This window comes from Cajanus cajan, chromosome 3 (assembly GCF_000230855.2).
Source record: "Cajanus cajan strain Asha chromosome 3, NIPB_CcT2T_4, whole genome shotgun sequence".
Lineage (NCBI taxonomy): Eukaryota > Viridiplantae > Streptophyta > Magnoliopsida > Fabales > Fabaceae > Cajanus > Cajanus cajan.
This window is the reverse complement of record NC_138519.1, coordinates 27,389,967-27,534,145: the sequence shown is the minus strand read 5'-3', so window position 1 is coordinate 27,534,145 and position 144,179 is coordinate 27,389,967. Positions and strand designations below refer to the sequence as shown.

The following is a 144,179-nucleotide window of genomic DNA, read 5'->3' as shown; positions in this document are numbered from 1 at the left end:
ATTTGAAAGAATAATAAAACTAAAGTATAAAAGGATTAGTAAAAATTCAGATGAATTGGTTAAAAATTGGTGAAAACTGATTTAGAATATCGGATTGAAGTGATCCTTTTCATTATTTTTTTATTTTCTATAATTATTTAAAATAAATTTTATGATAAATAAATATATTTATTAAAAATTATAAATTAGAATAAATTATTATGTTAATTTTTTAGTCATTTATATTAATTTATATTTTTATAGCATGATTTCTTATATTTTATATTTTAAAATTTATGTTATATTAATTTGAGATTTTTCTACTCTAGATGTAAAATTATTAATATATATTGTTATATTTTTTTAAAATTTAAATATAAATATTATATTTAGATTTTTAGATGCACTTTAAAAAATAAAAATGATATTTTATTTTAATCTTTGTATTATAAATTTATGATATTATATTTATGTAATATTATTTAAATATTATTATTACTTTATTAATACCAGTTTGAGCACAATTAAATCGTTGAACCTTGAATCAGTATCTTAACTGGTTCGATGATCAGTCTGATTTTAAAAATATCACTTGTTACTAAATTTGTTTTTTACTTATACTATACATATAATATATGTTAGTATATTGTTAAAAAATATAAGTATAAGATGATGACATATAATATATGCTATTAGATCTTATTGAAAAATTAACTTTAAAATTATGTGTATATGTTAAATACATTTATACTTACATATATTATATTTATAATAACACTTTTTTGTGTGTCACTATATAATTAATATATATATATATATATATATATATATATATATATATATTTTGTAATAAACATAGTTTATATTCTTTATCCAGATTTAGTTTTGGATTAGTCCAAGGGTGTAACTAGGTCTATGGTTAAAAAGAACTTATAAATTTTTATGATATATTTTTTATATTATTTTTAAGAATAAATTAAAATCATTATCTCTTATATATATATATATATATATATATATATATATATATTTGATATAATTATAAATGTATGTTATTTTCAATTTTTAGTTACTTTTTATGTACCACATTAGAAAAAAAAAAGGTTAATATGTTTTTGGGTTGTCTAAAATTTTTAAATTTTAGTTGTTCCAAAAAAAAAATTTTGACCATATTTTAAGTCTTCTAATTTAAAAATGTACCATTTTTAATTTCAAAATTGTTTAGAAAGATATAGTGTTTTATAATAAACGATATATATATATAAGTAAATTAAATAAAAAAATATAATAAAACACGTTATTTTTAAATGAATCGCATATTTATTTTTATGATATATATAAATTTTACATTTTAAAACGTTATATAAAAGACTCTTATTTATCATTTTATGACCCACAGAATATTAGAAACAAAGTTGTCCATATTCAAGGAGAAGATTTGAACCTTGAAAATTTGGAAAGAATTTTTATTTTATTTTTGTACATTAATATATCACTATAAATCAAATGTTAGGATAATTAATTAATATGCCCACCAAATTGATGATGTGTGTCACATACGTATAGGTGTTGGAGCTGCTTGGAACACCGCTAATGTGCATTCTGGTTCAACTGTAGCTGTCTTTGGTTTAGGTGCTGTGGGTCTTGCAGTAAGTCAAAATTTCATTATTGCCAATTAATTTACTGCAATTAAAATAATATAATGTATGATTTCTTTTTCAGCAAATAACTTTTTAAAGTCTTTTTAGGAAGATGTAAAACAATAATTTTTTCTTTTGCAAAACTAATCCAGATAAATGTTAAATTTTTTGTACTATATCATTTAGGAATTTCTTCACACTTCATTAAAATAGTTGAATTTAGTAACTACTGTTGTCAAATTTTTAATATAATAAAAGTATATAATTTTGAGTAATGTTAAATTAAAATTATTTAGTGCCTGAAAAAACTGTATGTGTGTGTGAGAGATTGCTTCAATACTTTCTGGCAAGGAAAAATAATTAATTAATCTATGTTTTTATACTTTGATTTTTATGTTCATTTTAAAGTTTTTTATTTTTATTTTTAAGATGAATTTTTCTTTTAGCTACCGTAAATACGATTATCTATTTACCAAAAAACAAAAACGATTATCTTAATTTTTGTTTCTTATAAATTTTGTTTAAAAAATTATTATTACTTACAAATAACATGAATACATGATGTACATAAGTTTATTACACATCACATATTACTTAGCAATATTTACTAACGTTATACGACTAAATACATGATATAAACTAAAAATAACACTTTTTTAAAATATTAAAATTAAATTTAATGATATTTATAAAAAATAAAAATGTAGTCAAACGTTTTTATATTTTTTGCATTGTATCTCTCTTCATATATATCACTATCTTTTTTCGTTTTTCTATTATGAAAATAACCTTTACGTGAAAAAAAATGCTGTAAAAACCTTGCATCTTAAATTGATACAGGTAGCAGAAGGGGCACGAGCTAGAGGTGCATCAAAAATAATAGGCGTGGACATCAATTCTGACAAATTCATCAGAGGTACTTTTCTGTCTTATATATGTATCTTTGCTTCTGCTCTATTTTATTCTTCTTTAAACAAGTTTCGAACTCACAAAGTAAAACCTGTAAAACTTTACATGAACTTCGTCTTCTTAATATAACTATATATATAATATAAAATGCTGATCTGATATATGATACACTTTATATGTACACTCAAAGCTCGAGCAATGGGCATCACCGACTTCATAAATCCAAGGGATGATGAGAGGCCAGTATATGAGGTTGGAACATTCCCTATCTATTCATCTCATCTTATAAAAAGAAAATATCAACATTATTATATGCATTTTTACTAGCAAAGGGTAATTTCTTTTTCTTTTGCAGAGGATCACTGAAATGACTGGTGGGGGCGTGCACTATAGTTTTGAATGTGTTGGAAATTTGAACGTTCTAAGGGATGCCTTCTTGTCAGCTCATGAGGTATATAAATAGATAACTAAAATCAAGTTAAAGTGTATATATATAAGTATAAAAAATTAAGTCTAATTGGTTCGAATATTTTGGATGATGACATATTTTTTATACTTGTGTTTATGTATTGAAACTTTAGTACTCTCCAATCCAATAATATATTTATGTAGCTTCTTTTTTGAGTTCAATGTTATAATATTTTGCTAAGATTATAAATATATTATAGTCACCGTCACATTGCAATTTCACCATACTTCTAACTCTAAGTAATGATGGGTAATTTTGATAATGCCACACTTCTTTAAATTTGATAGATTCTATGATAATGATGCAGGGTTGGGGATTGACAGTGATATTAGGGATTCATCCATCACCAAAAATGCTTCCCATCCACCCAATGGAGCTGTTCCAAGGTCGCAGAATAGTAGGATCAGTTTTTGGAGACTTCAAAGGGAAGACTCAGTTGCCACATTTTGCCAAAATGTGCATTGATGGAGTAATCACTACCACTCTCTTAATTTACATGTGTATCACCTTTTTAAAATTGATTAAAATTTAGAAACATAAAATTGAAGCCAATGAATAGTCTAATTAATTAATGCTCTTGGACTTAGGTGGTGAAGTTAGATGATTTTATCACTCACGAGCTTCCTTTTGAGGAGATAAGCAAGGCCTTTGATCTTTTGACCGCTGGAAAGTCACTGAGATGTCTTCTACACTTCAATGAGATTGTGCCCTTTTGAAGATGTGTGGCTCATGAAGATGGTCATTGACATTGTCATTGGTGCTGTGTTCCCATATTTTCTGATATACTTTCTGAGTTCTTCAATACGAGTCTATCCAAAATGGCAGTGTTTAATTATTTTAAATTAAATTATACTTTTCATCTTTTATAATATCTAATTAGTAATTTTAGTTTTTTCAATATTTAATTTTGTAATTTAGTTTTACAACTTTATAAAATTCGTAATTTTAGTTTCATTACTAAATATTCATTCACCGACCATTAAATTTTGTATCATTGATCATGAGTTGTCATTAAGTAAATTTTATGATAATTAATATTTAGATTATTTTTTATTTTTTATTTTTTTCTTATAAAAATGGTTTAAAAAATGAAAATAAGATTAGAAATGAAAAATAAAAGTACAATTTAGTCTAACTATTAATAAATATTAATTATCATAATATTTATTTAATGTTTAGTTATGATCAACATTGCAATTTTAATCGTTAATGAATAAATATTTAATGGTAAGATCAAAATTATAGATTTTGAAAATTGAAATTGTGTAAAAAAAAATTGGAGAATCAAAATTGTAGATTGCGTAAACAAAACTCCTCTTACACATGTATGTCAAAATACGAGAGAAGTAGAATTGATAAATAATCTAAGAATAATTATATGATCACGATTAACTCCTATTATGTTTTTATTTTAAGATAATATTACTCATACATCATTTGTTTGTATAAAGAATTTGACGTAAAGAAGGGGACTTCATTCTTGCTTAGCATTAAACTTGTTATAGTTCCATGAGACTCTTGCACTTAACGTTGGCTCTTGCGCTTAACGCTAAAGTGATAGAGAATAATTGTTCTTCATTGGATCTCTCACACTTGGTTTGAAAACTTCATATTTAGTGCAGATACGCAAATTAGCCAATTACATTTTCACAATTTCCATTTAATTGGGGTCTTTCAAACCTCTAACTCGTCCAAACATATACGGATAAACCTTCAAGAACAATAAAAGTGTAAATCAAGTGTAAATCATATACCACAACATAATTCCACAAACAAAATTGTTGAGCATCGATAATGGACATTCAAGTGTAAATCTAAAATGTCATTGATTCATAGAGTTAGATGAAGATAATTATATTCGTATGAGGAATAATCATATAGAATAAAGAGGTTTTACAATTCATTTTCCTCTTACTCTGAATCACATCACTCATCTGATTCGCATCACTCTCTTACATTCTGAGAGCAACTACAACTCAATTGCTTATGGAGTTGCTTAACTCTAAGCACATGTTGCTTGACACTTTTTTGTCATTGGAGCAAATGATGCAACATTTCTTATAAGTTCCAGTTGCTTATATAAACAACACTCGAGTTGGTTGCTTAATCATTTTTTAATAATAACATTAATAAAAGTAGGTTGAGAAAGAGTATATTTGTATATGGTAGAAAAATGTACCAAGTTATTTAGTGAGACTAGTATAAGACTCGCAGTGTGTTGCAAGGAGTGTGTCGAAAAGTATTTTCCTTGATATTTGTCGTTTGATATTACCGATCAATTTGGCAAAATCCCACCTGTACCTGTATAAGGATACACCAAATAGTCTTCCTGTATTCTGAAGGCCGAACGAACGCTCCAATCCAATATGAGTGAAAGGGTTTGTACCTGCAAAAGGCACTCCAACGCTCAAGTCAGCACGGGCACAGAAATCTAGGGTAATTAATGAACAGTGACGTTACCTTTTGACCTGAGCTATTTATACTGACATTCGTGGGCCCTGGACCTTATGGGCCCTGTAAAAACTTACCGTACTAGGTAATACTTTCTTAATCAGCTCATTAACCTTTAATGGTTTATTAACGATAACTAATAGAGATGAGCCGAACCAGGTAACCGATTGGCAATCGGCCACCTGATTCGGCCTTTCGGCGACCGATAAGAAGGTGGCTAAACACCCCTACCTGTACACTGCCCCCCAGCCTTGAAGGAAAACGGATTTTTCTTTAAGGGTAAAATGGAGATGGCGGTTAGAGTAAGATGAAGAGGCGCGCGTTTATAATCGTTGGATCTCGGAAATCAAACGGTTACAAGTTTTCAACACTTTTAAAATTTCCCGCTTTCCTTCAAATCTATAAATAGGTTAAACTGTAGGGCCATTCGCACATATTATTCTAATCCGAGTTGTGCTAATCCGAGCGCTTAGGAGCCGATCCGATTGTCCCTCGTGCTTTTGTGAAGAGATTGGTAAGTTTTTATTACCATGGTTGATACTTCAAGTTCTTCGGCTGACAGCTCTCGGTCATCGTCCTCCGAGGGGTCCTCGTCCAGTAGATCAAGCCACTCCAGATTGACTCAGTCCCCTGTTGATGCCGAAATACTAGATGAAGGCAACGATTCTTCAGAAGGAACTTCTACTAGTAGAGGTGAATAAGTCGAAGAAAAAACAACTCGGATAGCAACCCGTCAACGATACGGCCCCTCCGATGTGCCTGGGTACGAATGGGTGAACGGGGAAGTCACTTCTTATTATTCTCGATATCAAGATACGCAGATGATTACTAATCTTCTAGATTACACAAACTGTCTGAATTTTGATACCAACGAAAATCCCTACCCGATTGGGATTCGGTCATGCCGAAATAATGCCTTTCCAAACCCTGACATGGTCTGCCTTGATCAAAGTGGTGGAAAGATGGAATCATTCTACATATATGACTGTCTTCTTCGGGATCTCAAAGTCAAATTGCCATTTGACGAGTTTACTATAGGAGTGCTGAGAGTGTTGAACGTGGCCCCTACTCAATTGCATCCCAACAGCTGGGCGCAACTACAGGGCTTCAAACACCTATGCAAATGTCTCCATATTAAACCTTCTCCACTTCTTTTTCTATACTTCTATTCGTCCCGACCGACTATTTTGGCGAAATGGCACTCCCTAAGCCGAGTAAGCGATCGGCTTTTGTTGGATAGTTTTACTTCATCGTATAAGAATTTCAAGGCCAGATTTTTCCGAGTGACCATACGGCCGAACGGGCGACGCTTCTTTTTTGATGATGATGGGAAGAGCCTATTCCCTTTATACTGGACCTGTACCCCTCGGCCATACGATGTAGTGCCGAAAAAGATGCTGACAGCCGAAGAACGAATAGACTTAAAATTATTAATGCGCCTTCCTCGGCGTTTGCCAACTAGGTCTCTTATCAACTTGATAGTGTCTCCTCGTTGGTGGGCCGACCTAATTGGTATGCTGTCTGTCCTCTCACCTTTATCATCTTAATTCCTATTGATGTTTACTTAAGTTTTCTTGCAGGAATCATGGTTAAAAGTGGTGCTGATGACCTGAATATTCGACATCTTCTTGCTGCAAGAGTGAAGGAGGCTCGGCAATCGGGGGAAATCGGCACTTCAGCTGTTGCATCTTCCCCCCGTCCCAACACTGATAACCGATTGCCCCCTCCTCCGGAACGCAAAAAGAAGGGCAAAAAAGGGAAGGAAGTCGCCCGAGAACACAAGAAAAGGAAGGGCTCTGACGATCAACTGGAGCAATCAAAGAAATCCAAGTCAGTGCCAGAGTCATCTCCCAATCGTACCATTATTGTGGTGCCTCCTCAACTGATGTCTCGGGCCTTTCTTAGTGAAGATGCTCCAGCAGAGTCAGTGATTCGGCCTGATATTGTTTCTCCATTCGGGCAAGAATTTTTGGCAAGCTTAGACATGAGAGCCAAATGGAGATTATTCTGCGAAGTACAAACTCGCTCACTAGCTTTAGCTCATCACCTTGCCATGGAACCTCTCGGCGAGGTCATGAATTTAAAACAAAGTCTTGAGGAGGCCGAAAAAACTGCAGCCGAAGCAATTTCAGTCAATGAAGAGGTGACTGCCAAGAATAGGGATCTTGCTGCCGAGTTAGATGTTGTTCGGCGTGACAATGATACCCTTCGTCTGGAACTTCAAAAAATAACTAATGAAGGGCATCGCCGACTGGAGGAGGCTGAGGCTGCATATGACACCCTTAAAGAGCAAGCTAAAGAAAAAATCATTGCTCAACATGAGGCTGGATTCAAACAGGCCGTTCGTCAGGCTAAGCATTTCGGTCAATTTGAAGAAGGTTTTGAGTTTGACATGACTCAGGATTTCTATCAAGGGTCCTTGATGTCTTTTGCCGATATGCCTGAAGGAGCCGAACTGGATGATGATAACACTGCCCCCCAAATAGAAGATGGTGTCGAGACCTCCGAGGAAGATACACTGGACGAGGAGAATCCTGTCCCTACTAACGATACCGAGGGAAACCCCGATACCGTTATGGGAGTTGAGTCCACCCGAACGCCGGAGGAGTAATTATTTTTCTTTTGTAATAGAAATGGTTTTTTTTTTTTTTTTTTTTTTTTAATTTGAAGGCCGATAGAGCCTTCTCCTTTTGAATGAAATCGTTTTTCTTAAGCAGTTTGCCTTGAATTATTTTTCGTTAATTATTAACAACTACTAAAAAGATACACTTCTTGAATTCTTACACAAAGCCGAATGGATTAACCACTTGCATTCTTATCTAGAACCGAATGGGTAACCATTTGTATGCGTACATAAAACTGAACGAGTTTGTTTCGAATTTCGCTTTAATAAAATCAAAGAGATATGTTCTTTAAATAAAACCTGAACTGACTTGATTCGGCGTGTGTTTTTGACAAAACTGAATTGATATGTTTCGGTTTGGAACACTTTTTTGGTCAAACCGAACTGATAAGTTTCGGCCAGTAACACTTTTTTGAATAAAACCGAACTGATATTTTTTAGTTTGTAATTCTTTTTTGAATAAAACCGAATTGATAAGCCTCGGTTTGTACATCTTTTTAAATAAAACCTGAACTGACTTGTTTCGGCTTGTTCTTTTGACAAAACCGAACTGATATGCTTCGGCCTATACACCTTTTTTGATAGAACCGAACTGATATGCTTCGGTTTATACACCTTTTTTGATAAAATCGAACTGACTTGTTTCGGCTTGTACTCCTTTTTTGATAAAACCGAACTAACTTGTTTCGGCTTATACGCCTTTTTTGATAAAACCGAACTGACTTGTTTCGGCTTGTACTTGTTCTTTTGATAAAACCGAACTAATATGCTTCGGCCTGTACACCTTTTTTGATAAAACCGAACTGATATGCTTCGGTTTATACACCTTTTTTGATAAAACCGAACTGACTTGTTTCGGCTTGTACTTGTTTTTTGATAAAACCGAACTAACTTGTTTCGGCTTGTACTTGTTTTTTTTGATAAAACCGAACTAACTTGTTTCGGCTTGTACTTGTTCTCTTGATAAAACCGAACTGATATGCTTCGGCCTGTAGACCTTTTTTGATAAAACCGAACTGATAGGCTTCGGTTTATACACCTTTTTTGATAAAACCGAACTGATATGCTTCGGTTTGCACATCCTTGGCCGAGTTGAACAACTCGGGAGGGAAGCCTGTTTTAAGACTTTAAGGCACATCCTTGGCCGAGTTGAACAACTCGGGAGGGAAGCCTGTTTTAAGACTTTTTAAGGCACATCCTTGGCCGAGTTGAACAACTCGGGAGGGAAGCCTGTTTTAAGACTTTTAAAGGCACATCCTTGGCCGAGTTGAACAACTCGGGAGGGAAGCCTGTTTTAAGACTTTTAAAGGCACATCCTTGGCCGAGTTGAACATCTCGGGAGGGAAGCCTGTTACGATAGTTTTTAAGGCACATCCTTGGCCGAGTTGAACAACTCGGGAGGGAAGCCTGTTACAATAGTTTTTGAGGCACATCCTTGGCCGAGTTGAACAACTCGGGAGGGAAGCCTGTTGCGTTGATTGAGTAGCGAAGAATCGTAAATTGAGCCATGAGAATAGAAGAACTGAATAGATTTCATTAACAGGTGCCTCATTAAAAACCTCATCGGCCAAAACCCCTTTTCACTTTTTTATAAGGGGAGAAAAGACCGATCAAGGAAAAGAGTACACCATCTATTTACACAAGATCTTGTTACAACATATACTAGCTATAATATGTCTTCAAATGAGATGCGTTCCAAGTTCTCGGAATGACCTTGCCTGAAAGTTCTTCCAATTTATATGCACCGTTTTCCAAGCTATGCCGGACCCGAAATGGGCCATCCCAATTAGCAGCCAACTTTCCTTCTTTCGGATTACGCCTCGCCGATCCTTGTGCTCTCCATACCAGATCGCCTTCTTTAAAACTTCTTTTGATAAGATTAGAATTAAATCTACGAGCCATCCTCTGTTTGCAAGCTTCAGCTGTGATTTCTACTCTGAGACGAACCTCGTCCACCATATCCACTTCCGCTCGGAGAGACATATCATTGGTATTTTCATCAAAATGTATTCTTCGAAAAGATGGTTCTCCGACCTCCACAGGTATCATGGCGTCGGTGCCGTATGTTAGCCGAAATGGTGTTTCTTTAGTCGTGGACTGAGGCGTGCATCGGTAAGCCCATAGAACCTCCAACAACTCTTCCGCCCAAGCTCCCTTAGCATTCCCCAACCGTTTCTTCAGTTCGCCTAGTATTACTTTGTTTGCTGCTTCGGCCTGCCCATTAGCTTGCGGGTGTTCAACCGAGGTAAACCTGTGCTTGATACCGAGATCCTGAATGAACCGATTAAGTTTCTGATCGGTGAACTATAAACCATTATCAGTAACAAGTGCATATGGGATGCCGAAGCGAGTAATGATGCTTTTCCATAAAATTTTTTGAACATTGGCAGCTGTGATACTGGCAAGTGGTTTGGCCTCGACCCATTTTGTGAAATAATCCACAGCTACCAATAGAAACTTGCACTGTCCTTTGGCGATCGGGAAGGGACCTAGAATGTCCATACCCCACATCGCGAATGGCCACGGTGAGCTTATGCCGTGAAGTTCTTCAGCCGAAGCATGAATGAGGTTTCCATGTTGTTGGCAAGATGTGCAATGTTTGACAAACTTCAAACAATCATCCCGAAGAGTAGGCCAATAGTATCCAGCGCGAAGCACCTTGGCAGCCAAAGTTCTTCCTCCCGAGTGAAAACCGCATATGCCTTCATGGATTTCTCTTAGAATATAATCAGCCTGTTCGGCCTCAACACACTTCAACAATGGGACCGAGAATCCTCTTCTATATAGCTCTCCACCCACCATGGTATACCTAGCAGCCTGAGTCCGGAGCTTTCTAGCAGCCAATGAGTCAATCGGCACTCTTCCATGTTCAAGATAATCTACCATGTCAGTGATCCATGTCCAACTGGACCTCTCGGTTGCCAAACATTCGGTAATGACCATACTTGGAGCTTCAAGGTCTAAGTGTAGCGTGGTTCTCAGCTGGCCGGGTTTTCGAGTGCTACTTGCCAACCGAGCCAACTGATCTGCTCTTCCGTTACACTCTCTGGGCGTGTGCTTTACTTGAACTTCTTCAAATGTGTCACGCATTTTTTGAAACAAGTGATAATATTTCAATAAGTTCGCATCTTTTACTTGAAAATTATTATTCACTTGTTCGGCTACAACTTTTGAATCTGTCCAGCATTCCAACCGGCTAACCCCAATTTCTCGGGCCAACCTTAACCCTGCCAGCAGTGCTTCATATTCAGCTTGGTTATTTGAGGCTTTAAACGCAAATCGTAACGACTGTTCAAGAACTAATCCTGTAGGTCCTTCTAAAATTATACCAGCTCCACTGCCTTGGTTATTAGAAGAACCATCCACATGCATCGTCCATAAATCATTCTCAAAACAGCCCTTTGGCTGTAATTCATTGACAAAATCTGCCAAATATTGAGACTTGATCGGCCCTCGAGGCTCAAATACAATTTCAAACTCCGATAACTCAATCGACCAAGCCATCATTCTTCCTGCCAATTCTGGTTTGCGCAATACCTTAGATATCGGACAATTGGTTCGAACAACAACGTGGTGACTCTGAAAATACTGTCGGAGACGCCGAGCGGTATGGACAAGGCCTAGTGCCACCTTTTCCAAAAGTTGGTACCTCGTTTCAGCTTCTTGTAGCATTCGGCTAACAAAATAAATAGGTTGTTGTCCACCTTTTTCTTGAACTAAAACGGTACTTATCGCATCATTAGAGACACACAAATAGACCACAATCGGTAACTGCAAGTCGGGTTTTGACAGTATAGGCGGCGAACCAAGACGCTCCTTTAAAGTTCGAAAGGCCTCTTCACATTCGTCCGACCATTCAAACTTTTTTGATTTTCTCAGCAATGCCACAATAGGTTTGGTTATTTCGGCCAAACAAGGGAGGAATCGTAACAACGCTGTAAGCTGACCTGTTAACTGCTGAACCTGCTTAAGGCTTTGAGGACTTATGATGTTGATGATTGCCATACACTTGTCGGGATCAGCTTCAATACCCCTTGCCGACAGCATAAAGCCGAGGAACTTTCCCCTAGACACTCCAAACACGCACTTCTCCGGGTTGAGTCTCATATCATACTTGCGCAACTGCTGGAATGCCTCTGATAAGTCTAGCACATGCCGATCGACATTTATGGATTTAACAACCATATCATCTACGTACACCTCCATGTTCCTACCTATCTGGTGCTGAAAAACTTTGTTCATCAATCTCTGATATGTTGCCCCTGCATTTTTCAACCCAAAAGGCATTACTTGATAACAATAATTGGCCGAATCAGTGATGAAAGCTGTTTTTTCTTCATCTCGGGTATGCATGGGGATTTGGTTGTACCCCGAATAAGCATCAAGAAAAGTTAAAATTCCATGACCCGAGGCGCCATCAACTAATCGATCTATGTTTGGGAGCGGATAGGCATCCTTAGGACATGCCTTATTGAGACTTGTGTAATCAGTGCACATTCTCCACTTCCCATTCGACTTTTTTACCATCACCACATTCGCCAACCAAGTAGTGTAATGGACTTCCCGAATAAATCCGGCATCAAGTAACTTAGCAACCTCCATTTCAACTGCAAGCTTTCTTTCTGTCCCCATCTTCCTTTTACGCTGCGCAACTGGTTTAGCCTCGGCACAGATTGATAATTTATGACACATGACCTTGGGATCCACTCCAGGCATGTCGGAAGGCGTCCATGCGAAAAGATCTTTATTTTCCATTATAACCCTACATAGAGCCGAACGGTGTTCCTCATTCATATCGGCACCGATGTACGTAACCTGTTCAGGATATGCACCTATCTGGAAATGTACTTTTGACTCTACTGGCTCCACACGCTCTTCGTTGTTCATTCTCGGATCAAGATCCCACACATGCTGCTCTACTAATGCCGAAACATTCACGTCGTATGTTCTTTTTGATTTCGATTTCCTTTCTTCTATCGGTTCAACACGTAGACTGGCATAATAACTCCCTAGCAGCCTTTTGATCGGCATGAATTGTAATTACATTTCCTTTGTCAGACGGAAACTTCATTGCCAAATGTGGCGTTGAGATAATGGCCCCTAATGCATTTAAAGATGGTCTACCGAGGAGAATATTATACGAAGTGTTAGCATCAACCACAATATACTTCACTTGAACCTCCCTACTTTCCTTTTCATCAAAACAAAATCGTGTGAAAAGTTTTATATATCCCCTGGTACTGACTCTTTCTCCTGCAAAGCCGACCAACGGATCATCATAAGGGAGCAATTCTTTTTCAGAGATACCCAACTGCTTGAATGTGTTCCAATATAATATATCCGCCGAACTGCCCTGGTCGATCAACGTTTTCTTGACGATGCAATTGTGTATTTCTACACTGATAACCATCGGGTCGTCCTACTTTGGATCAATGCCTTTGAAGTCAGCATCGGTGAATGTTATTGTTGGTAACCGCCGAGAAGGCTGTCCATGAATGGAGTTTACCGATCGGATGGCTCGAAGATGCCTCTTCTGAGCCGAAGAAGTTGTGCCTCCACCCGCAAATCCCCCTGTAATAGTATTAATGACTCTCCTATGCGAAGGTATCGAGTCATCTTTTCGTTCGCGCGATCTACTTCTTTCACGCCGAGCTCTATCAGAGGTTTTATCGGAACGGTCTTGCCTATACCGATCTTGATATTTGGGTTGATATCTGCGAGTTTGGGACGAACCTGACCTGTCCACAAAGTTATGCAACTTACCCTGCTTAATCAAATCTTCAATTTTGTCTTTAAGGGCCGCACATTCATCAGTTGAGTGTCCGCGATTACGATGATATCGGCAAGATTTACTAGTATCGGCCCGTGGTGGAGTGGATGCTCTCTTCGGAATTGTTAACACTTCGGAAGCCAAAGCTTGTTCAAGTACTACCGAACGACTAGTGTTGAGTGGAGTGTATTGAGTGTATTTTGGACCTCGACTAGGGCGATCCCGAAGAGATATCTCCTTCCCTCGTCCCCTGTATGGTTGTTTTATCTGCTTGTCTACCTTGCCAGAAGATTCAGCTCGGGCCTGACTACGATATTCTGCCAATTCCTCCATCTGCATGTATTTATCAGCCCTTCTTCTTAAATCATTCATGTCCAAAGGAGGTTTTTTACAGATACTATTAACGAAGGGTCCTGGTTTTAATGCGGTTGTGAGATGATGCAATGCAACAGCAGGATTAAGATCTCGAATCTCCAACGCAGCCTTATTAAACCGATCCATAAATGTCCGAAGAGATTCCTTCTTATCCTGCCTGATACCAACCAGAGACAAAGATGTTAGACTATGAGGGCGACTTGTCGCAAATTGAATAGTAAATTGTGAAGACAATGTGTTGAACGAGTCAATGGAATTGGGTGGGAGACGAGTGAACCAACTGAGAGCTCTGCCCTTAAGAGACGTGGGAAAAATCCTACACAACGCAGCATCATCTGTTGTACTCAAGGTTACCTGTGTCAGAAAAACATCTAAATGCTCATCAGGATCAGTAGTACCATCATATTTGTCAATGGGCAGAGCCTTCCAATTATCCATTAAAGGGAGTTGCATAATGGAAGGGGTAAAAGGATGCCGGTGTGATCCGACAGTGGTCATATTTGCCGGACGACCCACAGTGGGTAAAGCTGAAGGAAACTTCTCAGGGGCTACTGCCGAAGCATGAGGAGCCGACGTATGCACCGCGTGAGACTGGTACGATCCTTGAGTTTGTGTGTTAGTAACATGAGTAGGTTTCCATGTTGTATCCTGACTTTTCAACGCTTCATTCTCAGCCCTCAAGGCCGAAAGCTCTCTTGCATCCTTCTCTCTTTGTTGTTTCATTAGTTCCATTTCTTGTTTCAGCAAACGCACTGTTTCAGAAAGATCAGTTTCATCCACCACTTCCACATGCTCCTCAATGGGACGATCTTGCGTGTTTGTTCTCCTAGTTATCGGCATCGTTCTTCTCAACAGACTTCCAACCAACTTCGTTCGGCCCCACGGTGGGCGCCAAATGTACCTGTATAAGGATACACCAAATAGTCTTCCTGTATTCTGAAGGCTGAACGAACGCTCCAATCTAATATGAGTGAAAGGGTTTGTACCTGCAAAAGGCACTCCAACGCTCAAGTCAGCACGGGCACAGAAATCTAGGGTAATTAATGAACAGTGACGTTACCTTTTGACCTGAGCTATTTATACTGACATTCGTGGGCCCTGGACCTTATGGGCCCTGTAAAAACTTACCATACTAGGTAATACTTTCTTAATCAGCTCATTAACCTTTAATGGTTTATTAACGATAACTAATAGAGATGAGCCGAACCAGGTAATTGATTGGCAATCGGCCACCTGATTCGGCCTTTCGGCGACCGATAAGAAGGTGGCTAAACACCCCTACCTGTACACCACCAAAAAGTACATCTAAAATTCTTTCAAATAAAAAATAAAATATAGCATTACAGTAACTATTGTGTCCTGTGCAAAACTTCCAGCCCTGAAACACAATATTGGCTGCTGGTATAAACTCATAACTGTATACAGTTTGGCTATCCAAAAGGCAATTACCGCAACTACGAGATAGCATTGCCGAAGCATTAGTTCTAACGAATTTCAGCAGGAAAAGAATGGCTGAAGCAATGAGTCCTAAGTTCACTGTCATTGACTATTGAGGTTTCTTTTGTTTGTCGCGGTTTTCCTCGGTAATTGTTTGAAACTCTTTCTCACTAGCTGCAATTAGGCGCTTGACAATGTCATATGTAGTAAGCCTGATGCTGTAGAGATAACCAAGAACTGTATAAGGTAGTGGTCATAATCTACTTCTAATTAAAATACATGATCGTGTTTATCTCTACATATATCATAGTTGTGCATGTTTAATAGCATGGCGGAAGCAGAAATCTCAAATAAATAAACTAATTTTAGATAGAATTTATGTTCCAGCAAACGTACCGTGTGTGACAAGACTGGAGTTAAGAATCAACAATAGTGGAATTTCATAGGCACAGTGCAAAGATTTGAAAACATAACTAGAAATAGAAGACCCAAGTACCTGCTATTTGGTAGGTTTTTCAAAGCATTGGGCACGAATCCGCGATACAAGCCAATAATCCCATCCCTTGCAACAATACCTGCATCAATAAAATAATTAATTTGGCAATGGTACAAAACTACTGAAACATTAAAGCTTAAAAAATACCATCATTTAAATAAATCCCCAAAAATAAAACCACCTTGGGAGTACAAAATTAAAGTTTTCTTTTTTATTTTTCCCATAGCGTTGACCACTTGATTGAAACCACTGTTTGCGTTTATCTGTTAGTAGCCAGTGTACATGCCTTTATTACAACTTACAATCACTTCACTAATCACTAATGAATTCCTTTTCCTTATGTTTGGTAGGATGAATTTGACTTACTAAAGAATAAAGATGGGTTATTACTGATTATTCTGCATGTTAGCTTAAAGGAATATCACAATTCCTGCAGCAATAGTGACAATTATTTTATATATTCGTTTATAATGTCTGCACAAATATATGTTAGTGACCAAAACATGCTGATGCTGAAATCCTAACCTGGAATGGCATCTAATACCGTCTTATAAGGTGTACCCTTCAATTGCATCTGTCTTCGCACTGTGTCCAGAGGATAGCATGTAAGTGTGGCAAGAGATGCTGAAAGCACGGCAGTGAGTAGAGATGTTTCAGTTCTCTTTTGATATTTCTCTGGCAACGACTTCTTTAATCTATTGTCCATGGAAAGTCAGAATATTTCAATTTCAATGTGTACCCAATATGAAATGTTCTTAAAAGATAAAATATTACTAATGAACTCACAAATCAAAAACACAAAAGTTCACTGCAATATATGGAGCTATTCCAATCAGAGAAGGCCCAAGGCCATAGTAAAAAGACGCAAATCCTTCCTCTCTTAGCATGCTCAACGCAACCTAGAAAAAGCCAGAATATGGTTCATTAACAGAGGAAGATCTAGTGAAAATAATTCAGCAGGCTAATTTATATACCTGTGACATTGTTCGGTAACCAGGTTCAACAGCTAATCGTAATCTCAGGACATCTAATGGGTAGGTTATCTACATGAACAAATACAAAGTTAGATACATAGATTGAAATTAGGATATGAGAAATATATAAAAAGATAAATAAGAAATTGCTCATTTGTGTTACTTAAACACAAGGCTTAATCCGTGGCAACCAATAATTAACATCTTGAAAGCAACTTTAAATCATCCAAGGGCATCACAATAATTACTCACAAAAGTTGATGTCATTCCAGCAAAAGCACCTGCTGCAAGTCTTCCCACAACAGAGAGCTCACCATCCTTTCCCTTGAATAGTTTCTATAAAACCAAAAGTAAAACTTAGACATGAACATGCAAATATTGGGGATAATAAATTTGTAAAAGATAATAAACAGCTAACCTTGTAAATTTCATAAGCAAAAAGCTGGACAGCACTATAAGGTATAACCCGAATCACCTGGAACATTAAAAGTAGAAACACTAAAACAAATGAAAAGACTGGTCAACTTATTAAGGAGATAAACATACAGAAATACCAATTACCAATAAATTCGTTCCTAATTATAGAGACCTGGGGGAGGTTGCCCTTCCAATAACCTTTAATGCCTTCTTCCTTCCCAATTACAGTTATGGCCTGTAAATCATGTCAACATAAGTCCCAACACAAATTTCATAGTCAATTTTCTAATCATTCACCAGAGAGCTCAATGATCATCAAAGAAATGGGGGAAACTGCTAAACTATGCATTTAGGACGTGATATATAAATCCTTAATCATAGAAGATAATTAATCATAGACATTTGACAAAGCTATACATTGGCTATCAACTTCCTAACACAACCCCCATCTTATTATTCAGGCTTGGGACCAGCTATGCAAATATTTGCAACAAAGCACAACACAGGAAGATAATTAATTAGTAACATAAGAAAACCTTCTATCATTTACTTGGAAATCTCTCTCACAATTTGACAATTTTCTATCTAATAAATAGCTACAGTTGAAATTACAAGGTTTCAAAGGAAAAGGAGAGAAAAAAAAAACTGATTAATTTTAAATGTCATCATGTCTGATTTGTTACAAATGCTCATATCTAAGCGAGGCCAAGTACTGTTGTCGCATAACTAGTACAAACCTAATCAGTAAGACATAACCCTTTGCAAAACAATAACAATCCTAATTTATTCCACCAGCTACAACTATCATGCTACAATTTTAAGGGAAAACAGCCAAACAATTCCCCAAAGATTATCAATCATTATAAAAAAAAAATTAAACAGAGATTTTATTAAGCATTTAAAAACACTACAATCACAAAACCACACTGTCCCACTTCCAACAGTGAACTTCCACAAATCATTAACACATACAATATTTTATAAACAGTGGTCAAGAATAAGCCAGCTACTCCACACTCTGCTCTCAAAATTTCCTATACAAATCTCAAAAGATAGGCAACAAAATAAACAAGAAGGTGACATTCAGTTATCATTTTCATTTTCATTTCATTTCATGTTTTCTAATTTGCACGAGAACAACATTTCATTGTCGAGTTATTACTTTTTCAGAAAATAATAACTAAATGACCACCAAAATAATCAATACTGTATTTGTTTTTCTTCTAAACGAGACCTGGCCCCATTCTCCATACCAAGAGAAGCACCAATATATAAAATCAAAACACGATACACGATGAACCTAGACGTAATTTTAAATTATATAACAAATACACACGCATTATAGAATTCAACCATAGCGACATAAATTAAACAGAAGCAAACACCGCAAAAGAAGTTGCCATTACTCAATCATACCTCAACGAGACCAATCGCCTTCTTCGCACTTTCTTGCCCAACTCGCACGCCGTGAGTCTGCAAATACGCAATGTCGTTTTCACCGAACTTTAAGTCTTCACAATAGTATTAATAATAACAGCAACAACAACAAACGGCGACACCGAAAACGAAACGAAACGAAACGAGAGCGCACCTGCATGAGGAGCTTGATGCGGTCGAGGGGGGCGGTGACGCTTTTGGCGGCGGCGCCGGCGATGGCGCCGGCGAGGAACAGAGCGGCGTCTTTGGGGATCAATGCGACCACCGCGAGCGGGTGGCGGAGATACTGAGACGGCGTGGGCGCGAATTGTTTGTCGAATTTGGTTTGAGCGACGGAGACGCTGGCGAATTTGCAGCGCGTGAGAGTGGGAGTGCGGGGTGCGAGGGCGAGGACGGCGTCGTTTCGGAGGGTGAGGGGAACGACGTCGTTGAGGGAGGAGTTGGGGATTGGGATGGCGCGCCACGTCAGCGTGGCTCTCTCCTGGGATTGTGTCATGTTGGGAAATTGGAAGTGTCGGAGGATAAGTTGGTTGGTGCAGAGGCCACAGAGAGAGAAAGAAAGAGGTTGGAGCCAATTTATAGTACTACGTAAGTATGAAACTATGAATCAAAGAAGAAAGACAGAAAAAGGATCGTTATTTTTATTTTTATTTTTTTATCCATTTTTTTTTCCTATTAATTTATGTATTTTTTTTTTCCGTTTTATACCTTTTTTTAATGCTCTCTCCGATCCACAGTTGGATCCTCTGCAGCTGTACTGACTCTTCAGTAGTGATCTTGGCCCCTGTAGATTAACAATTAAAGATTTTTTTTTTTATAAGATGTAAATTAAAAGGATTGTTTGGTAAAATGACTCTTGCATTAATTATTTATAAAATACTCTTTACTAAATTCATTTTTTATAATTTAATAATAAGTACTACTTGAAGGAGTAAATTTTGTATTAATATTATAATTAATTTAAAAGTATTTTTTTTAATAAATTTAATCTTATTAATGATACTACTTCTATTCTTATTTTTAAAGTTCACTTAAAATAATCATTTGTTCTTTCATATAAGAAACCATTTATATATAGTATTTAATGTACTAATTATTTTTAGACTATAATTTTAATAATGTATTTGATAAAACTAAAAGACAAAAAAATTGATGGTCCGTGAAAGAAGAAGTCAATTTTTTTTAGTTGTTATATTAGACTGATAATCCACTACGTCATAATATTGATGTAATGCATATAAAAAAAACTATTTTGATAATATTATTGAGATTTTATTAGATATCGCAAGCAAGACAAAGGATATATTAAGGCCCGTTATGATTTGCAAGACATGGGCATTAGAAAGAATCTTCATCCAATTGATATTAGTTGAGGTGATGCAATGTTTGTAAAAGCATGTTTCTCAATGACTTTGGAAGAGAAGTCTACTTTTTATGGTGTTTTGAAGGGTTGTAAGTTACCAAATGGTAGTGCATCAAACATTTCAATATGTGTGCACATTATGAAAAGAAAATATCTAGTTATAATAGTCATGATGCACATTTCATGCTACATTACTTACTACAAGTAGCAATAAGAAGCACAATGCCAAATGTAGTAGCTCATCCTCTAATTCGTCTTGGTTTTTTTTTTTTCCGTCCTTTATGCCAAAAAGTTATCCAAGTCCATGAGCTAGATTACTTACAAGTAAAGATTGTAGAAATACTTTGTCAACTGGAGATGATTTTTCCTCCTAGCTTTTTTGACATAATGGTTCACTTACCTATTCATCTTTCCAATGAGGTTAGATTGGGTGGCTCGATTCAGTTTCGGTGGATGTATCCCATAGAAAGATTTTTATGTAAGCTCAAGAGTTATGTTCGCAATAGAAGTCAGCTAGAAGGTTCTATTGCCAAGGGCTATTTGGCTGAAGAGACATTGACTCTTTGCTCAAGATTTTTACATAAAAATGTGGAGACAAGCTTGAATAGAAAGAATCGAAATTATGACCTCAATGATTCATGTGAAGTAGATGCAGCTGATCATTTCACAAGTATTGGTTATCTTTAAGGGGAGAAGAAAAATGGGGAATCATTTGCTTTGGACTTTCAATCTTTAGCCCAAGCCCATTGATACATCTTATTCAATTGCAAAGAAGTTCAAATCTATATCTGGTGTGAGAAATTCTCACTTTCCATCTATTGATTATCACTAAATTATTTCATTTTATTTTTATACTAACAAATAACATTGTTGTCATTGCAGAGAGTATGATGATAGTATTAATAGTCACACTAAAAAACAGAAGTGGGCTAAGGCAAAAGTGCATAGATAAGATTTTAGTGAATGGTTTAGAAATCGGGCCATGAAAAATGATGTGCCATTTCAGCTTAAAGAATTGTCAAAAGGACCAAATACTATTGCAAATAGGTTTTAAGGCTAACTCATTAACATATATAGATTCCACACTATGAAATGAGATGCAAGATGGAAAACTCAAAATTCTAGTGTGACATTGGTTTCGTTAACTCCTAGTTTTGCAAGCTCTAAGGATGAAAATCCCAAGATAGAGCCTATCTCTTATTATGGATTAATTACTGATATCATTTAGTTAGAATATTATGGCCACTTCAATTTTGTGTTGTTTAGGTGTGATTGATTTGAGGTTGAAGAAGACAAATAAGGACTTATTTGTGTACACTTCAACAAAAGATGTTACCAAGATGATCATTTTGTGCTAGCTTCTCAAGTCCACCAATGTTTTTATGTCAAAAATCCTTTTAATGAAAACATGCATTATGTTATGAAAACAATGCCATAAAATGTATTTAACATGAGTTAACATGAGTGACCAGTTGGAGAATCAATCCAATCCTCAAGTAGTGAATCTGCTGAACAAGCTTTTCAATCAATCTTTGGTAAAGAAAAACCTAGTAGAGTTCGATGTCTAGGAAGAATGATCACACCAAGTATTTTAAATAAAAATGAAGAAATTGTTGCTTTAAAGAAACAACATTTTGTTGAGATAGGTTCAATGGCTAAGATAGTTCAAGGACTACAATGTCTTATAAGATGCTTGCTAAAGGAAATTAATCCAGAATTGGATGACCAAGCTTTGGATAGTATAATGAAGAATGCTATAAGCAATGAAAATAGTGTAGCACCTCCTTCTTCTATCTCAACCCATATTCTTGGTCATGATAAGGTATAATTTATGCCTTTGTCAGGGGTAAATTATATTTTAGTTCATTCCTCTGCATATACCAAACTAGTTATGGAAGTTTTCTTGTGTATAACTAGCTTTAACTTATGTTAATTCACTACTAGAAAAATTAATATTTGTGACGAATTTTGTGACGGAAAAAATAGCATCGCTAATAGTGACGGATTTTGTGAGGGAATTTTAAGTTTTGTGACGGACTAGAATTTATTGACTTTTGTGACGGATTTTGTGACGGAATATATTCCGTCTCTAAAAATCCGTCACAAATTTCGTGAATAAAAAAAAAAAAATTGTGACGGATTTTGTGACGGAAAAATTTTCGTCTCTAAAAATCCGTCACAAATTTCATCGCTAAATAAAAAAAAAAATTTGTGACGGATTTTGTGACGGAATGAACTTCGTCTCTAAAAAATCCGTCACAAATTTCGTCACTAAAATGAAACAATTTAGTGACGGATTTTTCCCTCTCAAAATTCCGTCACAAATAGGTTAAAATATTTTGTGAAAAATTTGTGACAAATTGTTTCCTCTCAAAATATTAAATTTTATTTATGAAACTTTTATATTTAAGAATTATGCATAATTAAAGAAAATATGTTAAATTTTTTTTAAGAAAATAATAAAATTAAAAATATTTTATTTCATTAAAGGACTAAAATAATTATGAAATTCATTTAATTAAATAAAAAATTGTCAATTTTGAACATAAGAAACTAAGACATTCATTAAAAATATTTTAAAAAAAACTTGTGAAATTAAAAAAAAAAAATATTAATTTAATTTTGGCTTAATTACATTTTTGATCCCTCAAGTATTGTAATTGTGTAATTTTGATCCCTAAGATTTTAATTGGATAATTTTAGTCCCTAAAGGATTGTAATTGTGCAATTTTAGTCGTTTAATTTTTAATTGAACAATTATAGTCCCTCAAAAATCATAATTGTGCAATTTGAATCTCTCCCATTAAAAATTTAATAATTTTAAAATTTTAATATATATATATATATAATAATAATAATAATTTAAAATTATACAATTATTTGCTTATTTAAGTTAACATATACTATAATTTTTATTAATGTAACAATTGATATATATTTATTATTACTAAATAAATAAAATTTATATATTATTAATAATTTAATATTGCTAATAAATTAATATCAATAATATTTTTAGTATATTTATAGATAAATTGATAATTTGATAAATATAACTTAGTATATATTAATATACTTTTACAAAAATATAAATATAGTAGATAAGATATGTATATTTATATTTTTGTAAAAGTATATTAATATATAATAAGTTATATTTATCAAATTATTAGTTTATGTAGAAATATACTAATAATATTATTGATATTAATTTATGAATAATATTATAAAAATATAATATATATATATATATATATATTTTTTTTTATGTATTTATTAATAATAAATATATATCATTTGTGTGACACCCTCTACCCCACATACCATAACACAAATAACAAAAATTGAATAACATAATATTTTTCATAATTGAAATACCAAACATGTTTAATTCAAATCAAAACTCATGTATTTGTGGAATTAAATAGATATTCATACATGTCATGCAACAAGGAATACAACAGAACAATCAAAAAGCAAAATATAAACTTGCATAGTTTGTTTGTTTCTCTCAGGGTTCTCTTAAGAACCTACATAATATTCTAATCCATACAATAAACATCTTACTCATATAATTGTCTCTTACAATTGCATTCTCTTATGGTGTGTTTGGATGAAGAATTTTACAAATTCAAGATTGCATTCTCTTATGGTGTGTTTGGATGAAGAATTTTACAAATTCAAGGAATTTTAAATTCTTGGTATTTGAATTACTTTGATTTCAATTTCTATCATTCTTAAAATATTTTGTTTGGATAATTAAGTCAATTCAAATATCTCAAATATTAAATTATTAGGTTAGATATGATAATTTGATTCCATCATGATAAAATTAATTTTAAAAATATATTTATATGTTGAGATTTTTAAAATAAATTTTATAAAAATAAATATTAGCTAATTTTTAAATATTTAATAATTTTAAAAATTAATGTAAGATAATATTTACTAGAAAATCTTGTTTTTAATTTTAATGTGTGCAAAATATTTTCATATGACAAAGAAAAAGTTTCCAAGACAATAAATTTCAAACAAATAGTCAATTTATCTGCTAGAATTGAGGATTTAGACAATTTTATAATTTGCCACACAATCTATTATATTTTTCATTTATTTCATTCATTGTCAATATAAATTTAATTATAACATTATTTCCAATTAAATTATTTTTATTTTCACTATTTTTTTCTTAAATTGTTATATGCATTATAATTTGTCACATACTATATTATATATTTTCATTTATAGTAAAAAATATGAATTTAAATTTTAACAAAAATATTCTTTTTTAGAATTTGTTTGACCTTTCTAGATTTGTTTTGATTTCAATTTCAATGTTTACTTAAATGAGTGATGAGTATCCTCGATTTCCATATTTCTTTTAGAATTAGGCTATAAATATAACAAAAAATTTAGAATTAGATTGATTTTCTGGATTTTATCTTCTGAATTTATTTATCTTGATTTCATTTTCAATTTTTATATAATCGGGTGATAAATATGAATAAAAAATTATATATAGTTAGCTTTAATTTTTCTAAATTTATGTGTTGTTATATATATATATATTAATTTCTTTTTTTTTATATTTTAAATTTCACAATGAAGATAAAAACATATTTAACAATTACTTTGATCTCTTGACTTGATTATGTGAATTTAATTTATTTAATTGAATGATCAATATTAAAATATTTTAAGAACTAACTCTAATCTTTTCAAATCACTCGGTTGTTATTTGAGAATAATAATCAATACTACCAGAGAGTTGTTATATGGTATACTTAAGAGTGACAATGATAATTTACAAGTTTTTAATTATTTTTTTTAACTTTAATTGCTTCTAAATGAAGGAAAAAAAGTAAGAAAACAAGATAACTTGAAACCCTTCATTGAGTCATATCAGAATATTTATTATAATTTTAATTATGATTTTTATAATCTTTTGATTTAATACTGGATTTCTTTTGATTATAATATTTTAATGTATTTTATTTGAAGTATCAGTTAAAATATTTTATTATCTTTTCATTTTAATTTATTGTAAAATAATAAGAATATTTAATTTAGTATCATAAAAAAATAATCATTTTAAGATTTAATTTATTTAATTTCATTATTTATTATAATACTTTTAGTCATTATATTGATAATTTTTTTTAATTAAAATATATTTCAAAATTTTAGTTAATTCATTATCATTCACTTATTTTATTAAAAAGTGATCAAATATAATTTATTTTCAATTAATTTAATAAAATAAAAACTTTAAAATATATATTTAAAATCTGTAACAATTTCTTAAATACTAATATTTAATTAATTTTAATATAGACTAAATTTAATATTAGAAAATTTATTATGATTTTAGTTATAATTTTTATTATGTTTTGATTTAATATTGGATTTATTTTGATTATAAAACATAGTAAATAAAATCTAAAATGTGTATCAATATATTTGATAAAAATATTTAATTAATTTTTAGTTTCCCTCTAAAACCCCAGGTGAAATTGGAGAAGATCAGTAGCGGTGTGCCTGTAGCCCATCCCTGACAGTGGATATTATCCGTAGATAAATTCTGTAGGGAAAACATATTTTTATTATCTTTTCATTTTTATTTATTATAAAATAATTAGAATATTTAATTTAACATCATTAAAAAAATAATCATTATAAAATTTATTTTTTTTAGTTTAATTATTTATTATAATACTTTTTAGTTACCGTATTTATCAAAAAATTATTTTAATTAAATATAGTTTAGAATTTTAATATATAGTAAATTTAATATTAGAAAATTTATAAATATTTTAGTTATAATTTTTATTATCTTTTGATTTAATATTGGATTTCTTTTGATTATGAAAGATAGTAAATAAAACCTAAAATCTGTATGAGTTTATTTGATAAAAAAGTTTAATTAATTTTAATATATAATAAATTTAATATCAAAATATTTACCTGGATTTGAGTTATGATTGTTATAATCATTTGATTTAATATTGGATTTTATTTATTATAAAACATAATAAATAAAATCTAAAATTTGTAGTAATTTCTTTGATACAAATATGTAATTAATTTTAATATATAATAAATTTAATATCATAATATTTATTATAATTTTAGTTATGATTTATATAACTAAAATAGAATAGAATAGTATGTTAATTACTATATGAAGTGATTTCTTGTAGATTTATTTGTCAATTTATAATTATATATTATCTCAATTATCTATGATAATTTGTCAAAATTAAATTAATTGGAAAAGCATTATTAAAATGGTCTTTTGTATTTATTTGGTACTTTCTCTGGACCTTAATTTTTGTGTTTAGACTTTTTCTTTTGTTCCAATTTTTATTTTTATTTTTATGTACATGGCAGAAACCAAAATCTAAAAAATTTCAGCTTACCTCTAAAACAAATCCCAAAATCTGGAATTTCCCTCTAAAACTTTCAGCTTACCTCTCCAAAAAAATAAAAAAAAAATTTGATTTCCCTCCCTAAAAAATCACAAACCCAACAACTGCCTCCCTAAAAAATCAAGAAACCCACGGTTTCTCTTCTCCGAAGAAACCCTTCGAAATCCTTAAGCACCATGAGGAATGAAAGGCTCTAAACATAAAGAAGAAGAGTCATACACCACACTTCCACTTCCACTCTGGCTCTCCCTCTGCCACCACAGGCCATGGCGGCCTCCGCCCCTACAACAGCGCAGCGGCCCAAGCGCAGTGGCCCAAGCGTTCGGTAGCTAGGTGGGGTTCATGTTCATCCCCACCAGCGAGATCGATGTTGGGCGGACGCAGTACATGGCAGCCACCTTCTCCGTGCAGTCGTTCCCCCTCTCGGCATCCCAAAGGCTGAGCCCCATGCTGCCGAACTATGACAGAGTGGGCTTCAACTATGGGCTGAGGGTCCAGCCCACTATGGAGATCGAGTCTAAGTTGGAAATGGCGGGGCGTGTTCGAGTCTTGCACTTTTTCACACATCGCGTTTACGCCAAAGCCGGTTGCAGGTATTCTTAACATTCCCCCTTCCTCCCTCTCTCTAGGGTTTCGCCTCATGTTTTCCCTTTTTCCCTTTCTCAAATTAGGGTTCCAGCGAGCATGGCGGAGGGTCTTGCCAGCCCTGGCTGCGACAGCCACGAGAACGGCAACCACAACCCTCGCTCCAATGTCTGCGAGCAAGACAGGTACCTTCCCATCACCAACATAAGCCGCATCTTGTGGAAGGCTCTACGAGTGATGGGACGACCACGGCCTCGGTTCTTGCACGTGAGATAATTAATCTCGGGCTTCTAAGTGTGACTTTTGGGGCTAACCCTGTCTCTCTCAAGAGAGGGATTGATAAAAGTGTGCAGGGGTTGGTGGAGGAGTTAGAGAAGAAGGCTAGGCTTGTTAAGGGTGGAGATGATATCAAAGGTGTGGATTGTTTCGTGTTTTTTTTTTATATTAATTTTTTATTTTATTTAATTTAATTACTCTGCAAGCAGGGGGTTTTGACATTCGAAGTTGTGCAAATCTTGTTATTAGAGTTTATGAAAATCTTAGAGTTTGTGGAAATCGTAGAGTTTACAAAATTGAGGTCTATGATTTGGTATTTTGGGGTCTCAATGTTATTGAGGGGTTTTTGATCATGGTCGTCGTTTCTTTTTCTATTAATATTTTGTTTGTCTTTTTAATTATCTGATTGCCGATTGTGTTGATTCATATGAATATTTACTGTGTTGATTCGTATGAATATTTGTGATTTGTGCTGTGTGATTGTTGGTTTTGTGAGTTCAGTTTTTGATGCTTGAGTTTATTCATCTGAGACAATCTTCCATAAGACTTTAAATTATTTGGTGTTTTTACTGGAATTTTATTTTGGGTTTGACTTTCTAGAGGGTTCATTTATAGTCATGTTTTTATTATTAGAGCTTCAGGTTTGTGATGTATGTTGTTTAATATGGTCTTGTGGTTTGTTTTGTTCCAGTCAATCATCAAATTAATTGATCAGTTACTTGCTAACCATTCTCTATGATTTTTGAAGTGAGCAATTTGTATAGAAGTTGAAAAGGACTGTATAATTGTTTTTTTTTGCAGGTTTTATGTAATTTGAGTTCGGGTTGTCAAGAAATAATTGATGGATGATGATAGTAGAAATGGATAAGATGTCTGTTCCTTCATCAAGGGAGCGTGCACAACGCCTCTATGAAAAGGTATTTTTTTTCTCTCTTTTTGATCATTATTTGCCTGATCAAATGTTATTGTATAAGATGGGGTGAATTGGAAACTATCTTTTGTTTGTGTTTTATTGTTGAGCATTATTTGTTTTGTCAACATTAAGTTGGAAACTATGGCAAATAGTCAATTATGGCTTTTATCTTTCTCATCTTTTGTCTTAATCTGAATTTGATGCCAAACTGCATTTTGAAATGAGTTATCAATGATGCAGTAGTTTTTTTTTCTTTTATATTATTAACCAATTGTAAATTATTCTGCTTATAATTTTTTTTCTTCTACTTCCTGTCGATGTCTGGTTAATGCTTATTGGTGTTTGAGAATGCTAAATACTTACCCCAACGGCTTCTTCTTCTTGTGGTTTTTGAGTACTTGGATTTGGTATGATTTAGGTACAAAGGGACTTTGAGGAACTCCCTTCCACAGCTTTTCGGCCGTTGCGTGACTCATTGAATGCGAGTGAGGGTCTATGTATTTTTGGTGCTATTCATAGGGTGTTTAAGTTTAGGATGTGTATTTGATTCCCTCTTATTTTTTCTGTTAGGTCTTTAGCTTTTCCATGCAGGGCTTTGGTAAAGAGTGCATGCCACGGGGTCAGTGCACCTTTGGAGCACGTTTGGAAGATGAAGAGATCAAGATATTGGCAGAGTTTGTCAAGTTACAGGCTGATCAAGGGTGGCCAAGTATAGAGACTGAAGAAAAGTGATTTAATACATGATTGGTTCAATTTATTTTAAAAGAATAATTGCTTATTTCTTTCAACTTTTTGAGGGAACCTTTGATAAAAAGTGATTATTTATTTAGAATTAAACTGAACCAAACATGCTATTAACTTTTGTTGCATCTTTTCATGATAAATAGGTACGTAATGATTGGTTTACAGTTAATTTGTATGCAGACATATACTGGCATGGAAATTTTGGAGTTGTTTATAAATTTTTTGATAGATTTTGGATTTGTATTCTTTTGTTAATGTTGTTTGGTGGCTTAACTGACCTTTGCAAATGGGTATGTCTCAGGTGGGAAGGTGGTGTACCAGACCACTAAGAAGAGGGCAAGCGGACCCAAATGCCCTGTCACTTGAAAGAGGATCCAAGGGGTATGTATATTTTTTTTTATTTATTTTGTCTTCTTTTTCATATTGCCTTTGAATACTAAGGATCAGTGATTTGTTGTGAAGAATCTAATTTGTATATATGAAAATTAGTATACTTAGAGATCTGGGTATTTATAAAATTACTGAATGTATCTGATAGGCATGCTTTGTACTCAGGGGAAATTTGTCTATCTTGTGTCTTGTGAAATTGTTGAGATGGAAAATTTCTGGATGATTCTTATTTTTTTCCCTTCAATTTTGGTTCAGTGCCTAATTGATTGTTTTTTGTGACGGGTATGTATCTATTGAGGACAGGTTGTGGGAATGAGATTGAGCTGCTTTTCTTAATGATTTTTCTCAGTTATCTGATTGGAATGGGTGTTGATATGGACATTTTAAGGAGGTGTTTTGGATGCTATAATTTTCAAGTCCTTTGGGTGTTTGTTGGTAGCCTTAATTCTTAGATAACTGAATTCAGATTTTGAATGTTAATGAGTTGTGTGTAATGCGGTGAACATTTTTTTGAAATGATTTTTATCAGTTATCTGATTGGAACGAGTTTTGATTATGGCTTATTGTTGTAAGCTCCTGGCCAAGCTTATGAGTAAGCTTTCACTTAATATGAACATATTGAATAATGATGTTTGGGAGAACTTATTTACATTTTGTTTAGGCTTGGGACAGTTAATAATAATAGCTTATGATGTATAGAAATTTTGTTTCAACTTATTCCAATAGTAATGAGTTATTATATACAGTAGATTAATTGTACAAATTAAATACGCAAGATCTTGAATCAATAATTGTTCCATTAACATACTATAAACGCATTTTTCAATGATTGTTTGCATCTGATAGGATTGTATAGCAGACTTATTTAGTTGTTATTAAATTTCAGAAGACAAATGTTATTGTTTAGTCCAGAGTAATAGGCTCTGGTAATCGATTACAGTACTTGGTAATCGATTACCAGAGAACCTTTTAATAAGTAAATTTCGAACACATGATTTTCATTGTCTAGTAATCGATTACATGTATAGGTAATCAATTACTAGACTCTTAAAAACAATGGTTTTCTCAAATTTAGTCATCAATAGTTAGTGAGGGATTCATCCCAGTTAGTGACGGATAAAATCCGTCGCAAATTGTGACGGAATTCTGGCGTCGCAAATTGTGACGGATTCTACTTAATTAAAGTCATCACAGTTTGTGACGGATTTAATCCCTCACAAATTGCGAGGGATTTAATCCCTCGCAAATTGTGACGGATTCTACTTAATTAAATTCATCACAGTTTGTGACGGATTTAATCCCTCACAAATTGCGAGGGATTAAAATCCCTCGCAAATTGCGACGGATTTTTATTAATTTCTAAACATTTATTATTAGAAATTAGTGACGGAAATTATACCGTTTGTGATGCCTTAATTCCGTCACTAATTGTGACGGAGAAAATAATCCGTCACTAAATATTTTGTGACGCCAAATTTTGTGACGGAATCATTTCTGTCACAAATTCCGTCACTAATTGATTTGTGACGGATTTTATCAAAATTAGTGACGGATTTTTTCCCTCTCTAATTTTAATTTTTCTAGTAGTGATTGTTGGAGATTGATTGGGGATTAATTCTATAAGTTTTCTAAGTGAAAAAATATATTTATGTGTAGGAAAGACTTGATGATAAAGATCAACCTTATGATGATGAAGAGACAAAATAATGTTACTTACATGGATGGATGACTAGCTATGCATAATATTCCTAGATGACACTTTATTTTGAAATTTAGAAATTTTATGTAAGCTTTGACATCTTTGGATGATTTTATTTGGAGTTTTATACTTTTGAATTGTCATATACTTGGAACTAATTAATGCAAGTGAATTTTACATGTGTTTGGATTTCATTTTATAACTTATTTTATTATTTTTTGACGGTAAAATCAATTCTTTATTGATCACATGAGAAACATCCTCTTAAAGAAGAGGATGTACAAGAGGATTATCAATCCAAAATAATGTATAGTACTTCGTATTCATATGAGCTGTTTAATACACTATTTGTATTATAATTATAGGTACATAGCGCGTGCGCACACACACACACACAACCATTTAATATAAAAATAACCGTTGTGCATTTATTTGGACAACATTTACAAAATTGTAGCTTAAATTTAGTTTAAATCATTGCCTATATTATTTCATAGACAACCTTTATAAAATGTTCCCTAATGTTGCTAGTAGCGATCAGAAAAATGTTGCCAATAAAAACTGACTACATTCTAAAATCGTTCTTTAAAAATTTATAGTGTTGCCTTAAATAAAAAAACGTTGTCAATGAAGATCATGAAAACCGTTCATGAAAGTTTTAGGCAACAATTTTTTGACATAATGGAAACAAGCCGAAAAATCATTACATATTGGAATAGGCAACAACCGATAAATCTATGCTTGAGAAATCGTTGCCTAAACTTTCAAGAATGATTTTTTGGCTTTCGACAACAATTTTATATGATTGTTGTAGACAACAAATGTTGTAGAAACTTCTACAAATTAGTTTATGCACAAACTATTTTTAGCTTATGGAGAAATTCATTTAATTTTTACTTCCTATTTTTTATCCTAAAAATGTTTATGAAGAAGTTTATCTAAGGGAAGTGTATTGGATTAGGATTTTAAAGGATTTTTTTAGTTGAAAAAAGTCTTGTGTATTTTAAAAGACTTTATAGGATTTTCATGACTTTTAAGACTTTATAAGATTCTACAAGACTTTAAATTAGGATTTTAATGGATTATGCAAGACTTTTAAGTCAGGATTTTAATAAATTTTGCGGGACTTTGTGAACTTTGTAGAATTTTGTAGATTTTTGACATAGAGTTCAAGATTTTTTTCATACATTCAAATTTAAAAAGAGTCAAAAGAAAAAAATAATAAAGAAAACAACAATGTTTAGATAAATAATAATAATAATTCTCTGTAATATCACGCCCTTCTAAATAGCATTCACCCACATATCCATAGTTATACTAGTCCTCAAAGTATTAACATCTTTTTGCTTTTGCTCCTAGTTTTGAATAATCGGCTTAAAATTATGATTTTCATTAACCGGTAATGTTGAAAATGAAGGTTTGTCCACCATTCCAATATGAAATTCATCAGAATGACATTCTTTATGAAGAAAGTTATGTAGTTCTACACATGTTAAAAATTATTCTAAACAAAATTTCAATTTATTTATAATTTGTGATTTAAAATATTTTATTTATAAATTTATAAGTGATTTAAAAAATAGTAGGACAGCTACCCTATTCTCTTATAACTAAATATGTCCATGCATTTTATATTGGTATTTGAGTGAAATTTTGTCTTTCATATACTTTTATTCATTTAAAATATCTTAGAAATTACAAACATCAACTAGGAGAAAAAAATATATAAAATTTGTTATAGGTACAAAATAATTTTAATTTTTTTTTAATTACTTTCAATTATTCACTTGTGAAGAAATATTTTTAGTATTAAATTTTAAGATACTGCAATGTCTTATGTTAATTTTTTTTAAATATAAAAATAATAATTTCACAATATAAAAATTAAATAAAATAAATTTCATAGTAAAAAAAAGAAATAAAATAATTGTTGAGTCATAGAGGAAGGATAACAGTAACACATTCAAATGAGGGAGAGAGATTGTAGTTTTTGTGCTGAGAGAATTCTTTCCTCAACTAAGATCCATTTTCATCTCATTCTACTCATAGAAACTCTAACTTAAATTCATCTTATATATATATATATATATATATATATATATATATATATATTGTTCTAATAAATCTAAATTGATTATAAGGTCTTGAAGATATACAGTTGATTGTAAAGATCATGATATCAATTTTAGCATTCATTTTTCCCTTTTCTTGACATGTGTTATAAAAAGAATTACTACTTAAAATTTGAAATTTTAAACGTTTTCTGTGTCACATATCTGAGGAAGAAATCCTAAACTCTAAACCCTAAACCTTAAACTTCAAACTCAACTAAATATAACAAAATATAGCAAGTCAATTAATTAAAGAAAACAAAGAGAAAAATAGGGCAAGTTGATGGCACTATCATTTTCGTATTGGAGTATTGAAGTTTCACCAAACAGGGGAATGAAATGGGAACAGTAGTACAATATTATATATGAACAGTAGTGCAGTATTATTAACAGAGAAAAAATAGAGAAGACATGAGCATAAAAAAAAGATGAAAAACTCACTTGAAAATTCTTGAAACACTTGAAAAGTCATTTCAAATAATCTTTCAAAATCTGATAGGTTTGGATGTAGTTGTTTTATGAATTTGGTATTTATAAATACCACTAAAAATCCTTCAAAATTCCTCTAATACAACAATCCTTTAAAATCTTCATATTTTTCAATACCAATAGATTGTTTTTAATTAGTCATAAAAAGTTTCAAATGAATATTAATAGATTTTAATAGACTCTTTAGAAAATCTAGATTGAATACCACTAGATTGTTTTAAGTGACAAAAAATCCCGATTAAATATTAACAAACTTTTTTATTCAAAACATTTTTTTTAAAATTTTATGAAATTCTAAACCAATACACCCTCCTAAATATGCTCTTAGTGTGTTCTGGCACTATTAGATTAAAAAAAACTCAATTTTTGCCAAAATCTTTCACAAAATTTCACATAGAGAAAAAAGCATCTTAATTATTTTTTAATAAAAATTAAATTAAAATTTTCTTTTCATTATCTATTTAGTTATTCATATAGTAACAAAATAATAATAAAAAAGAAGATCTTTCATTAAAAAAAAAAACATGTTTTTCAATCATAATTTTACACAAACATAATCTAAGAAAGTGAATCAAAAGTAGATAACAAACACTTATTAACACTTATTATTGATCATTTGGATTGTTGGAGTTGGAAAGGGGCAATTAATAATGACCAGGCAAGCCTTAGATGTTGATCGTGTGCATTTTTCCTTCACTTTTAATCTGGTTATTGACTACCTCTACGAAACTGGAGATCATTGTCATGGTATTGTTCTGAGGTAGGACGAATTGTAGATTTAATCAAATCATCCACTCCCTCTTCGAAACTAGAGGTGTTGTTGGAGTATTGCTGTGAGGTAGAAGATTTAATCCAATCATCCACTCCCTCTTCAAGACTAGAGAGGTTGTTCAAGTATTGTTGTTGCGAGGTAGAAGTTGAAGATATAATCGCAATATCCACTACACCGTTGAAACTAGAGAGGTTGTTCAAGTATTGTTGTTGTGAGGTAGAAGTTGAAGATATAATCGCAACATCCACTACACCATTGAAACTAGAGAGGTTGTTCAAGTATTGTTGTTGCAAGGTAGAAGTTGAAGATATAATCGCAACATCCACTACACCATTGAAACTAGAGAAGTTATTGGAGTTTTGAGAAGTAGTAGAAGGATTTGATCCAAAGGATTTTCTCCATGACCCAGAAAGATTCACCGATTGTTGATCATTAGAGATGTTGTTGTTGGAGTTTTGCCAAGCAGAAGAATTTGATTTTGATGTAAGAGAGCGTAGCCATGCCCCAGAAAGACTCACTTGGTTTTGATCATTAGAGACGTGGGAGTTTGATGTTGAAAATGTCACGGGTTGTTGGTAAGTAAAATTACTAGGGTTGCTTATTGTCCTTGAGGATTTTCTCCATGACCCAGAAAGATTCACCGATTGTTGATCATTAGAGATGTTGATGTTGGAGTTTTGCCAAGCAGAAGAATTTGATTTTGATGTAAGAGACCGTCGCCATGCCCAAGAATGACTCACTTGGTTTTGATCATTAGAGACATGGGAGTTTGATGTTGAAAATGTCACGGGTTGTTGGTAAGTAAAATTATTAGGGTTGCTTATTGTCCTTGAGGAAGAGGGCATCGTGTTGCCATGTTGGTGGTTTTGAGAAACGACATGGCTTGGCCTTGAAGAAGAGGCCCTCACAGATCTGTCATAGTACCCATGATTTTGAAAGGAAGAAGATATGCTTGATGTGCTTGAAGATTGATGGGATTTTGGGCCTGTCATCTTTCTAGGGTAAGGTTTGGTTAATAATTAAGATATTGGAATTTGCTCATTTTTATAGAGATATTTGAATGAAGGAGCCTTGAACAATTCAAAGTCAGTTGTTTGTGTTTGTGGCTTTGTGATGGAAGTTAGGTTGCCACAAGAAATTTTCAACAAATATATAGTAAAGAATCGCTGTCGAGGCCTCATCATCGATCAAGAAAATCAACGTGATGATGTACTAGGTTGCTTAATGTTTTAGTAAAAAAGGAAGAAACTCCGAAGTTACACTGTTATTAATTCAAAGTAAGTTTTCTTAATAAAAAAACAAATTACAAAGTTCACTTATTTGATTTCTTCTATTTATTTCCTTGATATGCTTACCAGGACGATAACTTCACGAAATGGTGGTTAGTAATATATCAATATATACCTATAATTTTAACGATTAAATTTATATTTAATATAAAATTATTAAAAATTATTGATGGGATTTTGGGCCTGTCAACTTCCTAGGGTAAGTTTTGGTTAATAATTAAGATCTTGGAATTTGCTCATTTTTATAGTGATATTTGAATGAAGGAACCTTGATCAATTCAAAGTCAGTTGTTTGTGTTTGTGGCTTTGTGCTCTTAACTAATTGAAGTTAGGTTGCCACTAGACGATAAATTTTCTCAAATAACAAATGGAACCACTAGTGCTCATGTATATATATTATATATGAAATGCGTTTATATATGAAATGCGTTTAAGTAGTATAAGAAATTTTCAACAAATAGTAAAAAAACGCTGTCAAGGCTTCATCATCGATCAAGAAAATCAACGTGAAGATGTACTAGGCCAATAGTGGGAGATTGCTTAATGTTTTAGTTAAAAAGGAAGAAACTGCGAGGTTACACTGTTATTAATTCAAAGTAAGTTTTCTTTATAAAAAAAATAAATTATAAAGTTCTCTTATTTGATTTCTTCCATTTATTTCCTTGATATGCTTACAAGGACGATAACTTATTCACGAAATGGTGGTGAAATTTTATGACTAAAAGTTTAATATAATAAGGGACAGTTTAATTGATTTCAATAGAACATTTGTATAGTTTTATCTATAACATTATATAAAAAGGATACAAATATTCATAACCACCATTTGGTCTCCACTTTTAGTATGACCTTTTTACCCTTAATAATTACCATCTTAATACAAGTAACTACCATCTCTATATTCTTAAAATCTTTTATTTCTCACCAAATAACATTTTTAAGTAACTACACTCATTATCCTCACTCTCACAATTTCCGTCTTTCTTGCTTCCTCTCTTTTTGTTAAGCCAACTACACATCGGTGTATAATTTATTCTCCATTACGGTATATCCTCTCTCACTCTCTATTAAAGTTTCCATTATATACATCCCCTTCATTCTTGGTTTCATTTCATTTTGTTTTCCTTTCGTTTTGAATAATGTTTCCTCTAAAAACATAAACCGTACATAGTTAATAGTGCGACTTATAATCTATAACATTATATAAAAAGGATACAAATATTCATAACCACCATTTGGTCTGATCCACTTTTAGTATGACCTTTTTACCCTTAATAACTACCATCTTAATACAAGTAACTACCATCTCTATATTCTTAAAATCTTTTATTCCTCACCAAATAACCTTTTTAAGTAACTACACTCATTATCCTCACTCTCACAATTTCGTCTTTCTTGCTTCCTCTTTTTTTGTTAAGCCAACTACACATCGGTGAATAATTTATTCTCCATTACGTATATCCTCTCTCACTCTCTATTAAAGTTTCCATTATATACATCCCCTTCATTCTTGGTTTCATTTCATTTTGTTTTCCTTTCGTTTTGAATGTTTCCTCTAAAAACATAAACCGTACATAGTTAATAGTGCGACTTATAAAGGTTCAGATGCGATTTGAATGAAAAAATGTTTTCTTTTATTTTTGTGCCTTTGCGCTTTTGTATATTAGATTTCTTTGTTTCGTTAACTCTGAAAAATTGCTTCATATTGAGGTTTTGTCATAGTTCAAATTTGTTAGAGGTTTATTGGAGTTTTTGAATGAATATTTGGGTCTGGAATATTCACATCGCATTTTTTCACGCAAATTATTTCATTTCAACCGTCAAATTGACTTCCCTTAATTGGATAAAGTTTAGAATAACTGATAGGTATTTGCCCTTTGACAACTTTATGATATTGCATTGTGAAGAACTAAGGGTGGTTGTACTTTTAGTATAAATGGCATTGCTTTCACTTTGAATAACTTAACCAATGAAATAAGTATCAAATAATGGTCTGAGACAGTTTCCTTAAATGAGGATGTTATTATTTAATAAGAATAAATTAATCTATAAAAATGCCTTCTTTTAATAAATCACAATAATTTAGTTTTGACTTTGGTTTTTAAGTTGTTTTTAATGCTTTGTTTGCATTTGGAATATCAACATTTTGCAATAAAATTAAGATCCAACACTTTGTAGTTCCCTATACTTCTACTAAAGTAATTCTTCCATTTTTTTTCTGCTTTTTATTTCATTGATATTTTCTATTATTTATTTCGCATATAAGAAGGATTTTAAATAAAAGTCACCATTGAAAATATCTTCATGATTTACGATAAAATTCAAAACTTTTCTTTAATTTTATTTAACAACCATAATATGTGTCATTAAATAATAACAATAAAATTTTTATAACTAAATTAATTACATACGTTTACGTAATTAATAAACTCAATGTATTTCTCAAGTTTAGTCTTTTTTTTCAATGATTTTTTTTGGTGTATTACTTTTACAAAGAATTTAATTTTACTCAAGTTATTAAAAATTTAAATTTAAAATATCTCTATTTTCTGAATTCATTTTTTTCCCTTTAAAATTATAAAAAAAACTATATTTAAACTTACTATTTTAACAGATTTAAAAATTTAAATATATAACTATATTTTATTAAAAATTCAAATTTAATATATGCCTAGTTTTATATTTTAAATTTTAAATTTTAAATTTTAAATTTTAAATTTTAAATTTTAAATTTTAAATTTTAAATTTTAAATTTTAAATTTTAAATTTTAAATTTTAAATTTTAAATTTTAAATTTTAAATTTTAAATTTTAAATTTTAAATTCTACATTACAAATTTTAAATTTTAACATTTAAAATTTAAATTTTAAATTTTAGATTTTAGATTTTAGATTTTAGATTTTAAATTTTAAATTTTAAACTTTAAACTTTAAATTTAAAATTGAAAATTTTAAACTTTAGATTTTAAATTTTAAATTTTAAATTTTAATTTTAAATTTTAAATTTTAAATTTTAAATTTTAGATTTTAGATTTTATATTTTAAATTTAAAATTTTAAAATTTAAAATTTAAAATTTAAATTTTAAATTTTGAATTTTGAATTTTGAATTTTGAATTTTGAATTTTAAATTTTAAATTTTAAATTTTAAATTTTAAATTTTAAATTTTAAATTTTAAATTTTAAATTTTAAATTTTAAATTTTAAATTTTAAATTTTAAATTTTAAATTTTAAATTTTAAATTTTAAATTTTAAATTTTAAATTGTAACGACCCGACAGGTCCTACACAACCCATTGAACACCGGAAACACTAGGCAGAAAGAACAGGTATATAAGTATAGGTTCTAGAATATAAATATACACAAGGTCCTTCTCCGTCTCGAGTTAGAGTGACAAAACAACAATTCAAACAATATACATCGCCAAACACTACACCTAGTAGCTACTACAACAAAACAGCAATAAAACATAGCCAGCTCCTCCTGCCAGCTGCCGACTCATCGCGAGCCATATACCTATTTCTGTTCTGCTCCCGTATATAATACGATCATAGCAGTCCAACCACAAGGAAACAGAAAAGGGTAAGTTAGTATAAAAAGAACAACGTATAGCAAACTTTTATGTAATTAGAACAACTTCAACCGTCAACACAACAACATTCTACTTCCATCAATTTATACAACCAACCAGCAATTAGGTATAAATGCGTCGTCACGCATATTAACTCGGAGATCTCCTACAACAACTCAGCCCTTTAGGCCTACAACAACTCAGCTCTTTAGGCCTACAACAACTCAGCCCCTTTAGGCCTACAACAACTCAGCTCTTTAGGCCTACAACAACTCAGCCCTTTAGAGCTACAACAACTTAGCCCTTTAGGCCTACAACAACTCAGCCCTTTAGGCCTACAACAACTCAGCCCTTTAGGCCTACAACAACTCAGCCCTTTAGGCATACAACAACTCAACATTCAACACAACTCAACTTTTTCAACTCAACATATCAACTTACAACACAACACAACTATACAACTCAACATCAGCTTGCAACACAACACGACTATACAACTCAACATCAACTTGCAACACAACACAACTATACAGTTCAACATCAACTTGCAACATCATCTACTAGTCATCACATATTATCAACCACTTCAACTCAACTCAACATAGAACAACATAATACAATACAAGTAATATCTCATCTCCGCGCCCTCGAAGTTGCGCGCAACGCAATACAACCAGAGAGCCCTAGGGGGCCAACGCGCCCAGCGCAAGCATGCTCGTGCTCAGCGGGACTCAGCCAGAGAGCACAAGGCTCTCCCGCGCTTGGCGCAATACCCATTGCGCCCAGCGCAGGCCAGGCAGGGACTCCAGGGAGTCTCCCGCGCCCGGTGTACTTAACCCAGCGCTCAGCGCGGGGTAGGCAGAGACCACCCCTTGGTCTCGCGCCCAACGCAATTGGAATTGTGCCCAGCGCCCACGAGGCAGAGACTCCCAAGGAGTCTCACGCCCAGTGCGACAAGGGTCACGCTCAGCGCAGCCTCTAGAGCCCAACAGCAAGTTACAATGGGTATCGCGCTTAGCGCGGTCCAAGTCGCGCCCAGCGAGGGCCAACCCGAGACCCACATTTTCAAGCGCGCCCAGCGCACTCATCAAGGCGCTCAGCGAGCTTGGCTAAATGAGGTCCCTTGGTGGCCACGCGCTCAGCGCGATGAACAGCGCTCAGCGCAAAGCTCATCTGCAACCTTACCAAGTTCGAAATTTTTCCCAAACACCTGCAAAAGTCACTATCCAGTACATGCAATCCAGCCAAAGTATCACATTTCCATCTAAGAGTTCAAAAACAACATCTTTTTATACATGCATCCACAAAATCATAGGAAACCAAGAATTTCCCAAAAACCCCCAAAGTCGCCCAAAGCTTTAATGCCACACCCAAACAACCAAAGATTCGAAAATCAAAATCAGCTACCTGAGTTCTCAGACTCATTTCAACCAAACCACAACAAGAAAACTAACTTCCCTTACCTCGGGTGAAGATTCCGAGCTCCGGGAAGTGGAAGACGAAGAACGGAGGAGAAGAGGGATTGGAGAAGAATATGAAAGAAGCTCCGCACGGTTTTAATAAAAAATTTTAATCCTTTAATCAGCACCTTTAGCCACCAAAAACCACAAGCTCAATGCGAGAAAGGAGAAGTAAGAGTATGGAATGAGTGAGTAAAGGAGTGATAGGGAAACTGAGTGAGAAGAGAGTGCAGAAGAAGGAAAAGAAAAATAGGGGTCTCACAACCTCCCCAACAACAAGAGTTTTCGTCCCCGAAAACCGACTTACTTGGGAAGAGAAACGGATACTGCTCCCTGCACTGTTGCTCCACCTCCCAAGTAGCCTCACCCGTAGCTGCATCCCACAACACCTTCACCAGAGCAATGGACTTGCCCCTCAACTCCTTCAGCTTATGGTCAATCACAGCTACTGGTAACTTCTCAAAGGTCAGATTCTCCTTCACCGGCACATCATCCAACTCCACTATATGACTCGGGTCATGAACGTACTTCCTCAGCTGGGAAACATGAAACACATCGTGTAGGTTTGAAAAAGATGGTGGAAAAGCCAACCGATAAGCAACCGGACCCACACGCTGTATAATCTGATGGGGACCCACAAACCTCGGTGTCAACTTCTTCGCTTTCAGTGCTCTACCCACACCCGTAGTCGGAGTCACCTTCAGAAACACATGTTCCCCTTCGGCAAACCCCAAAGGCTTCCTCCTCTTGTCAGCATACGACTTCTGCCCACTCTGAGCAATCTTCATCCTCTCCTTAATGATCTTCACCTTCTCAGTAGTTTATAGGATTAACTCCGGTCCCACAACCACTGACTCACCATCTTGATACCAGCACAAAGGAGTCCTACATCTCCTGCCATACAAGGCTTCAAACGGCGCCATCCCAATACTAGCATGAAAGCTATTATTGTACGTAAATTCCACCAACGGTAGGACCTCCTCCTAGCTACCCAAGTGGTCCAACACACAAGCCCTCAACAAATTTTCCAAGGACTGGATTGTCTTCTTTGACTGACCATCCGTCTGAAGATGATAAGCAGAACTCAGCTTCAACCTCGTGTCTAAGGCTTGGTGTAGACTCTGTCAAAATCTGGAAGTGAACCTCGGATCTCTGTCTGAAATAATACTGGAAGGCACCCCGTGCAACCGTACTATTTCCCTCACATATAACTGCGTCAGCTTCTCCAAGGACCACTTGATGTTGACAGGCAAGAAATGTGCACCCTTGGTCAACCGATCAACAATCACCCAGATAGCATCACTATTCCTAGCTGACCTAGGCAACCCCACAATGAAATCCATAGTAATGCTATCCCACTTCCATTCTAGAATCTCCATCTGCTGCATCAACCCACTCGGCTTCTGATGCTCAACCTTTGCCTTCTGACAGGTCAGACAGGCCGCCACATACTCAGTTATCTCCCTCTTCATACCAGACCACCAGAAAGTCCTCTTGAGGTCCTGGTACATCTTAGTCATGCCTGGATGTATGCTAAGTCTACTCTTGTGGCCTTCCTCCAACACAGCTCTCTTCAGCTTAGCATCTTGAGGTAGGCAAATCCTGCCCTTGAACCTCAAGATTCCATCTTCTCCCAACTCAAAGCCAACTGCCTTCTCGGTACCCAGCAAACCCAGAAGTTTCACCAACTCGACATCCTGCAACTGCTTGAGTCCAACCTGCCTCAAGAACTCATTAGTTATGGTAATTGCCCCACAACTAATGTGATCCTGAGCTAACTCCACACAGAGATTTAAATCCCTGAACTTCTCCACCAACTCTAGCTCCTTCACCATCATCCCAAACATGTGAATGGATTTCCTGCTTAGCGCGTCCGCCACAACATTGGCCTTGCCAGGATGATACTTCAACTAGAAATCATAGTCCTTCAGAAACTCCATCCATCGTCTCTGCCTCATGTTCAACTCCTTCTGATCAAACAGGTACTTTAAACTCTTGTGATCATTAAAGACGCTGAACTGAGCACCATACAGATAGTGTCGCCATATCTTCAAGGCAAAAACAACGGCTGCCAACTCCAAATCATGAGTGGGATAATTCCTCTCATGGTTCTTCAGTTGCCTTGAAGCATATGCCACCACTTTCCTGTGTTGCATCAGCACACACCCAAGACCCTGGAGAGAGGCATCACAATACACCTCAAAGGGTTCACCAGAATCCGGCAACACCAACACAGGAGAAGTAGTCAACCTCCTCTTCAACTCCTCAAAACTCCGCTCACAAGCATCGGTCCAAATGAACGGCTGCTCCTTCCTCGTCAACTGGGTTAGAGGCGCTACTATCTTGGAGAATCCTTCTATGAACCACCGATAGTAACTCGCGAGACCCACGAAAATCCGTATATCAGTGACAGTCCTCGGGCGCTCCCATTGCAACACCGACTCCACCTTTGCCGGATCAACAGTAATCCCCTCAGCTGAAATTACGTGGCCCAAGAACTTCAATTCATCCAACCAAAACTCACATTTAGAAAGCTTGGCATACAACTGCTTCGCCTTCAAAATTTCCAGTACCATCCTCAGATGTTCTCCATGCTCTTCTGGGGTCCTTGAATAAATCAAAATATCATCGATGAACACCACAACGAATTTATCCAAGAACGACCGAAAGATCCTGTTCATGTAATCCATGAACACAGCAGGGGCGTTGGTCACACCAAACGGCATCACAACATATTCATAGTGACCATACCTAGTCCTGAAAGCAGTCTTCGGTATGTCACCCTCCTTCACCCTAATCTGGTGATAGCTCGACCTCAAATCAATCTTTGAAAACACCGATGCTCCCCTCAGTTGATCCATCAAGTCATCTATTCGAGGGAGTGGATATTTTTTCTTGATGGTCAACTTGTTCAACTGCCGGTAATCCACACAAAGTCGACTACCTCCATCCTTCTTCTTCACCAACAACATAGGAGCACCCCACGACGAAACGCTCGGCCGCACCAACTGTTTCTCCAATAGGTCTTCCAACTGACCTTTCAACTCAACCAACTCTGCAGGAGCCATCCTATAGGGAGCCACCGACACTGGCCCCGCTCCTGGAACCAAGTCAATGCTAAACTCCATCTCCTATTAGGAGGCAACCCAGGCACTTCATCCGGGAACACCTCAACAAAATCCCGTACTACATCAATCTCTGCAATAACTCTTTCAGTCTCCACACTCATGGCAGCAAGTAGAAGACAACACACTGCTCCATCCCTCATCCATGATTCAGCTTGGCTAGCTGAAATCAACAACTCATCCTCCTCCTGAGGAAAGATCAACCGCTTATTGACACAATCTATAAGGATACGATTGGCAGATAACCAATCCATCCCTAAGATTATGTCAATATCAACTAAAGGCAAACAAATCAAGTTTACCTTATACCTCTTCCCATTCACTTCAATAGAGCAACCAACACACAACTCAGAAGCAACTACTGAAGCAGATGCGGGCGTCGACACTAACAGTCTCAACCCCAGATCACATACAGGGACACCCAACATGGCAACACAAGCATAAGAGATAAAGGAGTGAGAAGTTCCAGAATCAAACAAAAACACCACATCCTTACCAGCATCTCTACCCTTCCCCTTCACAAGGTCAGAAGAAGTTGAAGCCTCAACACCTGTCAAAGCAAAGACCCTACCAGCAGCAGTGGGTCTGTCACCCCTCTGAGCATCTCCTTTCTGAGCATCACTCCTCCGAGTATTCCTCTCCGGTCTATTTCTGGTGGGGCAGTTGAAAGATACATGGCCCATCTGCTGGCACCTGAAACATCGATTCTCTGTGTGGGGACAATCCCTGATCATATGGGACCCACCACACCTGTAACATCTAAGGGCAGCTCCTCCACCCTGTCTTCCACCACCAGCAGCACCAAAAGGTTGCCTGATGACAGGACCCCCTTGATGTGGTTGGGGCCTATCATATGGCTTCCTCTGGCTCCCTCCTTTCTTGGACCTGGATGGCCCCTCAGCAGTCTTCACCCTGCGATTACCACCTTCCAACCGCTCAACCACCTTCGCCTTCTCCACCAAGGCTGGAAATTCGGTGATGGTCATAGGTACCACCACCTTCTTCAGATCATATTTCAATCCCTCAGCAAACTTCTGATACTTCCAAGCCTCGGCGATACCTTGCGAATAAAAACGAGCGAGGTGCTCGAATTTCATCGCATATTCAGGAACGGTCATACCTCCTTGGTGTAAGCGCATGAATTCAGCTTCCTTGGCATGCCTCACACTCTCAGGAAAGTACTTCTCCAAAAACATCCTTCTGAAACACTCCCAGTCCACAACCACCCCCCTGGCAGTCAACATATGATGGGTACCCCTCCACCAATGCTCGACTTCTCCAACAAGCATGTACACCGCATAAGCTAGCCTCCTCTCTTGAGAACATCCCAGTACAGTGAAGATCTTCTCAAGCTCACAAATCCAGTTGCCAGCCACCTCTGGATCTGCCTCTCCCTTGAACTGAGGAGGATGGCACTTCCAGAACTCAGCCAGGTCCCGGCTCTCCTATGACCCAGTGGGCCTTGTTGCACCAGCTGCAGCTCTCTCCGCCTCCATCCTAGCAAAATAGGCATTTTGCTGTTGCATAGCCATGGCCATCATCTCCATGGCCCGGGCTATCTGTTCATTGGCTCTAGACATTGTCTACAAAAGCAACAACACCTTTAGCAACAATATCTAAACCAAACAACAATTCAACAATACAACAAAACATCACAACAATCAACATAGCAAACAACACATCAAGACATCACAACTCAGAGTTCAACACAACAAAAGCCTAAAGGAACCACCCCCAAAGAGTGTCCACTAGACTCGAACTGCTTTGATACCACTAAAGTGAAACGACCCGACAGGTCCTACACAACCCATTGAACACTGGAAACACTAGGCAGACAGAACAGGTATATAAGTATAGGTTCTAGAATATAAATATACACAAGGTCCTTCTCCGTCTCGAGTTAGAGTGTCAAAACAACAATTCAAACAATATACATCGCCAAACGCTACACCTAGTAGCTACTACAACAAAACAGCAATAAAACGTAGCCAGCTCCTCCTGCCAGCTGCCGACTCACCGCGAGCCATATACCTATTCCTGTTCTACTCCCGTATATAATACGATCATAGCAGTTCAACCACAAGGAAACAGAAAAGGGTAAGTTAGTATAAAAAGAACAACATATAGCAAACTTTTAAGTAATTAGAACAACTTCAACCGTCAACACAACAACATTCTACTTCCATCAATTTATACAACCAACCAGCAATTAGGTATAAATGCGTCATCACGCATATCACCTCGGAGATCTCCTACAACAACTCAGCCCTTTAGGCCTACAACAACTCAGCTCTTTAGGCCTACAACAACTCAGTCCCTTTAGGCCTACAACAACTCAGCTCTTTAGGCCTACAACAACTCAGCCCTTTAGGCCTACAACAACTCAGCCCTTCAGGCCTACAACAACTCAGCCCTTTAGGCCTACAACAACTCAACCCTTTAAGCCTACAACAACTCAGCCCTTTAGGCCTACAACAACTGAGCCCTTTAGGCTTACAACAACTCAGCCCTTTAGGCCTACAACAACTCAACATTCAATACAACTCAACTTTTTCAACACAACATATCAACTTACAACACAACACAACTATACAACTCAACATCAGCTTGCAACACAACACGACTATACAACTCAACATCAACTTGCAACACAACACAACTATACAGTTCAACATCAACTTGCAACATCATCTACTAGTCATCACATATTATCAACCACTTCAACTCAACTCAACATAGAACAACATAATACAATACAAGTAATATCTCATCTTCGCGCCCGGTGCCCTCGAAGTTGCGCCCAGCGCAATACAACCAGAGAGCCCTAGGGGGCCAACGCGCCCAGCGCAAGCATGCTCGTGCTCAGCGGGACTCAGCCAGAGAGCACAAGGCTCTCCCGCGCTTGACGCAATACCCATTGTGCCCAGCGCAGGCCAGGCAGGGACTCCAGGGAGTCTCCTGCGCCCGGCGTACCTAACCCAGCGCTCAGCGCGGGGTAGGCAGAGACCACCCCTTGGTCTCGCGCCCAACGCAATTGGAATTGCGTCCAACGCCCACGAGGCAGAGACTCCCAAGGAGTCTCACGCCCAGCGCGACAAGGGTCGCGCTCAGCGCAACCTCTAGAGCCCAACAACAAGTTCCAAGGGGTATCGCGCTTAGCGCGGTCCAAGTCGCGCCCAGCGAGGGCCAACCCGAGACCCACATTTTCAAGCGCGCCCAGCGCACTCATCAAGGCGCTCAACGAGCTTGGCTAAATGAGGTCCCCTGGTGGCCACGCGCTCAGCGCGATGAACAGCCCTCAACGCAAAAATCATCTGCAAGCTTACCAAGTTCGAAAATTTTCCCAAACATCTTCAAAAGTCACTATCCAGTACATGCAATCCAGCCAAAGTATCACATTTCCATCTAAGAGTTCAAAAACAACATCTTTTTATACATGCATCCACAAAATCATAGGAAACCAAGAATTTCCCAAAAACCCCAAAGTCCCCCAAAGCTTTAATGCCACACCTAAACAACCAAAGATTCGAAAATCAAAATCATCTACTTGAGTTCTCAAACTCATTTCAACCAAACCACAACAAGAAAACTAACTTGCCTTACCTCGGGTGAAGATTCCAAGCTCCGGGAAGTGGAAGACGAAGAACGGAGGAGAAGAGGGATTGGAGAAGAAGATGAAAGAAGCTCCGCACGGTTTCGACAAAAAATTTTAATCCTTCAATCAGCGCCTTCAGCCACCAAAAACCACAAGCTCAATGAGAGAAAGGAGAAGTAAGAGTAAGGAATGAGTGAGTAAAGGAGTGATAGGGAAACTGAGTGAGAAGAGAGTGCGGAAGAAGGAAAAGAAAAATAGGGGTCTCACATAAATCAAATTTTAAATTTTAAATTTTAAATTTTAAATTTTATTTTATTATCAATATTTTTAAATTTTAAAAATTCATTTTAAAATTTATAATCAAATAAGTTTAATCAACATTTTGAAACTAAATCAAAGTTATTTTTATTTATAAATTGAAAATTTGATTTGTTTTGAGTTCTTTTCAACAAATTTTCTTTAAAATCTACAATAAATTATTAAATTTAGACATTTTTTAAACTAAGTTATGTAAGTTTAGTCCTTTTTTACAATGATTTTATTTTTTTCATTATTTTTACAATGAATTTAATTTTTCTGAACTTATTAAAAAATAAAATTTAAATTATGCCTAATTTTGAATTTAGTATTTCATTTATTTTTTAATAGTTTTAAAATTACTAAAATTAATTTTAAAACTTATCTATAACATTATATAAAAGGGATACAAATATTCATAACCACCATTTGGTCTCCACTTTTAGTATGACCTTTTTACCCTTAATAACCACCATCTTAATACAAGTCATTATCATCTCTATATTTTTAAAATCTTTTATTCCTCACCAAATAACCTTTTTAAGTAACTGCACTTATTATTCTCACTCTCACAATTTCGTCTTTCTTGCTTCCTCTCTTTTTGTTAAGCCAACTACACATCGGTGCATAATCTATCCTCCATTATGGTATATCCTCTCTTACTTCCTCTATTATACTTTTCATTATATACATCCCCTTCATTCTTGGTTTCATTTCATTTTGTTTTCCTTTCATTTTGAATGTTTCCTCTAAAAACATAAACCGTACATAGTTAATAGTGCGACTTATAAAGGTTCAGATGCGATTTGTAGTAATTTTGTTTTCTTTTATTTTTGTGCATTTGCGCTTATGTATATTAGATTTCGTTGTTTTGTTCACTCTAAAAAATTGCTCCATCTTGAGGTTTTCTCATAGTTCAGATGCAATTTGGAGTAATTTGGAGTTTTTGAATGAATATTTGGGTCTGGAATATTCACATTGCATTTTTTCTCACAAATTGTTTCATTTCAACCGTCAAATTGACTTCCCTTAATTGGATAAAGTTTAGAATAACTTATAGGTATTTGCCCTTTGAAAACTTTATGATATTGCATTGCGAAGAACTAAGGGTGGTTGTACTTTCAGTACAAATGGCATTGCTTTCACTCTGAATAACTTAACCATTGAAATAGGTATCAAATAATGGTCTCAGATAGTTTCCTTAAATGAGGATGCTATTATTTAATAAGAATAAATCAATCTATTAAAATGCCTTTTTTTAATAAATGACAATAATTTAGTTTTGACTTTGGTTTTTAGGTTGTTTTTAATGCTTTGTTTGCATTTGGAGTATCAACATTTTGCAATAAAATTAAGATCCAACACTTTGTCGTTCCCTATACTTCTACTAAAGTAATTCTTCCATTTTTTTTTCTGCTTTTTATTCCATTGATATTTTCTATTATTTATTTCGCATATAAGAAGAATTTTAAATAAAAGTCACCATTGAGAATATCTTCATGATTCACGTTAAATTTAAAAACTTTCCTTTAATTTTATTTAACAATCATAATATGTGCCATTAAATAATAACAATAAAATTTTTATAATTAAATTAATTACATACGTTTACGTAATTAATAAACTCAATGTATTTCTCAAGTTTAGTTTTTTTTTACAATGATTTTTTTGGCGTATTATTTTTACAAAGAATTTAATTTTATTCAAGTTATTAAAAATTTAAATTTAAAATATCTCTATTTTCTGAACTCATTTTTTCCCTTTAAAATTATAAAAAAAAAATCATATTTAAACTTACTATCTTAATAGATTTAAAATTTTAAATATATAACTATATTTTATTAAAAATTCAAATTTAATATATGCCTAATTTTATATTTTAAATTTTAAATTTTAAATTTTAACATTTAAAATTTAAAATTTAAAATTTAAATTTTAGATTTTAGATTTTAGATAAATAACCAATATATATATATATAACACAAAAAATAACCAATATAAAATTTTATAAATAAATTATTTTAAATTCTAAAATAAAATACATATAGAGGCACGAAGTGCCTCGACCCCGCTAGTAATCAAATAAATTTATTCAAAAAATTTTAAAACTATATTACAGTTATTTTTTATTTATTACTTGAAAATTGGATTTCTTTTTAGTTTTTTTACAAAATATATTATTAAAAATTCTACAATAAATTATTAAATTTTGTCATTTTTTTAATCTAAATTATGTTTACTCATTTAAACAAATTAAAATTAAACTTAAAAATAATAAATTAAATATTTTCTCAATTTTAATCATTTTTTACCAGGAAATTATGTTAATAATTTCTATAATAAATAAATAAATCAATATATATACATAACACAAAAAAACAACCAATTTAAAATTTTATAAATAAATTATTTTAAATTCTAGAATAAAATATATATAGAGACACGAAGTGCCTCGACTCCACTAGTAAATATAATTTAAATACCTTGATAAGGTAAAAAGCTGGTTACATTGTCATCAGGGGTGGAACTACATGTAGCTGAGCTGGGGTTGGGGAAGCCTCTCGGCCCCTCTGACTTTTTTTTTCTTCTTCTTTAATTTGTAAATCAGTGACCATGGGTGGGGAGAGGGGGCCCTCTGATTTTTTCTTTAATTTGTAAATCAGTAAATAATTTAAATAAATAAGAAATGGGAAGTAAAATTGTCAAAGCTCATTATTGGAAAATTTTAATATAGTAACAGAGTTTTAATATTTAATTAACTTTACAATTTTTTAAATTAGCGATTATGGGCTTGATTTTCTTCGCCTTTGGATGAGGTTTGGAAAGTGTTAAATATAAAATGTTAATAGTTGTTGCAAAGTGTTAAATGTAAAATGCAAAGAATTTTTGCATGTAATTATCCATTTATAATTGTTGTAAGTATTAAACCTTGAATGTAGTATTTATGTTATTTGTATACATCCTATTAAATAATTTAATAGTTCTAATAACCTGATTAGTTGAATTCGTAGTATTAAAACTTGAATGTAATATTTATATTATTTTGTAATTTTTACTAATTCAATAACTATATATATATATATATATATATATATATATATATATATATATATATATATATATATATATATATATATGAGAGGTTATAATTATACTGGTGTAACTTTTACTAAATATTACACTGTTCAATAACTTTATATTAATTGTGAATTTTGTAAATCCAACTGTTAAATTGAAAGTTCAATCACTTTATACGTGTATATCAAATTTTGTTAAAATTGAACAACAACTTGAAGGTAATCAAAATGTTCATATTTTAGTATATTTTGAAATGAATATATTATGTTAATTTTGTTTTATAAAAATGAAGTATCAAATCATCTTGAATTAATATTGTAACACCCAGTTTTTTTTTTTTTATATTATTGATGGCATTTTCGTAATTATGGATGGCATTTTCATAATTTTAACAAAGTTATAAGGGTATTTCTGGGTGTCGGAACGGACCGTTCCAAATGCGAAACGGGCCGTTCAAAAAGAAAGAATGTGCTGCTTTTCAAAGACCCAGAACGGGCCTGGAACGGGCCATTCTGGTTTGGAGAACGGGCCGTTCTAGAAGCAGAACGGGCCGTTCTGCTGAGATTGAGAACGGGCCGTTCTGGTTTCAGAACGGGCCGTTCTGGTTTCAGAACGAGCCGTTTTGGTTTCAGAACGGGCCGTTCTGGTTTCAGAACGGGCCGTTCTGGTTTCAGAACGGGCCGTTCTGCTTTTTGGGAACGGGCCGTTCCGATTTTGGAATGGGCCGTTCCAGTTGAAAAATTTGCCCACGTTTGAAGGATCTGGAACGGGCCGTTCCGAAACCAGTACAGGCCGTTCTGGTTGCGCCAGGTTGCCTATAAATAGGGGCCAGGGGTGAAAAATTTTATATTCAGTAAGAAGTGAAAATTTTAGAGAGAGAAAGAGAGAGAGAGAGAGAGAGAGAGAGAGAAAGAAAGAAAGAAAGAGAGAAAGAAAGAAAGAGAGGGAAAGAAAAAGGGAATCCAGAAGAGGAGGCTCTGCTCAAGTTTCAACTCCGCTTATCCAGGTAAGGGGGGGGAGTGAGAACCTCGCTCAGGGGTGTGGGGATAATTGTTGGATAGTTGTTTGTCGGATTGGCCCCCAATCCCTTGCCATTGTTCTATTTGATTTTCTATTTACTCTACTTTGTTGAAGGTGCCGTTGTTCTGTTTGATCTACTTTGTTCTTTATTGAAGGTGCCGTTGTTCTGTCTAATTTTCTATTTATTCTACTTTGTTCTTTGTTGAAAGTAATAAATGAATATGACATTAATGTTAATAATAAATGAGTTTTAATATGACCAAGAATGCTCTCTAGATCTCTGTGAATTCCTGTGCGATCCTTATGAAGAGTATTGATGACATGACCTTGTGAAATATGGACAAAAGGACATGAGACCTAAGAATGAACTATTGAGACAAGCTATGACTATGAGAACATGAAAAATGATGACATGAAGTACTAAATGAAATAAGTTAAATGTTGAGTCAATGAAATAATGACTGTATGACATGCATCATATGCATATATTATTCCAGGTGTGCCGCTGAGGCCGCATACCAGCGATATAACTTGCTAACAAGGTGTACCTTAGAGTCACCGACATTTGATGCTAATAAGGTGTACCTTAGAGTCACCGACAATTGATGCTAATAAGGTGTACCTTAGAGTAACCGATAATTGATGCTAATAAGGTGTACCTTAGGGTCACCGACAGTTGATGCTAATAAGGTGTACCTTAGGGTCACCGACAGTTGATGCTAACAAGGTGTACCTTAGGGTCACCAACAGTTGTAACTAGGTGTGCCTTAGGATCACCAGTGATGATATGTGAAACTTCCTTATGGCGCCACATGCATGTATTTATAAGTCAAGTTCATGACATCATTGCTTGATAAATGAATATATATGTGATATTGATGATGTATGTGTATTGTTTATAAGTGACTTATATTTGTTGTGTGTGTGTGTGGGTGCTATCTAGTCTTTATTTCTGCACTTGAAACTGAGTGAGATGTTTCTCACTCCCTTGTTGTTTTTGTATATGTTTAAATTATGTTGCAGGCGATCATCATCACGAGGATGTTGGTGATGAGGCTTAAGGCTTCAGTTGGGCATGCTCTGATAGGATGTGACATCGGGGCTTAGCTAGCTTAAGTTAATCTGTTATTATTTTAAAAGCCTTACTTTTCTCTTCTTTTGTAATTTTGAACGCTCTTGAGAAAAGACCAAAATGTACATCTTTGACATTGTATTTTTATTACATGACTTGAAATGTATAAATTAATTCCTAACTAGAAGGCATTGTCACTTTTGCTGGAATTAATCTATATTTTCTTTGATTTCTTGAATTTTGATACTTACATGATGACTTCCTATGTTTTGATGAGTTATGAATGTGAATCTTCTACCTTTTGAGACAATTGTTTTATCTATGAAAGATTTTATTCACTCAAAAAGAAAAAAAAATTGTTTATAATTACTGTGTATTTATGTTAGGGTAGAGGGTGTCACAAATATAAAATTTTGTATATATAATCTAAGAGATATAAAATTTTAATCTAACGGTTAAATTTACAAAATTCACAATGAAGTTTCTTACTCTGAATTGCATTATCCACTCGTTGTTCATAGCTAACAATGTTGTTCCACGATGGTGGCACATCCCTCTCCGGTTTCATAGTCTGAATTGCATTATCCACTCGTTGTCTGTAGCTAACAATGTTGTCCCAGAATTGTGGCGCATTCCTCGACGGTTTCATAGTCTGAATCAAATGATTCACTTGTTGTTCGTAGTTAATGTTATCCCAGGATTGTGACGCATACCTTTGCGGTTTCATAGTGTGAATCAAATGATTCACTTGCTGTTCGTAGCTAACGATGTTGTCCCAGGATTGTGGCCCATTTCTATGCGGTTTCATAGTCTGAATCAAATGATTCACTTGTCCTTCATAACTAGAGATGTTGGAGTTCTGAAGAGGACTAGGATTCGTGGACCTTTGCCGTGATGGGTAATCGTTATCCTCTGTTTCCAAAAAGTCACAGTGATCGCAAAAATGGGATAACATCGTGTTTTGAGGTGTTTGATTGATGGGAAGTGTGGAAGAATATATGTACAAGATTTTGATGATAGCAAAGCAATTGTAAAAAATAAAAGGTCAAGATTAAGAAGGAGCAAAATTTTAAGTAATATCTAGAAGTTAACGACTAACAGAAAGTTTGGCCTTTCATCTTCCTTCAATTTCACTTACGGATGACTTCACGTTCACGTAAAGAGGCTAAGAACTTGCCCATTTTTATAGAGATAATCCTCTCTTATCTTTTGTCTGATTTGAAAGAAAAAGGAAGGATATATACCAAGAAAAAAAAATGGCACAGGAGTTAGCATAAATTAAAGGTGACGAAGTGGAAGACAGAATATTTAGTAAGAATATAAAAGATATGAATAAAGGAAAGGAATATAAAAGATAACGCAAAGAAATATTTTTTTCCGTAGCAAATATTACAATACGAAAACAATATTCTTTATATATATATATATATATATATATATATATATATATATATAAAGTAGTGTAGGTCGTCAATCTACTTTCTTGCTTAAATTGTCATATTAAAAAACAAAATTACATCTAGACAGATTTTTTAGGAACCAAAAGGTTTAGTAAATATCAGTTTTTGTTAGAAACTATCATGCAGTACGACACTAAATATTAATTTTCCTACAATAATAACTTTGAATGCCTATTCACTCCCTTACCTCAATTACTATATATTCACTATTTGAATGTCTATTATCATATATCCCTCTAATTGATCATATAAAAAAAAATATCATATTCTGACCCAATAATGTTTTATTGTTTTTGGTTAATTTTAATATGTAAGATACAATTGGATACTCTTTTCATATTTTCTATTCCATAAACTTTCATCTCATAACCTCCCACTCTCAATTTTCCTTTGACTCTCATAATTTTTTCTATATTTAATAAAGTTACATCTCATAGCCTCCTACCCATTTCCCATCTCACAATGTTCCATGTTAATATTTTTAATATCATTTGCATATGAAATAATGGTATGGATATGATCACGAAGAAGAACATCAAATGTTAAAAGATGAAGAATCAAACATTCTAATGTGAATATGTTTCATAATATATGTAAGTTTTGTATTGTCTTTCTCCATTTTATATATAATTATTGCGTATTGATATGTTTCATCTTAAATATGACTTATTCTTTTTTTTTTTTTAGAATAAAATTAAGTTGACTCTATTGTCATTCCAAATATTATCACACTTGAAGATCATTTTGAAAATGATTTGAAGGTATTTGTTATTAATTGTGATTAAGTAGTTTGTATCATCATTCATTCTTTATATATAAATTTATCTAAGGAATTAAATTTGTAAAAAGTAATTCGAAAAAGTTTTATAAGAGAAAAATTTAAAAAACTTAATTCATCCCGTCTTAAGTTATACGAGGCTATTTGACTAACAAAATTTAAACTTAAATTTTCATACATCGATTCTATTTTTTTAATCACTATAGTAATTATAATGGTTTAAAGATAAAGAGTGTGTTTAGCAATGTATTTGAGAAGTTATAAACTCTTTTAACTAAATTAAACACTAACTTGATCAAAATAAATTTGTTTATTTTAATAGTTTATGTGACTTTATTTTAATTTAAGAATTTACAAAAAAATTTCATAAGTTAATTGTAGTATGTAACTAATAACTTATAAGACTTAACTTTTTTATTATTATTTTTTATTTTCATTAACTTACTTCAAATTTATTTACCCTTCTTTTATAAAAAAAAAAAAAAAACTATTCTGCGTATCCTTTCATTCTCTCACACTTTCATAATAAAAGTCATTTTACATTTATGAATTAGTTAATCAAATATTTGATTAAATATTTTTAATTCAATTTACTCTTTTATAAGCTTTTAACTTTTAAATTCCTAACTTATAGTTTATAACCCTTAGCCCATGATAACACACCTGATCCAACCCTAAACCATAAAGCAACAAAAAAATACAACTAGTATAGAAATTAGAAGATAGTTTTTACTAGTGTAAGTTTACAGCTAGTTTTATAAAAAGTACTACTAGTATAGAAATTAACCGGGTAAAGGTAAAGAAAAATGTTAGGGTTTATTGCAATAAAATCAAGCCTTTCATTTCTTTCCATTTCTTGTATGTGTGCAGGTGTGGCTGGAGGACAAAAATCACCTATTTCTGAAACTCTACCTCCATTCCTATTCCTCCAATGAGAATAGCTCCCGTCAATTAAAATTATACGTCAATGTTCACAAAATTCAACATTTTTAACGCAACTTCCATCACCGTGAGTGCATGCTCTCTCCAACGCACATTCTTCAACCCTCAATCGCAGCCTCTCTCTGTGAACGAGATTCTCAATCCAGCACTGCAAGAACTAGATCAAGGTTTTCTCCCTCTCTTTCGTTAATTTCTATTTCATTTTCTTTTTCTAGATCTTTGAATTTCTTCTTTTCCTAATTTGGCCACTTCGCAGTTCAGGAGAAGTCGAAGACCTTAAAGACCCAAAAGCGATCCTAAGTGGTGACATATGAGCAATTATGTAATTAAGGATTGGTATCCAAAAATTAGCTTTTGATCTACCAGATGTTAATGGCGTGAAAAAGATCATGCTAGTCTCATAAGGTCAAACTACTTAGACTGTTCATCTTGGTATAAAAGATCTACATGTAAGTGAATGAGTAGTGATACATTAGTTGAGATGTATATATATGATGTGATGTAATTTAATGTTATTCATATGCTCTGGTGTTTACATGGTTGTATGACATGGTGGTGGTGTAAGTTTGATTTGCTTGAGTTATTTGTCTCTAAAACTTCTTGATATGGTGTTGAGTAATGCAAGATGTAAGCCATGAAGTGCATGTTGGATGGTATACATGTTGGTAGTATGTTTGTATTTCATCTATACTTGTTATATATATGTTGATTCCTTTATATATCTAACTTACTCTTTCATGTTTTCCTAGTGAATGAATTGTGATCATGTTTTTCATGAGAGCACGATATAGGGTTAGCTGGAGGTAGGATGTAACGTTGTGAGGTCATGTTGATGGTTGGTTTTGGAGTGGTTTTTGTATGGTTACTCTGATGCAACCATTTATATAAGGGTTACTTGATCGATAACCACTACAAAAAAAAATACTCATTATCGACGAACTTTTTCTCACAAATAAATATCTGTCTGAAAAATGACATTACCGACGGATTTTTTGAATGATATGTGTCTTCTGAAACATAAACGATTCTGATGGATATTGTCCATGAATTTTTTCCATCTGAAATTTCAGATGGATGTTATTCACAAATTTTTTTCATGGGAAAATTATGATATTTCAGACAGATATTTCTCATCACAGATTATCTATCTAAAACGTTGTTCGTAGAAAATGCAAAAAAGTTCGTCGGTAACTTTAAAAAATTTAATGATAAAATATTAACAAATTAAATTCTTAAATACTTAACTAATTTTCTCATACTAATTAATTTACCATACCAACTATTATATATATAAAATTTATAATTAAATGATAGTATAAATTAATAATTTACTATTAATATATTTTAATATTATATAGTTAATTTTATTTAAATTGAGAAATATATAATTAGTGAAATGATAATGATGCATGATGGTCTAAAATTAAAAGATAATTTCTTAACATTTATAATAATTTTACCAATTTTGAACTATATTATTTTTAATAAAACAAGATTGTTATGTAATACAATTTTAAAATGATTTTTTTTAAAAATATTATCAACAATACCCATGGAACTACTAACGTTATTACCAACGGATGTATCAGTGGGTAATTATTTTTTATTAATAATTTGTTTTAAAAGTAATAAAATTAATTCATAAGTAATTATGATAAATAAAAATTAAATTAGATAATTACTCACGGATGTATCCGTGGGTAATTACCGACGAATAAATCCGTGGGTAATTATTTTTTATTAATAATTTATGTTAAAAATAATAAAATTAATTTATAAGTAATTATGATAAATAAAAATTAAATTAGATAATTATTACACACAGATAATATCCGTGGGTAATTACCCATGAATTTATCAGTGGATAATTACCGACGGATAAATCCATGGGTAATTATATTTTATTAATAATTTATGTTAAAATTAATAAAATTAATTTATAAGTAATTATGATAAATAAAAATTAAATTAGATAATTATCCACGGAATTACTGATGGATGTATCCGTGGGTAATTATTATTTATTAATAATTTATGATAAAAATAATAAAATTAATTTATGAGTAATAATGATAAATAAAAACTAAATTAGATAACAAAATTAAAAAATATATAAAATTCTTCTAGTTAAAGAAAAGTCTCTAAAAACTTTGTGGTACAAGAAAGACATTTGTGCTTTTCATATAGAAGTTAATTATTATTTGATTAATTACTAATTTTCATTTAATATATGTTTATACAAATTTTAAATATGATTTATTGATTTAACTATAATATTTATTTTTATATATAATTTATTATAAATTTTAATTATATATAATAAAAATGTAACTTATGAAATGCACAAACTAAAATATTAATAGTTAAATAGATGACTTAAAGGAGTTAATTTGTACTATTTATACCAATTAGATGCATCTACTCTTTGGTAGCTTATTCCTTAAGAACTTCACAGTTAAGCATGCTTGACATGGAGTAATTTAAGGATAGGTGACCTTTTGGGAACTTTTGTAGAAAAATGCGCAAGTGACGACAAGGCACGCTAAAAAGTCTTCTGTTGGTTTGTGGGGTCAATCTTTGATCCTAAAAGCGGACAAATATCTCTAAAAGGGTTACTCATAGAGGGTTCTGATTGGTGAAGAGCTCTAATCAACGAGGAGTTGTGTGAAGGGTTGTGGAGTGGAACTAGTGAAAGGTCAAATATGAGGGATGTTACACTAAAAATATTATCAACAATACCCACAGATAAAATTCATGGGTAAAATCCATGGGTAATTCCGTCAGAAAATTACCCAGGAATTATAATCCGTCGGTAACTGTTTCAGACGAGCAATTTATCGATGGATTATTGTCCGTCTGTAATCCGTCATAAATGAAATGTTACCCACAGATTTTTTGGATTACTCACGAATTTTGGTTGTCTGTAATTTTAAAATTTCTTGTAGAGATCCAACATCATATCCATTCAATTCGCAATTCATAACATACGAAACATAAAGGTCATAGATTCAATTTCATGATTTCACGTATTTTCTACAACCAACCAGTTAATATAATATTCCAATTGGTCAAAACACTTCAAATATTATCCAAAACATGAATTCATCATCAATTTTACATATAATGCCTCAAAATTCATCCAAAGATCATATCCCTAATTTCAATTCATAGGGTTTCTCACAAGAACCCATAAGCACTCTAATTCATATCAAAACTTGTCTATTTTTGAAATAAAATACATATTCACATTCAACAAATATCAAGGAACACAATAGAAAACTCATAAGTCAAAACAGAAAACATTCAAAACTTGTCTATTTCTCATAGGGTTTCCTGTAGGAATCCATAAAGCAATCTAATCCATATAAAACATATCCAAACTCAAAATTAAACATACATTCATTCTCAGTAATCATTAGTGAACACAACAGAAAACTCAAAAGCCAAAATAGAAAATATAAGAAATTTGCTTGTTTCTCATAGGGTTTTCGGTAGGAACTCATAGAGCACTCTATCCATATCAAAACATATCCAAACTTAAAATTAAACATACATTCATGTTCAGTAATAATCAAAGAACACAAAAAAAAACTCAGAAGCTAAAATAGAAAACATTCAAAATTTGTTTGTTTCTCATAGGGTTTCCCGTAGGAATCCATAGAGCTCTCTAATCCATATCAAAAATGATCTATTATTGAAATTGAACACATATTCACACTTAGAATATATTATACAAGGAATGCAACAGAATAGTCAAAATGCAAAATAGAAAACATTGATAAAGTATATTGTTTCCATATGCTTACATCAGGTAAAGGATCGAGGGTCAAGCTGACTACCTAACATATATTCCCACACCTCCAAGTTAGGTCTCTCACTCCCCCTTACCTTGATGAGTAGAAGACAAAGCGCATACGGTTCTCCAGTGACCTCCTCCTCATACTTCTCTTAAGTCTTCAGAGCACACACTTAGAAAAGAAGGAGAAAGTGAAAAGTATGAAAATAACACTTGATAACCTCCTTTCTTAAAAATAATAAAAATAAATAATAATAATAATAATAATATTTAGCAAAAGACCACTACATCCCTCCTTCCCTTCTCATAAAATAATTAAAATAATTAAACATATTTCCTCCTTTTAAAAAATAACATAAATATAATTCTTGATAAAAACATATTTTCATAAAAATAGTCTTATAGAAAATAATTAAAATATTAATTAAAAATCATGTTTTATATTAAAATAAACCTCATATAATTAATTAAATAATATCAAAACTCTAAAATAATTATATTAAATATCAAAATAATTTCAAAAATATTATTTACATAAAGTATGAAAAATTGGGATGTTACAGGTTCATTGATCGAATCAGAAAATTGACCGATTTACTTATGTTTAAAGCGGGTCAAATGCATAACCAATTCAACTCAAGGTTTGGACTGACTGGACCACCGGTTCCCAGTTCAACCGGCCGATCCAATCCGATTTTTAAAACATTACTTTAAAGACCCTGCATCACAATAAGGGTTAACCGAACAAATTATAAGGCACCATCACCCGAAGCACATTAATCATATCAACTTGTCTCTACATCATGTTACCTCTAGGCATCCATTTTTTTTTATTTAATCAAACCAACATAAAAATGACACTAGTGTAAAAATGTGACTTATATACTTTATTTTTTTATACTTTATTTTTGGATTTGCACTCTTGAAATATTTGTTGGGCTTTGCACTCCTTTTTTTATATAGAGAATACGTTCAAATTGTGTAAGTCTATCATGTCTCACTTAACCAAGTAGAGAGGGGTCAAATTGGGGTAGAGAGAGTTACTCAATTTGAGAGAAAACACCAACAAAAAGAAAAGAGAAAAGAGAAAGTTACAGGTTACATATCCACTAAACAACATTTGTTGAATTGCAATTGAAAATTCGTTCACCATTGAATCAGACTAATTTTTGGACAGTGTAGATTCATATGATGTGATGTTTAACATTCAATAGTTGGATCGTCAAAAAGAAGTCTAGAGTGAGAGAAAAATGTTTCGTAGTAACAACTCTTTAAAACTTTTCATCTTCTTATTTCTCAATTATAAGTAACGGGTGCTCAATTTTGCTTTGATTGACTGTAAGCATTGTCTAGTGTGTTCTTTGGGGACTCTATCCTATTTCGAGTATATACCCTTTGTTGATTATAGTGAAGTTTTTATTTAATTTGGACGACTCGTGGTTTTTACCTTTACATTGAGGAATTTTTCACGTTAAAAATATTTGTGTCTCTTGTACATTTGATTATCTATTTTTGTTTTATTTTGTTGATGCTCCTCATAGATTCTTGTAAGTAAGACAATTTAATTTCTGCTACGTTATTGTTCTTTTTAAAGTTATTGTTATTGTGTTGAACTTTCCCCATCAATATTTTCATTTTTGCATTTGCATACACTTCTCTCACTATTGTTGTTATGATTTCAACATTTACAATACTTTACTGCAACTCCCCCTCCTTAGCGAGTCTAATGTTGATAATGTTCTATTGTTGCACAACCTCATCTTGCCATTGTTTTAAGTTTGTAAATCTTCGCGACTTTTCATACAAAACAACTCAATAACTAATTTAAAAGTGACTCCAAAGACTTAGATCCTCTTGAAGTTCCTTCATTTAAGGGTTTTGATTGGAGTAGTGATAGAATGTGATAACAATGTAACAATGGAGGAGGAAGACTTTGAAACCAGTGATGACACATAGAACAAAACAACATTGTAGTTGTTAAGGTTGAGATTATGAAATAACAATGTTTTGCCGAAACGATCAATTGAAATGCTATAAAAAAATGAGCAACTTTTCACATCAATTATAATTGTTGCATGTGAAAATTATTTTCATTTTACATCAATGAGATTAACATCAATCCTAAACTTATATAAAATATCTATTTTAACCAATATTAAATATCTCTCATGCACCAGTACTTGAAACCACTCTAACGTGGTATTCTACAACTAAGATTGATAACACTAGTACAAAATATGGAATTTACGTCACTATATTCTTGTCGGACAAAAAAAAATCCAACGTAAATAAAAGCGGTGGCATTTTTGAAATTATAATCAAGTTTTTTACGTTGGACACCACGAGGTCCGACGTAAAATTTGAAATTTACATTGAATTTTAGCGAGACCTGATGTTGATTTCAAATTTTATGTCGGACCTCGTGGTGTCTGACGTAAAAAACTTATATGTCTAGGTATATGTTATCACTTTGGTGCCTATTTTGACTCCGTCCCCGATTCCCTCATCCAAAAAACCCTAACCTCACTCCCTCTCTCTAGTGCCGATCTCTACCTCAAGCACACCCTCCTCCTCCACGCCTCCCTCCCAGACACCGCCCTCCACATCCTCGAACTCCTCGAGCCCCTCTCCAACGACGCCTCCACCGCTTCCCTCTCCCACGCCTATCGCGTCATCGTCGAGGGCACCGTCAAGTACCTCGTTGTCGTCCTCGACGCCTCCTCTATTGAGTACTATGCCGCCATCGATTGCATCTGGCGCGGCCGCTTGGCGGCATTGGAGGCATGCCGCAACGTGATCACCTCCTCCGGCGAGTTGGCGTGGTGGCGCAACGACGTGGAGGTCACAGTTTGGGACCATAGGGTTCGCAAGAGGCTCGTAGGGCTGAATAGTCAGAAGGAAGCATTTCATGAGGTAGGGGCATATTTGAAGGAAGCATGGGAAGCGTTGGGTCCTTCGTTTCTGGAATCGATGTCGAGTGTCAAGGGTCAAGAAGGGTTGGAGAATTCGGCGAAGGAGAAAGAGCGTTCTAATTATGATGATGATGATGGTGATGCATGCATGGATGATTTGGCAATGTATGATGGAAACCATTTTACGTCGGACATGGTGATGCCCGACGTAAATTTACGTCTCCCACATTAACGTCGAACTTATTTACAACATAAAAATCCCAAAATAACAGACATAAAATACTTATTTTTACACTAGTGTAATCATCACCATTTCATCTAAATCTTTCTTTCAGTCTTACGCGAATACTAAAAAATCATATCATATAGGGCAATGCATTTGCTAAGCGTTTCACTGAGGATTAAAAACAAATATATTTTATTTTCTCTTTACATGCCAAGTCTTTCTTCTTTTTGGGTAGAGAGTTATCCCATTTCGAGTATATTTGTGTTTGCTTTCTTTCAGATTCATCCTTCAGCCTCTCGTCCTTAATTAATTAATCCTTGTTAATAGAGAACGGGCAAAAGATTGATCAAAGCATCTCAAATCATCAAATCCTTGAGCTGTTTTCTCATAGAATAATTGATGGGACCAATGCACAAATGGATTTTTATTAATAAAACCCAAATGGATCTCATTAATCTGAAATTTGGATTTTTATTTTGATTTTTCTACTATTTTTTAATTTTCATTTTTAAAAAGAAAAACAAATATTAGAAAGCCAAAAATAAAATAAAATTAGTGTTCAGATAGAGGAGATAATGATGCAACAAAATTCATATATTAACAAGAATTAATCATTCATATACTGTCAATGTAAAGTCTTTTACACTGGTAACCAATCATATCTTTTAAATTATTTTATGTTATTTTTATTTTATTAAATAAACAACTGATATGATACTATTAAAAAATATGATTGGTTTTTTACACTAACAGTATATAAATAATTAACTCTATTAACAAAGCATGACACAGATTTTAAAGTCATTCACTATAATGGTCCCTGCCTCTAAAATAAAAGATTAATTAGTGTCGTGAATATTAAAATATTTGATCTCCCACCATAAGTTGACTATCACACAATGATTAGATTCTGAATTAAACCATTTAAAGTAGTGAGCATTATTCTATTTTAATATTAATTTCAATCAAAATTATAAATTATTAACAAGAGTAAATTAAGGGGGGTGTATTGGTTTAGGATTTCGTAGGATTTTAAAAGACTTTTTTTGAGTAAAAAAGTCCATTGGTATTCAATTTTTATGTCACTTAAAAACAATCCAGTGGTATTCAATATGGATTTTTATGATTTTTTAAAGAGTCCATTAAAATCCACTGGTATTCATTTGAGATTTTTTACAACTTAAAAACAATCCATTGGTATTCAAAAATTTAAGGATTTTAAAGGATTGTTGTGTGAGACGGATTTTGAAAGACTTTCTAGTGTTATTTATAAATACCAGATTCATAAAACAATCCCATCCAAACCCATCGGATTTTGAAGGATTGTTTGAAATGATTTTTCAAGTGTTTTAAGAATTTTCAAGTGAGTTTTTCATCTTTTTTTTTCTATGCTCCTGTCTTCTCCATTTTTTCTCTACTAATAATACTACACTATTGTTCATTGCTCATATATAATACTATTCTCATACCATTCTCCTATTTTGTGAAACTCTAATATGTAAATGATAGTGTCATTGACTTGTTTTATTTTTCTGTTCGTTCTCTTTAATTGACTTACTTTATTTTATTCTATGTAGTTGAATTTGTTCCTTTATATAACACAAAAAAATATTTGAAATTTTAACTTTTAAGTGGTAATTTTTTTTATGACACACGTTAAGAAAAGAAAAAGGTGAAAGATGAAATTGATATCATAATCTCAACAATATATATATATATATATATATATATATATATATATATATATATAAGATGAATTTGTTAGGGTTTTTGTGAGTAGAATGAGATAAAAATGGATCTTAGTAGGGGGAAGAACCCTCTTAGCATAAAAATTGCGAATTCTCTCTTTCCCTTGAATTTGTTACTCTTATCCCTCCTCCTTTTATGACTCAACAATTATTTTATTTTTTTTACTATGAATTTTTCTTTTTTATTTTTATATTATGAAATTAAGATTTTTTATATTTTAAAAAAAGAAAATTAACATAAGACATTGCAATATCTAATTTTTTAGGGTTTGGGATTTATGCCTTCATTAACTTATTTTTTAAAAAAGAAAATATTGTTAAAATATTTGTTAGAATAATTTATATTTATAAATATCGTTAAAAATTATCATATATATATATATATATATATATATATATATATATATATATATTCTCTATATCTAAATACTTCTGTTTATATAAAAAAAATTATATATCTAAATATTTTTTCAGTATCGAATATACTAATTTTTTTATATAAAAAATTATCTTATGTTTCTATATTTTCGTTTTTACATTTTTTTTATAATAACTGAGGTATTTGATCCATTTGGATAGCAAAAATATATTCGATCTTGTATGATGGTGTGCTTCTAAAAATAATAATATAATTTTATTGATTTTGTCTATTATCCGTAATTATTTATATAACTATTTTTTAACATATATTGTTTTAGTAATTCAAATGGGAGATTCACAAGGAAATATTAAAGAAAAATGAAAAGAGAAAGAAAACTATGAAGCTTGGATTAAGGATGATTCCGATGAATTGTTACAATTGATAGTGGATGCTATAAAAAGAGGATAGAATATTATAGAGAATTATTATTATTATTTATCTAGACATTATTTTTTTTATTTATTATTTTTATCTTTGGCTCTTTTTAAATTTGAATGTATAATTTTTTTTAAATCTTATCAAATATCAAAACTCCACAAAATCCCACAGAATCCATTAAAATCCTAATTTAAAAGTCTTGCAAAATCCATTAAAATCCTGATTTTAAGTCTTGTAGAATCTTGCAAAATCTTAAAAGTCATGAAAATCCTGCAAAGTCTTTTAAAATCCGCAGGATTTTTTTTAACTAAAAAAGTCCTTTAAAATCCTAATCCAATACACCCCCCAAGTTTACCATTCTTACGTACGCCCTTGACATTTAATCAAACTGAATTTTATTCACTATAAGTATATTAAATACATCACAACTCTTCGATCCACACAAATAAACTATCATACGAATGCATTACCAAATAATCCAAACGGACCATGAACAAAAGCAAAAAGTAAATTTTGAAACGAGGCAACATTAAACAACAAAAAAGAACACAAATAAGCAGAAGCATTGCACGAGAATTTAGAACAAACGGAGATTTACGATGATGAATGAAAAAAGTTGGGACACAAGAGTCCACATGCTTCTGAATGCGTCCACAGGATTAATTACCATGTGGCTCTCTTCGCCCAATAACCCAGTGGCCATTCATAACTAGGATCGTGTACATGTGCTTCTTCTTTCACCTTATTAGTAATTGTTATCGTATTGAAGTTACTGTTACTCCAATTATTATCTTGCATCATGCTAGCCCTAGAAGCTTCTTCTCTACTTCTCGGCCTTCTAATATTCCCTCGTCTTAGAGAATTAGAGATGCCGTTGGAATTTGAACTTTTTGATTGTCACCGTATGATCCACTTGGTGTCGGTTAGAGTATGGTGGTGTACCCGCATTTTGACTCCGAATTGCATGACTCACTTGGCGTCCAAAACTAGGTGGTGGTGAAGTGTTGTTGGCGTTTTCAGATTCTATTTCACTCCGAATTGCATCACTCACTTGCCGTCGATAACTAGGTCTTCTGTTGGAGTATTGGGATGCTATTTCACTTCGAATTGCATCACTCACTTGCCCGTAACTATTGTTGGAACAGGTAAAGTTGTTATTAGAGGTGACAAAAAATTAACGTGGTAAAATAAATGTGAAAAGATCCAAGAAAAGTTTAGATGTAAACTTAAAAAGTTCTTCTATTAAAATAAATGTTTTTTATAGAAAAAATTTTCATGCTTCTATATAAACTTGCAAATATAAAATTTGATAATGTGAATTATCAGATAATAATATGACATAATTGATATGTCAAAAGTCGATATTAATAGTTACATTAGTAACCAAACATATTATATGGTTAATGACATCAAAAGTCGATCGATTAAAAAGGATGACTAAATGTGTGAAATGAGGTATTTAATTATCTATTTCAAAGTATTAAAATATATGTTTTCCCTTCTCAATGTGTGAAATCCAAAAACAACAAGACTATATTGTTTTGAAGTAAAACTGAGTCGATTTGAACACAACTTCTACCAAAAACACATTTACAAGTTAAGTGACATAATATATAATTTTGAAAATTTGAAAGTTTGATAATAAAATTTGTAAAATTATTGAAGATGGAAGAGAATTAAGCCTTTTATTTTTAGGGGGTGTGGGACTAGGGGTGGACAAAAAAAACTGAACTGAACTTGACTATAAAAAATTGAACTGTTTGTAAAAAAAATTGAACTGAACTGAACTGTTAGAAAGTTAACTGTACTGAACTATAAAACTGAACTGAATTATAAAAATTGAACTATTTTTATAAAAGGATAAAAATTAAATGTGTCTAACATGTTATGTCTTAATGGATTAACTCGATAGTTTAATAACCAAAACTTTAGAAAAAAAAAGTGATAAAAAAAATTGTATTAATTTTATCGAACCTAACAGAAATTGAGCTATGTTGGACTACTTATTTTTAGGCTTAAAATTCACTGAGTTTGTTTGACTTAATTTTATATTTTTTTCTTTGAAAAATTTAAATAAAATGGAAAATAAAGTAAAGTTGGCAAATGTGTCCTATTTTGATAGATCAATGAGTCAAAATTGTTCAATTCAAAATATCATAACAATTCAGTGCAGTTTAAATTGCAGTATAGTTAAGTTTAGAATGACACAAAAAATAGTTCAATTTAGTTCGTCTGAACTAATATTTAGTTTAGTTCAGTTCATTTTGTCCACCCCTATGTGAGACTATCCCACCATCCCTGTATGACATTACCTAGATCCGTCCTGGTTGGAGGTTGCTTTGGATGCAAAAGGTGAATAGGCTCTTTTACTCTCAAGTGCATGAGAGATGTTGAAGCTTTGGTTGGATGCCATGCTAGACGCTTTTTCACTCTGAATCGCATCATGATGGGAGAAACAGACCAATATGCAATAACAACTATGCAAAGAGTAATAATGCAGCGGAAATACAATCTCCCTTACTAGCGAGAATCTGTGAGGAGCAACAACTACAATAAATGGCAACAGTAACAACAATAATCACAAGCAAACAACACCACAGATTTTAACGTGGAAAAACCCTCTCAATGTGAGAAGTAAAAACCCACGGGCACAAGCCAGTAAACAAGCTCCACTATGATCAAATAAGGATATAAGAGAGTCACAAAATACTACACAAACAAGTGCCTACAGCCAGCAAACACAACAAAGCAACAAGGCTTTTAATTAGAGAACAAGAAGCTGAAAAGAACTTGCAAACACGAGTTACTGTTCTCACACGATTTCTCCACCTACAGATGTCGGATTGAAAAACTGAACGGTGAGAATGACGATCCGTATGTCATAAATGCTACCTCCAAATTTTGTGACGATCCAACGGTCAGATTGACAGCGATCTTGATTTGAAGTTTGCTGATCTGTGTAAGTGCGAACTAGAATTTCACTCTTCTCTCTCCCTTTCTTGGCTGCTGTCTTTCCTCTGTTTCAGACCTCTCTACTTCCTCCAATTGACCCCTACTCCACTTAGGTTTAGTGAGAAAAATGGACTTGTCAAATTTGGGCCTTTGGTCACATAGTTGGGAGCCCAACCCAACATATCTCCCCCCTCACAACTATGTGGAGGTGACCGCCATTCCGGCGATCTCACAACAAACTTCAAACTTTCCTCTTGGCAATGCCTTGGTCATCATATCAGCACCATTATCATCTGTATGAACCTTAGCTAACTCCAACAGCTTAGCATCCAAAACATTACGTATCCAATGATACCTCACATGAATATGTTTGGATTTAGAATGGAAAGTTTGATTCTTACCAAGATGAATAGCACTTTGACTGTCACAATACAATAGGTATTTGTCTTGCACAAAACCAAGCTCTTGCAAGAATTTCTTCACCCATAACAATTCCTTGCACTCTTCAGTAAGTGCAATGAACTCAACTTCAGTAGTGGACAATGCTACACACTTTTGCAATCTTGATTGCCAAGCCACAGCTCCCCCTGCAAACTTAACCAAATAGCCTGAAGTGGACTTTCTAGAATCAATGTCTCCTGCCATATCTGAGTTTGAGTAACCCACCAAAGTAGGTTTATCACCTCCAAAATAAAGCTTCAAACCACTAGTACCACGAAGATACCTCAAAATCCATTTCACAGCATTCCAATGCTCTCTACCTGGATTTGACAGAAATCTACTGACTGTACCAACACATGTGCAATATCAGGTCTTGTACATACCATTGCATACATTAAACTACCCACCATAGATGCATAAGGAACTCTGCTCATATTTATCTTCTCAACTTCATTTGAAAGACATTATTTAACACTCAGTTTAAAATGAGCAGCAAGAGGAGTACTTACAGCTTTAACATTTTCCATATGGAATCTCTGCAACACGTTCTGAATATAGTGCTCCTATGATAACCAAAGCTTCTTATCTTTTCTATCACGAATGATGCTTATACCAAGAATCTTCTTAGCAGCTCCCATGTCTTTCATGGCAAATGACTCGCCCAATTGCTTTTTCAACCTGTCAATTTTGGAAACATCTTTCCCAACAATAAGCATGTCATCAACATACAACAACAGGATAATGAAGTCATCATCAGAAAATTTTCTAACAAAAACACAATGGTCAGAAGTAGTCTTCTTGTAGCCTTGCTCACACATAACAGACTCAAACTTTTTGTACCACTACCTTGGAGCCTGCTTCAAACCATATAGGCTCTTTCGCAACCTACACACATAGTCTTCGTTTCCTTCAATAAGGAAACCATCAGGTTGCTTCATGTAAATCTCTTCCTCCAAATCACCATGAAGGAAAGTTGTCTTCACATCCATCTGTTCAACCTCTAGATCAAGAGTAGCAGCTAAACTTAGCACAGTTCTGATGGACGTCATTCTTACCACAGGTGAGAAAATCTCATTGAAGTCAACACCCTTTCTCTGTCTGAAGCCTTTCACGACTAATCTGGCTTTGTATCTGGGAGATGTAGAATTGCTCTCTTGCTTCACCTTGAAAATCAACCTGTTTTCTAAGGCCCTTTTGCCCTTAGGCAACTTTACCAAGTCATAAGTGTGATTATCATGCAGAGATTTCATCTCATCCTGCATAGCATCCAACCACTTTTGCTTTTCTTCACTCTCAATGGCCTCCTCATAACATTCAGGTTCTCCCTCGTCAGTCAACATCACATACTCATTAGGAGTGTACTTCTTAGAAGGTTGTTTTGGCTTGGTAGATCTCCTGGGTTGAACTTGTGGTGGCTCAGGTGCATCATCATGATCATCATCATGTACCATATCATCTTCATGTTGAGCATCACCAATTGGAACCTCTAATCCATCTCTAACCTGCTGATTATCAATATCACCATGTTTCTCATCATTATGAACATTAGTATCCAATTCATTATCTGATAACCGAATTGGATCAACATCAGCCACATTACCATCTTCCTTAGGTGTAGACTTCTCCATCTTGTTAATGTCTTCAATGGTTTGATCTTCCATGAACTGCACATCACGACTTCTAACAAGCTTTTTCTCAACAGGATCATACAACCTGTAGCCAAGTTCATTCTGACCATAACCAATAAAGATGCATTGCCTGGTTTTCGCATCCAACTTGGATCTTTCATCCTTTGGAACATGAACAAATGCCTTACAACCGAAGACATGCAAATGATCATAGCTAACATTCTTGCCAAACCAAATTTTGTTTGGAACCTCAGAATTCAAAGCAAAAGCAGGACTAAGATTGATAACATGTACCGCCATGTACAGTGCCTCACCCCAGAAATGCTTGGACAACTTAGCTTCAGAGAGCATACACCTCACTCTCTCAATCAATGTCCTGTTGATCCTCTTCGCTAAACCATTCAGCTGAGGAGTTTTATGAGGAGTCTTCTCATGTGCAATACCATGCTATTTACAGTAGACATCAACGGGTCCACAATACTCACCACCGTTGTCAGTACGAATGCATTTCAGCTTCTTGCCTGATTGTCTCTCAACTAAGGCATGAAACTCCTTAAACTTCTCCAGCACTTGGTCTTTTGTCTTCAAAGCATAGACCCATAGTTTCCTAGAACAATCATCAATAAAGGTAACAAAGTAAAGTGCGCCATTAAAAGACTTTACCTTCAACGGACCACAGACATCAGAATGCACCAATTCAAGCAACTCTGACTTCCTGGAGGGAGGATACTTCTTGAAAGATACTCTGGCTTGTTTACCAGCCATGCAATGAGAACACTTCTCCAACTCTACGTTCTTCAATCCTAGAAGCATATCCTTTTTGGCTAAACAGTTCATCCCCTTTTCACTGATGTGACCAAGTCTTCGGTGCCACAAAGATGACTCCATATACATGGCATTCACACTATCTTTAGCAACCAAAGCTTTTGTCCAGTAAAGCTTAGAGTTTTTCTCCCCTTTGGCTACAATCAAGTTACCTTTGGTGAGCTTCCACTTTCCAGAACCAAAGTGGTTATCATATCCACCATCATCAAGTACTTGCACAGAAATCAAATTGAAGCGAACATCTGGAACATGTTTAACTCCTTTAAGCAACAACTGCATTCCCATGTTGGTTTGCAAGCAAACATCACCAACACCAATCACCTTAGACACCCCATCATTACCCATCTTCAATACTCCAAAATCACCTGAAGTATAAGATGTGAAGAACTCCTTCCTGGATGTAACATGCAGTGTAGCACCACTATCAACTATCCACATGCTCTCATCGGATACAAGATTAACAATATCATAATCACGAAGACAAACAAGGTCACCACATGTAGCAGTAGTAACACGATCACCATCATTATGATCTCTTTCTCTATGCTTACCCTTTTTGTCTTTGCTCTCTTTCTTCCACAGAAAACAATTCTTTTGTATATGCCCTATTTTATGACAATAGTGACACTCCACATTCTTGTACCGGGATATGGACTTGCTCCTGCTTTTATCTCTACCACTCTTCTGTTCTTTCTTCTGACTTCTCCCCATGTTCTCTGTAACAAGCACTTCTGAATAAGATGAAGTACCCCGTGTCTTCCTTCTCATCTCCTCATTAAGTGCACCACTTTTTGCCATTTGCAAAGAAATATCACCATTAGGGGTAGCACTGATCATGGAAACTCGAAATGTCTCCCACGAATCCGGTAGAGAATTTAATAGGAATAGCCCCAATAGATCATCATCAAATTTTATACCCACTCCTGCTAGCTGATCATAGCGTCCTTGAAATTCACTCAAGTGATTTGAAATAGGAGTCCCTTCCTTGTACTTCAACTCCACAAAATTTTTCAGCAGGTACAATTTATTAGTCCCCGACTTGGAAGCATACAAGGACTCAAGCTTATCCCATAGGCTTCTTGCATGTGTCTCATTGGAAATAAAATTGTAATCATTATCATCAACAAACTGCCTGATAAATCCACATACCTGTTGATGTTCAAAATCCCATTCTTCATCCGACTTGGATTCCGGTTTACTGGAAGCAAAAACAGGAAGATGAAAATTTTTCACAAATAGAAAATCCTTCATCTTTCCCTTCCATAGGTGATAATTTGCTCCATTCAAAGATATCATTTTTGTATGTGCCTCCATCATTCACGCAAGCCAAACAATCCCTTAACCAGGAGCTCTGATACCACTCTGATGGGAGAAACAAACCAATATGCAATAACAACTCTGCAAAGAGTAATAACGCAGCGGAAATACAATCTCCCTTACTAGCGAGAATCTGTGAGGAGCAACAACTACAACAAATGGCAACAGTAACAACAATAATCACAAGCAAACAACACCACAGATTTTAACGTGGGAAAACCCTCTCAATGTGAGAAGTAAAAACCCACGGGCACAAGCCAGTAAACAAGCTCCACTATGATCAAATAAGGATACAAGAGAATCACAAAATACTACACAAACAAGTGCCTACAGCCAGCAAATACAGCAAAGCAACAAGGCTTTCAATTAGAGAACAAGAAGCTGAAAAGAACTTGCAAACATGAGTTACTGTTCACACACGATTTCTCCACCTACAGATATCGGATTGAAAAACTGAACGGTGAGAATGAAGATGAGTATGTCATAAATGCTACCTCCAAATTTTGTGACGATCCAACGGTCAGATTGACGGCGATCTTGATTTGAAGTTTGCTGATCTGTATAAGTGCAAACCAGAATTTCACTTTTCTCTCTCCCTTTCTTGGCTGCTGTCTTTCCTCTGTTTCAGACCTCTCTACTTCCTCCAATTGACCCCTACTCCACTTAGGTTTAGTGAGAAAAATGGGCTTGCCAAATTTGGGCCTTTGGTCACATAGTTGGGAGCCCAACCCAACACATCATCCACTTGTTCTTTAAATGTAGGGTTAATGGAGATGGACCTTTGCGACAATACGTCATCATCACTTGGTAATGGGGTCTTTGATTGGTTGGATTTCATGCTCTAGGATAACTTGTTGTTTGGCTTGGAGCATAAATACCAAGTCTTGGGGAGCTCATTTTATAGAGATATCATTAAGAGTTTAAATTTAGAGTGAATCACCTATACACTGCCAGTGTAAAGTTTTTTTACACTGGAAACCAATTAGATCTTTTAATTGTGTCATGTCACTGTTAAAAGTAAATGTGTTTATAATGACATGACACAATTAAAAGATCTAATTGGTTGCCAGTGTAAAAAGACTTTAATTATTACAAAATTTACTATTTTATAATATATAATAATAATGATAATATAAATCGTCTATAGGACAACTAAATGTCGCAACCGAAATCGCGAAGGGACGGCGAAAAATAAATTAAAAAAATGGGAGTCGCCACCAATGTTATTTTTTACGGAAAAAACATTGGAAAAACCATAAATTAGAAAATAGTCTACGAAAACCAGATTTTTGAGTTCAGGAGTCGATTACGTGAGAGGAAGGTATTAGCACCTCACAACGTTTGTCCTAAGACGATTACCTTTAATTAATTAAACAAATTATTTATAATTTATAAAATATTTATCTCACAAAAATGATGAAATATATTTTATTTAACTAATTTAACTAATGCATTAAAAAAAGTTAAAATTATTATTATTGTATAAAAAGGAAAATAATATATTTTTTTATTTTTTTGTCTCGACAAAATTTATTGCTTGCTCCTACGTATCTTCATGTGTAATGAAGGATCAGAGTCACGTAGTTCTTTTGTAGAAAATATTTATGTGTTTGATATTTTTTAATTAATTTTATTTTTGTTAAATATAGGATTCTTGAACTGTCTCAGCTCATTCACCCTAAAAATATAAAATTGACTAAAGTGTACACCAAAGTCGCAACTTGTACTTTAAATTCAAAGGCTAAAAGGATGTCACATCTAATTAACCATTCCTCCAATAAAATTTTTGATATAATAACTTCAAATATTGATATTGAATATTATAATACTATATCTTGATATTTAATCATATTTTGAATTAATTGTTTGTTTTTTTAAATATAAAATAATAATAATAATAAGTTGTCACAACTTACATCCTTAAATTCTAGGATTAAAGGAATGTCACATTCAAATAATCTCTTTTTTATAGATATAATTTATACTAATATTAATAAGAGAATATTACCGTAATTTTATTATTATTGTTATAAATACCTAGCACATTTATAAAAAATAACTTAATCAAATAAAATCAATTAGACTAATTTTGTTAAATCAAGAAATAGGTATCATCATCTAAGATTAAGGGGATACCACATAAAAATAATCTCTTTTTTAGAGAAGATTGATATTATTAATTAAAATAATAAACTATTATTATTATTATTATTATTATTATTATTATTATTATTATTATCTAAACGAATGAAAATATATCAGAGAACCTAATGGACATTTATAAATCATTGACTTAATCTACCACAATTAACTATATTACTTTCTATTGTAAAAAGGAAAATTATCATAAAACATTAATATAATGCATACTTAAAAAAAAAAAAGGGACGTAGAAAGGAAAAAAGATGGGCTAAAAAAGAAAAGAGACGTGACGAGCCCACATACGCGGCCTGATGTGACGTGAGTGAAAGAGTGGAAGGAAGAAAAAACAAAAAGGAAAGAGAATGACATTTAGCCATATGACCATCCCGCAACCAAAGCGCAACGAAGAGCAAAGAGGAGCTCCACTAGGGTTCCGCATGCAGCCTCTCTTTGTGGATATCAACGACGCGGTGGCTCACTGCTACAATGTCGTCGTGCTTAGGGCGATCAACCGTGCAAAAGGGAAGGAGAAGGCTGGCAGTTAGTAATGTCAACGTCACCGAAAATTGCTTCCGATAATGGCACACGACAGTGTTCGTGGTGGCACTTCCGTGTAGTGACTCGTCGTAGTGACGTGCGACCTCGATGCGTGGGGGAGAGATTAAAGGAGAGTAGTCGTCGCCCCGGAAATCGTCTCCGGCGGCGGCGCACGGCGACGCTCACGGGAACCACAATCCAATTGCGTTCCCTGGTATATTTCGCTCACTCTTTTTTATTTTGTTTTCATCTTTTTTATTGTGGCTAGATTTTTTCTTGCTGGGTAGAAAACCCTTGACTTAGTGTTTCAGTTGGTTTAAAGGGGGAAGTGATTGATTCACGATAAGGTCAGATACGTATTATTTTCAATAAAAAAAATGACCCTATACAGAACAAGATTAGAGAGAATATTGATACCCAGATTTGATTGCCCGTTGCTTCTTATAACCCCCTTTACAAATTACATATGCTAATCATAACTAATTATTTATGGTTACTAATATTTATATTATTAGTATAATATGTAGAAAAGATGCTTAAACAAATGAAGACATTTATATTAAAAAGAAATTTATTCAATACAAGTTAATAGATATTACAAACCATTTTATAACTACTTAGTAAAATAAAACCCCCCATCCTATGCTCTGGATTTTTGCATCTGACCTTCTAACTGCACACCTAATTTTTTTGCATTATGAGATCTCCAATATCTGGGTTTAAAAATATTTATGGGGTTAGACATTTAATTTCATCCATTTCGCCTCACACAAGCAAATCATACAAGTGCATAACAAGTTCATACAATTATCAATACACACAACAAATTGACAATATTTTTCATTAATAATAACCCAAATAATGCAATATGCTTATGAGAATGAGATGCGGATTTTGACTGAAAATATACTTTTAAAAATCGTTTTGACTCAATACTCCATGGAGATTTTCCCTTTTGAGTGTTTAGTGAAGCTAGAGCTTAACATCACTTTGTCCAGTGATTCGGTAATGCCCCATTAAACGTGAACAAGTAGACAGTAGTCAGAGCGTCAGTGCACCCGGCAGGCTACCACGACACAAAATCAATAAAGACTGGCCATCTATGGGATTGCCCATGCCCAAACACTCCCTAGACCAAAGGTCTATCCCCAGACCAGAGGTCCCGTCTTACCCATTCTACTCAAACCCCGTTTACTATCTCCTGACATTGGTAGCATAAAACAAATACCTCAGTCATACTTTCACAACTATATCAAGCTCTCTCTCACTTTATCCTTTTCTTTATCCATCTCGTACTGCCAACTGTCCTTGACAGTACCCACTATCAGAATCAATCTCTCGCCACCAATGTCTCAAATAATAAACATAAAGAAAAGAATTCACATAAAAAGTATCATTTCAAAATTACAAAACTCGTTCTTTTTCTATCAAATATCCTTGGTACAAAATTCATTTCCCAATTATTTATTTTTTGAAATTCTTTTCTTTTCCCCCCAAGAATCTTTTGACTCAAAAATGACATTATGCAATATGCAATATGAATCACTATTAATCTATCACTTCAAAAATTATTCTCAATCAAACGCTTCAAATTTAATTTAAACAATTTCAATAGAAACATTCAATCATAAACAATCAACCACTTCAACATTCAACCTTAAAACATCAAATTTATCAAAATGTACAATCAAAAACCATATCAACTAACCTAAGGTTCCATGCATCAAAACTTATAAGTAAAGATCAATACTTATTCTAAAACTATATAGGCATGAATAAAATTAAACATCTAACCCATACCTATTTCTCCAAGCTTGCTAGTTTTTTCCTAATTTCCTTGATTTCTTCTTCTCTTACTTTTTTTTCTTCCTCTTGTCTTCTTCCTTTCTTCCCCTTTCCTTGAAATTTTAGTTGTTTACTCCTTGTTTTACTCCTTGGTTGTGGAAAAGATAGAGTATTTTTGGGTGTTTCTTTGGCATTGGTTTATGTCTAGTTGTTAAGGGTTGTTGGTGAGCTTTTTGGTGTGTGGTTTCTCCTATTTATACTAGTCTCCACCTCTATTCTCCAATCTTCTAGATTTGTAGATATTTCTTGATATTTCCTAAGATATTTTAATAACATAGTGATTAGGTGTCCATTTTGTAGATATTTATAGGGCTTTCTAGAATTTCCTTGAATTATTTAAGTATCTTAATGATTAAGTTTCCAATTTATTTAATAATTTGGTGATGAGATGTCCACTTTCTAGAATTTTGTAGAGTTATTTAGTTATCTTAATGATTAAGTTTTCAATTCATTTTAATCATATGGTGATTATGTGTCCCTTTTTTTGTAGAAATTTGTAGAACATCCTAGAATTTTGTAGAATTATTTAAATATCTTAATGGTTAAGCATCTAATCCATTATAGATTTCTATTATGTAGAATTTTATAAAACTTTCTTGAGTTATTTGAATATCTTAATAGTTAAGCTTCCAACCCATTTAATTATTTGGTAATTAGATATCTACTTTGGAGAGTTCTGTAGAACTTTCTAGAACATTGTAGAATTATTAAAATATCTTACAAATTAATTATAATTTTGAGATACTAATATCATCATTAGAATCTTGACCATTAAAAAATACAAACTTTTGTCTCTTGATCATCTCTTAATTATGTTAATTAATATTAATTAAATAAATTAGGATTTGCTTATGTGTCATAATTTAATTGGTTGAGACTTGTATTTTAATTTCACCTAACTATACATTTTTATTAATAATTCTAAGCATACTATATCGATGATAAAATTATTATATCCTTTTGAACATTTTTCCACAATTTTCTAGCTTAAGATTTTAGCAGAATAATTTTTTCTTGTTAAATCCTTAGAGAATTTATATAAATTTTAATTTAGATATTTTCTCTCTTAACTGTATTTATTCTTAATCTGCACTCAATTAATTATTATTTAAGTTACAAATTACTTAAATTTTCTTAAATTGAGTTTCTCATATTTTACAGTGTGCTCTCAACGCTGTCCGAGAAACAATCAAATTAGATAATAAAATACATGTTATTGAATTTAGAAAATTTGGTTAAATAATGCTACATAAATTTCATTCACAGTAACTTACGTAATATTTAATATATATAATAATTTGCAGAAACTTATAGATAAATAGTTACAAAATTTAGGATGTTACACTTCTATTTCCACTTTCTCGTTCTACCTGCTTCCTTCTTGAGCTCACTTTCCTTTGTTCTCCGTCCTTTGTTCTCCATCTTTTGTTCTCTGTCCCCCCGTTCTCTGTCTTTTGTTCTCTCCTTTATAGAAGAACTGCATACAGGCCGAAGCATGCTGCAAAAAAATGCCAGCTTGCCGAGTTTGAAGTTCCGAGAATTGTTTTACGCATGGCACCAAAACCAGACTTTTACACTAACATGGAAACCTTACAGGATAAGGAAAAAAGTTACACTGGCTACAAAACACATTTGTTGATACAGAGGAAGATTTGGCTTCTCTATTTGTCCTTTTCTGATTTCATTGTTTTTATTTATTATTTATGGTTATTGTGTATTTTTGAGTTTAAATCTAGCTTGCAAATTCTTAATTTGAAATTTTTGAGAAATAAATTAATAGAAAAATTAAAATTAGTGGAATAAAATTAGTGTTTACAGTTTCCCCTCTTTACTTAACTTTTACCAAATGATATGAGTAACACGAGTTTTCATATAATAGTAGTAGAAGATAAGTAAAGACTTAAACTCCAATTTTGTCTAAAACAAAAGTTGCATGTATTAGAGAAAAGATAGTCACGAGATTGTAGCACAAACTAGAGAATATAAGATCTAAAAGCAAATAGTAGACTCATGGTTCCAAACTGTTGAGAGTTAAGAGCACGGGGGCTCGAAACATTAAAAGAGTGAGCGCGGGGGCTCGAGACAATAAAAGACATGAGCTCAGGGGCTCGAAACATTAAAAGAGTGAGCGCGAGGGCTCGAAACATAAAAGAGTGAGCACGGGGGCTCGAAACATTAAAAGAGTGAGCGTGGGGGCTCGAAACATAAAAGAGATGAGCTCGGGGGCTCAAAACATAAAAAGAGTGAGCGCGGGGACTCGAAACATTAAAAGAGTGAGCGTAGGAGCTCGAAACATAAAAGAGTGAGCACGGGGGCTCGAAACATTAAAAGAGTGAGCGTGGGGGCTCGAAACATAAAAGAGATGAGCTCGGGGGCTCAAAACATAAAAGAGTGAGCACGGGGACTCGAAGCATTAAAAGAGTGAGCGCAGGAGCTCGAAACATAAAAGAATGAGCGTGGGGGCTCGAAACATAAAAGAGTGAGCGCAGGGGCTCAAAACATAGAAAAGTGAGTACGGGGGCTCGAAAGATTGATAGAGTGAGCATAGAGGCTTGAAACATTAAAAAAGTGAGCACTGGGGCTCAAAAAATTAAAAGAGTGAGCTTCGGGGCTCGAAATATTAACAAAGTGAGCGCGGGGGCTCGAAACATAAAAGAATGAACATGGGGGCTCGAAAGATTGATAGAGTGAGCATAGAGGCTTGAAACATTAAAAGAGTGAGCATGAGGGCTCAAAAGATTGATAGAGTGGGCATAGAGGCTTGAAACATTAAAAGAGTGAGCACGGAGGCTTGAAACATTAAAAAAGTAAGCGCGGGGGGTTGAAACATAAAATAGTGAGCGCGGGGGCTCGAAACATAAAAGAGTGAGCACGGGGCCTCGAAAGATTGATAGAGTGAGCATAGAGGCTTGAAACATTAAAAGAATGAGCGCGGGGACTCGAAACATTAAAAGAGTGAGCGCGGGGGCTGGAAACATAAAAAAGTGAGCGCGGGGGCTCGAAACATTAAAGAGTGAGCGCGGGGGCTTGAAACATAAAGGAGCGAGAAAACAACCAAGTAAGTATGGGAAAATTCAAATTTAGAAGTTGCAATAACACTCAATCGATTCATGATGTATGCATGACATGCAATGTGAAATGGTCTTAGTGGAAAATAATAATAATAAGATGAGTTTTGGCTTTTCATCTTTTTTTTTTACATCATTTTTTTGACCTTTGACCCCTTACGAGCGTGAGTGCTCAAGCCGACCTCTTGTCAAATTATGGCGTCGCTAGATAAGCTATCTCGTTTTATTAGAATAGTGCAATTCAAAACTTTCAACATCTTTAATCTTCTTCAGTAAAGTTACCTAGGGATCTTTCATTTCTTTGTGACTCTTAGAATCAAACATCGTAATTGAAATACTTTATTTTATTTTTGATTTTATTTGTTTGTTTTCTTGCATCGCATGTTGCACTTTTAGCATATAATAATGAAGTAAACACACAAAAAATGACGAATGTGGGGAATATGGGCTTTTATTACTTCAAGGAAGAAAGTACAAGTATATGAGAGTAGAGATAACCAAAACAAGGGAAGAATAACAAATCATATTTTAGGAAGCAACACTAATTCCCCATGTCAACAACTTTTCAGAACCCTATTAATTGGCCTCTAAGGTATCAAATTCTAGCTAAGCATTTTGAGTATTACCTTGATCTTCCAATTTGCCCCAGCTTCGTACTTTGGTTTTAATATCTACTCCCTCCTTTTCCACCTTTCTTCAGAAAAGTTGCTCTAACATTTGCCTAAACTGCCCTTTTCGGTTTTCAGTCCGGTGAGCCTTTCTTTTCTTTTCATTTGTTTTCACTTTCTTTTTAGACCTTAACTTTTGCCTAGGTCACTCTTTTTGAGTTTTCAGCCTACCAGGTCACTCTAAGTTTTGCCTAAGCTGCCTTTTCAGGTTTTCAGCTTACCGAGTTTTTTTTTGTTATTATTTGTCTTCATTTTTCTTTTTAGACCCTAACTTTTGTCTAGGCCGCTCTTTTTGAGTTTTCAGCCTACCAGGTCACTCTAAATTTTGCCTAAGCTGCCTTTTCATGTTTTCAGCCTAGCGATCTTTTTTGTTATTATTTTGCATTCTCCTTTATGCATAGTATTTATTGACTGCATCAGAGTTTATTGGGTTCAATAAATTTCCCCATCCATATTTGTGGGAATCAAAGCTCCTCCTGAAAAAACCTTTTTTACCACATAAGGCCCTGCATAACTCGGGGTCCACTTCCCTCTATGATCTTTTTGAGATGGCAAGATTTTTTTTAATACTAAATCTCCTTCTTGAAAGTCTCGCGGGCGAACCTTTTTATCAAAAGCCCTCTTGATCCTTTTTTGATATAATTGACCATGACATAAGGCATTTAATCTTTTCTCTTCAATGAGGTTCAACTGATCATAGCGAGCCTGAACCCATTCCTCTTCCTCAAGTTTGGTTTTAGCCAATACTCTTAGAGAGGGTATCTCAACCTCAATGGGAAGTACTGCTTCCATACCATAAACTAGAGAATATGGAGTTGCCCTAGTAGAGGTGCGAACAAAAGTGCGATATCCATGTAGGGCAAAAAAAAGCATTTCGTGCCAATCCTTGTAGGTGACCACCATCTTTTGAATAATCTTTTTAATATTCTTGTTTGCTGCTTCTACTGCCCCATTCATCTTAGGGCGTATGGTGAGGAATTGTGATGTTGAATCCTAAAACCTTCACACAACTCTTTCATCATCTTGTTGTTCAGATTGGTCCCATTGTCAGTTATGATACGACTTAGCAACCCATATCTACAAATTAAATCTCTTTTAATGAATTTGACCACCACATTTCTGATCACACTGGCATAAAAAGCTGCTTCAACCTATTTAGTGAAATAGTCGATAGCAACAAGAATGAATCGATGCCCATTGGAAGCTTTTGGTTCTATTAGACCAATGACGTCTATTCCCCACATTGAAAAAGGCCATGGAGTAGCCAATACATTCAAAGATGTTGGAGGAATATAAATATTATCTGCATAAATTTGGCACTTGTGACACTTCCTCACATGACTACAACAACCAGCCTCCATGGTCAACCAATAATAGCCAGATCTTAGGATCTTTCTTGCGATTATATGTCCACTTGCATGCATTCCGAATGAACTTTCATGGATCTCTTCTATGATTTCCATAGCTTCTTTAGCATCAACGCATCTAAGCAATACCATGTCATGATTTCTTTTATAAAGTACTTCTCCATTTAAGAAGAAACTCATTGCCAATCTCCTTAAAGTTTTCTTGTCATTTTCTGAAGCTCTAGGAGGGTGCTCTCTGTCTTTTAGATAGCACTTGATGTCATAGAACCATGGTTTACCGTCTGGTTCTTCCTCTATTGCTTGACAATATGCGGGTTGACCTCGATTCTATATTCTTATCAGTGGAACCTCTTTTCCTTGACTAATCCTGAACATCAAAGATAGTGTAGCCAGGGCATCAACCATTTGATTTTCCTTACGAGGGATGTGATGGAAAGTTATTTCTTCAAACTATTCCATCAAATTTTTTATGTATGAGTGGTATGGAATTAATTTGGAATCCCGAGTTTCCCATTCATCTCTGAGTTGATGAACAACCAATGTTGAGTCTCCATAAACTTCTAACACTTTAGCTTTAAACTCCAAAGCTGCTAGAATCCCCATTGCACATGCTTCATACTCTGCCACATTGTTAGTGCAATTAAAACCCAACCTTGCGGTGAAAGGGATTAATTGGTTCTCGAGAGTAATCAACACTGCCCCAATTCCATGCCCTAGTGCATTAGACGCTCCATCAAATAACAACGTCCACTTCTCTCCATTTATGGACTCTCCATCCTCAAATAAAGCCATGATATCTTCATCTAGAAAATCATATTGCATTGATTGATAATCCTCTATGGGTTGATGAGCCAAATACTCAGCCAATGCACTGCCTTTAACAGCCTTTTGGGTTACATATACAATATCATACTCTGACAACAACATTTGCCAGCGTGCAATTTGACCATTCAAAGCAGGCTTTTCAAATATATACTTGATTGGATCCATCTTGGATACTAACCAAGTAGTATGAATTAACATGTATTGTCTCAAATGCCGAGTAGCCCAAGCCAAAGCACAACAGGTTCGCTCTAGCAAAGAGTACCTTCTTTCACAATCTGTAAACTTTTTGCTCAAGTAATAGATTGCTTGTTCTTTTCTTCTAGATGCATCATGTTGCCCTAGTGCACAACCCATAGATTCATCTAGTACCGAGATATACAGAATGAGAGGTCTCCCTGAAATGAGAGGTACCAAAATTGGAGGGTCTTGTAAATACTGCTTGATCTTCTCAAAGGCTTTATGACAATCTTCATTCCATACCACTGGTTGATTCTTGCACAGTAACTTGAAAATCAGATTGCAGGTGGCAATTAATTGAGATATGAACGTGGCAATGTAGTTCAACCTGCCCAAGAAACCACAAATTTCTTTTTTTGTACTGGGAGCTGGCATTTCTAAAATTGCTCGGACTTTGTCAGGATCCACCTCTATACCCTTTTCATTAACTACAAATCCCAACAACTTGCCTGACTTCACACCAAAAGTACATTTGGCAGGATTAAGTCAGAGCTCATACTTCCTTAGCTGCACAAATAGCTTTTGTAGGTTTGTGATATGCTCTACCTCTGTTCTTGACTTAGCAATCATATCACCGACATAAACTTCAATCTCTTTGTGCATCATATCATGAAACAAAGTCACCATAGCTCGTTGATAGGTTGCTCCAGCATTCTTCAATCCAAAGGGCATCACTTTGTAACAAAAAGTTCCTCATGATGTAATAAATGTAGTTTTTTCCCTATCTTCAGGAGCCATCTTTATTTGATTATATCCTAAAAATTCATCGAAGAACGAAAAGAAAGCATGTCGGGTAGTGTTATCCACTAGAACATCTATATGTGGCAACGGGAAATCATCTTTGGGACTAGCCCTGTTAAGGTCTCTATAGTCAATGCACATTCAAACTTTTCCGTCCTTCTTTGGAATAGGAACTATATTGGGAACCCATTGAGGGTACTTCGCCACAACAAGGAATCCAACATCCAATTGTTTCTTCACCTCTTCTTTTATCTTTAAAGAGACCTTTGGCTTCATGCGCCTCAATTTTTGCTTAACTGGTGTGCATGCGGGGTCCAATGGCAAGTGATGCTCAACTATGCTAGAATCCAACCCAAGCATGTCTTGGTATGACCACGCGAAGACATCAACATAATCAAATAACAACTTAAGCAACTTATTATTTCTTTCTTCTCCTTTTATAGCAACTCCTACTTTTATTTCTTTTTTATAATTTTCATTTCCCAGATTAATCACTTCAAGTTCTTCCTCATGGGGTTGGATTACCCGATCCTCTTGTTCCACCAACCTTTCCACTTCTAGTGGATTGCTTAAGTCATCGTCATCCTCCTCAGCTTCATTAATGGGGTGATCAAAATTTTGACATGGGATATTAGCGTTATTATTTTTGGTATGATTATTATTGGATTTGCAATTTAGGATTGAAAGAAAATGAAGGTTGGAGCAATAAGTGAAAGAAAAGAAAGATTAAAGGATAAAAACGACACATGATAGAATATCGAAATGCATTTCATTCATATGATATACTAAAAGACAACATGCACGCCCGTTAACAAAAAGTCATACTAAAATTGTGACACCCTTACTACCCTAACACATATACAATAACTTTACAAATAAATGTTTAAATTTCGGTAAAAGGGTTCACATGATAAACTTCAAAAATCGTTCTTCAATAACTACAATAATAAAGATTTAGAAACTGAAATACAATAGTTTACAAATTGTTTTCAAAATGATATTTATAATTCGCAATCACAACAATCATCACAAATCTTGCAATCAACCCTATGCCAAGGTCACGCCTATAGCATCTCTTGCCCAAGGTAGTGCCACCCCCGACATAAGAATTAATTACCTCACTCATCTCACACCATGCCAGGGGTATGCTCGTCCTTGTAGCATCACTTACCCAAGGTTCGTATCATCCCTGGTCATTAGTGCGAGGAACCACAATCACATTACAATCCCATCACAATCAATCCATCACAATCTACATAAATCTTACAATTAACACTATGTTAAGACCACGCCACAACTGACACAAGTGATACGGGTTAATTGCCTCACTCATCCCACACCATGCCAGGGGTACGCTCGTCCTTATAGCATCACTTACCCAAGGTTCGTATCATCCCTGGTCATTAGTGCGAGGAACCACAATCACATTACAATGCACACAATCTCTTGCAATTAACCATATGTCAGGGCTGCCATATTTGACATAAGTGATGCGTGTTAATTGTCTCACTCATCTCACATCATGCCAGGGGCACGCTCGTCCCTGGAGCATCACCTCCCAGGATTCGTCTCATCCCTGGTAGTGTGAGGTACCACAGTCATAATCATAATCATATCCACACGGTGCAACGATTCACATACCCATCAAGCAATTCACTATGAATACTCATTATAACAATAATATAACAATAATATAAAACTCAATTAATTTACCAATTTAATACAATATTAAATTAATAGAATTACCAATTTAATATAACATTCATAAATGTAATAATAATCAATGGAATTATCAACATAAACAGTAAAATCCCCAATTATTCCAAAACCTAGCTCTCCAGCACTTTTCTACAATTTCGTTCTCTCTCCCAGATCATCATTCTTACAAATTAGCATATTCATAAACCTCAATATATAATTCTTAATTGAACCAATAATCCTCCAAATAAAAATAATTATAAAATTACTCATAATCCTAAAGAATTCTTCCCCTACCCAATTCCCTCATGTAACTCTACATGTAAATAATCCCTTTTTCCCCCGTACCTGGATAAACAACAGTTGAACTAAAACAGGAATCTCTTGGTCTCCTCCTCTAAGTGCCCCTTGGTCTTCAGAGAGAAGAAGAGAGAAAGAAGAGAGAATAGAAGAGAATAGGAAGAGAGAATGAGAGATGTCAAAAAATGAGAGGTGAGGCCTCCTATTTATAGGAATCTGCCTCACTTAACCCAGAACGGCCCATTCCAAAAGTGGAATGCCCATTCTAGGCCCGAAAAATCTACGCAAGTTTTTGAACTGGAACGGCTCGTTCCAAAACTAGAACGGCCCATTCTGGGACTCATCCAGAACAGCCCGCTCTCCTTCCAGAATAACCTGTTCTCCAACCAGAACGGACCATTTTGGAATTTGGAGCGGCCCGTTCTCACCTACACTTTTTAGGCAATTTCCTTATTTCGGAACGGACCATTTCACTTTTGAAACGACCCGTTCTGGGCAACGAATTGGGATACTCCCCTCCTTTAAGAAATTTCGTCCCCGAAATTTTTGTAATGGTAGACTCCTCGCTTCTTACTTTCTAATTCTTATGCAACCTCACTACCTTATTGATGTACAACTCTATCAATTTCACCAAAGGATATCTAAGGGTAAAACAAGTAAACTTGGCGAGTCTATCCACTAAAACCCAAATAGAATCGATCTCTTAAGCGTCTCAGAAAAACCTACAATTAAGGTCTATCCACTCACCATTTCACTTCCAAAATGGGACGTCTAAGTGCTACAAAATTCCTAAAGACTTCTTGCATATTAAACACGAGCATATAATTTCTCTACTCCTCTCTTCACTTTCGGCCACCATGCTTCCGCTGCACCACTCTGATACATCCTCCTAAGGTCCCGATAGATCTCAGTAGCTCCTAAATGAATGTCCTTCCTCTAAAATCATCTTTCTTAATTGAAGGTTACTAAGCACCCAAATTTGTTCTTGCACCTCAAAACAACATCGATTCTACTCAGAAAATTTATCTATACTCCTACCAATCTTTTCCACTTGGTTCTCTAAGAAAGGCTCTAACTCCTAGACTTCTCTAATCTCATCCATTAATTCACTAGTCACTTTCAACATAATCAATTCAATGCTCCTAAGGATAATCTCACACACAAAGCATAAGTCTCTAAATTCTTTAATCAAATCCAACCCTTAAATCATAAAAAATAATATACCAGAGGTCATCATAATCAAGGCATCTGCCACAATATTGGTTTTACTTCTATGAGCCTTTCCAAAGATCAAAACACAGCCTCTCCAAAGATCAAACACCTAAGCATAAGTTCACTAGGTTCACATACCAGATCTCTAATTTCACCACTCCATGTACACCCAAGTCAAACTCTTATCCATCACCTTATCCTATAGCCTCATATCTTATAACCAAAATGAATCAACTAATTGTGCTTCTCCAATTTCTTTCAACGATCCACTTATTACTTGAGTCATACCTAGTTTCACACTACTAGGAGTAATCTCACAAGTCAAACTTAAATCCCTAATTTGAGTCCAAAGATCTATCTCTCTAATCATAAAGGAAGATAAATATAAAGGTTTCTTACTCAAAACATCGGTTACCACAATGGCTTTGGCCAAATAACAAATAAGATCAAAATCTTATTCCATAAGAAATTCCAACTATCTCTTTTGGTCAAAAGATATTTAAGGCTCTTATGATCACTAAATACCTCAAGCTTAGAATCATATAAGTAGTGTCTCCAAATCTTAGTATAAATATTAAAACCGCTAACTCAAGGTCACGGGTAAGGTAATTCCTCTCATGAATTCTCAATTTCCTAGAAGTATAAGCTACTACTGTTCCTTATTGCATCAACACTCTGTCAAAACCTATCTTAGAAGCATAACTATATACCACAAAAGACTTACTAAAATCTATTAGTATTAACACTAGTCAATCTTTCGTTAAGAATTTGGAAACTACTCTCGTACTTACTATCTCCCACAAGGGCAACACTCTCCTTAGTCAATCTGCTCAAAGGTAATGCTATCTTAGAAATTTACTCAATAAATCTCTAATAACAAGAAAACTCCTAACCTTACTAACTAACTTAGGTATCTCCCACTTAAGCACAAATTCTACCTTAAATAGATCTATATTATACCTCCGCTAGAAATTACAGGGCCTAGAAAACTCACTTCATACAATCAAAAATCATACTTAGATAACAGCTAATTAAAACTATCTTAAATACATCTTTATCCTCATCTCTAATACGATGATATCACACCCTAAGGTCAATATTACAAAACACCTAAACACTCATTAATTGATCCATAAGATCATCTATCCTCATATCAACATACATGCATATCAAATCATATTAGAATACCTACTTTAAGCCTTCATATATACCATCCCTAAGCATGTACGAATCGATCATCATTTACACCATATAACATGTACATGAACCAACCTTACCACATAGCATCATATCATTTTAAACAACCTCTCAATGACAAAACCTCAACACATCATATCCAAATCTATTTTTTTTTATCCTTGCTATACCTAACAACTCAAAAACATCATGATAGCATATACCTACCTTCAACAACTGTCAAAGCAAATGACACACAGAGTTATACTCATCCAAATGATCTCAAACCTATCTCAAAAGAAAGCTAAGAGAATAAGCTACAACTCTTATGAAGACATAAGATTCCAAAAATATCATCTTCTTAGCTAAAAATTCAAAAAAAAAATACAACAGATATATTCCGCGCTTACAGCTAGATCTCTGATCACTAAAGTAATTAAACTAAAGTTCTAGACCTCCGTTCTATCTGATTCCAGTTCCATTGGAAAGATAACATCCAAGGCTTCAACTTTCTTGAAGACTGCAAAATCTAATTCTATCAACATAATATTTGTACTAGCACAATAAAACTGCAGTGCAAACATCCCCTACACCCACAACAATAGTGTATCAACATCTAAGTCCACAAAAATCCTTTCAAACTCATTCCTTTCCACCTCAAACTCATATTCAAGCTTCCCAGTACAATCCTAAACCAAAACAACTCACATATTCCACACAAAAGACTTATATCTGAAATAAAATCTTCATGCAACCTAACCCCTAACTAGGTTAATATGCAAGCATCAAAACTTAAGGAAATCACCAAAACTTTAACCTTTCATCAAGAACGCTCAAAGCTCTAATGCTCAACACATAACCTCTAGGATTCAATCACTACAACTATAGCTTTTGAAAACTCCACCAATCGAAAACTCTTAATACACTCGACAAATGAATGTCTTACCCACATCCAAGGTTCTAACAGTCCTAGTTGGCTAGCACAAGGATTCGCCAACTACTACTGGCACCTATGCTCGCAACACGAACGATACCAATCAACTACTACTTCTTAGGTAAGAAAGAAGTATCAAAACAAATAAGCAATCATGAATAGCATCAACTAAGCTATATCATGTCTTTTAGCCAAGCCGTGAGAAAACAATATAAGTTTAAGCACAACACTAACAACACAAGGGAAACATCATCATCATTATCATTGTCATTATCTTCATCATAAAGCAAAACATTGTTACAGTACACACAATTAAAAAAACAACAAACATAGTCGTTCATCATTAGCACATCAAAAAGTTCCACAATTCATTTCATCATTCATCTACCAAACAAGCATAGTAGACTCATAACTCACGACTGATTGGATCGACCTGCTCTGATACCACTAAATGTGACACCCTTACTACCCCAACACATATACGGTAACTTTACAAATAAATGTTTAAATTTTGGTAAAAGGGTTCACATGAGAAACTTCAAAAATTGTTCTTCAATAACTACAATAATAAAGATTTAGAAACTGAAACACAATAGTTTACAAATTGTTTTCAAAATGATATTTACAATTTTCAATCACAACAATCATCACAAATCTTGCAATCAACCCTATGCCAAGGTCACGCCTATAACATCTCTTGCCAAAGGTCGTGCCACCCTCGACATAAGTATTAATTACCTCACACATCTCACACCATGCTAGGGGTATGCTCGTCCTTGTAGCATCACTTACCCAAGGTTCGTATCATCCCTGATCATTAGTGCGAGGAACCACAATCACATTACAATCCCATCACAATCAATCCATCACAATCAATCCATCACAATCCACATAAATCTTACAATTAACACTATGTCAAGACTACGCCACAACTGACACAAGTGATACGTGATAATTGCCTCACTCATCCCACACCATGCCAGGGGTACGCTCGTCCTTATAGCATCACTTACCCAAGGTTCGTATCATCCCTGGTCATTAGTGCAAGGAACCACAATCACATTACAATCCACACAATCTCTTGCAATTAACCTTATTCCAGGACTGTCATATTTGACATAAGTGATGCGTGTTAATTGTCTCACTCATCTCACACCATGCCAGGGGCACGCTTGTCCCTGGAGCATCACCTCCCAGGGTTCGTCTCATCCCTGGTCATTAGTGTGAGGTACCACAGTCACAATCATAATCATATCCACACGGTGCAACGATTCACATACCCATCAAGAAATTCACCATGAATACTCATTATAACAATAATATAACAATAATATAAAACTCAATTAATTTACCAATTTAATACAGTATTAAATTAATAGAATTACCAATTTAATATAACATTCATAAATGTAATAATAATCAATGAAATTATCAACATAAACAGTAAAACCCTAATTATTCCAAAACCTAGCTCCCCAACACTTTTCTACAATTTCGTTCTCTCTCCCAGATCATCATTCTTACAAATTAGCATATTCATAAACCTCAAGATATAATTCTTAATTGAACCAATAATCCTCCAAATAAAAATAATTATAAAATTACTCATAATCCTAAAGAATTCTTCCTCTACCCAATTCCCTCATGTAACTCTACATGTAAATAATCCCATTTTCCCCCGTACCTGGATAAACAACATTTGAACTAAAAAAGGAATCTCTTGGTCTCCTCCTCTAAGTGCCCCTTGGTCTTCAGAGAGAAGAAGAGAGAAAGAAGAGAGAAAAGAAGAGAATAGGAAGAGAGAATGAGAGATATCAGAAAATGAGAGGTGAGGCCTCCTATTTATAGGAATCTGCCTCACTTAACCCGAAACAGCCCGTTCCAAAAGTGGAATGCCCGTTCTGGGCCCGAAAAATCTACGCAAGTTTTTGAACTGGAACGACCCGTTCCAAAACCTGAACGGCCCGTTCCAGGACTCATCCAGAACGCCCTGTTCTCCTTCCAAAATGGCCCGTTCTCCAACCAGAACGGTTCGTTTTGGAATTTGGAACGGCCCTTCTCACCTACACTTTTTAGGCAATTTCCTTATTCTGGAACGGCCCGTTTCACTTTTGAAACGGCCCATTCCGAGCAACGAATTAGGCCCACGGCCCATTAAAAATTGGGCTGTTACAAAAATCACAGGCATAATCATAGAGTGTGTTACAATTACTACAAAATTGAATTAAGAGTCACAGGAAATTCAACGATCTTTTAGTTGTGGAGCTCTTCACATGGGTCACACGGATACACAAAGTTGGCGTGATTATCATCATCATCCTCCTTAATCATAGCCACTTGATCAGAGTGCACCACCCCTCCACTTTGAAAGCTTTGATAAAGGTGACAAATGGGAATTTTCTGAACTTTAGGCTCTCGATTCTCTAGATGAGCCAACCTCTTCTCTTTATTCTCCTCTGCCATTCTTCTTTTATCAGCTTGGGTAGGTTTGTACCCTAGCCCCCATCGATTCTTATTTTCTGGCAATTCTATCAATTTTGTAACTCCTTCCAAGTATTTTCCCAACCCAAGTCCTGGCTGGTATCCTTCGTTCATCATGACCTTTGCAACCATCATGGATACGTTTGATGGTTGTGGATTTCCCATTAGAGATTCAACATAAGCAATACTAATTATTTCCAATGACTGAAATGAAGTTTCCAGAGCCTCTTCAGCTGCTTCAATATAACGAGTGGGAGTAAGACAACTCACCAACATGTCTTCCTCACCCGAGACAATCACTAACTTGTCGTCCACAATGAATTTCAGCTTTTGATGTAAAGAAGAGGGAACAACCCTAGCTGAATGGATCCATGGCCTTCCTAACAAACAACTGTATGCAGGTTTGATATCCATGACTTGAAAAGTTATGTTGAAGGTGAATAGGCCAATCTGGACAGGGATCTCAATCTCTCCCATAACTTCCCTTCGTGATCCATCAAAGGCCCTCACAATCATGGAACTTGGTTTCATATGTATCCCATCACAAGGCAATCGATCCAGTGTTGACTTGGGCATCACATTCAATGAGGACCCATTATCGATAAGCACTCTAGCCAAAATGTGATTTGCGCATTTCATAGAGATGTGTAAAGCCTTGTTATGTTCCCTTCCTTCAGTTGGGACTTCATCGTCTATGAAAGTGAGGTGGTTATTGGCTGTAATGTTACCAACGATGCCGCCAAATGTGTCTAGTGTGATGTCATTGGACACATGAGCTTCATTCAAGATCTTCATCAATAATTTTCTATGAATTTCAAAATTCATTAGCACTAATAACAAAGATACCCTTGCAGGAGTATGATTTATTTGATCAATGAGCTTGTAATCACTTTGTCAAATAAACTTAAGAAATCCTGAGACTTCTTCGTCCGACACTTCCTTTTTCCTTTCATCCATGACTTTTTTATCATCTCTCCTCTTAACATCTGAAACCCCTTCATTGATGATTATATTTTCCTTTTTCTCATGATTTTTTATCAAGTTTCCTGCTCTCAACTCTTCTGGAGTAGAGACTCTACCACTACAGGTCATTACACCTACCCCCGCGATATTTGTTACGTTGGTTCCTGCAATGTCAATGCCTTCTTTTGGTTGGGCATTCACGTAGTCACTTTCTACCTTCGCATCGTAACGCCATGCTGCCTTAATGTCCTTGTAATGAAAAGGAGCTGGAATTTTCACAACGAGTGGCCTAAGGGTATTAGGTGTTGATGCGAAAGTGTTTTTGGTGAAGGTGATTACTAGTGGTCTTGGAGTAGTCATATTGGACTTCTCGTCTGATTGAATCATCGATACATCCTCCTCTATTCGCATCTGGCTCACCTGGACCAAGTTTGAGTTAATCATGCCTTGCAATATTTTCTTGAACTCGTCACATTTCTCAATAGAATGTGCAGCTGTAGGGTGGAGACCGCACACTCCTGCTTTGCGAGACTCTCCCTTAATCATCCCAAATTTGCACAATTCTAAAAAAATGAACCTCATGGGGGTTTGGATCTTCTCCATTTCTGTCACCCGTGGAGTACATTATTCTTCAATAGCATTAACCGATGAAGTCTTATGACCTGGAACTGGATTACTTCCTATATTTGGCTCGCTTTCCTTAAAGCTTAATAATCTCGTATCTATCAAGTCTTGTACTTTGTATTTCAAACCCCAAAATCTCTTAGTTGAATGGCCTACCGCTCTAGCATGATATTCATATTTGGCATTTGAATCATAACTTCTTGGATATGGAGGTTGGACAGGCTTTATAGGAAAAGGCACAATTAGAGCATTTTGAACCAGATGTGGTAGCAGTTCAGTATAGGTCATAGGGATCAGAGCTAGAGTCCTTTGTTGATTGTTACCCCCTCTTTGAGCATTACTCACCATGGGAGGTGAAATTGCTGATTGATTTGCTTGGGGTACTGAAAATTGTGGTGGTAGTGTAGGTGATCGATAAGGCATTCTGGATGGGTAAGGTTGTGGGTATGGTGGCAAAGAAACTGTTTCTATTTGTGGGTTATACATATATTGGGGTCTATAATTGGGTGTGAAAGAAATAGGATTGTAGTTGGGTCTGAATGATGTTGCCATCACTGCGTTCGTTTAACCTCCCTTCCTCTTATTTGTGGTTTCTAAGGGTTTGTTGATGGTTGTGGATCCTGTTGTCATGTAGGCAATCTTCCCACTCCTAACTCCCATTTCAACCCTGTCTCCAATGATGACCAAATCTAAAAAATTTGATGATACATTTCTAATCATCCTGTCATAAAAGGGTGATTGGAGTGTATCAATGAACATCGTGACCATCTCTTTTCCAATAATGGAGGTTGTACCTGAGCAACTACCTCTATCCATCGTTGGGCATATTCTTTAAAGGTCTCATTCTCTTTCTTCATCATATTTTGTAACTGTGTGCGATCTGGGGCCATGTCCATATTATACTTGTATTGTTTCAAGAAAGCCTCTGCCAAGTCTTTCCATGTGCGCACTCTTCCTCGCTCCAGGTTCATGTACCAACCTAGCGATGCCCCAATAAGGCTTTCTTGGAAAAAATGAATTAACAGTTTGTCATCATGAGTGTAGGAAGCCATCTTTAGACAATACATAGTGAGATGATTCCTTGGGCATGTATCCCCCTTGTATTTATCAAATTCTGGAACTTTAAACTTGGGAGGAATTACAACATCAGGAACCAGACATAGATTCGCAGCATTGAAACCATAATTGTCAAATCCCTCTATGGCCCTTAATCTGTCTTCCAAAAATTGAAGCTTATCATCATGGGGAATATCTTCCGAATGACGATGGTGTACAATAACAGTTGGCGGAGGAACTACCCCTTGGGGATTAGAAGGCCCTTCGCCATTAATTACATTAGGTGGTGCAGACATACGGGTAGATGGTGCAGGAGCAAACAGGTGGGTTGGAATTTGTGGGTCATTGACTTCAAGGGTTAGGTTTTGGGTTTGTGTTTGATTTGGTGGGTTTAAGGTGGAGGTAGATGGATTACCCTCAAGAATATTAGCCACAGGTGGCGTGTATCCTGGAGGTAAGCCATATGGAGGTAATGGGATTTGGCCTTGAAGGTTTGAAGTGGAAACATGATGGTTATTTTCCGAGGTCGTTAACAGGTGGTGTGTACCCTTGAACACTCGGATTGGGTTGCGTGTGTGGAGTAAACCCAGGAGGGTAATCAGGTGACTCATGAGGCTGTTTAGATGACTCTCCATTTTCCCCTTTTTTAGATTCCATTGATTGTAACAAGTCCAAAATCTTTCCCATTTGTTCCTTCAACTGATTTACATCTCCTTTCATCTCCTCATGTTGTTGCTCCAAGTCATCTACCATCCCTTCTATGATTTTGGTCTTTGCTCATGTCCCGTAAAGGTGTTGAAGGGATTCTTTCTTTGCCTCAATAATTATTTTCCTTTTCAATTTTACAACTGTGTAAGAAAATCTGATGAGTATGCGGTGATATGAAAATGTGACTATGCATCATGTACGTGCAAATGTTAAATTGTTGGAGAGCCATAAATCGCATGAATCACGTGGAATCATCTTTCTTTAATTGTCTCTTAGATCGTCACATTCTAGGTACTAGGTCATGGAGTCAGTGGATCTTTGTGATCATTGTCAATTAAACTTTCCCTTTAGAACGTCACGTTCTAAGCACTAAGCGTAATATGAAACGAGTAGTTTTTTACATGAGTGTTCTCTCTTAGCTTTCATTTTTTAGAGCGTAACATTACGAATAAGGAAGAGAAATCAAAGTAGAAACTGGCAAATTTCTTCATTAATAACAATAGTGCAATACATCATGATAATTCAAAGATAAAAAGTACAAATCATTCACCACTAACAACCATCTCTCTCATTTTAGCCATCATATCTCTACAGTGTTCAAGGAAGTCATGAATTTCTTTGGGAGTGGAATGTGGGATTGTCATTCTGATAAATCATGATTTGATATGTATCTTTTCCTTTAATTTAGCTATTTTACATTTCATCCATGGCTAATTATAGGATTTAGATAGATATGTGTGTTGTTGGGCCTAATTGGATAGTTGGGAATTATTATTCTAAATTTTGCTGTTTTTGGGCTGATGAACATGTCTCGGTTTTCAGGCCATAAATTGGGCTGTGGTGATCCAAATGGAGCAAACTTGGTGGCCCTGGAAAGCTGAGACAAAGACCTAAAACTTTGCAGAAGGCGCCGTTGGCAACTTCGATCATCTAGAAGGCCAAATTCGGTGGTCAATAATCGGTGCGGAAAAGAATATGGAATCCAACTCATCCCACCAACAACACCAAATCATCCCACCACCTACACAACTCATCCCATTTCGTTTTGTCTACACTTTTTCCCATTATTTTACATTTTTTATGTGTTGTATGAAGGCTATAAATAGGCCTTCATTTCTCCATTGCAAGATGTCCCAAACACCTTCAAATAAGTTACTCTTGGGTGTTCTTCTACCTCCCTTTCTTCTTCTTCTTCTCAATTTCTTCTTAGTCTTTCTTGTTATTTAATGTTATAATGTCTTTTAATTTTATGGATAGCTAAGTTTCTAATTCAGCTTGTGGTAATAAGTTCTAATGGATTTTGAGGTTTGAAGAAAATTTTGTGTATCCTCAACTCTTAATAATTGAATTTATCTTTATCTTTCTATCTTGTTTATGCTTATATAATTGAATTTGAATTGATCACTTAAATTCATTACATAAGACGTTCTCATTAACTCCTTGAACTAAGACCTATGTGATGCTTACTTACATTGGACTTAAGAAGGAATGCAAGACCAAGAATTATGTGACGCTTGTTTACATTAATTTTGAGAAAGACAAAGGAATATTCATGGACTTAATTGATTGACTCATTAATTGTTTGCCGATTCAAGGACTTAGAGTTTAACTAGGGATTAAATGTGAATGAATAATTCTAACCTTGTTAACTCGAATCATGTTTGCTTAAACATTTGAAGAATCTCCTAAATTAATTGACGCTTGATTGGTTAACTTTGGGACAAGCAAGAATTGATTAATTAAGTTCTCCAATGGATGGCTTGTTGGATTCTTGGACTTAGAGACCAAATAGGGATTAAAATTGGACGCTTGATCCTAACCTAATGGACTCAAATAATGTTCGCTTGAACTTTGGAAAGAATCTATTTAAGTTTTGTTGGTGCTTAACTAATTGAACTTAAATGCAAGAATTTAATTATTATTTGAGATTGAGATTTTGAACCAAGGATAAATCCAAAGAACGAAAATCCACAAGTTGAAGTTTTTATCATCTAAGTTTATTATTCAACTTCTTGTTCTAAAAATTATATCAAACTCCAAACCCCCCCCCCCCCTTTTTTTCCAAAAACTGCTAATATAATAAAAAGAATTTCCTTTGATCCTCGAGAGACGACTTTGGGGCACTACTGTGCTACAAGTTTAAACTCATTTTACATTTGTGTTTGATAGAGGCTTCGACAACCTCTCGTCAAATTGGCGCCGTTGCCGGGGATTAAAGGTGTCATTTTGTTATATTAGATATCTTTCATTTTATTTTATTTTCATTTTCTCTTTGTATTTTTGTATAGTGTATGACAAGATCTTCTACTAGTCCTTTACTTGATTTGGATCCTGAAATTGAAAGAACACTAAGGATAACTAGAAGAAGACTTTTTAGAAATACTTCTAATAATCAAAACAATAACATGGCTGATAATAGGACACTAAAACAATTGGCTGCACCTGATGTTTCAAATCCACCTTTATGCATTCAATTTTCTGCTGATGAGGATGACTGTGAACTAAAATCAAGTTTAGTTCATTTGTTACCCAAATTTCATGGACTTTCAGGTGAAGATCCCCACAAGCACTTGAAAGAGTTTCATGTTGTATGTTCAACCATGAAACCCGCTGGTAGCAATGAAGAAAGCATAAAGTTGAAAGCATTCCAGTTTTCACTAGTTGATGCAGCCAAGGAGTGGTTGTATTATCTCCCTCCTAAAAGAGTCACATGGGATGAAATGAAGAGACTGTTTCTAGAAAAATACTTTCCTGCTTCTAGAACTGCAGCCATAAGAAAGAGCATATGTGGCATCAAGCAAATGAATGATGAAACACTACATGACTATTGGGAGAGATTCAAGAGGCTATGTGCAAGTTGTCCACAACATCAAATCAGTGAGCAACTTCTAATTCAATACTTTTATGAAGGTCTCCTACCAATGGATAAAAGCATGATCGATGCTGCTAGTGGTGGTGCTCTAATGGATAAAACTCCTGCTGCTGCCAAAGACTTGATTGCAAATATGGCAGCCAACACACAACAATTTGGTGCAACAAGAGGAACTAGTTCAAGGTCAGTAAATGAGGTACAATTATCTAGTACTGAACATCAAAGACTAGAGAATAGATTAGATGAATTGACCTCTTTGGTGCGAGGATTGGCCATGATGAAACAAGCGCCTGCTAAACTCTGTGGCATTTGTGCTTGTCCCTCTCATCCAACTGATGCATGCCCTCAGCTACAAGAAGATAATCCTGAAGAAGTAGCTGCTGTAAATAACTTCCCAAATTCCTCACAACCAAGAAATGACCAAGCCAGAAATAACTTCAATCCCAGATACAATGATCATCCTGGTTTCAGATGGAGCAACAACAACACATCACAACAACAACCATTTCCAAATAGGCAACCTTTCCAACAAGCTCCAAGGCAGTCAATGCAACAACCACAACAACAACAAAATAACCCTTCCTTGGAGGACCTTGTAAAACAAATGGCTATGCAAAACTTGCAATTCCAACAAAGAACTGATGCTAGCATTCAAAACTTGGAAAAGCAAGTAGGACAAATGGCATCTTCCATAAGCCAACTTCAAGCACAAGGATCAAGTAAGTTGCCTTCTCAAACTATTCCTAATCCTACAGGAAATGTTAGTGCCATCACACTTAGATCTGGAAAGACTGTGGAAGTTAAAAATGATGTGAAACCTGCCACTGCATCTGAGAAATCTGAAAACAAGGAGAAGCAATCTTTCCAGTCAAAGGATGAAGAGCCAAGCATTCAACTACCCTTTCCACAAAGAGTTTTACAAACTAGGAAAGCTGAAGCTGAAAAAGATAAAGAATTGCTTGAGACTTTCAGAAAGGTAGAAGTAAACATTCCTCTGCTAGATGCAATCAAACAAATCCCTAGATATGCCAAATTCTTGAAGGAAATGTGCACCCATAAAAGAAGGCTGAAAGGGAATGAAAAAATAAGTCTGGGAGAGAATGTTTCTGCTATCATTCAACCAATGCCTCAGAAATGCAAGGATCCAGGTACGTTCACTATCCCTTGTACAATAGGTAATTGCATATTTGAAAATGCCATGTTAGACTTAGGTGCATCTATTAATGTCATGCCTATGTCTATCTTTAAATCTTTGGGGCTTGGTCCTTTAATTCCAACTGGTGTGGTGATTCAACTTGCAAATAGAAGTAGTACTTACCCTTCAGGATTAATTGAAGATGTCTTAGTTAGAGTAGGAGAACTAATTTTTCCTGCTGACTTTTATATCCTAGAGATGGAGGGTGAAACTACAACTAAGGTACCAATCATTTTAGGTAGACCTTTTCTTAAAACTGCAAAAACAAAAATAGATGTGCATGCTGGAACTCTTTCCTTAGAGTTTGGTGATAATATAGTCAAGTTCAACATTCTAGATGCCATGAAACACCCTAGGGAAGAACACTCTGTATTTCACATTGATTTGTTGGATGACTTGGTTGATTGTTATGCACATGACCATTTATGCATTGAATTTCCTGACATACATGATCTTGATGATACCATAAATTGTCATTCATGCATAAACAATAAATCAGAATGTGCTGCTTGTACTGAAATAGAAGAATTTTTAAGCACTAACAATTTTGCTGAGGAATATAAAAAAGAAAAATATGCAGAAATTTTAGCTGCAGAATTGATAACAACAAACAGAATGTTGCCTTCCATTGTGCAACCACCAGCATTAGAGCTAAAACCGCTTCCTGATCATTTGAAGTATGCTTACCTTGAAGAAGGTTGTAAACTTCCGGTCATTGTTGCAAAAGACTTAGATGCTGAACAAGAAAGGATGTTGTTACAAGTTTTGAAGGACAACAAAAAGGCAATAGGGTGGACACTTGCAGATCTCCCTGGAATCAGTCCTTCTACCTGTATGCATCGGATTCTCCTTGAAGAAGATGCTAAACCAGTAAGGCAACCTCAAAGGAGACTTAATCCTCAAATTTTGGAAGTAGTAAAGAAAGAGATATCTAAGTTGCTCCAAGCAGGTATCATATATCCTATCTCTGATAGCAAATGGGTAAGTCCTGTTCAAGTTGTTCCAAAAAAATCTGGAGTGACTGTAGTAGCAAACAAAGACAATGAACTAATTCCAACGAGAGTGCAAAATAGTTGGAGAGTTTGCATTGACTATAGAAAATTGAACCAAGCCACAAGAAAAGATCACTTTCCGTTGCCATTCATTGATCAAATGCTTGAACGATTGGCTGGGAAATCCCATTACTGCTTCTTGGATGGATACTCAGGATACTTCCAAATCCACATAGCACCTGAAGACCAACATAAGACCACATTCACTTGTCCTTTTGGAACTTTTGCATACAGAAGGATGCCATTCGGCCTATGCAATGCTCCTGGTACTTTTCAGAGATGTATGGTAAGTATTTTCTCTGAATTTCTAGAAGATTGTATGGAAGTTTTTATGGATGATTTCACTGTCTATGGGTCTTGTTTTAAAACATGTCTAGATAATTTATCCAAGGTGCTACACAAATGCATTGACTCTAATCTTGTCTTGAATTTTGAAAAATGTCATTTCATGGTAAAACAAGGCATAGTTCTAGGTCATGTCATTTCTGAAAAAGGTATTGAGGTAGATCCTGCTAAAGTAGAAGTTATTTCTAGTTTATCTTACCCCGCATGCGTGCGGGAAGTGCGTTCCTTTCTTGGTCATGCAGGATTTTATAGGCGCTTTATCAAAGACTTCAGCAAGATAGCATTGCCACTGTCTCGCTTGCTACAAAAGGATGTTGAATTCAATTTTGACCAAAAGTGCAAGGAGGCATTCCATACACTGAAGAAAGCTTTGACAAGCACGCCTATAATACAACCACCATACTGGACACTCCCTTTTGAACTGATGTGTGATGCATCCAACTATGCTCTGGGAGCAGTTTTGGCCCAAAGAATGGGCAAGGCACCTCATGTCATATATTATGCTTCTAGAACTTTGGATGCTGCACAAGCCAATTACACTACCACAGAAAAGGAACTTTTGGCTATTGTTTTTGCATTAGACAAATTTCGATCTTATTTGCTAGGTTCCAAGGTGATAGTGTTCTCTGATCATGCTGCTTTGAAGTTCCTACTAAAAAAACCAGATGCAAAACCTAGGTTACTACGGTGGATGCTTTTACTCCAAGAATTTGATTTGGAAATAAGAGATAAAAGTGGAGCTGAAAACTTGGTTGCTGATCACTTGAGCAGAATTGAACAACCACTTGATCCGATACCCATACATGATACTTTTCCTGATGAGCAATTGTTGAAAGTTCAGACAATCATTCCATGGTTCGCCGATTTGGTAAACTTTCTTGTTGCTAATGTTCTGCCTAAAAAAGCATCTAAATCTTACATTGCTAAATTAAAGAGTGATGCAAAATATTTTGTATGGGATGATCCTTATCTTTGGAAATATGGTAGTGACCAAATAATTAGGAGATGCATACCTGATCATGAAATTCACTCTATTCTTAGCTTTTGTCATAATCATGCATGTGGTGGTCATTTTGGTCCCCAACGAACAGCTAGGAAAATTTTGGAATCAGGATTTTATTGGCCTACTATTTTCCATGATGCATATCAATTTTGTAAAACTTGTGAACAATGTCAAAGGACTGGTAATATAACTCGAAGGAATGAGATGCCCCAACAACCTATGTTATTTTGTGAAATTTTTGATGTTTGGGGTATAGACTTCATGGGTCCATTTCCCACATCCTTTGGTTTTGTTTACATTTTACTTGCTGTTGATTATGTATCCAAGTGGGTGGAAGCTAAAGCCGCTCGAACTGATGATTCAAAAGTTGTTGTGGATTTTGTTAGGTTTAACATTTTCTGCAGATTTGGCATTCCAAGAGCCATCATCAGTGATCAAGGGACGCATTTTTGCAACCGCAATTTGGAAAGCCTCTTGAGAAAATATGGTGTTGTACATAAAACTGCTACACCGTATCATCCTCAATCAAATGGACAAGCTGAGGTGTCAAATCGAGAGATAAAACAAATTTTGGAGAAAACAGTCCAACCAAACAGAAAGGATTGGAGCAAGAGACTTGAAGATGCTCTGTGGGCTTATAGAACTGCATACAAAACACCAATTGGGATGTCACCTTTTCGATTGGTCTTTGGTAAAGCATGTCACCTTCCAGTGGAAATTGAGCATAAGTCATATTGGGCAGTAAAACAATGCAACTTAGCTTATGACAAAGCTGGCATGGAAAGAAAGTTGCAATTACAAGAACTTGAAGAGATTCGCTTAGAGGCTTATGAGAACTCAAAATTGTACAAAGAGAAGACCAAAATTATCCATGACAAAATGATATCAAGAAAGGAATTCTCTGTTGGACAAAAAGTTCTTCTTTACAATTCTCGCCTCAAGCTGATGCCCGGAAAGCTTCGTTCCAGATGGATAGGACCTTTTGTAGTTACTGATGTGTTCCCTCATGGAGCAGTAGAGATCAAGAGTGAATTATCACAAAATAAATTTAAGGTCAATGGCCACAGACTAAAAATTTTTCATACAAGTGAAGGATACCAAGAGCAAACTGTTGAGGAACTCAGCTTGCATGATCCATTCCAACCTCCATAAATGAGGGAGTTTCTTTATCCTCTCCTTTTATTTCACTTGTCATAATTTACATTGCATAACATTGAGGACAATGTGAGATTTAAGTGTGGGGGGGATTATTCGTTATATGTTTTTGTTATTTTGGGTTTTATGTTTGGTTGTTATGTAAAGTTTTGCATGTTTCTCTTTGATTTCTGGGTTTTGATAGTTTTTAGGCACTTGTTTCACTCTAAGATATGAGTTACTTGATGTTACATGGATTGAAATCCCTGTCTTTCTATGCTTGTAAAGTTGATTATGAGGTTTGAGAGGTTGAATTGAAGGTGACAGATATACCCTGTGTGAGGAATTAAGCCATTCTCTATTCTTTCTTGTGTGATATGCCTCTTGATTACTTGCACAGTTGCCTTGTCTTGACTCTATTTGATACTTCTTGATTCACATGCATGTATGGATATGATTAAGGCATTTTTGTTCCTATAAGCCTCTAGCCAAATAAGTCTACCTTGAATTAACTCCTTTGATAACCCCTGCTAAGCCTATTTACCCTTCTTTGTTTGAAGCTCATTACAAGCCTTAAGTGAAAAACCAAGATCACCTTAACCTTAGGGAATTTTGGAGCTTTGGAATAGTTTTGGGAATAAATTCTTGAATAAGTAAGGGATGTATCATTGGTTATTAAATTTTGGCTAGTTAATTCTTCCTGTTGTATATGTCTTAGTGTTTCATGATGTGTGAAAAAAAAAACAAAAAAAAAAAAAAACAAAAAAAAAACAAAAAAAAAAAAACAAAAAAAAAAAAAAAATTGTTTGAGGAAAAGGAAAATAATTGGTGTTGGAGGTGTATTAGCAATTTTTGGGTTTGCTCTTATGCTTATTTCATACTTATTCCCCATTGCTCTTATAGTTCCTCTGGTTTATAGCTACTTATCCTAAATTTTATCCCACCTTGTCCTTATTACAACCCTGAAAAGACCTTATGATCCTTTTGTGCATGTTTATTGGGCATTGATTTTAGAGGCTTGCCAAATCTATCTGTTGCTTGTTTTTCATGAGTGCTTTGAGAGTATACAGTTGCCTGGACATTTGAGAGATACAGTAATATAGTGCATCTTGTGAGGTTCTATTGCTTTTGATTCACCTCTTGAGCTGATTAATTATCTTGCCATGCCTTGAAATGCTTGGATAATTTCCATAAGTGTCTAGTTTCTCTGACTCTTTTTGTGTTGGATATTGTCTACTCCTTTTCTTTTCCCAGGATTCATTGAGGATTGCGTAAATCTGTTTGTTTTCTTGTGTGTATTGATGTCTATATTTCTTTCTATCTTTGGAATTGTTCTCTACTTTGCTTTCATGATTTTGCCCAGGAGTGCAAAAAGCTAAGTGTGGGGGTATTTGATAAATCATGATTTGATATGTATCTTTTCCTTTAATTTAGCTATTTTACATTCCATCCATGGCTAATTATAGGATTTAGATAGATATGTGTGTTGTTGGGCCTAATTGGATAGTTGGGAATTATTATTCTAAATTTTGCTGTTTTTGGGCTGATGAACATGTCTCGGTTTTCTGGCCATAAATTGGGCTGTGGTGATCCAAATGGAGCAAACTTGGTGGCCCTGGAAAGCTGAGACAAAGACCTAAAACTTTTCAGAAGGCGCCGTTGGCAACTTCGATCATCTAGAAGGCCAAATTCGGTGGTCAATAATCGGTGCGGAAAAGAATATGGAATCCAACTCATCCCACCAACAACACCAAATCATCCCACCACCTACACAACTCATCCCATTTCGTTTTGTCTACACTTTTTCCCATTATTTTACATTTTTTATGTGTTGTATGAAGGCTATAAATAGGCCTTCATTTCTCCATTGCAAGATGTCCCAAACACCTTCAAATAAGTTACTCTTGGGTGTTCTTCTACCTCCCTTTCTTCTTCTTCTTCTCAATTTCTTCTTAGTCTTTCTTGTTATTTAATGTTATAATGTCTTTTAATTTTATGGATAGCTAAGTTTCTAATTCAGCTTGTGGTAATAAGTTCTAATGGATTTTGAGGTTTGAAGAAAATTTTGTGTATCCTCAACTCTTAATAATTGAATTTATCTTTATCTTTCTATCTTGTTTATGCTTATATAATTGAATTTGAATTGATCACTTAAATTCATTACATAAGACGTTCTCATTAACTCCTTGAACTAAGACCTATGTGATGCTTACTTACATTGGACTTAAGAAGGAATGCAAGACCAAGAATTATGTGACGCTTGTTTACATTAATTTTGAGAAAGACAAAGGAATATTCATGGACTTAATTGATTGACTCATTAATTGTTTGCCGATTCAAGGACTTAGAGTTTAACTAGGGATTAAATGTGAATGAATAATTCTAACCTTGTTAACTCGAATCATGTTTGCTTAAACATTTGAAGAATCTCCTAAATTAATTGACGCTTGATTGGTTAACTTTGGGACAAGCAAGAATTGATTAATTAAGTTCTCCAATGGATGGCTTGTTGGATTCTTGGACTTAGAGACCAAATAGGGATTAAAATTGGACGCTTGATCCTAACCTAATGGACTCAAATAATGTTCGCTTGAACTTTGGAAAGAATCTATTTAAGTTTTGTTGGTGCTTAACTAATTGAACTTAAATGCAAGAATTTAATTATTATTTGAGATTGAGATTTTGAACCAAGGATAAATCCAAAGAACGAAAATCCACAAGTTGAAGTTTTTATCATCTAAGTTTATTATTCAACTTCTTGTTCTAAAAATTATATCAAACTCCAAACCCCCCCCCCCCCTTTTTTCCAAAAACTGCTAATATAATAAAAAGAATTTCCTTTGATCCTCGAGAGACGACTTTGGGGCACTACTGTGCTACAAGTTTAAACTCATTTTACATTTGTGTTTGATAGAGGCTTCGACAACCTCTCGTCACATTCCCTCAGCTCGTTGTAGTAGGTGAGAGGTGTCATGGAGCATGTTTTTAACTTGCTGAACTCGATCCACAAGATTATATGCCCAAATTCTTTGATTTTCTTCATGTATTCCGATGACGTCCCTCAATTGCCTTACTTTTTCCTGTAGGCCCATAACCTGATGATTTTTCTCCCCTAATGTGGCTTGATAGTCCATATTCAAATTGAAATTTAGTCTTTTTTTGCCTTGAACTGATCTACTTTCGTACTCAACCACTACCCTTTTGAGTTGTTGTTTCAAATCCTCAAGTTGTTTTTGTGCCAATCTCTCAGCTTTTTTAGATGTTTCCCACGCCTCTCTCCATCGTTCACCATCAACCCTAACTTGGTCACGTTCACCTCTTCGCATCTTTAACTCTGTGGAAGCGGCCTCTAAACAACTGCGAGTATTCAACTTACCTTCTTCTTCAATTCTTGCTCGCTTATTGTCTAGTTCAACACGTTGTCTTGCTTGGGAAATTTCTCTTTGCGCTGCTTGATACTCTTGGCAAGCCTGTATTAACTCCCTCTTCATATCTTCTTTTTCTTTCTCAGATTTGGCCAACTCTTTTTTAAGTTTTTCGATCTCCTTTTGACTCATAGGCTCTTGAATTGGGGTTTCTTCAATAACTGGAATGGGACCTCAAAATGGCAATTTAACATGTTGGACCCTCTCATTGAGCCACTGTTGATAACTCAACTCCACATTACAATTTCTTTTTCCCAATTCTTTCCCTTTCTTGATCACCTTATCCCAAGATTGTCTAATCTTGTTAAGAAAATCCAACTTCTTAGTCATATCATAAACCATGAAAGGAGTGATTGAATCCTCAACCGGTGGGCTCCTAATCGAATAACTGAGTTGCCTTAACGCAAGAGTGGGATTGTAGTTTACACATCCCTTAGTACCCATGAGTGGTACGTTCGGGAAATCTCCACATTGACAAATCACTTCATCAATGTTTTGCTCTCGCGAGTACCAAGAAATGGTCTTTTCACTAAGATTTGCTATGCTGTAAGCCCATTCGCTCTTATTTTTAATCTCAATCTGACTTCCTCTCTTGAACATGTAGGATGTGAACACAAGTATAGTATTGGTATACAACACAAAATTACCCCACCCCTTCTTTCATGGCGCACGGTAAGGGAATGGTATGTATCCGCAAGAATGGATGGTACAGGACTCATTTTCTCATGTTTAAAGGCCAAGAAGACATCAATTGCAGCAAAGTCAATAAAGTTTTCAACGTTCGGGAATAAGACAATTCCATAAATAATGAGGGCGAGCACATCCATGAAAACACCCCATCTCTCACTTTCTGCTAAGCTTAACGCATATCGCTCAAGGTTAGTTCGCGAGAAACCTTCAATCCCCCCTTTTGTCTCTTTCTTGCTTGCTAATTCTCTGGCATCAATCCCCAAGGAGGTGGCAACTTTGGTTAATGAAGGATAATGTCCCATGTACATATAAGGCTTTTTATTTCCTAAGCCAATACCTAGTATTTGTTCAAATTCCTCAAGCAATGGTGCCAGTTGAAAATCTTGAAAAAGAAAGGACCTCAAAGGAGCATCGTAGAATTGGGCTAAGGCAGTGAGAGCTCCCTCTTGTATGTCTACCTCCAATAGGTTAAGGATTCTGGCATACCGAGCAACAAAAGTTCGCGCTGACCACCTTTTAACATGTTACTGAGAGTCTTCAAACTACTCAAATCCGTTTGTCTGACCTTTAACTTCAAGGTCTTCCTTAAACTTGATTCTATGACTTTATGAAAGATGTTCGTAGCGACTTAAGTTTTTTATGACTCTCTAACAACCTGGAAATGAATGCAACATGCTATTGATGAATTTATTTGTTTCATTTTTATATGATTCTTTTCGAAATGCATGATATGATGTAAAAGTTTATTTTTCAATTTTCATGAAATGAATGCATGATACTCATTACGGAATGGAATAAAATAAATCTTTTTTTTTTGTTTTGTGTCATTCGAATATAGAGGTAGAATATTGCTCTTGTGACACTTAACAAGGGCATTCCTAAGTTGAAAATTCTATAGACCACTAATATGTGTGCCTCTCAAAAAGGTGGGACTATGGTTCTAAAACAGGTTCCTAGAGTCAATAACCCTTCTTAGGATATTAGTCACAATAACAGATAAACTATTAGAGATGATAATACCCTTGAAAGGATCAAACTCTAGGTGAGGCCTTCATAATAACCAAATAAGATGTTCATCAAGAAGGTTACTACTACTCAACCTCTTACTTATCATAAGTTGCACTCAAGTCCGGGAATAAGACCGCACTCATAAATGTGTGTGAAATTGTGTAAGTGAAGTGTGTGAAGGGAGCAACCCTACACTACCCAATCTACAAAACACAACACATATGATATGAAAAATAAAATTCTTCTATCCTAAAGTTCAAATTACACGATATATTTATAGAATTCATGCAAATAAACAAACAACAAACAAGGGACATAAATAATAATAAAAAAAAAAGTAAGAATAAAAAATAAGATAATCATTTTATAAAAAGTAAAATTCTTTTATCTTATAGTTCAAACTACACAACACGTATTTAGAATTCATGCAAATAAGACAAACAACAAATAAGGGAAATAAAAAAATAAAAGTAAAATTAAAAGTGAGATAAAAATTTTATAAAACTTATTATTAATTAGCTTAACTAATTATTATAGGCTTGACTCTCAAAAAAATGTCCCTAGTAGAGTCGCCATCTATCACAACCGAAATCGCAACGGGATAGCGAAAAATAAATTAAAAAAGAAGGAGTCGCCACCAATGTTATTTTTTACGGAAAAACATTGGAAAAATCATAAATTAGAAAATAGTCTACGAAAACCAGATTTTTGAGTTCGGGAGTCGATTACGTGTGAGGAAGGTATTAGCACCTGACAACATTCGTCCTAAGACGATTACCTTTAATTAATTAAACAAATTATTTATAATTTATAAAATATTTATCTCACAAAAATGATGAAATATATTTTATTTAACTAATTTAACTAATGCATTAAAAAAAGTCAAAATTATTATTGTTGTATAAAAAGGAAAATAATATATTTTTTTCTATTTTTTTGGCTCGACAAGATTTATTTCTTGCTCCTACGTATCTTCATGTGTAATGAAAAATCAGAGTTACGTAGTTCTTTTGTAGAAAATATTTATGTGTTAGATATTTTTTAATTAAATTTTATTTTTGTTAAATATAGGATTCTTGAACTGTCTCAGCTCATTCACCCTAAAAATATAAAATTGACTAAAGTGTACCCCAAAGTCAATTCAATAAAATTTTGATTATAATTATTGCTATGGATATTATTATCTTAAAAGATATTTTGGTTGGATATTTTTGTTTTTGGAGAAAAAATTTAAAGATAAGTTGTCGTAACTTGTACTTTAAATTCAAAGGTTAAAAAGATGTCACATCTAATTAACCATTCCTCCAATAAAATTTTTGATATAATAACTGATGGCATCCTCACTTGCATGGACATGAGATGATGGACAAGGAAGATGATGCCTCACTCCAAGGATCAAGTTCTTCAAAGGTGGCACAAGGTTTTAGGGTGGATGATGATGGAATGGATGAAAATGGAGGTTGGGTAGAAGGTGTTTGAGGAAATGCTTGAGAAGGGTACTCTAGGGTTGACTCACTTCATGATGATGAAGGTCACTTCTAGGGTTGTTTCTCTCAAGGTGGAGATGGGAGGGAGTTGGCCGAATTAGCCAAGGGTGACTAAGGAAAGATATAAAGGCACAAAAGGCTCTCTTTATATTCAATATCCAAAATATTTACAAGGTGTGGGGTGTTGAGTATTTATAGGAGGGGAGGCATCTAGGGTTGCATTTGGAGTAGGCAAATGCATTCCAAATGAAATGCAAATGAACCCTAGATGCAACTTGGTGGCCAAGGATGGAATCTTTGGGTTTAGATTGGCTATATCTAGGTGCATGATAAGACCATGCAACCTTTGCCCTCCACTTGGGCCTAAGCCTTTCTAACACCAAAAATAGACCCAATAAGCACCAAAAATGTGTCACCCTCTAATTAACACCCTAACCCAAAATTAAAAACCTTAATCATCTAGAGCACCCCATAATACAAGGGTAAAATGGGAAATACAAGGGAAAATAAATTCTAAGTCCTAAACACCCCAAAATACAAGGGTAAAATTGGAAATACAAGTAAAATAAATTCTATGACTAAAATACCCCAAAGTACAAGGGTAATTTTGGAATCAAAGATAAGGGCAAAATAGGAATAAAATAAATGCTATGCTAATAAGAACTTAGGAGCTAAGGTCCAAAAGTGGCCTTACTCCTCCTATGATTTTTCAACACTAACTCATTCCTTTTACTTCCTTCAATACATCACCTCTTGGACTTCTTGGCCTTAGTGTTATTCCATCAATAACTTCAAATATTGATATTGAATATTATAATACTATATCTTGATATTTAATCATATTTTGAATTAATTGTTTTTTTTAAGTATAAAATAATAATAATAATAATAAGTTGTCACAACTTACATCCTTAAGTTCTAGGATTAAAGGAATGTCACATTCAAATAATCTCTTTTTTATAGATATAATTTATACTAATATTAATAAGGGAATATTACCGTAATTATTATTATTATTGTTATAAATACCTAGAATATTTATAAAAAATAACTTAATCAAATAAAATCAATTAGACTAATTTTGTTAAAACAAGAAATAGATATCATCATCTAAGATTAAGGGGATACCACATAAAAATAATCTCTTTTTTAGAGAAGATAGATATTATTAATTAAAAAAATAAATTATTATTATTATTATTGCCTAAACGAATAAAAAATATCAGAGAACCTAATGGACATTTATAAATCATTGACTTAATCTACCACAATTAACTATATTACTTTCTATTGTAAAAAAGGGCAATTATCATAAAACATTAATATAATGCATACTTTGAAAAAAGAAAAAAAAAAGAAGAGGGGACGTAGAAAGGAAAAAAGATGGGCTAAAAAACAAAAGAGACGTGACGAGCCCACATACGCAGCCTGATGCGACGTGAGTGAGAGAGTGGAAGGAAGAAAAAACAAAAAAGGAAAGAGAATGACATTTAGCCATATGACCAACCCGCAACCAAAGCGCAACAAAGAGGAAAGAGGAGCTCCGCTAGGGTTCCGCATGCAGCCTCTCTTTATGGATATCAATGACGCGGTGGCTCACCGCTACAGTGTCGTCGTGCTTAGGGCGATCAGCCGTGCAAAAGGGAAGGAGAAGGCTGGCAGTTAGTAACGTCAACATCACTGGAAATCGCTTCCGATAACGGCACACGGCGGCATTCGCGGTGGCGCTTTTGTGTAGTGACTCGTCGTAGCGACGTGCGACCTCGATGCGTGGGGGAGAGATTAAAGGAGAGTAGTAGCCGCCCCGAAAATCGTCTCCGACGGCGCACGGCGGCGCTCACGGGAACCACAATCCAGTTGCGTTCCCTGGTATATTTCGCTCGCTCCTTTTATTTTGTTTTCATCTTTTCTATTGTGGTTAGATTTTTGCTTGCTGGGTAGAAAACCCTTGAATGATGGTTTAAGTTGGTTTAAAGGGGGAAGGGATTGATTCACGATAAGGTCAAATATGTATTATTTTCAATATAAAAAAATGACCCTATACAGAACAAGATTAGAGAGAATATTGATACCCAAATTTGATTGCCTGTTGCTTCTATTTCCACTTTCTCGTTCTACCTGCTTCTTTCTTGAGCTCACTTTCCTTCGTTCTCCGTCCTTTGTTTTCCATCTTTTGTTCTCTGTCCCCCCGTTCTCCGTCTTTTGTTCTCTCCTTTATAGAAGAAACACATACAGGCCGAAGCATGCTACCAAAAAATACCAGCTTGCCGAGTTTGAAGTTCCGAGAATTGTTTTAAGCATGGCACCAAAACCAGACTTTTACACTAACATAGAAACCTTACAGGATAAGGAAAAAAGTTACACTGGCTACAAAACACATTTGTTGATACAGAGGAAGATTTGGCTTCTCTATTTGTCCTTTTCTGATTTCATTGTTTTTATTTATTATTTATGGTTATTGTGTATTTTTTAGTTTAAATCTAGCTTGCAAATTATTAATTTAAAATTTTTGAGAAATAAATTAATAGAAAAAATTAGTGGAATAAAATTGGTGTTTACACTAAACTACTTGTTAAGCACAAACATGAAGAGCTGACTTTGAGTTCATGTGTAAGTTAGTTTTAGTTTATGTAAAAATTTATTTTAAGTTTTTATTTTTATTTTTCTCTCCCCAAAATACTTTTGAAAAAACTATTATTTTTCTCACTATGAATCTTTTATTTGGAATTCTCTCTAATTTATTGATAATATATCCTGTATTAGTGGAATGATACTACGCGTTGATTAATGATGCAGTTTCGAAGAAACTTCCTCTATTTTGACTGAATCCCACTATTATATTATTATTACAGTGTTATGTTACACTATATTAGTATTTGGAAGAAAAAAATCGTCTATAGGACAACTAAACTATTTGTTAAGCACAAACATGAAGAGTTGACTTTGAATTCATCAACGCGTAGTACCATTCCACTAATACAGGATATATTATCAATAAATTAGAGAGAATTCCAAATAAAAGATTCATAGTGTGAAAAATAATAGTTTTTTCAAAAGTATTTTGGGGAGAGAAAAATAAAAATAAAAACTTAAAATGAACTTTTACATAAACTAAAACTAACTTACACATGAATTAAAAAAAATTAGATAAGTTAATTATAAAAAGTTTCTATAAAATAGCTTATATGTATAAGTCAAGTTTAGTACATGAAAAAAATTATTTCATTTTTTCTTCTTATTTTACTCTTCTAAAATACTTTTAGAGAAGTTTATCCAAATAAGTTCTTTAAAAATATATTAATAGATAGATGTATAGCGAAAAAAATCAAGCTATTACTTTTGAAAGCAATTTTTTAAATCATATTATGAATACTGACTTTATTGATAATTAATCTTTATTAGAAAATTTTATTGATCATCTTTAGTGAGATTTTTTTTCTAATCACATTTTTATACATAAAATTTGAGCTCAAAATCTCTCTTCAATAAATTAAGTCTAATTCAATTTTTTTTATCAATCGAGACTAGTTTTATTTAAAGCAACAACTTGTTAATTACTTTCAAAGTAATTTTTTGATAAAAATTATTTCATTTAATTACTTTTTTACATGTTGATTTCTCAATAATCCAATATTATATGTGTTAATACTTTTCAATGATCATGTATATAAAAATTATTTTTCTGAAGCATGTGCAATGTACAACGTAAAATTTTATTTCATATAACTATATTTTATTATAAATAAATATTTTGAAAACATAGTAATTAAATTTTTAATAAATAAATATTTGCAATCAATTATATTTTAGATTTATAATAAATAATTTATAGACTAATATGAACTATTTTAATTATTGATAAATTTTTAAAATTTGAAACTTATTTTAAAAATAAATATATTAGAGTAAAAGACAATAAAAGCCTTTTGTGATATGATCCAGATCCACAATATTTGCGTTGGTTTATCAACGGTGAATATATATATATATATATATATATATATATATATATATATATATATATATATATATATATATATATATATATATATATATATATATTGAAGCGGCTGAGTCTAAAATGTCAAAAAAAATCACTAAAAGCCTCTATGATGCATTTGTTTCCTGTAATTTTCTTTCGTTCCTAGGAATATGATGGGGCATTTTATTATATATAATAATAAATTAAAATTTAAAATATATTAATGAGTTAGATCGTATTTTTATATTGGATTCCAACAGAAGTGTTTGAGTTGAGTTATTTTATTTATTTTATTTTATTTGCATTAAGGATATTTATCGCTCAACCGATGGTTGTAGATTAATTTGTTTTAGACATAGGAAGACCACTAAATTAAATTTTATTTCTCTCAACAAAGTTTTTAATATGCACATGACCAAAAATATAATATTATTTCTTAAAACAAATGTCCCTAACAAAACAAATAAATCATAAAATGTCCGTAACATGATTTAAAAAAAAAAAAAAAAAAAAAAAAAAAACAGATGTTGACAAAAATTTAAATGAGCATAAGCAAGCTAGTACGGTTAAACATGCTTGTTCTTTAAGATCACTTCTCTGGTTCTAAAAGCAAGAATCGAGTTAGTATCCGGATAAAAGTTGAATTCAACTCAACTCACTTTTACTTCACAATAATAATCATATTATTTTTGAATTTCATGCATTGGAAAATGAAAATACACATTTTTCATATTTTGAAGTGGATATCCAAACACACCCTTAATGATGGAGAAAGCAACACGGATTTGGATGATACAGAGACACACACAAACACGGGATGTGACAAAATAAAAAAATATAAAATATATAGACACGACGTATATATAATATATAATATAAATAATAAGACAAAAATATTATATATTTATATATATTAACATAACAATAACCTACTAAGTCTAAAAAAATTTATTAAGAGACATCACATTAATAATTTTCTTTTTAAATCTTGAATCCTTTCTTTATTATTTTTATTTTTATTAGAAAAATTTATTTTCTTATGTGAAAGTTAAGTAAGGAGAGATAAAATAATTCTCTTCATTATTTCTATTTTTATCATTTTTTAATTTTTTTTAAAAAATCTCAAATACCTTCTTTATTTCTATTTTCATTGAGATTTTTTTTCTTTCTTTTATAAAAAAAAAAAGCCAAATTCTGCCTCTTTTATTTATGCTTTTATTGAGATTTATTATTCTTCTTTTTCTAAAAAAATCTCAAATCATCCCTTTTTTGTTTTTATTTTTTTATTGAGATTTATTCTTTTTTAAAAAAAGATCCCAAATCCACATATCGAATAGTACATCAAAATGGAAACGTGTTCATTTGCAGGTGTCTACAACAGAGACACGTGAATTTTGTAGGTATCTGCGATGGAGACACATTAATTTTGTAGGTGCCCATGATGGAGACGTATCTAATTTGTGTGAACATGCTCTGTCGAAGTGTTCGAAGTGTGTCTATGGTGTGTCCGTTCTTAAAGAGTGTCAGACTCGCAGATACGACAGTCCCATACCGTGTTCGCGCAATATAGCTTGTAAGGTATTATGTAGATTAGTTAGGCTTAGGTATGTTTGGCTTCAAAAAATAATTTTTATTTTTGAAAAGTAGTTTTAATTTTTAAATTTAGAAATTTAGAAAACATGTTTGATTTAACTACTTTTAATAAAATTTTATAAAATGTTTTCTGTGTAAAATTTATAATCAAAGTTTGAATGATAAATTTATAATTTATATATTCAATAGTATTAAAATTATTATATTTTCTTTATCTATAAAAAATAAATATAAATCTAACTAAATAGATATAAATATAACTATCATTACATCTAAAATCTCACAGTTAAAAAAATATAAATATCATAAATATTATTTATCTTACAAGATATCGATCAATGTTTAATGTGACACCCTCTACCCCAACATATATATAATAATAAAAAGAAATATCTTACTGGATAAAAAAAATATTTAAAATTAAAACGACAAACAAGCCTAAGCTCCATCATCCACATCCTCAACCTCATGTTGTTGATGGTCTCCTGTATATCAAACAAGGGAAACAACACAAAAGAAGGGAGTGAGAAACATCTCACTCTGGCTCACGGTGTAAGAACGCACACCGGATAGCCAAACACAAACAATACAGTTTCCTCATAGATCAATCAACAACAATAGTTTAACCAATCATCCAAGTCATACAAATAGTAATTTATCATCATTTAATAATAAGAATGCACATGCATGGACACGAACTTCATTTTATCATGCATGTGGCGCCAGTAAAACATCACATGGCATATTGCCGCTAGCAATACACGAAGAGTAGTCTAGGAGTACATGCTGGGTCACACCTTCTGCGCACTCTCACTAGAAGGATATACTACCAGAGTCTTGTCGGGATAGCTAAGTCGCGCAAGATACATCCCATGCACACAATGGGCGAGACTGGGACTTCCAAACCGAGCTATCCCCAAGGACTAATCCCCAAAGCTTTTACACTAGGGGGCCTTCTCTGGCGGTGTATTCCATATCGTACCCCTTAAAACATTTATACAAATGATGCATGTCAATCAAGACTCTATGCATTCTCATATCACATTATCATGTCTCATGGTCATATCGCATCATCACATTTCATCATCACATATCATTATCACATTTCATTCACAATCTTCACAGAGCACTTTATTTCGTATTAAAACTCATCTATTTGCATAATTAAATACACATTTATACATCTTATACAGTAAGGAGTACAACAGAATAATCAGAAGGTAAAACAGAAATTATTGAAAATATGTCTATTTCTCATAGGGTTCTCTCAAGAACCTACAGAGCACTCTAATTCATATCAAAACTTGATTATTTTCAAAATTAAACACATATTTTTACATCTCATCAAACAAGGAATATAAAAGAACAATCAGAAATCAAAACAGAAAATATTCATATTTTGCCTATTTCTCATAGGATTTCCCATAGGAACCCATAGAGATCTCAAATCATACAATTAATTGCATATAAGAAAAATAATAAGCAAAACAGATACAATTGGGAGAAACCCCTCATACATGAGCGTACAAAAAATACAACAAACACAGGATTGGGGGCCAATCCCACTACCTAGCATACAATCCCACACCCAGAGCGAGGTTTCTCACTCCCCCCTTACCTCGATAAACAGGGGTTGAAACTGAAGTAGGATCTCCTCCTCCGGGATCCCCTTGGTCTCCATAAAGTGTAGAAGAAAAAGGTTAAAAGTGAAAAAATGCATTTTTCTGGAGTCCCGGAACGCATTTATAGGCATCAGGATTTGGCCAGAACGGCCCGTTCCGAATTTGGAACGGCCTATTCTGGGCACATAGAACATGTACAAAAGCCTCTTCCAGAACGGCTCGTTCCAAAACCAGAACGGGCCGTTCTGGGGTCAATACTTGTTCTTTAAAAATTCATCCGGAACGGCCCGTTCCCAAACTGGAACGGCCCGTTCCGGGACTATGAAAATTCATAATTACTAATTAATTAATAAATAAATAACATATATATATATATATATATATATATATATATCAAATTAAAATAAAATATCAATACAATTTAAAACTCGATTTTCTTCAAATAATAATTATAACAAAATATCATAATTAATAATATTGTAAAAAATAATTTTCATAAATGATTATTATTAAAAACCTTTAAAAATTCAATCAAACCCATTTAATTAATCAAAATAATTATAAGGAAATAATCTTCATAAATACAAAATAAATAATATTTTACTCGTAGTATTAGTAGAAAAATTCGGGGTGTTACATTTAATCCAAATAAATATTAAGCATTTTTTTATAAACATAATTTATGTAGTATCTTTAAGCTTACAACTAAGGATTAATATGCGTTTACAAGATGTGACTTCTACCAACTAAACATTATTTTAACATAAACGAAAATTAAAAATTAACTAATATGTAATTAAAATAATTAACACTACAAAAAATATGCAATTTAGCGACCACCAAAATCGGTCGCTAAATTGCTAAAATCGGTCGCTATTTACCTTAGCGACCGAATTTAATCGGTCGTTATTTACCTTAGCGACCGAATTTAATCGGTCGCTAAAACCCTGGTTGTTAAGCTATTTAGCGACGAAAAAATTTTTGGTCGCTAATTCGGTCACAAAATGGTTGCAATGATTTTGGTTGCTGAAGTGTATGAGACCAAATTAGTGACCGAATAAATCGGTCGCTAAATATTTATTTATTATTTTATTAAATTTTATAGACGTCGCAAATTTGATCGCTACGAACCACTCATATTTGGTCTCTTAAGGATTTTATTTCACAATACTTAACTTTTTAGCATGTTTTGTCCTTAATTACACAATTTTTGGAAACTTCCCAGAAGGTCACCCATCCCTATATTACTCCAAGTCAAGCACGCTTAACTGTGAAGTTCTTATGAGATAAGCTACCGAAAAGCAAATGCATGTTGTTAGTATAAGTAGTACAAATTAATTCATTTAAGTCATCCTCAACTATCTAACCTCATACTTATATTATCTTTGGATCCTTATTATTTTGGTGTATCCGGACCGTTATAAAAATATAATAATTATATTACTAATAATAATTATTATATTATATTTAATTAATCTTTATTTATATATATACTTACTTTTATAATTAACAATCTACTTATTTCTATTTAAAATTAATTTTATGATACAATTTAAATTATTTATTATAAATTTAAAAGTTTAAGTAATAATTTATATATTTTAAAATGAAAAGGGTTATAATAACACTGGTATAACTTTCACTAAGTGTTACACCGCTCAATAACTTTATATTAAATGTGAATTTTTTAAATCCAACCGTTAGATTGAAAGTTCATATCACTTTATATGTTTATATCAATTTTTGTTAAAATTGAACAATAACTTAAAAGTAATCAAAGTGCTCATATTTTATTTGAAATGTATATATTACGTCAATTTTATTTACAAGAATGAAGTATCAAATCATCTTGAATTCATATAAGATTTTGTATATATGATCTAAGAGTAAAAAACTTTCAATCTAACGGTTAAATTTATAAAATTTACATTTAATATAAAGTTGTTGAGCGATATAATACTTAGTAAAAGTTACACCGATGTTATTATAACCCTTCTCTTTTAAAATATTTTTATAAATTAAATTTTAACATTTTAAATAAATTATTAATTAACTTAATATATTTATTCATCTTAAATCTAAGATATAAAATTCAAAAAATGTATTTATACTTGTTTTATTTTCTAATTATCAACCATTAATAAAATACTAATTTAAAATCTTATATAATTATATCATAATATTTTCATATCAAGTTTAAAATAAAATATTAGTTATACAAAAATATTAAAATCATTATGTAAATTATTAATAAGATTCTAGTTAAATAATTTAAAATAATCAATTTTATCACACAACAATAAAAAAATACTAATAGTTAAGAAAATACATTTGTACTCTTCCTATTAGAAAAAGAGAAGATGTTATAATTCTTTTTTCCCTTAAGATATCACATCTCTTCTATCAATAAAATTTAAATATAAAAATTTATTTAAAAATAAAGTTATCATAAGTTAGAAATATATATTATAAATATGGATCAAAATAAATAAGAAATTTTAAAAAATTCATATACTCTAATTAAAAAACTCTCTAAAAGTCCAATTATAAAAAAAAAATTTCTAAATATTTTTTCACATAAATAACTGTTGGTATTAATTATGTAGGAGTGCATATAAATAATTTTTTATTATAAATTAATGTCTTGCTCTTACAAAAAAAGAAAATGGGATTTGATACTCAATAACAATATTATCATCACTTTTAAACAATTTATAATTTTTTTAAGTTTTATTTAGTGACCGAATATAATTTCGTCGCTAATTTTAACTAATATTTAGCGACCGAATAGAATTCCCTTGCTAATTTTAACTAATATTTAGTGATCGAATAGAATTACATCGCCAATTGTAACTAATATTTAGCGATCGAATTTAATTCTGTCGCTAAAAAAATTGAAATTTCTGATTTAGCGACCGAATTTAATTCCGCGCTAAAAAATCAAAATTTTTGATAATTTGGTCGCTAAATTTAACTGATATTTAGCGATCGAATTCATTTCCGTCGCTAATTTTAACTAATATTTAGCGACCGAATTTAATTCTGTCGCTAAAAAATCAAAATTTCTGATTTGGCGACGGAATTGAATTCGGTCACTAAATTTAACTAGTATTTAACACCGAATTCAATTTTGTCGCTAAATTTAACTACTATTTAGCGACCAAATTCAATTTCGTCGCTAATTTTAACTAATATTTAGCAACCGAATTAAATTTAGTCGCTAAAAAAATTAAAATTTCTAATGTAGCGACCGAATTTAATTCTGTCACTAAAAAATTCAAAATTTCTTATTTAGCGACCGAAATAGCGACCGATTTTCTAGCAACGACTTAGTTTGGTCTCTAAATCAGTCGCTATTTTGATTATTTATAATTGGTCGCGAAATCAGTCGCTAAATAGCAACTGATAAATTTTAGTCGCTAATTTCGGTCGCTATTTTACAATTTTGTAGTAGTGAAATAATATATAACATATAATTAAAAGTATATAGAATAATTATTTTAAATAAAATAAAATATTTTTAATCATTAATTATTGCAATATTAGCATGTTATTTAATTTAGTATATTATATATATACACACATAGACACACACACACAAATATATATATATATATATATATATATATATATATATATATATATATATATATATATATATATATATATAAAGAGAGGGGAGCTTATTTTGGTTTTAGAGTCAACAAAATGGTTAAACCTAACACTGGGTCGAACACTAGATTAACAATGAGGCAGGTACACATGCCTCAGTATAATGTCCCTATGGGTAAGATGGAGATGCACAACTCATCAAAGTTTGGCAATACCTTTATGCCAAATGCTAACGTCCCTGTTGGGAAATGGAATGACCCACCCAGACAAATGGTTGGAATGGGTTGAGGAAAACAAGTTATGAACTATGTTGGGCCTACATTCCAAGGAATTCCTAAAAAATTCTTGAATGTTTCTGGAGCTCCTGGCGAATTCTCGAGCATGACTGGAAGTTATGGGCGTGGTTTTCGACAACCCTTCAACAACTTGACTAAGACCTAGTGGAGGAGGCAACAAAGAATGAGGAAAACTACCTTTGAAGGTTTCAGATGGAACCGCTTTTTGATCCCAGTACCACAAAAGGGTGAGTCATCTCGGAAGTTCATGGAGGATGATGAAGATCTGATAACTGACTATTTCGAGAGTGGCTTCGATGACTCTCTGGAGGATATTTTTGGGATAGTGTCAATTCTGCCTTCTGAGTATGCTGGGGCCATGGAATCTATTAATGAGCAGGACGATATCCATCGAGAGGATTTTTTTCGATGATCCTAACTATGAGTTTAAGATTGTGTTGGTCAACCAAATTTCGAGGGTTATTCCCAAGTTTAACTCAGCTGTGTTTGATTCTCCCACTAAAGAGATGAAGGGTCATCTTAAGCCTTTGCTGCTAACCTTGATGATCGAAGGGCATGAGGTAAACAAGGTTCTGGTTGATGGATGAGCAGCCATAAACATACTTTCGAGGACTAAGCTGAAAAGGTTTGGAAAGACCACGCTTGATTTAAAGCCCCATAATATACTTATCTCAGATTATGCAGGAAAGTCATCACAACCTGAGGGCATGATTTTGCTCGATGTTCAGATCGGAAGTGTGAAAAGAACTACTATGTTCATAGTAACTCCATCGAAGGCAAATTTCAATGTCTTATTGGCGCGTGAATGGATTCATGGAGTAGGAGCTGTCCTTTCGACTGTTCACCAGAAGATTTTCTTTTGGAATAATGATGCAGGATTGGAAGTGCTTGATGCTGATCAGAAAGAATATGAGGTAGGCATGTATTTCGCAGATCAACAAATGACTGCATTTGCGAAAAAAGACCTTTCGATGCTCATAATGTTGGTATCATGGATGAAGAAGAAGGTGTCAGGAAAATGTTTTGCTGGGACGTGAAACGAGGGTTTGTTATTCGAGCCGAGAAAGAATCAGCTCAAGAGGAAGAATGAAGGATCAAGATCCTTACTCGAGCTTTTTAGCTCGAATGATCGCCTACATGGCCGATCGAATGGCCAACATGGCCGTGGAATGTCAAGACAAGGAAGAGATGTCAAACAAATCTAGAGATGGTGAAAGTAATACGACCACTTTGGCCGAAGAAAAAGAAAAAAAATAGAGAAAGAGCGAATGGACCAAGAGGTCGAGAAAGAAAAACAAAAATAAAAAACAGAAGATGATAGAATGGACCAAGAGGTCGAGACTTCGAAAGAAGACAAAAAGCAAGAGTCAGAACTAAAGTTAGATTGTATTTTCGACGACTCACCATTGGGATTCGAAAGGGCGACCAATGAAGAACACAAGTTAGAATCTCGAGACCCACTCGAAGAAATCAATCTGAGTACTGTCGAAAATAAGAAGGTTACTTATATTAGCAAACTCTTGCAAGGAAAGCTGAGGGAGGAATTAATTCGATTGTTGCATGAATATAAAGACTGCTTTGCATGGGATTATGATGAAATGCCGGGATTGGATCGAGGATTGGTAGAGCATAGATTACCTATGATTCTGGGAAAGAAACCAGTTAAGCAAAGTCCTCAAAGGTTTACTCCTGAGGTAATTGAAAAGATAAAAGAAGAAATTGAGAGGTTATTGAAAGCCAGGTTTATCAGGACCTCGATATATGCTGAATGGATATCGAACATTGTGCCCGTTATCAAAAAGAATGGAAAACTCAGGATATGCATTGATTTTCGAGATCTCAACATAGCTACCCCCAAGGATGAGTATCCTATGCCTATTGCTAAGACTATGATAGATGCTGATGTAGGTAACGAAATTCTGAGTTTACTCGATGGTTATTCTGGATATAACCAAATTTAAATTGCAGCTAATGATGTATCGAAAACTGCTTTTCGATGTCCAGGTGTTATTGACGATATAATTGTTGGGTCAAAACGAAAAGAGGAACACTTATGCCATTTAAAATTATCTTTCGAGAGAATGAGGAAACATGGTCTAAAAATGAATCCACTAAAATGTGCTTTTGGTGTTACAGCAGGAGAGTTTCTGGGATTTGTCATACACCAGAAAGGAATCGAAGTGGATAGAAATAAGACTAAAGCTATCATGGAAACTAGACCTCCATCAAACAAGAAAGAACTTAAATCTCTCTTAGGTAAGGTAAACTTTCTTAGAATATTCATATCGAATTTATCTGGCAAAACTAAAGTGTTTTCTCCTCTATTGCGTCTCAAAAAGGAGGAGGAATTTCGATGGGAAGAAGAGCACCAGAAAGCGTTCGATGAAATCAAAGCTTATTTGGCTCATCCTCTAGTGATTACACCACCCTCTAAAGGAAAACAATTGAAATTGTATATTTCAGCTAACGATTTGACCATTGCGGGCATGCTGGCGCGGGATGATGATAATGGCATCGAAAGAGTCATTTATTACTTAAGTCGAATGTTAGTAGGAGCTGAGAATAAATATACTCCTTTAGAGAAATTATGTTTAAGTCTTTATGTTGCTTGTACAAAGTTGAAGTATTATCTTAGACCCTGTGATGTTGTAGTATTTTGTCGAAGTAATGTTATTAAGTATATGTTGTGTAAACCTGTCTTACATTCCCGAATTGGAAAATGGGCACTTGCGTTAACTGAATATTCATTAACTTTCGAGCCTTTAAAATCCATAAAGGGACAAGTAATTGCGGATTTTCTCGCGGATCATTCGAAAATAACTGAAGAAATCAATTACTTAACCACCAAACCTTGGGAATTATTTTTTGATGGCTCGAAACATGGATTAGGCACTGGGATAGGTTTGTTAATCATTTCCCCTAAAGGAATTCCAACTAAATTGTCATTAAAAACGAACAAAGGATACTCGAATAATGAAACCGAATATCAAGCGCTCATTACTGGACTCGAGATCCTTAAAGAGTTAGGTGCTAGGAATGTGGTAATTCGAGGAGATTCACAACTTGTCATTAAACAATTAACTCAGGAATATAAGTGATTGAATGAAAAACTAATCGAATTCAAGACTCGAGCTGCTCAATTACTAAACGCATTCGATGAGGTTGAATTACAACATGTTTCTCGACACGCGAATACAATTGCAAATGAATTGGCTCAGGTGGCATCAGGGTATAAAGTAAGTAAGGAATGTCTGGAATCCCGAATTCATACAGAGAATGAATTGATATGTCATCTAGAGAGTCTAAGTGTCAGCTCATCGAGCCAGCAAGATTGGAGGAAAGAATTGGTCGAGTACCTGCAAAATCCAAATTTGAGAGTCAAAAGAAAAATCAAACTCCAAGCCCTTAATTATGTCTTGCTAAGTAATGAATTATACAAAAGAGGTTTCGATGGGATTCTGTTCAAATGCCTCGGGAGTCATGAAAGTTACATAGCTATGGCAGAAGTACATGAAGGTATCTGTGGAGCACATCAAGCAGGTGAAAAGATGAAGTGGACCTTGTCGAGAAAAGGTTTGTATTGGCCGACCATGATTAAAGATTGCATCAAATTCGCGAAAAGTTGTGAGGAATGTCAAAAACATGGACCAATACAAAGGGTACCAGCAAGTGAATTGCATTCGATTATTAAACCACGGCCATTTCTAGGTTGGGCAATTGACATAATAAGGCAAATTCATCCACCCTCCTCGAAAAATCATAAATATATATTAGTTTCCATAGACTATTTCACAAAATGGGTTGAGGCAATTCCTTTAAAGGAAGTCGAGCAAAAAGACTTAATTGATTTTGTTGAGGATCATATTATAACAAGGTTTAGAATTCCTCAAACAATTACCACTGATCAAGGCACAATTTTTACGGGTCGAAAGGTTGCTCAATATGCTCAATCGAGGGGAATTAAGTTAATAACTTTGACACTGTATTATGCACAAGCAAATGGACAAGTAGAAGCTGCTAATAAAATAGTTATCAGTTTAATTAAGAAACATATCTCGAGCAGACCTCGAAATTGGCACGAAACACTTGTCCAAGTGTTGTGGGCTTATAGGAATTCACCAAGAGATGCCACAAAAACTACCCCATACAAACTGGTGTATGGACATGAGGCTATTCTTCCTATAGATATTAATTTACAAGCAATTCATATACAGAAGCAGAATGACTTGTCTATCGAGGATTATTGGAATTTAATGTATGACGAGTCAGAATCTTTAGAGGAAGAAAGGTTGATAGCATTACAAAATCTTGTTCAACAAAAGGAAAGAATTGAAAAAACATACAATAAAAGAGTCAAAGTGCGCGGTTTTCAAGTCGGAGACTTAGTGTTAAAAGTGATTCTTCCCATGGATCAAAACTCTCGACATTTAGGAAAGTGGTCTTATAATTGGGAAGGTCCCTTTATAATCGAACAAGTATACTCGAAAAACGCATATGTGATTAAAGGAATAAATTTGAATGCAGCAAGTAAAGTGATTAATGGGAAATACTTGAAATTCTTTCATAAAAGGTCAGAATATTAAAGCATACATCCAACATAAACCTAAGAAAAATTAAAACCAGGGTTCGAGAATTTAATTATTACAAAACTTGGACTTAAAATCTTTAAAGGCATGATAAGCTTCATCCAAGTTCTGCCTTCGAGAGGCACACTGATTCTCCAAGTGTTTCTTCTGTTCCAAGGTCTTTGCAAGCTTGGAAGAAATCACCTTGCCCTCCTCTTTGAGACTCTTGTGACGCTGAATAACTTCTTGACTTTGCGTTTTTAAAGCATCTTTTTTCGAGCGAATGTTATTCAACTCATGTTGCAGAGCCTCAATGGATTTTTCGACATCTCCCTCTTCCTGTTGTAGTTTCTTCAAGGCAGGAATCATTTCTTCAGTTGATTTCCTGAGGGAGAGCAACTATTGCCGAAGATTCATGAGTTTGGCACGGTCTCCCTCACTCTCGACTTCAACTTGAGCCACTTCTTGAAATTTTGTAGACCATTTGCTCCTAAGATCCCAGGCAAGGGTGAATGGCTTGATAAATTCTTGGAGCTCGAAATGAATCTCAGGAGGAAGGTCTGAGTAAGCTAGCAAGTCATCCACCATCTGCCCAACTTCAATTTTGAATTCGGGGACAAGGAAAGCTTGATCGAGGTCGTCCACATATGCCTTCGACCGAAAAGATTCGAGTAGAGGCTGAAAAGTAGGAGTTGATTGAGAGACCGGCTCAGGAACCTTCTCCGAGATAGAGGGACCACTTGTCCAATTGTCAAGGACATCAAAAATATCGTTGACCTCTTCATCCTCTTCATTGAAAAAATTGATTAAGTCTAAATCAGTTGAAGGGATCGAGGAAAGTGCTGGAACTGAAGATTTGACACCACCTTGGGTCGAAGGAGAAGCAATATAAGGCCTAGGAGACTCGGTTGAATCTGCATAGAGAAAAAGAAAAATGGTAAGAAAGACAGTTCTTTACGAATGTTGATAGAAATTCAAAGAAGAAATATACCTTTATTTGGACTAAGAGGAGGTTTAAGCTCGAAAGAAGGAGTTTCGTCTTGCGAGGTGTAATATCCCAAAATTTTATTCAAATGAAAAGAATTATTTATTATGTGAATAAGTATTTTTATTCCCGTATTTTACTATTCATGTATATGTATTTTACTATTTACATATACGTATTTTACTATTTATGTATACGTATTTATGAATAGTATTTTACTATTCATATGAATAGTAATTTTAAAAAAAAACGTAAGCACTTACGTCAAAACTCAAATTATTTGGATGAATAGTATTTTACTATTCATGAATAGTAATTATATTATTATTTTAATGAATAGTGCATAGTGCATAGTAACTTCAAAATTTCTATAAATAGGGACCTAAGGATTTTGAAAATTCATAACTAGAGAGAAGAAAAGTTTAGAGAGAAGGAATTCTAGAGAGATAGAAAGAGAAAATAAGAGAGAAGGTTCTGCCTAGGTTGTGAAAAGAGGAGGAGAATAGAGAAGGTTCTGCTCTAGTTCCGGTTCCGGTTTAAGGAGAAAGAGAGGAGATTCTGCCCAAATTCCTATTTATCCAGGTAAGGGGGGAGTGGGAAACCTTGCTTGGGGGTGTAGAAATAATTGTTAAATAGTCTGTTTGTTGGATTGGCTCCCGATCCCTTGTCTGTTGTTTGATTATTTGAATATATATTATTACTGTGTTTTGTTTGTACTACTTGATTTTCTTGTTGCGGTAATTAATAATTATAATTAATGGATAACTTCACTTTTACTATTCTAAAATATTCATTGAATGGAAGACTAAGTCTCCTATTAACTTATAAATTTAGACTTTATTATCTAAATGGAAGGCCGAGCCTCCTTATTTTCATTAAGCTTCCTATTTTACTTAAGGATATAATTATACCAGGAAATATAAATTATATGATCCCTAAAGACCTTTGAACTATTGGACCCTTGACTTAATGACCTTGGACTATTGAACTGTTGGACTGTTGGACAATGGACTATTGGACTATTGAACCTTTGGACTATGGGATTATTGAATTATTGGACCTTTGGACTATTGGATTAATAAAATATAATATAAGTATGAATTATGCTTATGATATGGTATATTATAGGAAATTCTGTAACATGTTAAATGTTAAGTTTATGATTGTATGACATGCATCATATGCATATATACTCCAGGTGTGCCGCTGAGGCCGCATACCCACGACTAACAAGGTGTACCTTTGAGTCACCCACGATATGCTAACTAGGTGTGCCTTAGGGTCACCAATGATGATATGTGAACTTCCGTATGGCGCCACATGCATATATTTATGAGTTGAGTCTATGACATCATTGCATGATAAATAATTATATATGATAATGATTATATGTGTGTGTGCTATTTAACTTTTATTTCTTCATCTACAACTGAGTGAGATGTTTCTCACTCCCTTGTTATTTTTTTTGTATATGTTTAAATTTATGTTGCAGGTGATCATCATCATGAGGATGTTGGTGATGAGGCCTAAAGGCTTCTTGGGGCATGCTCTGATAGGATGTGACATCGGGTTTAGCTAGGATTTCTCTTATGTCTTTATTGTTCTAAAAATATTTTCTTTTCTTGTGTAATTTAATAAATTATAAATTGATTCCTAACTAGGAGGCACTGCCACCTTTACTGGGATCAATTTATAATCTTTGTTTTATAATAACTTCTTAAGTTTGATATTTATGTGTATGAATTTATGAATGTGCATCTTCTACCTTATGATACTTATTGTTTTATATCATTCTATGAAAATCTTTTATAAATATAGTTTATGTTTATTAATGATTTTGGGGTAGAGGGTGTCTCACGAGGACTGGTGAGGAGTTTCTACGTTCACCAAAGGCTCCGACGAGGGAACCTTCCCTTCATCAACTTGATGAGGAATCTCTATCGAGGCCATCATCGAGGCCATCTCGACAATGTTTGATTGAGGAGTGGCCAACTACAAAAATGGTAAAGTTAAAATAAGGACAAAGCAGCAAAAAGTATAGAAAAGTGAGGATGAAGAAAATCGAACCTGCTGAAATGCCCTAGTAAGAAGGGGAATATCCCTAGACATTTCCTTAGAAGAATCGAGTTGGATTATCTCGACATCCTATAAGAAGAAAAAGTCTTAGAAAAATCGAAGGCACATGGAAGGCTCATAAAAACTGGGAGTCGAGTTAAAGTTGAAGTACCTTGGGGATAGACTTCATATCATCCTAGAGAAGCTTCTCGACAGGAGGCTTTTAAGTTTTCTTAGGAAGAGAAATTACTAACTTCCCTTTTCCTTTATATGGCTTTTTGGTGGTCGAAATCTGGAGAAATAAGAAAGTGAAAATGAGAAACAAGAAAATGTAACAAGGCAAATAAAAATCACTCACAGTTTTGGTGCTAGTCGAATCTGCTTTTTGCTTTTTCGAGGTCTCGAGACTCTGATAAATAGAGAAGACTTAGGAAAGTTCACATGATTAAGTTAAGTTATCGAATCATGGAATTAACTTGAAAAGATACCTTAGAACGTAAAGATACTTTGTCAGAGGCAGTTTTTCTTTTTTCGAGTCTTCAGTGAAGACCCCTTGTCATCATCTTCATCACTCTCCCAATTTGGAGTCTCTTCAACATGTTGAGGAACACGTTGAGGGATAGCAGCTACATAACAGAGGCAAAAGATGAGATAAGTAAAAAATGGAATTCGACAATTTTGTTTGTAGTTAAAGGCATTTACCAGGAGGAGGATTGGTATTATCGACCCAACACAATGGCCACCATCTCCTTAGAGGAAAATCATACACGAAACATCTCACATAGGTAACTCGATCCTTTACAGGAATCTCTTTGCGCTCAAGGTAAAATGGGTCAAGTGTCTTCACCCAAGGAGGGCGAGATAAATGTTTAACTAAACCAAAACGACCATTGGGAAGAGAAGAAATGTTTTTAGGACAAAATTTTTCAAAATCAGTTTTTCCTCGAGGATTAATCACCTTTTTCGAGTGGATGTTCCTTTGTACCATTTTCGATAAAGAGACAGATGCGCCAAAGATGGTTCGACCAATATTGTCAGGTCGATAACAAACTTTAAAAAAATTGCTCGAATTGATAAATAATAGTTTGGTTCATGTAAGTACCTGATTGCTTTGGGCCCTGCGAAGAAAGAGGAGAGTTAATCAGCTTCTTCAAAAATTCAACAAAGTTAAGAATCTTATCAACATAGTATTCACACCACCATCGAAGAAAACACTTTGAGACTAAGAAAGAAGGGGAAAAAGTGCAAGGTGTGAGTCTAAGTTGTTTCTCAGGGCGTAAAATAAAATCCAAGACTTCCTCATAATTTCCTTTCTCGACATAGATATCAGTGTCAACACTTTCTTTTCGTCGAAGAGGAAGGGGCTTCATCTGGCAAAGACCAAATTGTCGAGAAAAAGCTGAGGTTGATAAGGGTAGATCCTAACGTCTTTTTGTCTCATTCCGGAGATTATTACATCCCAAGATAGGAACCCAAACCACATCTCAATCGAATCTGGAGATATACTTCCAACTTGGTTATTTTGTTGAAGCCAAGGCGGGCCCATCAAAGTAGTACGGATGAAAGGGGCCAAGTATTCACTAAATTCGGTGAAACTGAGAATAACGTTAATATATTTTGCAAATTTATTGATTGAATGCTTTCGGGGGTGAGAGTCGTCAAACGAGCTCCTTCGAGTTCACATACTGGAGTAAAGGATGAAGCCAGAGAAAGTTTCTTCTCGAAAATCGCGTTGAGCCACAATTGAAGTAGCCATAGTGTCCGGAGAGATTACGAGGACCATATTCACGGAAAAGGCTCTCCGAGGCTTCATCGAGACAGGTATATAAAGAGGCCAATAGAAGTTTACTTAAGCAGATTTTCTTTTTCAGATGTAAAGCTTGAGCCAATATGTAATAGTATTTAGGAACCTGGAGAGAAGGGGTGCAGAAAACACAAGCGGATAGCCAATACATCAAGAAAGCAATATGCTCCGAGGTCGAAATAGGAGTATCGATTTTTCCCATGTGAGCATTAATAAAAGCTAAACAAGTCTTCTTATCCCACGAGATTGAGGTCTCCTTAATTGAAATCTCTTCCTCGAAAACATTAGGATAGAACCTATCCCCAATAGGTGTTAAGCCCGTGATAGCAGCAATATCGAGCAAGGTAAGACACACGAAATCGCAAGGAAACTCGAAGGCTCGAGTTTCTCTATTCCAGAAGAATATAGTGGAAAGAAGCATTTGAGGGTCAAAAAAATGAAAATCAAACTTAGCTAATTGAATAAACTCAGAAATACCAGTTTCTACCCACACGGAATGCATCAAACTTTCTATACGAGTTAACCATGCTAAATGCCTATCCTTGGTAGGGGAAAGGCCCTAAAGATCTTGGTTGTGTCTCCAAACAATGACAAATCAATTTCAGCAAATGAATGAAAGGTAAGGTAGAAGAATCCTCAGGCAACAGGGTGTTGCCAAATGTTTTCTTATTTTGACCCTCAAACCGACCTAAGAAAGCATGAATACTACCATTCTCAAGAGAGAAGGGGAGAAGTACCTAAGATTGAAAGATTTTTAGACTCGCCTCTTCCATGCCAGGAATAGGAACGAAGGTCTCATCTCCGTCCTTGACAGTGCAAACTATGGCATTGGCCATCAATAAGGGAGCAGTCTGGGTGGAGGATACAGTAGCCTTAGTAGGAGAAAGAGCAGAAGCAGTGGCTGAAGTAGATACAACAGAGGAGGCCATCATGATTAAAGGCAAGAACGGGTGAAGGGAGATATGGTAAGGTCGCCGGAGAAGAAAACCAAGAAGCAGAGCAAAGAAACGAGTATGAGGAGACTTAGGCGCGAAGAAAGAAAGTGGTGGAAGCAATTTTTACCTTAGGGTAAAAAGAGTGTTTAACGGGCCTGAAAGTAAAATGGGCCCATAAATAAATTCAAATTTGAAGTAAATGATAAAAACGGCCGCCAAAAAATGTTTTACATTAATGAGACTTGGGAAAAAATGCAAGCATGCGCTGTCAGGGTAATCAATGTCACATCAAACGGTCATCACATTAAATAGGGTCAGAAATAGGTTTTGATCGAAGGAATCTAAGTTACCAATTATCAAGTGAAACGATTCGAGAAGGCATCGAAGCAAAATTCTTGATAGGAATCCAGTTCTTTTTCACCCAGTATGTTCATCGAAACTGAATTCCTAGGGGGGCATTTGTTAGGACTACTCGAAAAATATACGAGTCGAAAGTTACATTTACAAAGCTACTCGAGAGGAAGATAAAAGTCAACACCTGCTGAAAGCGTATGAGGAGCCTTATTTGTTTGTGCTCGAGGGGGTGCTCGAGGTATGGTCGAATAGAACAAGGACTGCTCAAAAAAATGAAAAGAGGTTACTGGAGCTTGGTGACGATTAAGGCGCATCAGGGTGGTTATTAAAGGTCGAATCAAGGAAATAAAGACGTGGGACAAAACGGTTAAGAGAAGTTATAATTTGAGCCACGTGGTGAGTTTAGTGGATGGCGGTTATGCTCCAATAACGCACACGAACAAAATTAACCGCCCTTGATTAGTTCTATAAATTTAGAAAGCATAGTGATTTGAGGAGGTCGGAAACATCATACTTGAAACTCTCAAGCACTCACTATCTACGCATATGACTTTCGTGCAAGGAATTGCTGGGTATGACCATTTCTTGGCCACGTTTCTTTTCTTCTTCTAGGATTAGGATTAGTGTAGTTTCTTTTTAATCACGTAGTATAGTCGTGTAATTGTAGTAACATGCTTCAACATTTTAATTGTAATTTTATGCATTGTAATGTTATGCAAAGTGAACCATGATCTGTATTGCAAATATATTTATCGTTCATTCAGTTTATTTGAGGATTTATATGCATGAAGATTATTGTTTGTTGATCATTGACGAATATTTGGAAACAAGTAATTATTGAATCTTTCTACTCCATCCCTTGTTCTTCATTTCATTAAAGCGACAAATACCTACATTGAAACATCTCTTGTGCTAGTTCGAATAAAAAGAATCCATGAACTAATTCCACCGTAAACAGTCCGATAAAGTGGTTTTAGACGATAATGAAAGTAAGAAAATGAGGCATATGGGTAATAATATGAAATATTCTCATCCCTTGATTTTGATATGGGTATGAATGGGTTAAGGGTAATGTAGATAAGTTTAAGAGTAGGTTTAGGTCTTTGCTTGAGATAAGCTTACTCTGAGAAAGAGTGACAATCTATTCACCTTTTTTTTTCTTTCTAATTTGATATTTGTGGAACCTTGCTAATCTGATGAGTGTGTATTTTTTTACAAGTTCATCCCTTCCCCCTTAATTCTATATGTACTAATGTATCTTTAAAGAGCTCAGAGTTTCTATGATGTTTTCTTCCCTTAAGTGTGTTTTTTGAGGAAAATCAACTAGCTCCTAGTTAGTTGCACCCGAACAATTGAGATTTTCTTTGTGCCTTTCAAGTTTTGTGTTTGAACTTGAACATTGAAGTTTCTTTGGCTAAATTCATGCATTTTTATCAATTGAAACTTGGAGAGCCATTGCTTGGTTCAGTTTCACTGAGTGGTAGTTCTAAGGGGGGACTTTTTTAGATATTCACTTAATCCTATAAGAATTTCAAAGAATAATTTTGTAGGATATGACCTGTTTGTACTGACCTTATGTTACCTAATGTATTCCATAAGAATGGGGAGCTCATGTTTCCTTTCTATTAGTAGTCCCATCCTTAAAAATTTTCTAGTTTTGAAGGTTTTACTCTAACCTCGTCTGATGAGAAGGACATAGAAAAATTGCAGTCACTACCCCAACCATTAGAAAGCAAAGTAGTGTTTTTGCTTTCCAATTCCAAAAGTATCAAGGAAGACTTAGAAAGTGAGTATATATTAATACGATTTATCTTTTCTTTATTGATTTTTTCAATTTGTAATGATCTCTTTTTTTGTTTGTTTGTAGAAATCAAGGGTAAAAGTAAATGGCGTGAGTTGAAGGCTAAGTTCAACATTGAGGAAGAAGTGTCCCTAATGTCAAAGAGGATCAAAGTAGTCTTCGACCTTGACATAAAAAGAAAAAGGAAGGCGACTAAGGTTACTGATAAGTCAATTGTCAAGTTGTTTGTTGATCTTTCCTCTAACCCCCCACCAGGGTCCATCGTTGACATAGACTAGTCATAGGCAACTCCGATCATGGACCTCCTTGTCGAGGGTGTTCGATCAGCTCGAGGGAGATTCTTTTTTTCACCTTATGTAGGGGGTAAGTCATGTTCGAATATAACATATATGTATTTGTATAATGTTCGTTCCATGTCCATCTATTCACGTGTATGTACTCTCTTGTGTAATAGGTTGTCTCTAGTCTCTACCATTCCACCAAAGAATGTTGATACTAGGCCAAATGTTCTTCCATCCTTTTATACTAAGCCACCAAGCCCTAATGCCAAGCCCACATCTCAATCGAGGCCCACATCTCAATCGAGGTGTATATATCAAAGGTTTAACATGAGTCGACCTTTGGCAAGGTTAGACCATGTGAGTATGTCACTTAACATAACTTCACTCACTACAAGAAAAATGCAAATTTCTGACGGTTGGATTAATATAAGATTTTTAACAGTCGGTAATTTCTGACAGAAAAATCTGTCAAAAATTTTTGATGGAAAAATTTGTCAGAAATTTCTGACAGAAAAATCTGTCAGAAATTACTGACATATTTTTCCGTCGAAAAAATTATATTTTTAATAAAAAAAAATTTCTTAAGAAAAGTTATATTACTGATAGAATATTTCCGACAAATTTATATTTGTCGAAAATGTAAGAATTTATTTACAAAAATTGACAATCATATATTAAAAAAAATAATAAAATTTTAAATATATATATATATATATGTGTGTGTGTGTGTGAGGAGTGTTATAATAACACCGGTATAATCTTTGCTAAGTATTACACCTGTCGATAACTTTATATTAAATGAGAATTTTGTAAATCCAACCATTAAATTGAAAATTCTTTACTCTTAAATTATATATATAAAATTTTATATTAATCAAAGATGATATCTTATAAAAAACACGTGAATTAAAAAAAAAAAAAAAAAAAAAAAAAAAAAAAAAAAAGGAAAACTTGCATTTGTAAAATTGGAACGAAACGCATAAAACCACTACCCGAGGATTATGTGGTTATTCAAAAATAAAGGGAAAAATAAAATGAAATTACAACAAGAAGCACAAAAGGTAAAGGCAAGAAAAAAGGGTTTTATTATCTTAGGGCCAGCACATGCAATCTTATTTATACAGTAACTTAATCGGCAAAAGGGAAAGGGAAAGAAGACGAGTTGGCTGCTGGCGATGGGGTATGGTGGGATTCAATCGTCTGGGTTCAAGTGGTTCTTCAATACGGCAGCAAACGAGATCCGCACAACAGCGGTGTGAAGGAGAAGAAGAGAAACGAAAATTGTCTCTGCCAGTAGGATATGAAGACATTTGTAGAAGGAGAGAAGTGGGGCATCATTACCGTTGGAAATCATTTTTGTCAACGGCGTACAACGGCACTTGTGGTGATAATCAATTAAGGTAAGTGTAGGCTTATTTTGGTTCTACATTTATCTATCTTTTCTTCTCATATTTTATTTTTAAAATTCAGGGTAGTTCATCATTAGCAGTTTCAGAGAAGAAAAATGAACAATAACTATGGACATACGAAGGTTGCATGTACATTTTTTCTTCATTTTTCTAGATCTTCTTACATTTTTAATGATTCACATTTGTATGGTTGTTTTGTCATGCATTTATCCATGAATATAAGAGAAAATTATCATCCAAATGAGGTAGAGTAAGAAATTATACCTAGCTGGCACGTTTTGGTACTTTTGTCACTACTTGGATGCTCTTTGCATTTCTTCAATGTCGGACACTCATATTCACTACGTCTCTCTTTGTGATTTTCTATTTCTTTTTTTCGGAAAAATTTTCCAGCCCCCTCTTCCTTTTGTGTCGTGTTATTTATAGACGAAGGATTCTTTGAATTTGATTAATCTAATATCTTTCTCTACCAAAATCCCTAAATTCAGGGATATATGGCTTGTGAATTTGGTTAAGTGAAAGGTTTAGTGACTCTAATAGGGCATGATTGCAGGGTAAGGTTTTGCAGAGTAGTTGGGGGCGTAGTTGCTGGGGCTCAAGGAAGATAAAGGAAGAGATGATCGATGTGTTTTTTCTTATTTTTCTATTTTGTTTTATTTTTTTGTTTAATATGTATTATCTTTTGTGATATGTATGAACTGGACTTTATCATATAATTTTGAATTATAAAGGAAGACAAAAATTGGAGCTAACAGTCTATGAAGAGAAAAGAAAAAAAAGGGGCTCAATGTTGTAGGGTGACTATTTATCTTCTCTAATCCTAATGAGAGACATAGTTTTATCTCATTAATTTTAAACATTTATTATTTTTTGTCTAGACAAATTGTTAATTAAACAAAGATGTTTTAGAAAAATAATACTAATACAACTAGTAATTAAAAATCTTATAAAAAAGGACAAGAAAAAAATGGGAAAAAGTTTTATATTTAGACACCCAATATATATATATATATATATATATATATATATATATATGAGGAGGGTTATAATAACACTGGTGTAACTTTTATTAAGTATTGCACTGCTCAATAATTTTATATTAAATATGAATTTTGTAAATCCAAGCATTAAATTAAAAGTCCATATCACTTTATATGTTCATATCAAATTTTGTTCAAATTGAACAACAATTTAAAGGTAATCAAAAGTATTCATATTTTAGTATATTTTGAAATAAATATCATATCATATTAGAATAATATAAAATTTTGTATATATGATCTAAAAGTAAAGAACTTTCAATTTAACGGTTGGATTTACAAAGTTCACATTTAATATAAAGTTATTAAGCGGTGTAATACGTAGTAAAAGTTATACCAGTGTTATTATAACCCTCCTATATATATATATATATAAATATATATATAAATATATATAAATATATATATAAATATATATATATATATAAATATATATATATATATATATATATAAATATATATATATATAATATATATATATATATATATATATATATATATATATGAGGAGGGATCCTTTTACTCCAAGTCCAGCAGTAAGTCTACCTAGACTTATTCCGTTCAATAACTCATGTTCTATATCAAATTTGAACGATCTAACCGTTCAATTTAAGGTTCTTAATGCATAGATCAAATCTGTAAATTTTTAGAAAATTTGAAAATCATTTGATACGTCATTTCATTAATTCAAATTGACGGATATTCATAAAATTACACACACAAACATGCACGCACGCGCGCACACACACACACACACACAAAAGTCTTAATTAGTTACATCATCCACTCACCGTCCATAAATCCACTCACTGTCCATAACTAAAGTCGTCGTCGTCCAAGTCCTCATCATACCCTGATGCAGTCTTAATTAGTTACATCATCCACTCACCGTCGATAACTAAAGTCGTCGTCGTCCAAGTCCTCATCATACCCTGGTGCATCATACACTCGTACACTAGTTACATCATCCACTCACCGTCCATAACTCCACTCACCGTCCATAACTAAAGTCGTCGTAGTCCAAGTCCTCATCATACCCTGGTGCATCATACACTCGTTGTTTGTGGCTTCCATAATCGTCATCCAAGACCTTTGGTGCATCATACACTCGTTGTTTGTGGCGTCCATAATCGTCGCCCATAACTAAAGTCGTCGTCGTCCAAGTCCTCATCATACCCTGGTGCATGATACACTCGTTGTTTGTGGCTTCCATAATCGTCATCCAAGACCTTTGGTGCATCATACACTCGTTGTTTGTGGTGTCCATAATCGTCGCCATACCTTGGTGCATCATACACTCGTTGTTTGTGGCGTCCATAATCGTCGCCATACCCTGGTGCATCATACACTCGTTGTTTGTGGCGTCCATAATCGTCGTCCAAGACCTTTGGTACATGATACCCTCGTGCATCATACACTCGTTGTTTGTGGCGTCCATAATCGTCGTCCAAGACCTTTGGTGCATCATACCCTGGTGCATCATACACTCGTTGTTTGTGGCGTCCATAATCGTCGCCATACCTTGGTGCATCATACACTTGTTGTTTGTGGCGTGCATCATACACTCGTTGTTTGTAGCGTCCATAACTAAAGTCGTCGTCGTCCAAGACCTTTGGTGCATCATACACTCGTTGTTTGTGGCTTACGATATTGTCCTTGGATTTTGGTGCATTACTTGGAATGGGTTTCATAGTTTGAATTGCATCATACACTCGTTGTTTGTGGCTAACGATGTTGTCCCAGGATTGTGGAGCATACCTCTGCAGTTGCGGAGTCTGAATTGCATCATCCACTCGTTGTTTGTAGCTAACGATGTTGTCCCAGGATTGTGGTGCATTCCATTGCGGTTGCGGAGTCTTAATTGCATCATCCACTCGTTGTTTGTAGCTAACGATGTTGTCCCAGGATTGTGGTGCATTCCATTGCGGTTGCGGAGTCTTAATTGCATCATCCACTCGTTGTTTGTAGCTAACGATGTTGTCCCAGGATTCTGGCGCATACCTCTGCAGTTTCACAACCTGAATTGCATTATCCACTTGTTGTTCGTAGCTAACGATGTTATCCCAAGATCGTGGCACATTCATATACGGTTTCTTAGTTTGAATCAAATGATTCACTTGTCGTTCATAACTAGAGATGTTGGAGTTCTGCAAAGGACTAGGATTTGTGGACCTTTGCCGTGATGGGTAACCGTTATCCTCTGTTTCCAAAAGGTCAGGCAGTGATCACATAAATCGGGTACCATCGAGTTTTGAGGTGTTTGATTTATAGGAAGTTTGGCATTTCATCTTCCTACAATTGCACTCACTGACTTCACGTAAAGAGTGTGGGCTTCGTTCTCAAGAGGCTAAGAACTTTCCCATTTTTATAGACATATCAAGATATGAATGTTAAATTTAGTCTGAACGTATTAATATATTAACTATAAAGGTATTTGCATTAGTAGTATTTTTCTTTTTATAATATAATTTATACATTGTCTCAAATTTGACAACAAAAAATTAATCTAGATTTACAAGAGATAATTTTTATTGACCAAACATTATTGTAAATTAATCCACATAAATTGTATAAAATTCTTAAAAATAAAATATAGCATTATTTACATAATTAAAACTAAAATGTATAAAATAGAGTAAAAAAACACATCCTCCCTTATCCTTTGTCTGATTTGAAAGAAAAAAGAAGGATACCAAAAAGTTAAAAAGAAAGAGAAAAAAACAATGGTACAGGAGGAAGCATAAATTAAAGGTAACAAAGTGGAAGACAAAATATTTAGTAAGAATATGAAAGATATGAATAAAGAAAAGGAATATGTAAAGACAAAGCTAAGAAATATTTTTTTTTTCTAACAAATATTACAACACGAAATTATAATCTTTATATACATAAAAGTGGTGTAGGTCATCAATCTACCGCTTAAATTGTGATATTAAAAAACAAAACTACATCTTGATAGATTTTTCAGGAATCAGAAGATTTAATAAATATCAGGTTTTTTCTTTAGAAATTATCATGCAATACCACACTAAATATTCGTTTTCTTACTATAGTAACTTTCAATGTCTTACATCAATTACTACATACTCACTATTTGGATGCATATTATCATATATCCATTTTATTATTGATTTAAAAAAATATCATCATAATTTAATTCAATAATATTTGTATTGTTCTTGGTTAATTTTAATTTGTAAGGTATGATTGCATACTCTTCTCATATTTTCTATTTTATAAACTTTCATATCATATTATGTAACATGGATTCAAACAAGATACAATCACAAGGATACGACAAAAAAAAAAAAAAATATAGGATATGTGAACACAATATATATATATATATATATAATATATAATATAAAACAAAAACAAAAACAAAACGTGAGATGAGTATGTGGGTATTTGGTGCAAGACGTGGTTCTTAATGAGAGAGAGAAAATTAAGCAAGGAAAGAAGTTGTCTACTTAATTATGTGATGCATGAGAAAATGATCAATGAAAATGGTGCAGTAACTTTAACAACTTAACGAAGGAAATATGATAAAAAGAAAAGGTGCAAGTGAATCTATGAAGGAAGAAGATTAAAGTGCTTGAATGAAAGTGAGTGTGTGTGTGCAAAATAAACAGATTGAGAGAATGTGCAGTGTACATCCCTTCTGAGTTTGCTCTTATAAAAGAAGTTTTGAGGTTAGAGAGAAAAAATTCGAAACAGTGATATCGCAGCTCTTCAGCATGCATATCCTGTCGCATGAAATGCGTATTTGTCACGTAAAATGTGAAGATCGAAATTTTATGCATATATTTTTTTTTTTGGAATGATTATAGCAAATAAAATTCAAATCCAAATTCACTTACATTTTCATTTTTCCCTAATTTTTGCATTTTTATAATTTTGTTTTTTGCATTTAAAAAATTATATATTTTTTATATCCTAGTATTTATTTTATTTTTTAATTCTTAATTTTTGAAATTGTAATATTTTTACGAACGAAATTGACAACAAGTCTCATTTGTCTAATCTGATAGAACTCATGTCATAATGAATTATTCAAATCAAGCTAGCCTAGTTAGAATATAGGGTTTAGATTCTAAATTTTAAGTTCGAATTAAATTAATGTACTGGTCTTATTATTTGTATAGTTTGATAGAACTCGTGTCATAATGGATTATTCAAATCAAGTTAGTCTGTTTGGATTATAAGTTACCTAATTTTTTTTAAAAAAATTAGTATTAATTTAAATATTTTTTTATTCTTTATAAATTGAATATATTTTGATTTTGATTTTTATAAAATTTAAAATAATTTTTTTATTTTTTATCCTTCTCAAATTTGTAAATATTATTTTTTATCTATATAAAAAGAATAAATTTTGATTTTGATTTCTATAAAATATTTTCATTTGTTTTTTATCATTCTAAAATTTAAATTTTTTTTTATCTCTAATGTTAAGATAGATAAATAACATTTATTTTAGTTACCTACAATTTTTTTTTAGAGATATTCACATTGACATGGTATGATAAATATTTATAATACCACTTGAGATGATCACTTAACTTTATAATAAACACATAAGTAGTTAAAAATACTCACATAATAGAAGGAACTAACACAGTTTCAAAGGGTTCAAAAATAAAGAATTTTTTTACAAGAACCAAAAATCAAAACTCTTTTATTTACATGGACTAAAAATCTATTTAAACCTTTTAGTATTTCATATTTTAACTATTACTTAAAAGTAAAAGACAAAATCCAACATTCTAAGGATTAGAAGTTTAAAAGATTAAAATAAATCACATAACTAGGTCAAGCACTCAAACATTTAACCTACTAATACAGTCATACAGATAACCTTCTCTCTTTTCTTTCATGGTGATGCTATTTTAGAGTTGCACTAAGGTTGGTCAAGGCTCACTATGACATGTGAGCCTTCGATTCTTATTCTCAATTATTCCTCATTAAATGGTAAATTGATCTATTTCTAAATCATCAAATATTTTACACTTTAAATTTAATAATGTTGATTTCGCATATTTTGGAATTGCACTAAGGTTGGTCAAGGCTCAGTATGACATGTGAGCCTTCAATTCTTATTCTCAATTATTCCTCTTTAAATGGTAAATTGATCTAATTCTAAATCATCAAATATTTTACACTTTAAATTTAATAATATTAATTTCACATATTTAATCTATAAAGGATGCAACAAAAGTTATAAACCTACACTTCATGCATGCATAGCTAGTGACTAGTGCGTGTCATATATCTATGTTAAAAGTACTTTCATTAGAATGTGTAATTGTAATTATGTATTCATATTATTTTTTCAACTTCAATTTTAATTTTTTATATAGGATTTGATGTTTGTTATAGTATGTAGAGAGTGATATTCGTAGGAAACTTAATAGTTTTGGAAATGATGTTAATGGTGTTGTGGTCAAATACCGAAAACCTCTCCACCAAATATTCACATGGGAAAAATTTTGGCCTATCCAAAAAGCACGTAACTCATATTGAAGTAAATATATATAAAGTAATTTGATTTAATTAATTTTTAAGTTAAATATATGTATTATAATTATTTATTTTTTAATAAAAATATATTTAAAATTTATTTTTTAATATAAACATATGTTTGAAGTTAAAATTAATTTTTTTTATCTTTTATTTAAAAATTATATTTTATCAAATATCTATAGATATCCGTATATATATATATATATATATATATAATATTTATGAATACCCATATTAAATAAAATAGGTGATGAAAAGTTATTATTCACTCCACTCTGTTGACATTCTTAAACGTCGGCTATCTATTTATTACAACAGTTAAAATTTAATTTTTAACGTTTAATTTTGAAATACTGCATAAAATATGGACATACATGTAAAAGAAGAATGGTAAACTCCTATAAAAAGAACGTAAGTACGTAGTCATTCCTCTGCCTCCAGTACCAGAAGTCAAGCGGCCGGCAAAGTTTCTTATATGAATTTAGAGCACTAATTAGATTGTTTATTTGTGGAAGATATAATTGTGTTGAGAATTATTATATATATGTGAATCCTTACAATCGAAAAATTAAGTCTTTCTTTACGTAATTATATGTTTTAAATTATTTATTCGGATTGAAGTTTAATAATCCAAATGATCAATTTTAATATTATTTTTATTATTATTGTACCGTCTCGGCCGATTTCCGATTGTGCCTACCTTCACAGGATGAGCGGGATCCAACCTTACCCTCTCCTGAACCCGATCGGCCCTGTTCCGATCCCTCCCCCCCCCCTCGCCTTTAAGACTCCACTCGGCCAATACCCGACCACTCCCTCGGCATGGGTCTGGTCGGTCGGAACCTGACTGAAGATCCCCGCGTCAACCAAGTGTTATCCAAATAATAACGGTTAAGGAGATCCCCCCATTCACGGGGCCCGTAAGGCCCATGAACGAGAAAGTATAAAACCTAAGACCCTAAAGCTAAGAAGGCAGATTACACTTTTGAATGCTCTGGCTCTAAGGCTTAACCTAGGAAAAACCCTAGTCTACCTTTCGGCCGGAACATTTTGGCGCCCACCGTGGGACTACGATGAAACTTTTCCTACGCCCCAAGAAATACGAAGAACCTACACTCTGCCATGGCGAGAGGCGGCAATAACAACAACAATTCACAACCCCCTACCATGGAGGAGATGATGGCCATGATCAATGGCTTAAGGGAGGAGAATGTGCGATCCAGGGAGAGAGAGGAGGCCATCCAACGTGAAAACGAGGAGATCAGGAGGCGAGCGGACGAGATGCAGGCCAGAATAGAAGCCAGTACCAGGACGGTGGAGGAAGATGTCATGTTGGAAGTCCCTAGGGATTTTCGGCCTTTCTCGGGAGCCATAGAAGCCGAGGCCATCCCCAGGGATCATCGAATACCCCAAGTCGAGCCCTTTGATGGAACGCAGGATCCCAGTCAGCATTTGACAGATTTCCGAGCCCAAATGTTGATCTGTGGAGGAGGCATGGAAGTCCGCTGCAAGCTTTTCATGGGAACACTCAAGAAGGCAGCACTTGATTGGTTTAGTGGTCTTCCTGACCAATCAATCACCGACTTCGACGTCTTCAGTAGGCTTTTCATGGCGCAATTCGCCGCCAACAAGAAGAAGCCACCGATTACATCGGACTTGTTCGATCTCAAGCAGCAGCGGGAGGAGTCGTTGAAGGACTTTATGCAAAGGTTCAATGAGGTCGCTTTGAGGATAGCATCTTTGGATGAGAGGATGGCTGTCATCGCGTTCCAGAAGGGCCTAAGGTCTGGAGCTTTCGACATCACTCTGGAAAGAGCAAATTGCCAGACGATGTCGGAGGGGAGAGCCTTTGCACTGAGTCACATTAAGACGGAGGAAGGACAGATTAGCAAAAGAGCAGCGAAAAGTCGAGAGGCGGGGGGCAGCAATAAGGAGGGAAATAAGCATCTCCGACCGCGATCGGACTGGAGTAAATGACGTGACCGTTACAACTTGAAGGAAGGTAATTACAGGCAGGCCGATCACGGTGGTCGAGCAAGGGGCGAGTGGTCACGCAACAATGACGAAGAGAGGTTTACTCCACTCAATGTTCCCAGACGAAAGATACTTCACGATGTCAATAGCGCATCGTTGTTTGAATTTCCAGCGGCGACGGATCGTCAATTGGGACCCTTTAAAACTGACTGGTGTGAGTTCCATAGAGCTCATGGACACTCCACTGAAAATTGCTTCATCCTAGGGAGGCAGATCGAGCGTTTGATCAAGGAGGGCCGACTGAAAGAGCTTGTGGCAAGGAAACAAGAAGGAGGCTCGTCGGATAGGCGACACCGGCGCGCACAGGATGACCCCAGGAGGGACAGGCGTAGAGAGAGAACTCCTCCCAGAGATGCGTCAACGAAGGTGTCAGAAACCCACCAGCAACCCATCCACGGGGACTTCAATACCATCGCAG

At 34.2% G+C, this 144,179-nt stretch overlaps 7 protein-coding genes and 4 long non-coding RNA genes across 14 annotated transcripts in view; 5 read left to right on the top strand and 6 right to left on the bottom strand.

The window, feature by feature from the left end:
- LOC109810146 (alcohol dehydrogenase-like 4) overlaps positions 1-3,951 on the top strand; it is a 6,012-nt gene extending 2,061 nt beyond the window's left edge. The window contains exons 5-10 of the mRNA XM_020373535.3: positions 1,546-1,628; positions 2,460-2,535; positions 2,719-2,780; positions 2,884-2,979; positions 3,305-3,466; positions 3,585-3,951. Coding sequence (XP_020229124.2) covers positions 1,546-1,628; positions 2,460-2,535; positions 2,719-2,780; positions 2,884-2,979; positions 3,305-3,466; positions 3,585-3,713 — 608 coding nt within the window. The 3' untranslated portion in view covers positions 3,714-3,951. The remainder of the gene's footprint in view (positions 1-1,545; positions 1,629-2,459; positions 2,536-2,718; positions 2,781-2,883; positions 2,980-3,304; positions 3,467-3,584) is intronic.
- A 9,101-nt stretch (positions 3,952-13,052) lies between these two features.
- LOC145956189 (uncharacterized) lies at positions 13,053-13,481 on the bottom strand. Its single transcript, XM_083071754.1, has one exon. The coding sequence runs from the start codon at positions 13,479-13,481 to the stop codon at positions 13,053-13,055; it is 429 nt and encodes a 142-aa protein (XP_082927880.1).
- Positions 13,482-15,516: 2,035 nt separating this feature from the next.
- Positions 15,517-19,562, bottom strand: LOC109810128 (thylakoid ADP,ATP carrier protein, chloroplastic). The gene is made up of 10 exons (XM_020373512.3): positions 19,132-19,562; positions 18,957-19,013; positions 17,713-17,775; positions 17,542-17,598; positions 17,376-17,459; positions 17,124-17,192; positions 16,936-17,048; positions 16,675-16,844; positions 16,150-16,228; positions 15,517-15,871 (listed from the first exon to the last, which is right to left on the bottom strand). The coding sequence occupies exons 1-10, from the start codon at positions 19,471-19,473 to the stop codon at positions 15,763-15,765; spliced, it is 1,143 nt and encodes a 380-aa protein (XP_020229101.1). The 5' UTR covers positions 19,474-19,562; the 3' UTR covers positions 15,517-15,762.
- A 7,226-nt stretch (positions 19,563-26,788) lies between these two features.
- LOC145955705 (uncharacterized) lies at positions 26,789-31,554 on the top strand. 4 transcript variants are annotated; one of them, XR_014432368.1, is made up of 7 exons: positions 26,789-27,361; positions 27,440-27,767; positions 28,431-28,546; positions 28,961-29,027; positions 29,113-29,429; positions 29,588-29,667; positions 31,338-31,554. It is a non-coding gene; the product is annotated as an uncharacterized LOC145955705 (long non-coding RNA). The 4 variants fall into 4 exon arrangements; XR_014432367.1 differs by lacking the exon at positions 31,338-31,554 and adding an exon at positions 29,980-30,012; XR_014432366.1 differs by having other exon boundaries at positions 26,790-27,361; positions 31,333-31,554.
- A 7,764-nt stretch (positions 31,555-39,318) lies between these two features.
- Positions 39,319-54,450, bottom strand: LOC145955704 (uncharacterized). The gene is made up of 3 exons (XR_014432364.1): positions 53,743-54,450; positions 47,795-47,919; positions 39,319-39,562 (listed from the first exon to the last, which is right to left on the bottom strand). It is a non-coding gene; the product is annotated as an uncharacterized LOC145955704 (long non-coding RNA).
- A 21,147-nt stretch (positions 54,451-75,597) lies between these two features.
- On the top strand, positions 75,598-105,372 carry LOC145955703 (uncharacterized). Its single transcript, XM_083070754.1, has 2 exons — positions 75,598-75,970; positions 96,482-105,372. Exon 2 carries the CDS (start codon positions 97,951-97,953, stop codon positions 103,276-103,278), a length of 5,328 nt encoding a protein of 1,775 aa, XP_082926880.1. The 5' UTR covers positions 75,598-75,970; positions 96,482-97,950; the 3' UTR covers positions 103,279-105,372.
- LOC145956188 (uncharacterized) lies at positions 81,770-82,240 on the bottom strand. Its single transcript, XM_083071753.1, has one exon. It carries the CDS (start codon positions 82,238-82,240, stop codon positions 81,770-81,772), a length of 471 nt encoding a protein of 156 aa, XP_082927879.1.
- Positions 105,373-106,859: 1,487 nt separating the features above from the next.
- On the bottom strand, positions 106,860-107,677 carry LOC109810113 (uncharacterized). Its single transcript, XM_083071752.1, has 2 exons — positions 107,333-107,677; positions 106,860-107,276 (listed from the first exon to the last, which is right to left on the bottom strand). The coding sequence occupies exons 1-2, from the start codon at positions 107,675-107,677 to the stop codon at positions 106,860-106,862; spliced, it is 762 nt and encodes a 253-aa protein (XP_082927878.1).
- Positions 107,678-122,297: 14,620 nt separating this feature from the next.
- Positions 122,298-124,073, top strand: LOC145956186 (uncharacterized). Its single transcript, XM_083071751.1, has 3 exons — positions 122,298-122,883; positions 123,112-123,497; positions 123,594-124,073. Exons 1-3 carry the CDS (start codon positions 122,298-122,300, stop codon positions 124,071-124,073), a joined length of 1,452 nt encoding a protein of 483 aa, XP_082927877.1.
- Positions 124,074-124,786: 713 nt separating this feature from the next.
- LOC114916608 (uncharacterized) lies at positions 124,787-129,765 on the bottom strand. The gene is made up of 4 exons (XR_014432363.1): positions 129,069-129,765; positions 128,939-128,989; positions 126,532-128,872; positions 124,787-126,454 (listed from the first exon to the last, which is right to left on the bottom strand). It is a non-coding gene; the product is annotated as an uncharacterized LOC114916608 (long non-coding RNA).
- A 4,805-nt stretch (positions 129,766-134,570) lies between these two features.
- LOC145955702 (uncharacterized) lies at positions 134,571-135,916 on the top strand. The gene is made up of 2 exons (XR_014432362.1): positions 134,571-135,155; positions 135,718-135,916. It is a non-coding gene; the product is annotated as an uncharacterized LOC145955702 (long non-coding RNA).
- Positions 135,917-144,179: the final 8,263 nt, after the last annotated feature.

Excerpts from the sequence above, each read along its gene's own strand:
- LOC145955703 (XM_083070754.1), top strand. The coding sequence starts at position 97,951 with ATGACAAGATCTTCTACTAGTCCTTTACTTGATTTGGATCCTGAAATT.
- LOC109810113 (XM_083071752.1), bottom strand. The coding sequence starts at position 107,677 with ATGGGACATTATCCTTCATTAACCAAAGTTGCCACCTCCTTGGGGATT. Across the intron at positions 107,277-107,332 it reads GCCATGAAAGAAGGGGTGGG|AGAGGAAGTCAGATTGAGAT; the intron begins GTAATTTTGTGT and ends TACATGTTCAAG.
- LOC109810128 (XM_020373512.3), bottom strand. The coding sequence starts at position 19,473 with ATGACACAATCCCAGGAGAGAGCCACGCTGACGTGGCGCGCCATCCCA. Across the intron at positions 16,845-16,935 it reads AACTTTTGTGTTTTTGATTT|ATTAAAGAAGTCGTTGCCAG; the intron begins GTGAGTTCATTA and ends CATGGACAATAG. Across the intron at positions 16,229-16,674 it reads GGTATTAGATGCCATTCCAG|GTATTGTTGCAAGGGATGGG; the intron begins GTTAGGATTTCA and ends TTATTGATGCAG.
- LOC145956189 (XM_083071754.1), bottom strand. The coding sequence starts at position 13,481 with ATGGTTATCAGTGTAGAAATACACAATTGCATCGTCAAGAAAACGTTG.
- LOC145956186 (XM_083071751.1), top strand. The coding sequence starts at position 122,298 with ATGGACCAAGAGGTCGAGACTTCGAAAGAAGACAAAAAGCAAGAGTCA. Across the intron at positions 122,884-123,111 it reads TATGATAGATGCTGATGTAG|CAGGAGAGTTTCTGGGATTT; the intron begins GTAACGAAATTC and ends TTGGTGTTACAG. Across the intron at positions 123,498-123,593 it reads ATGATAATGGCATCGAAAGA|TTGAAGTATTATCTTAGACC; the intron begins GTCATTTATTAC and ends GCTTGTACAAAG.
- LOC145956188 (XM_083071753.1), bottom strand. The coding sequence starts at position 82,240 with ATGGTGGTCACCTACAAGGATTGGCACGAAATGCTTTTTTTTGCCCTA.